Source organism: Xyrauchen texanus, chromosome 33 (genome assembly GCF_025860055.1).
Source record: "Xyrauchen texanus isolate HMW12.3.18 chromosome 33, RBS_HiC_50CHRs, whole genome shotgun sequence".
In the NCBI taxonomy this organism is placed as follows: Eukaryota; Metazoa; Chordata; class Actinopteri; order Cypriniformes; family Catostomidae; genus Xyrauchen; species Xyrauchen texanus.
Window position 1 is genome coordinate 24,229,761 of NC_068308.1, and position 105,387 is coordinate 24,335,147.

At 38.8% G+C, this 105,387-nt stretch overlaps 6 protein-coding genes and 1 non-coding gene across 15 annotated transcripts; 5 read left to right on the forward strand and 2 right to left on the reverse strand.

The window, feature by feature from the left end:
• Window positions 1-1,586: 1,586 nt before the first annotated feature.
• On the forward strand, window positions 1,587-21,281 carry itgb3b (integrin beta 3b). Its single transcript, XM_052103102.1, has 15 exons — window positions 1,587-1,777; window positions 2,366-2,451; window positions 4,179-4,383; window positions 4,865-5,117; window positions 6,212-6,374; window positions 6,526-6,687; window positions 6,813-6,908; window positions 7,055-7,144; window positions 7,796-7,930; window positions 9,600-10,026; window positions 15,051-15,273; window positions 16,246-16,346; window positions 16,470-16,589; window positions 17,448-17,614; window positions 18,145-21,281. The coding sequence occupies exons 1-15, from the start codon at window positions 1,699-1,701 to the stop codon at window positions 18,211-18,213; spliced, it is 2,376 nt and encodes a 791-aa protein (XP_051959062.1). The 5' UTR covers window positions 1,587-1,698; the 3' UTR covers window positions 18,214-21,281.
• Window positions 21,282-23,124: 1,843 nt separating this feature from the next.
• On the reverse strand, window positions 23,125-24,567 carry LOC127626457 (uncharacterized). The gene is made up of 3 exons (XM_052102238.1): window positions 24,137-24,567; window positions 23,828-24,017; window positions 23,125-23,660 (listed from the first exon to the last, which is right to left on the reverse strand). Exons 1-3 carry the CDS (start codon window positions 24,338-24,340, stop codon window positions 23,326-23,328), a joined length of 729 nt encoding a protein of 242 aa, XP_051958198.1. The 5' UTR covers window positions 24,341-24,567; the 3' UTR covers window positions 23,125-23,325.
• Window positions 24,568-25,692: 1,125 nt separating this feature from the next.
• Window positions 25,693-45,389, forward strand: ndel1a (nudE neurodevelopment protein 1-like 1a). 8 transcript variants are annotated; one of them, XM_052102750.1, is made up of 11 exons: window positions 25,719-25,795; window positions 27,532-27,594; window positions 28,098-28,192; window positions 35,251-35,404; window positions 36,265-36,413; window positions 36,933-37,069; window positions 37,352-37,525; window positions 37,615-37,706; window positions 38,856-39,004; window positions 39,398-39,432; window positions 42,270-45,389. In XM_052102750.1, the coding sequence occupies exons 3-11, from the start codon at window positions 28,107-28,109 to the stop codon at window positions 42,332-42,334; spliced, it is 1,041 nt and encodes a 346-aa protein (XP_051958710.1). In that variant the 5' UTR covers window positions 25,719-25,795; window positions 27,532-27,594; window positions 28,098-28,106; the 3' UTR covers window positions 42,335-45,389. The 8 variants fall into 8 exon arrangements, with proteins under 8 accessions (XP_051958709.1, XP_051958710.1, XP_051958706.1 ...); XM_052102751.1 differs by lacking the exon at window positions 25,719-25,795 and adding an exon at window positions 25,825-25,887; XM_052102749.1 differs by lacking the exon at window positions 27,532-27,594 and having other exon boundaries at window positions 25,693-25,795.
• Window positions 45,390-45,751: 362 nt separating this feature from the next.
• Window positions 45,752-45,824, forward strand: trnak-cuu (transfer RNA lysine (anticodon CUU)). Its single transcript has one exon. It is a non-coding gene; the product is annotated as a tRNA-Lys (tRNA).
• Window positions 45,825-47,439: 1,615 nt separating this feature from the next.
• Window positions 47,440-52,160, forward strand: armc7 (armadillo repeat containing 7). Of its 2 annotated transcripts, XM_052102756.1 has the most exons (4): window positions 47,440-47,632; window positions 48,968-49,094; window positions 49,244-49,387; window positions 50,001-52,160. In XM_052102756.1, exons 1-4 carry the CDS (start codon window positions 47,630-47,632, stop codon window positions 50,345-50,347), a joined length of 621 nt encoding a protein of 206 aa, XP_051958716.1. In that variant the 5' UTR covers window positions 47,440-47,629; the 3' UTR covers window positions 50,348-52,160. The 2 variants fall into 2 exon arrangements, with proteins under 2 accessions (XP_051958716.1, XP_051958715.1); XM_052102755.1 differs by lacking the exon at window positions 47,440-47,632 and having other exon boundaries at window positions 47,681-49,094.
• A 135-nt stretch (window positions 52,161-52,295) lies between these two features.
• LOC127626743 (medium-chain acyl-CoA ligase ACSF2, mitochondrial-like) lies at window positions 52,296-94,048 on the reverse strand. Its single transcript, XM_052102743.1, has 16 exons — window positions 93,686-94,048; window positions 87,096-87,291; window positions 84,515-84,643; window positions 84,364-84,417; window positions 84,027-84,145; window positions 83,741-83,903; window positions 80,289-80,384; window positions 78,834-78,985; window positions 78,500-78,591; window positions 78,007-78,083; window positions 57,309-57,416; window positions 57,053-57,204; window positions 56,797-56,938; window positions 54,967-55,077; window positions 54,809-54,877; window positions 52,296-54,320 (listed from the first exon to the last, which is right to left on the reverse strand). The coding sequence occupies exons 1-16, from the start codon at window positions 93,790-93,792 to the stop codon at window positions 54,270-54,272; spliced, it is 1,818 nt and encodes a 605-aa protein (XP_051958703.1). The 5' UTR covers window positions 93,793-94,048; the 3' UTR covers window positions 52,296-54,269.
• chad (chondroadherin) lies at window positions 62,935-77,248 on the forward strand. The gene is made up of 4 exons (XM_052102745.1): window positions 62,935-63,825; window positions 65,707-65,870; window positions 65,973-66,112; window positions 75,943-77,248. The coding sequence occupies exons 1-3, from the start codon at window positions 63,034-63,036 to the stop codon at window positions 66,106-66,108; spliced, it is 1,092 nt and encodes a 363-aa protein (XP_051958705.1). The 5' UTR covers window positions 62,935-63,033; the 3' UTR covers window positions 66,109-66,112; window positions 75,943-77,248.
• Window positions 94,049-105,387: the final 11,339 nt, after the last annotated feature.

The following is a 105,387-nucleotide window of genomic DNA, read 5'->3' on the forward strand; positions in this document are numbered from 1 at the left end:
TGAGGAGGCGTATCAGTTCCCCTTCGACTCCGGCGCGGGTCCTGCTGGATTCCTGGGCCGATGAGGAGGCTTGTGACCACTCCTCGCTGTCCGAAGCCATGATGGAACAGCAGCCCTTGTCCTCCGCCTCGCTCTCTGAGGTGGCAGCAGTGCGGCCGCTCGGCAGCAACTGCGCGTCTCGAGGGCGGGGAGGGTGAACGCGATGCTTCGAGGAGAGGCTCCGGCGAGACAGTCAGCTTCTAAACCCGGTTCCGGCAGCCTTTGGGAGCGGCGCTTCTTCGGCGCTGGCGAAACAGAAGAGCGCTGGCGGCTCGGTCCTGAGCGCTCGAGTCGAGCCTGCAGGGTCGACATCGAAGCTCCTCGCAGAGGTCGCATCCGCCGTCAGCGGCGAGCTCTGCATGCCCCAGTCCCAGGCAGAGAGCGCAGATGATGTGGCGGTCTCCGGCGCTGAGAGGAGTGCGGCATGAACCGCAGGTCGCGAGGCATCTTTAAAAAGACGCTCGTGCTCTTTTGTGAAGTTCACTGAGGAACTAGTTTGCTTTAAAAAGGATACGTCGCTGGATGGTGTAGCTCGCAGGATGGCTGAAGGTGGCGGTGGCGGCTTCTTCGGCGCTGTCCAAGCTTGCTTGATGCCCCTCGAACGGCAGCGGCTTCTTGCAGTTTCAGAGATGCGAAGAGCTTCGCTGAAGAGATGAAAATCAAGGTTCCAGCCTACGAACTGCGCTTATATGCACCCTAGCCACGCCCATTCTGGCGGGCTTTGGGACAGTGAGCGCGCGGGCGCCTCTCATTGGGCGCGAGTTCACGCAAGTTCGTCTATAGGCTGCAGCAGTTGCCGCAGAGCAACCAATGAGCTCGCTAGCTAGCCCGCTCAAGGTCTGCAGTTGCTGCACTGCGTTGACAAATGATACAAAATTAAGGATAATTTTTTGGCTTCAATATCTCAGAAAAGATGAATCTTTCCATAGCGTAAGCTAGCTTACGCAATACGAGAGAACCTCTCGTAAGAGAACAACCGCCACTAGAGGGAGCATAACGGCATCTGATGAGTGATACTGGAGCTTGTTCTCGGTGGATGGGCGGATGATAGCATTAGGAGCCCCTGTATGCATGCATGTTACATGTAAATTAAACAGAACTGTAGATCTGATGAGAAAAAAAATAATTTTGCAGTAGACTGTGATGATATTTATGATGTCCTGAATTATCCATAACTTGACTGGCAGATCAAATGGATCCATATTCTATGTAACATTTCATAGGAAATTTGTCTGAAAAACTGAACACATTTTATTTGTCTGATTTGTTAGTTTTAAAGTCCGTGGTGCCATGCGGATAGTAGTATAGAATAGTAGTCAGTAGATAGGTAGAGGGCTAATCTACGTCGTAACTTTGTGGATTTAATTTTCCGATTAGATCGAAATAAGGATGATTTATACGCTGTGAGTTTTTTTTTAAGTAACCGTAAGAGAGCATGTTCGTGAAGTCAGCCACTCCTCTACTCTCTCTCTCTCTCTCTCTCTCTCTCTCTCTCTCTCTCTCTCTCTCTCGGAAACAAACCCACTTTTGCCACAATTTACTCTATATTTGGTGGTGCTCCGATGTCCATGCTAGAGAAGGGAGGAGAGGGCATACCGGTAGAGAATACTAGTACAGTTAGCAAAGTGCGTTCAACGCCTATATGAGCTGTTTTCAGAAATGGAAAAGACTTTACTCAGACTCGACTTCATTTTATGGATGACCTGTCTAATTCTATCCCTAACAGATGTAGGACTAGGTATGTGGCCTATTTTTATTTTATTTTTCGTTTTATTGGACATACCTGAACTTTTATATTGTTGTGTCTGTTCGAAATGTTCTGATTTTCCTGATATATCGGAATAATGCTATTTATTATGTTTGATGTGATGCTGTGGTTTAAGACAGAGAGGAAGAATAGTGTACACTTCTTTGACCTTTGACTTTAAAATAAAGCATTTTGATTGTCTCATTCATTTCATAACACACTTTACTTTTGAATTGTTTAGTTTAAGTTGAGTCTTTCTTTCAATCTGTCTGCCTGTCTATCTAACTGTCTATCTCTCTCTATGTCCGTCCGTCTGTCTGTCTGTTTATCTTTCTTTCTTCTGTCTGTCTGTCTATCTATCCTTTTTTTTCTTGCTTGTTTTCTTGAAACTGTTACACCCACATTTGTTCCTTCTATATGAAATACTTTGACTGGTGTCTTTCATAGGGAACACCATCCTGTTCATGTTGATCCCAACTGATCCTTTTATTCCCCTATTAACAGAGACATAACATTTTGTAATTACATTACCAATTAAATTGGAGATCAAATATTTTCACTTACCTCTTTGTCTATCAGGCTCCAACATATGTACTTCTCGAGGGGCCAGTACATGCCGGCAGTGCCTGGCAGTGCATCCTTCTTGTGCCTGGTGCTTTCAAGAGGTATGGTGCTCTACAATGATTAATGACTTGGCTTCAACATCTTTACTAAAGATTTTATTTCTAAAATTCCTGAATGGAGTGGAGAGTAAGATTGATAGTAAAATCAAGATTTCAATCTCAGGGGTAAAAGTATTGTATGTCTCAAAAATGTATTAGTAGAATTCATTGACTTTTTTATACATCAATGGTATATTTATATGCCAATCAGATCAGATCTTGACATGAAGATTAAAAAGGCTGCATTTGATCAGATTGAAATTCCAGACTGACTAACCTCAAGATCAAGGACTCTGGAACTGTTTTGTCTAGTTTCATGTCAGGCATTATTTTGCAACTTGTTTACAATATGAATGAGTCTTCCCTTGAGAGCTACATACTTGTTTTTCTATGAGTTTGGTCTTTGGTAAAGACTATGGTTTAACCTACCATTACCATCCTCCATGTGGTTTCCAGAAAAGACATTGACATTTTAAGTGGCTGTCTTTTGTAAACAGACAAAATGTTTTTAATGTGAGCAAGCTCTGTGCAATTGTCCAGATCAGTGATTTTATCCTTCTCAAAAGAAAAGAGGAAAAGGTCGCAAATATGACTTTGTGTAACCTGGACACACACACACAAGATGAGACAGTCACAATGTAAGTCAAAAACTGCTTTTATTGTTAACAATAAAAGCAGGCAAAAGTACAAATGGGCAAATCCAGTGAAGAGTTGTCGAGGGAAGCGTAGGGTCAAAAGCCGGGGAATCAAAGAGAGTAAAGGGGGCAAATCCGGGAGAGTAGTAGAGGGGAGCGAGGGTCAAAGCCGGGATAAACAGGATCGAGAGGCGGGTAAACTAACAAAGGGAGTAGACAGGGGTACTAGGGGAACGAGGAGCTGGCAAGCTAAGGGGGTAATCAAGAGGAGGGCAAAACTAGACGAGACTAGCAGGGGGCAAAGATGCGGGAAACTAAACACAATAACCAACACCCGTGAAACGGATGTGCTGTGGTATTTATAGGGGAAGGTGCAGGTGTAAACAATGAAAGGTGATGAGACGAGTGCAGGTGAAACGAATAATGGGGTGATTGAGACGAGTGCAGGTGGTCATAATGTTTTGGCCATAGGAGCGTGCATGTGAGCCCGAGGAGAGAGACCTGCTAACGAGCAGGAGATCTCGACGGAGCAAAACGAGCATGAGAGCTCGAGGGAGCAAAACGAGCGTGAGCTCGAGGGGGGCGGAACGAGCATGCGAGCTCGAGGGGGCGGAACGAGCGTGCGAGCTTGAGGAGTGAGTGTGTGTGCGACGAAGCGGGGATGGGGCAGAGGAGCGGGGTTCGTGACACTTTGGCTTCCATTGTTTGTTGTTATTTCAAATACTACAAGTGTGAATCATATGTTAGGGTTTTTACAGTAGATGTTCAGGAAGTAAAATCTGTTTCCTTAGTTGTGCCATTGAAGTAAAACCAGCCCTTTAAAATGTGAAGTGGGTAATTTCCACACTACTAGTGGCACCAAACAGAATTGGGATCTATTTGTTGAGCGTTCTGACATACCAGCATTGGCTTAATCGATGGCGTGAGTGTGGGGCAGGACTACCTTTTGTATTGAGCAATGGCAGACGGGGGGAGTGATAAAAAATTGTTTGGTGTTGCCAGTGGCACAGACGTTACTTCACTTTTACTGTACAAATACAGCCTGATGCCCTGTACCAGTATTGGAAACTGTATCTTTTGGCGATTGCTTTTCAGGATTTTGGACAAGATGTACCCGGCTCCTCACGATGTGACCTAAAGAAGAATCTGATAGAGGCAGGATGCAGGAGAGGAGCTTTGGAGCATCCCATCAGCAAAATGTCTGTAATAGAAGACAAACCTCTTAGTGACAAGGCCTCGGGATCCACCACCGATGTCACCCAGATCCAACCTCAGATGTTGCACATCTCTTTGAGACCTGGTGAGGTCATACACGCTAAAGATAGAAGATAACTGATTGCAGAAGTAGTGGCCAAAATCTAAAGTTTTGTTTTGTGGCTTTCAGTTCATGTCAAGCCATCCATTTCTTGGTGTTCTCCTAAAAGTTGACAGAAAACCTTTAGCACATGCCATATATACACATTTAAAATTTACATTTTTCTCTTCCGGGTCAATGGACCAAAAATATTGATGACTCATCTTGCACTACACATATTTTTGTCCAATTAAATGCCTCCAGAATGAGAATGTAATTTCGTCTACTACCACTTGAAACCAACGAGGAAATTGCAAATCATGTTCATATCTGTGACCTAACTAAAGCTTATTGGCTATTTACAAAAAAAGTGACAAGCCTTTTGATATGTCCCACTCAAATTTCCTGTTTCAGTAAGGAAATATGTCAATACAGGGTCTTTAAATGGGGTCTCATTGGACTGTATTGTTATTTTGGCCTCCAACAGATGATTCCCAGGTCTTTACACTGAAAGTACGGCAAGTGGAGGACTACCCTGTGGACTTGTATTATCTGATGGACCTGTCCTTCTCCATGAATGATGACTTATCTCAATTAAGAAGACTGGGGCGTGGCCTGGCTGAAGAAATGAGCAAAACCACCAGTAATCTACGCATGGGCTTTGGGGCTTTCGTGGATAAACCAGTGTCCCCATACATGTTCATCTCCCCTCCAGAGGCTGTGTTAAATCCTTGCTACTCGTGAGTGATGACAAAGACATATATTTACACACTGAACATGAACAATAAAGATGATGTGTGTTAATTACAATGTCTTGAGTGGGTGTTGTGTATGTTGGCTGACAGAATATGATATTACATATTTAGACACCCTGCTATTATGGTTAAAGTGTCTTCATTTGCCATCTTTTATGCTGAGTTATGTCCAAAATATCAGTTACATTGTAAGCTGTTTTCTACAGCTCATCACTGAATGTCGTGACTCATTTACCCCAGCAAAGCTTTAGTGAATGACAAACACTCACCTCCAGCTTTGGCATTATTTCATGGTTACACATTAAGCAGTAATAGTAGCAACCTGTTTCTTTTGCTTTATTCGCTTTTCCACACAGGATAAAATCATATTTATAACTTTGCTTTGTTTTCCAGTTAAAATATCTAAACATCCTTAAAACAAGATACTTTTACCTAATAAGAAAAAATGTGTTAGATATAAAAGTGATAGTTCGCCCCAAAAATTCTATCATCATTTACTCTCAGAATGTTAGCCTCAGTGACCAATCACTTTCATTGCAACAGTTTTTTCATACAATGAAAGTTTATGGTGACTGAAAGAAAGTCTGCGTCAATGATTTACAGAATGATTAAAAGATGATGAAAGACTAAAATGTTTTTTGTTTTAGGGGAACTATCCATTTAAGATGTGTATTCATAGAATGTATCTTGAATATACGGTATGTGTATTTGGTGTAGCAGATATGTTCACTTGCATTTCACTTTATGCAACAACAAAAAAAGAAAAGAAAAAGTGTAAAAATCTGCTAGTGTCACAGAACAAAATACTCTTATTGAAGATACATAGCCTACTCAAAAATTAAGCTTTAATATGTAACTTAGCATTGGCTACTGGCAAATATATCTTGTTTTTTACTGTTAAAAATGTGCACTGTCATTTTTTTATTTATGTAGTCTTGGACGTACACTGATACCTATGGGCAAAAATGTAGCATAGTTCAAATGCAATAGTTCCAAAAAGCAACTATCGGTAAAACCGATATATCGGTCTAACTCTACATTCTATATGTAAACAATTCTTCTATTCTCTCATGTGATAGAATCCCGTACAAATGCCAGCCTCAGTTTGGCTACAGACACGTTCTGTCTCTAACAGAGGAGGTAAACCGCTTTACAGAGGAGGTGAAGAAACAAAAGGTGTCTCGGAACAGGGATGCCCCAGAGGGAGGCTTTGACGCCATCATACAGGCAGCCGTGTGCAAGGTTGGAGGTTCTAAACAAGCTAAATGGAAAGACAGATGGCTCATACTTTACTGAATACAAATACTTCTGAAGGAGTGATAGAGGCTATTTTTGACCTACTGTTACTTTGACCTCTCATATTTTACCATTTTCCACCATGACATTCTCCTAGGATAAAATTGGTTGGAGGCCAGGTGCATCTCACTTGCTAGTTTTTACCACTGATGCCAAGACACATGTGGCACTTGATGGGCGCCTGGCGGGCATTGTGCGACCCAATGATGGCCAGTGCTATTTGGGCACAGAAAACATCTACAACATGTCTACAACTTTGGTAGTGATATCATATTTTTTTTTTACTTTAGACACGCTGTAAGTCTATAGTATCTAAAACATATTAAATTGAATCTATATTGCTTTCATACTGAAGGAAACACTTTTTCTTTTGTAATTCACCAGGACTACCCATCCTTGGCATTAATCACAGAGAAAATGTCAGAGAACAATATAAATCTGATCTTTGCTGTGACCAGCCATGTGGAATCACTCTATAAGGTAAAAATTATATTCAGTGTTACTATCAATTTGGTATATGTTTGATATAACATTGAAGGACACTTTTAAAGATTTGATCTCCCCTCTTATTTTCTGATCTCTCTTGCTCTCTCTTTCCTTTCTCCCCCTCTCTTTATCTGTTGTAGAACTACAGTGAGCTGATCCCTGGTACTGCAGTGGGCATTCTATCTGAGGACTCGCATAATGTGATTCAGTTGATCCAGGATGCATATGCTGTAATGTTACATTTACTTAAAGATTGTTACAAGTTCAGTACAACTCAACAAAAAAGAATAAACATGAAAATAAACACTGTTTTGAATTTAGACTTAAACATTATACATGTTACCTGAGACAAGTGTTAGAAAATCATTTACTGAAATTGTTTGTGCTAAGTAACAATAACTAATATTTCAGCTCTTGTCATGTCCATGTAAAGACAGTAAACAATGTAACTTTTGCATACGTATAAGAACAGGACAAACAAAGGACTTACTTTTGTAATAAATAATTAGAAGTTAATCCACCTTGGACAGTATTCCCACCGCTACAATGATGATTTAGACCACTTTATAACTCAAATAATGCAGATTTTTAAAGAAAGAATTAATATAAGTGCTTTTACAAAAATACAACCTTCATATTTCTGCTTTTAAACCCTTGAAGTGCAGTTCTAGTTATTTAAAAAAAAATAACTGAGTGAGTGAGAATTTAAGATTTTCTGTGGGATTCAAAACGATCCCATATATTGTGTTAATAGAGCTTAATTTATTGAACACTGGAACATTTCTTTAAAAAGCTTCTCTCCATTTCTTTTGTACTCAAAAGAACCTGTATATGGTTATTGATCTGTTGTTTGTCATTCTGTTTGTGTGTTTGTCTAACAGAAACTGCGATCTAAGGTTGAGCTGGAGCTCTTGAATGTCCCAGAAGAGCTCAGTCTCACCTTTAATGCCACATGTCTCAATGAAGAGGTCATACCTGGACTAAGATCCTGCTCTGGACTCAAAAGAGGAGATACAGTCAGTATAACCTTATTTCTCTCTATTTCTCTCCAACTGCCCTATTCAATCATACTTTTTATCATAAGTTGTATCATAAGTGATAAGTGAGCTCCTTATGATACATTCTTGGTATTGCATGAATGTATTGCATCAATGTGTTTATTCCAAAACAGTTCTGTCACTTTGTTCAATTCTCACTCCCATTCTGATGCTTTGACAGATTCCACAAAAGGAGGAGGACAGATTAACAGGAAAAACCCTCCAATAATAGATGAGTTGCATAAAGTTTTGTGGTTTCACTCCCTTTCTACTAAATGGTTAACTATAAACACTTGCACACATCAGAACAAGTGAGAGTAACTGTGCCATTACTCATTTTGCTGAGTGTGTCTTGGCATCAGACTTGCCTATTTCCTGATCTCTGCTGTAGTGGTCTGACTCACTCTACCCAGCCGTCTATCAATCCAACCCAGTCACATATTATGTTATGCTATGCTACACACTCTCTATCAGCAATGGAATGATAAGACTCACAAATGTAATGATGGCCACTAATAAATATGGGCTGGGTAGCTCAGCGAGTATTGATGCTGACTACCACCACTGGAGTCTCGAGTTTGAATCCAGTGTGTGCAGAGTGACTCCAGTCAGGTCTCCTAAGCAACCAATTTGGCCTGGTTGATAGGGAGGGTAGAGTCACATTGGGTAAACTCATCATGGACACTATAATGTGCGTCTCGCTCTCGGTTGTACATGGATGCCGCGGAGAATAGAGTGAAGCCCCCAAACGTGTTACGTCTCCACAGTAACACGCCACGTGATAAAATGCTTGGATTGACGTCTCAGACACTGAAGTAACTGAGATTCGTCCTCTGCCACTACGCCACCATGAGGACTTAGAGCGCATAGGGAATTGGGCATACCACATTGGGGTGAAAAAGGGGAGAAAATTAAAAAAACAAAAAAAGGAAAAATCTGGGTTACATTGAGGCACATTCAATGGAAGTGAACGGGGCCAGTCCGTAAATGATAAAATACTTGCTGTTCCAAATGTATAGCCACAAGATGTGAACAATATGCATATGAATATAATTTTATTGTGATAAAATCGCTTACTCGCCTTTTGTGTGTAAAGTTAAATCCAATTTTGCAACTTCCTTGCCATGGCGACAAAGCATAAACTCTAAAATCCTAAAATGACTGTGTAAGGGGTTAAAGGAAAAGGACGAGGCGAGAACCGGCTTAACAATATAAATAGTATTTAATTAAATAAAAAGAAACACACAAACAGGGAAGCTGCCTGTAATTCTCTCTCTCTCTCGAACTGTCGTCACCAGCTGCCTTTATTCCTCGCGCGCACCATCAGGCTTATTGGGGACCGGGCGTGTATCGTTCCAGCCCTCCTCTACAAACTGTAAAAAAAAAAATATTTAAACAACATTAGAGTTTAGAAAATTGCCAAAAATATCGAACTACTGTCCAATTAAATCAGTACATTTATTTTTGATACTCAAAATGTGTTAAAAAATAAGTGATTGGTGTTGTTTGTTTTTTGTACTTGTACTGAACTACAAATATGCAAATTTGAGCATAATGTACCAACTCAGGTTGGAACTTTTAATGTGTCATAGTAATAAAAAAATCTGTGAACAACTGCTCTATAACAGGTGCTTGAATATCTTTCTAGGTGTCATTCAGTGTAGAGGCTCGTGCCAGGGGCTGCCCCAAGGAGAAACGCAAGACATTTACCATCAAACCGGTGGGCTTCAAGGACACCCTGCAGATCAGAGTCAACTTCGAGTGTGAGTGTAAATGCCAAGCCAAGGCCGAGACCGACAGTCCCTTTTGTCACCACGGCAATGGCACCTACGAGTGTGGAATCTGCCTGTGCAACCCAGGGCGACTGGGCCCCAGATGTGAGTGTGAAGAGGGTGACTACAGCCCCACCGAGCAGGATGCCTGCACAGGGCCAGAAAAAGTGATATGTAGCGGCCGGGGAGATTGCGTGTGCGGGCAGTGTGTGTGCCACAGTAACGATTTTGGCAAGGTGTGGGGAAAGAGGTGTGAGTGTGATGATTTCAGCTGCCTGCGCTACAAAGGAGAGCTTTGCTCAGGTAAGACAGGATTTCGTTTTTAAATACATGTACTCTGTTTAGTTGTTTTGTTTTTTGCTGACCCAGGATGAAACAGATCTTGGGTTGTGACTCACCAGTTAAGAACTACTGTATTAGACTATAGAATGTGTCATATATCATGCGTTATTCACAACTAATTATTTTGTAGATATGTGAGATATCCTGTTCGAAAGCCTTTCTTTACAACTTAGATTTCCTGTACTCTGCTCATTTCACCTCAAAGGAATTACCTAATAACATTAAAATGTCTTTTGGTTCAGCCGAAGAACAAGCTCCTCTATAAATAAACATGCTGTGGGGACTTGGCAGGTTAAGCCATGTGTTGCCATTTTGAGACCTGCATATTTGTTCTTTAGACGAGGTGCTGATGTTCCACTGGGCACGTTTAGGTTGAAATGGGTGCATAGTTTATGTAAAATTACAAAATGCTGTAGTGCACCTCTTGAAGTTATGTACCTCCTAAAAGCTCCTGGGGTTGGTTTCTTGTATAAGCAAAAGCAGATCTCTGTATTCTGCAAGATTTCATAATGCACCTTTAAAGTTTGTTATGTTGGATTGACAACATACTGTTATTCTACAGACCTTATTTTTCCAAAATCCCTAAAAAAGACCAAAATGATCAATTGTAACTACCCATATAGGCCTTTCTCACACTTTCACGTTTGCACAGTGGAAGCTTCGCTTTGTTGTGTAAAACAACTTCCTATGCAGTCTCAGTGGCAGTGCCCATATCACAGAATTATTATAGTCTATTTTATTTACAATTAATTCCAAATACTTCATCCTAACAGGCCTACATCACCTTCCAATAATTACTCATGGATAATTAAACAAAGAAAAACAGTTTCATGTTATTATGTATTTTATGATTTTAAAGGTGAATGTATGAGTAAGCAGCACTTCACAGAGGATAACATAATATAGTACAAACAAGAGTACATATACACAATAAATGAGCATTAGAACAAGACAAGGGTATACAGTATGCAGTATTGGGTGCAATCCAAATACAAAGTAATTAGTTACTGTTATCAAATTAGATTTTAAATTCTTGTAATCAGATTATAGTTTCTGACTTTCAATTAATTTGATTATTTTAAGTATATTATAGGGATATACTTATTTCTTATATATTATTTATGTAGAAAACATTAATTATGGCCCAGAACGAGTCATTTCAAAGGAGAAATGTGAGGTGCTAAGTGTATTTTTGAGATCAGTATCAGTATGTTAGTGACAATGTACAAGGAAGAAATGTAGACATTATTTTTGAATTTGTTGAGCAGAAAATTGTTTTAGAAAGTAACGTAATTAGTAATGTGATTACTTTTTGAATGAAGGAATTAGTAAAATAATCTGATTACAATTGTAGAGAAATAATTCGTAATTTGTAGTGGATTACTATTTTTAAGTAACTTACCCAACACTGACATTACGTCACAACAACAAAAAAATGTATATTCAGAGTAAAGATTCTACAGAGAATGAGCGATGATAATGATCACATTGCTTCATGTACTTAATTTTTAATATAATCTCCAGGTATGTTATAATATACATTTAAAAAATGTCCATCCCAGCATCCGATTACAGAAAATAACTGGTTTATTTGTTGTAAATGTGGAGTTATATCTATGCGGTTTGAGTGTGATGATTGGGGAAGCATTCGCTGGTGACCAATGCAATGTACCTTAAAAATTTGAGATGAAAGTGTCACAGTGTTTACAACTGTATTATATTTAAAATACAAACAGGAGATTAACATGCCGCAATAGTGAAAAAACAACATTAAAAAACTTAAACGTGGTATCTTCGGACTTGCGTTGAGCACATTAGTCCTCTGGGAGAAACCTGGACAGCGTGCAGCTTATAAACCGGGAATAATTTACCCTGATAATTAAGATTAAGATTAAGATTAAGATATACTTTATTGTCCCCGAAGGGAAATTTGTTTTGGACACTGTCCATTCCGTAGCTTTACAGAGACAACACAAAGACAGTTCACAACATTTACTCAACACATACTTCTCCTGAACGTTCTCTCATATACATTTAGTAGGTACGTATGTATAGTAGTAAACACATTAACCCTTCCATTGGCACAAGGCCCATAAAATGCGCAATTGGCATACTGCACACTCTATAGTCCCCATAAAATACACAACTGATATATTCCACATGGCCTATATGATACACAATTGTCATACTGCACACTATTAGCACCCCTAATATACACAACTTATGTGTTGCACACTCTATCTAGCCTACAAAATACACAATTTACATATTACTCACACTACATATTAGCGTTAATAAGCTTAATGGACAAAGGTACGAAATAAGTTTTATAACGGTTTAACCTACATTTAGGAACTCTAAATCTTCTGCCAGAGTGTAAAAGCTGAAATTCTAGATGGAGGATATGAGTCGAGTCAGAAACTATTTTTTGTGCCTGTCTGATAACCGACTGCTCATAGATTTTCTGGGGGGGCAGATAGTTTTTAACCCCCATAATCTTCATAGCTGTCTTTACTTGACGAGCGATCTGTGATTTTGATTGCACTGTCAGGTTACCATACCAGCTTATAATACCGTACTTTAAAATAGTCTCTAGTATTGCGTGATAGAATAACAACATACATTTTTGTTGTACTCCATACAATCTGAGTCTTCGTAAAAAATGCATCCTCTGCTGGAGTCTGGAGCAGACCGTATTTACATGGTCCTTCCAGGTCAGTGCATTATCAATATGTACACCCAGGTACTTATAAGAGCTAACCTGAGTAATGGGTACACTATTAATTACTACAGCCCTGGTGTCACCTATAGTTTTTGGGTCAAACACCATCTCCTCAGTCTTAGTTACGTTTAGCATAAGATAATTATCATCGCACCACAGAACAAATTCCTCAATTTCTGTACGATACGCAGCTGGACTTTTATCTTTATGCATGAGGCCAAGGATTGCTGTATCATCGGAAAATGTTATAATATAATTATCAATAAATAAAATTACCTCGCTCTGATACTATTATTCATTTAAGTGGAAGATGACACACATGGTTAAGTTTTGTGTTAAGCCAAAGAAACAATTTTAACTGTTGATGTTGACCACCATGTGAATCTAAGTTAATTTATTTATAAAAACTGCTGATCATCCATAGATGGAACTATGGGTGATCAGCATAGATTATGCTACTATTCTGAGCTGGATGTGACGACACACTGACTGTGATAATGGTCTGTACTCTTACATTGAATGAATGTTTAAATGGGTCAACGGAATGCTTGTTAATTCAAACTCCAACTTTCAAAAAATTTCAAATGTAAAACAGACACACACAAGGTCTGCCATATCATGTCTTTAGGTTACAATACAAAATCTGTCCATCTTTTTATCTTTCTGAAGGTTTTATCTGAAGGTCTACTTGACTATCTATTCATCTATCTTTTAAAAATTTTCAGAAAAAGGCTTTGTCACACCAACATCAAATTTTGATTTGTCTAACATTAACAATCTACAGGTGCATCTCAAAAAATTTGAATATCATGGAAAAGTAAAACATTTCTCGTAATTTATTTAAAAAAATTGCTATCTTTGATAGATTCTAGATTCATTACACAGAAAGTGAAATATTCTTTATTCTAATATTTTGAGATACTGGATTTTTGATTTTCGTGAGCTGTAACTTTACAAAAAAAAAGGCTTGAAACATTTCACTTTATGTGTAATGAATCTAGAATATATGAAAGTTCCACTTTTTAAATGAAATTACAGGGGAAAAAATTACCTTTTACAAGATATTCTAATTTTTTGAGATGCACCTGGTAGTTATTGCTTTGGTCTTTCAGATTTAACAAGCTTTAGTTTTCAGTACAAGATGTAACAACAAAAAACTTTTTTTTAGTTTTATAAGTGGTTCCTTAAGGCCTCAGTGGCATATTCTCAGAAGTCCAATATTATCCAGAAAATGCCTTTCTGCATTCTCACAGACGGATGATGTCACTGAACTAAGAATAGCCCAGTGAGGTCAGAAAGTTGTGTTTGGGCTGATGTGCAAGCTTTGCATTGTTTTTCTGTGGGAAGAGTAATTACATACAAAATGATGTTTTTTTTTCTATATTTGACTAATCATTGTCTTCAGAATTTCCATTTGGTTTTGGTTTTTATTTAGCAGACATTAGTGTTCTCTTTGTCAGCCAAAATTCCAGATCACTCATCATCACTGTTTTGTAAAGGAATAAGACATTATAATCTCCTACGCATTACACAAACATAGGCACTGTCACAGAGGTGTTTATACACATTATTATAACTACAAACAACACTTGTAATGGGGCTCAGCACTGTTCATTGTTGCAACTCAAGTGAAATATATAAGGCTTATCAAAGCTCTTAGCAAGTCCTGACATTCCACATCACCAGATGTCCATTTTTAGAAATCTGTGTGATTAAAAAAGGAGAGATTAAATCATTTTTGACAGCCGTTATGCTTGATTGCCAGCTGGAATTCTATTTGTGTAGTATGCAAAGCCTCAGCATAATATTTTTTCTATGCATGTAAGGAATGTACAACTCCTTACATGAGGCACTTTATGGGCTCGGGTTCAAACTAACCTTATCGAAAGTTAATTTCAGAGAACTTTATGGGATTAAACATTATTCATCCAAGGGACCTGGAAAGCTTTCTTTCAAGGTTCAAACAACCTTTCCCTAGCAACAAAAAGTCAGGATTAGTTTGGTTCAATTAAAAGTGCACTCAGTTTATGACCTATCAGTGAGGATGCAGCATCAGGCAAAACATGATGTTAAACCTATTTTTTAAGATTGCTATTCATTATCATGTCTAAAACTTTGTAAATGAGGGGAAATTACTTAGTGCATCTTCAGAAAACATCCATCACCTAAACTTTTTACAGTCATGTGTTTGTGAATTGTACTCTGGTCATCTGCTGGCTTGTTTCCATCTTCGTGATATTTTCCACCTCATGTTTTTTTCCAGGTCATGGCACATGTTCCTGTGGGTTTTGCCAGTGTGATCCAGACTGGAAGGGGGAGAACTGTAACTGTTCCACTCGTACAGACACATGTATGTCCAGCTTGGGACTGCTGTGCAGTGGCCGTGGCCAGTGTGTGTGTGGGAGCTGTGAGTGCACTCAGCCTGGGGCCTACGGCTCCACCTGCGACAAATGCCCCACCTGTCCCGATGCCTGCACAATAAAGAAGTGAGTGAATTACGTAATACTGCATAAACAAATTAATTTTATCGTACTACACATACTATTTCTGCTTTATGTATACTTTCCAAAATGTTCTGCATGAATGGAAACTGGAGCTTCAAAAAACATGCAAAAGCTATAGAAAGTATCCATATACAAAAGTGGTCCATACCACGTATGTGTTTTATTCAAAGCCATACCATAAATTTCTTTGAGGATCAGGCTGAAATTAATGTCTTGATTCACTGAAAATCCCCCCTAATTTTCCATGGCCCTCTCTATGAGAGAATTAGCAATACCCAACTCATGAATTAATTGTTCAGAGGAGTTTTATGAACTGGATGAAAAAATTTCACTCAAAATTAAATAGATGAATTAAAGGTGCACTCAGTAACTCTGCAAGTGTTTATGTCATTTTGGACGTACTCTGACATGTAGTGGCTTGGATGCATTTCTAAATCAATATGCCGTTTCACATGCCATTGTAGACTTTTAGTATTCACAGTCAGCCATTATTAATTTAATCCAAGAGTGAAAGTGTCTAATAACAGGACAGTTACCGAGATTAAGCGAGTCATTGGCTGGTCATGTGACCCTAACATGGCAGCCCCCATGAGGGGACACTGTCCATGTAGAACAAATCAGCTTTTATAAGGTTACTGATATGACCTGATGAGTGGTTATGATTGTAACATTTTTAATGAGGAAAAAATTACCAAGTGCATCTTTAAACATACAACATGAAGAGATCATGTGATTACAATTTAGCATACTAATTTTGAAACATTTACCACTGTATAAGGCATTCTGTTTCACATACTAAATTGTTGACAGTATGCAGTGTACTGCACTGTATTCGACGAACATAGCCAATGAGTTTATTGATAAGCTTGATAAGTCTTATCTGCATTTAAGTAAAAGAAGGGATTTTTTTTTATGTGTTTTATTTGTAATCTTTTTTTTTTTTTTTTGCTGTAGGGATTGTGTAGAGTGTAAACATTTTAAAAGAGGGAAACTCTTTGATGATGACACCTGCAGTCGAATCTGCAGAGATGAAATCAGACTGGTGGATGATCTGGGTACATTTATTAAATTCAATTTGTTATAGATAATAACAAAATACTGTAGTAATATAATGAAAAATAATAATATATTGCATATATTATATATTATTTCTTTTATACCTGTATTTTACCCACTAGTGTTCCATGTTAAGAATGCAGTGAATTGCACCTATAAGGATGAGGATGACTGTGTGCAGAGGTTTCAATACTATGAGGACAACAGTGGAAAATCCATCTTATCTGTGGTTAAGGAGCCAGGTAAACCCCTGTTAATGCTCTCACTACTGAAAAACACCAGCTTATGCTGTATTGCAGATCCACGGGTCCACAGCATTGATCAGTTAGACCACCACCAAGCAGCATTTTTTAGCATAAATTCATGGTCTAAGAGGGTCTTTTCAGCATGGATATCAAAAATGTTTCTTGTCAGTCAGGGTAGCGTAAACATGGACACTGCAGTGTGTGTGTCGGGGTGTGTGTATGTAAGGCTGTAAATTCAGTAGCCTGCAGTGAGAGTCTGCTTCTGTGCTTTAATGGACCCACATGTGGAACATGGGGTCTATTAGTTGCCTAAAAAGTGGGACACACATACCCAGAACCCAGGGAGCACCCAAGCTTGTAAAACAAACACAGCAATAAACAACATCCAAGCTACTGAGGAACTTGCTGACAGTGCAATTCCTCCTGGGACAGGAAGCAAAGAGAAGAGAGCCTAATAGATTCTAACAAATTGTGAAAAATAAAAACATAATACACTGAATGAAAAACAAGCATTAGATTATCAACTAGTCTCAGTCTGATGACACTTCCATCGCCTAAACACCTACAGTATGTTGAATCAACTATTTCAGATATACCTAAATTGCACATTAAGACAAAACACATTGTGGTTGGTCACTTTTTACATGTCAGTCAGACAGTCTTTTCCTGTCTATGTAGGCAGTTCTTGAACAAAATTAACTGCAATATGACCAGACCTTGTGCTATTTAGTTAAAGGTTTTTTCTAATTAAGACTAATTATCAACAAGAGAGGTTAAATATTTGCATGTATGTTTCCTATGATAAGTTATGCATTTGGATCTCTCACCCACACACCTCATTCCTGTGTGCTATAGACTGCCCTAAAGGCCCTGATATCTTGGTGGTGCTTCTGTCAGTAGCTGGTGCCATTTTATTCTTGGGTCTGGCCGCCCTGCTTATCTGGAAACTGCTTATCACCATCCATGATCGACGTGAATTTGCTAAGTTCGAGGAGGAGCGGGCACATGCCAAGTGGGAAACGGTTAGTGGCCAGCAAAAATAAACACAAGATCTACTGCCTGCACATATGCAGTGCATATAAAACATCAAAGACCTTGGGATACATACTGAATGTTCGTAACGCCAACACATCCACACCCATGCATACCTTTATACCAAATTGCTCACATTACTGTGTCTAAGTTGCTTGGTGAACTATAGATGTTGGCAGGATTATTTTATTGTTTCAGTGGCATGCTGTTTTTCTTTACAGAACAAAGGAAACGCCTCCGTACCCTTGGGGAACTTTTGCTTTAAATTAGGCAATGCTAATTAGGCTTTCCCGGTGAGGTCTTGAGACAGGGCTTCTCTAGCCACATGTGAACAGTCTGATCCCCAAATCTCAGTAACAAGTTCCCCACTAAACCTTTTATCTTTAAAATGTGTGTAATCTGACTCTTGCTTTAGGAAGTGTTGAGGCTAGAAAAGCATAAAGCAAACTGGTGGAAATGCACACAGAACGCTTTTTGCATAACATGGAATAATTCTGTTTTTTTTAATTCTCACATGTAGGGCCACAACCCCCTCTACAAAGGTGCTACATCAACATTTACCAACATCACATATCGAGGCAAGGACTGATCACAGCGAGCAGAGGAAGAACTTCATGGGTCCAACAGAGAATGTTAATATTTCCTTTCCAAAGTTCTGTTTAAAAGCATTATAGCTTTTAAAATACTCTCTAAACATTTCGTAATTGAGAAGCAATAAGAAAGGGTTGTACATTTTGTTGTTGTAAATATGTATAGTCAAAAATGACAAGTTTTTCTGACTTCTCTGTGAAAACCTTGCTGTTATGTGTCACTGGATGAATGATATTCTCCACATTTTCTTGTACCTAGACTATATTTGTCAGCACAGTGCCTTGAGGTATAATTGCTCACTGCTGCATTTCCTAATGCTTCCTGCTTTGCTACTATATCTGTGGAGTGTCAGATATAAATGATAAAAGCCTGAGTAATCTTTCCAAATACTGATGGCCTGTGGTAACACTGAATCCCTCATCACGACTATGCCATGTTCTTATTATAAGATGTTCTCTTATTATATTAATATTATGAAATTACAATATCCTAGAGGTAGCTTTATCACACTGGCTTTAAATGCAAAATTTAGTAGTGTATGTTATTGGTTCTGAAATCTAAGATTCAAGGCAGAATTCTTTCATACAAATGTTGAGAATATTGTCTGTTGTCAACATTTTCATATTTACAGCCGTGGCCAAAAATATTGGCAGTGACATACATTTTGTGTTTCGCAAAGTTTTCTGCTTCAGTTGATGTGGTGTTGAGGCACATTGTTTCTAGATTATTGTGCAGAGTGATCAGATATATTTTAAATAATTGCAAAAAGCTTCATTGGCCAAAAAATTTACTTTATCACAAAAACCCAAATTTCACTGTTTTTTGGCCCTGGCACAAAATGACCAGCTAACATCCTTTCACTAATCATATCAGCAGCACCTGGGAAAGTGTGAACGAGAACTAATCAGGTGAAATCACTCTATCATTCTGATTGGATTATAAGAGAAGACTGATTGCTATAAAAGGAGGGAAGAAGTGAACACAATCATTGTGTTCTAGTTAGCAATGGTTATCTCTAAAGAAAGACATGCAGCCATCATCGCGTTGCATCCAAATGGCCTCTCATGCAAGGAAATTGCTGCAAAGAATATTGCACCTGAAAGAACCATTTACCAGATCATCAAGAACTTCAAGAAGAGAGGTTCAACTGCAGTGAAGAAGGCTTCATGATGTCCCAGAGTGTCCAGCAAGCACCAGGACCGTCTCCTCCTGAGGAGTCAGCTGCGGAATCGTGTCACCACCAGTGCAGAGCTGGCTCAATATTGGCAGCAGGTTGGTGTGAGTGTATCTGCATGCACAGTGAGGCGAAGACTTTTGGACAATGGCCTGGTGTCAAGAAGGGCAGCAAAGAAGCCACTTCTCTCCAAGAAAAACATCAAGGACAGACTGAAATTCTGCAGGAAGTACAAGGATTGGACAGAAGAAGACTGGTGCAAAGTTATTTTCTCTGAAGTCCCCTTCTGACTGTTTGGGACATCTGGAAAATCGATAGTCCGGAGAAGAAAAGATAAACGCTACCATGAGTCCTGTCCTGAGACCATCCATGTGTGGGGTTGCTTTTCATCCAAGGAAGTGGGCACTCTCACAATTCTGCCCAAAAACACTGCCATGAATAAAGAATAGTATCAAAACTTACTGCAAAAGCATATTTTCCCAACAATCCAGGAGCAATTTGGTGATGATCTGTGCATTTTCCATTATGATGGAGCACCATGTTACAAGGCAAGAGTGATAATGAAGTGGCTCGGAGATCATTACATTGAAATTGTGAATCTGTGGCCAGACAACACCCCGGATCTTAATCCCATTGAGAACATGTGGTCAATCCTCAAAAGGCGAGAGGACAAGGAGTTGATCGCAATTTGTGGGCTTCTACGAGCACTAATAAGGCAAGAATGGATCGCCATCAGTCAGGATTTGGCCCAGAAGCTGATATCCAGCATGCCAGAGCGAATTGCAGAGGTTAAGAAGAACAAGGGTCAACACTGAAAATATTGACTCTTTGCATATATTGAATGTTTTTGCCAATAAAATCCTTAAAAACTCATGAAATGCTTATCATTGTTTTACAGTATACCATAGAAACATGTGAAAAAATAATCTACAAATACTGAAGCAGAAAACTTTGCAAAACACAATGTATTTCACTGCCAATACTTTTGGCCATGGCTGTAAATAAAAGAATGGCCTTATGACTTAGTACTACAGTACTGTGTAAATGTTTTAGGCAATTATAAGGAATGTGAGGATGTTTTCAAAAATAATCCCATGCAGTAAACATAAAGCAAAAAATATATATATCTGGTGTGACTAACCTATGCCTTTTAAACAGCACCAATTCTCCTAGATACAAGTGTATCATTTTTCAAGTGCACCATTTTTCAAGGTTGTTCCAAGCATCTTGGGGTACTTGCCACAGATCTATTTATTTAGGCTGTCTCAATTGCCTCTATTGCTTCATGTAATCCCAGACTCACTCCATTATATTGAGATCTGTGCCATACCATCTGTGGCAGGACGCCTTGTTCTACATCTAATATATTCTATTTGCAAAATGAATGTTTGGAAATCTAAAACACTAATGCAGAAGATAAAAAATGACCATCTTAAGACAAATGTTTGTTTTTTAAACATGTAATGTGCCTAAGAATTTTGAACAGTACTGCACAAGTTAACCAACAATTCATCTTAACTACACGAAAGTTGTACCCCTGTAAGAAACAGCGCCCCCTTTTGGGCTTTAAATGGATTTTATGGATTTTATCTTTTTGCACCGTCAGACATAGCACATGTTAATAACTATTAGTTTGACAGAAATTACAGAACACATGTTTGTCAAATGAATTCCTCAGAAAGAGATGTTTTTTTATAAAATTTGTTGTGATATACTTAAGTATAATAAAATTCTTTAACACAGGTCTATATATAACGAGGCCATATACAGCCTTAAACCCCTCAAACTCTGGTACATTCTTGCTGCAATTAGTACACACTTAAATGTAAAAACTCACTATTCACACATACTATGGACTAATTGCAAAATATTAGATTCATTTTTAAACAAAAATAAATAAATAAAAAAAATATTCTCCAATTATTCATAAATAATATTGTATGTGTTTATAATCATATGATAAAAAAAGTTTAATCATAAAAAAGTGTTGTCGTTGTCCTAAATTTGTAAGCATGTAATTCTAGTTCCGTTCAATCTATCGCACTGTGAAAAGCCTTATTTAATTCCACTAGATGGCAGCAAGCACTAGAAAATAGGCATAATTATAGTACTTTTACAATTATACATAAGGGTTTATAAAGGCCTATATTTTTTTTATTATTATTTAATTGAATTCCCTTTTGTTGAGGAACTGCCCGATTTAATTTTATCAAACTTAAAGGTGCTTTTAGTTACTTTTTTAAATGGAAAATAATGCATAAAATGTTCCTTTTCCCTGAAAGATATCACTGAAATAAAGAGATTAGTATCCTGAGATGGTCACATTCGAAGGCTGCATTCAAAGTGTCCTACTCGCTTTTCTGAAATTAGACAGTCTCGATGACTTAAGCGGCCGACAAATGCGACCTCCGGAGGACGCAGCCTTCCAAATGAGACACAGCCACTGTGTTTTTGTGTTTATTTAGTGCCCTACAGAAACCCTACACCTACCTACCACTAAATCTAACCCTAAACCTCACCTAACAGCACATTAGATTCTTGCTGCCAGGGGGTTTCCTTCTAGACACAGTAAGGGCCGGTTTCCACGGGGATTAAATTAAAATGCCTAGTCGTAGACTAAATGTCATTTTAAACCTGGATTTATTGAAGTAGCTTTCTCACACATGGATTACAATAGTCTCAGACTTGCACTAGTCTAGACTTAAACAATCGGATTTCTAGAAGTAGGATTAGACCTAATTCAGATCTAAATGAAGTCTTAAATTAAACCTGGTCAGAAGCAGGTTTAACCTCAGATTAAAAACTTCTTGCCTCAAGGCTCACGTTCACAGTAGCAGAAAATGGATTACCTCGACTATTTCAACGACAATCAGAGACCACCACCAAGACCAGAAAGAAGGTTGCTGAAAGGCAGGAGCAACCCACTAAATGATTTTGATGATTACATTTTCTTGACCGTTTCCGTATGTCAAAGGAAAATGCAACAGAAATAATTGGTTTGCTGCAGCCCAAGCTTTCAGGTGACTTAGTCAGGGGCACCCCTATTTCTCCTTCCTTACAAATATTAATTACCTTTAGGTTTTTGGCATGGAACCTTCCATCGTGAAACTGGGGATTTGTGTGGTGTAGGTGAATCAACAGTGTGCAAAATAGTACTACAAAGTCTGCAGTGCTATATGTGAACTGAAAAAGGATTTCATCAAATTCCCAAATGCTGCTGAACAGGCCACCTACCAGGTAAGATTTCTATGAATATGGGAACTTCCCTGGAGTCATTGGTTGTATCGATGGCTGCCACATTCCCATCAAGTGTCCCTCTACAGCAGATGCTGAGGAATTCAGAAATCGTAAAAACTGGTTTTCAATAAATGTACAAGGAGTGTGCACTCCCACTATGCAGTTCTCCAATATTGTTGCACGTTGGAAAGGTTCAACTCATGACTCAAGGATTTTCCACAACTCCTCTTTGTATGGTCAGTTTGAAACAAGACAACACTCTGGAATTGTACTTTGTGACAGTGGGTATGCACAGACAAACTTCTTGTTCACCCCTTATCTCCATCCAGTCAGACCAGAGCAACAGCGCTATAACCAAGCTCACATGCTCACCAGAGGGCTAATAGAGCGCATGTTTGGTGTATGGAAGAATCGTTTCCAGTGTCTCCGAAATACAACTGCGGTTTGAACCTAGAAGGTGCTGCATTGTTATTATTGCAACAGCAGTGCTTCATAATTTTCTTAAACAGTGTGGCTGCCCAGACCCTGATATTGAAGATGATGATGACCAACATGTCCCTATCGCTGAGCTAGCCAATGACAGAAATGGACTTGCTTACAGAGATGCTTTTGCTTTGCAGCACTTCTCATAAATGAGCCTTGAGTGATACATAAATGATTGGCATAGACAGGTAAAAAAAAATTCAGGAAATTATTTATTTAACTGAGATTTTGTTCCAAAGACAGTTGACACTGCTGCTGCTTCATGTCTCTCTCTTTCATAGACAAATCAAGATGAAGAATTTTCATTTTGACTTCATGTTCTTCTTTTAAATATTGTAATTTACGTTCATGGAACTCTATGGCAAGTTTCTCATGAATGGTCATCCTTTTCCCTCTTGACCTGCTGCCTGGATTAGAGACTGCTGGATGCTGACTAATGCTACTGCAGGAGACTGGATGCTGCTGCATGTTGGTGCTGGCTGCTGCTGGATTCATTTGAGCATCTTGACTGTTCCCTGTGCCCCTCAAGTCCTGTGTCAAGATCAGGTCATCTTTGTATGGAAAAAAAATGTAGCATTACATTTGACTTCAACAATAAAGGTCATTACCTAATTTTTGTTACAAGACATGACTTGCATTTAATTATGTTGGATGGGATAGCACATGTTACTGTAAATGAGACGTGTCCTATAAAATGAGTCTTTGAAAGATTCCTCACCTGAACTGTCCAAATGGTCATCATCTGGAATACCTTCCAGGGGTTGCTGACTTTCAGTAATCCCAGCCAACAAGTCCCCCAACTCCTCTGTGTCTGGTGGAACTGGGAGTCCCCCATCTGTCTTGAAACGCTCTTGACGCGTAGCAGCAGTTGTTTTTTTCAGGTTTATTTTTATGTTTTTCCACAGGACCTTTACAAGATAATATATACTCTGAAGTAGGAGTTCTATATTGTTTTCTTTTTACATTTCATTAATGAAAACATTTATAATTGACTGATTTGTAAGAATGGGGCAACAATAAATCTTACCTGAACTTGTTGGAGTGTCCGTTTGGTTACTTTTTCATTTGAGTTGAATTCATTCAATATGGAAATCCATGCCTTCTTCTTGTTTTCTGTACCTGAATCATGCTGTTTGTTTTCAATTACAGGATAGTTTGATGCAATTTGTTTAAAAAGGGTCTTCTCAAATTCACTGAAGTTTTTTGAGCGTTTTCTTCGGCCTTTATCCATTTTTTGGTTAAGTGTAGTGACTCCTGTTCCACACACTCCTTAAGACTAATGAATTAAAAGTATTCCATACCAGGTTTTTATAGCAACCTCTCCTTAGCCACATGTGCATGCCATTAATCTAATCGGGTTTTCAAAAGATGATCTCACTTGTCCTTGATTACCTTAATCTGAGACTCTGTAGTCTAGAACTAGTTAATCCAAACTTAAGCAACATCTCAGAAAGTCAGTTGTTTAGTGTGGATTAATTTAAGTAGAATTAGCCTAGTCCTGGTTTATTTTAAGCCCTTAACGGGAAACCGGCCCTAAGTGTCTATATTGGCTATGGTGTTTGAGCCCCACCTGTTTTGGCGCGAAACTGACCGCTATAAAAACAGGTGCACAGCGGTCATATCGTCTTGAAGTGCTCTACCCTTCGCCATCGATACACATGAGCCAGCGGACGGAATCTTGCTCTGTGTTGGCATGTGATTATTCCAGTGGAAAAGATCAATTGCATGATATGGACTAGGCAACAGCACCTTCTGCTGGGTGGACTTCACCGCTCGAAAGATGAATCCCACAAGACTCATTTGACCTGATTAGTGATTAACAGTGAGAACGTCCACAAAAAAAAAGGAAAAAATAAAATCAACGTTTCAGAATCAATAAATGATAGAACGATAAACGTTTTATTTATTGTACTGAATAAGAGACTAAAATGAAGAAAAGTGTAAGACAATATCCACAAACATCTATGCGGCCTTTTCCAGAAAATGTACTGCATTTTTCAGGTTAGAGGTCGTGTGTGTGAACACAACTTTTTGAAAATACTGGTAATTTTGCTCTGGCAATTTCCCTTAACGAGAAGTATCATACATTTCCATATTGATGGTATGTGTGTGAACAGCACATGTGGTACATTTGGAAGTAACAGCAACCCAACCAGTTTCCTGTAATTTACTGGTTGCATGTGTGAAAGGTGCTAATGTCAACATTAAATTAAGATAATATTCAAATTGTTTTTAAAATAAGATTACTGGTTAAAATAAGATAACACAAAATACAGACTAACCGTAATAAAAAAAATTCTCGCAGTTAAAAAAAAAAAGACATTGGCCTAAGCTATTTATTTATTTTAATATTAGACTATTTTTACAGTAATTGTGACAGCTTTTTTAAATGTGCTTTTATTATTTTTTTTTTACCGTATTTAATTCAGTGTTATTTTTAACATATTTTAAAAATTAACAAATAAATAAATTATATAAATTATTTGTCAGTTTGTTAGGTTATTATTATTGTTATATTTTTCCTCATGTCCTAAATAAGAGGCGTCGCCAGGATCATTTTGCACGACATACGCAAACGTAATAGAAGACAGCGCGAGAGGGCGGATGCTGAAACACTGACTGCGAGGTCTGTGCCAGTATCGCAGTCAGCTCTGCTATCTCCATTAAAGACACTGGAAATGTGCTGGTGAGTTCATGACATCACATCTCTATCTTTGAATATGATGAAGATCTTTAAACTGCAGTTCATCACAACAGTTACTGCTACAAATGCCAGAAGTAAGACAACACCGTGCGCGCATTATCATCATCATCATCATCATCACCACATATCACTAACGCAAACAGACGACAACGTCTCATATTTATTTAGTCACATATATGAGTTGAGACATAATTTTATTTGCAGTAGTATTATTATTTTATATTCAAAACGCTTCATTGTTGTTGTTAGCCGGCCGGCTAACATCAGCTAGCTCTTTGCTAGAAAATATACCGTATTGCGATTCTCAAAGAGTTATCACACTGTCAGTAGTATATTGACAGATATATGGCAGATTTTTGGTGTTTTTGGTCCTGGATACATGTGTTGGATGTAGATATGAAGAATTGGGAGATATATTTACCATGATTGTGTAAATGCGCCTGTCATACAGAGTTTATAATGGCTATTACGTTGCCTGATAAACAGTATAACATGTTTTATTGATCTAGGACTATATTTTTGGTGATGTATTGTTTGGCCATTTTGTTCTCTAAATAGCCTGCTGCATTTTATAATTGTTATATATTAAGCTGGTGTTTCTAATATAACGTGTTCGACTAATATAAGTGTCAGGGGTTTATTTTGGCAAGCGGTCCTCATCTACATCAAACATTTGTCTGTAATTTAGCCCATGTCTAGATCTATTTACGACTGAGAGCTCCATGGCAACAGTAGGTGTAATTCAGTGTTTAATTCTTTTGCTAATTGGGAATCTAAAAATATCCCTCCGCCTCACTCCAATCATTAATTTATTAATTCTTTATGTTTTATCCCCTGTAATTTCATACCCAAATGGCATGTCTATTTCGGGTGTTTTACACAATTATTTTTTTTTTTGAAAATATACTGCATGCATTTGTTTCACTAGTTAAGATTACTTTTTATTTTATTTAATGGCACACTTAAAAGGGATAGTTCACTAAATATTCTGACATATTTTAATCACCCTCTTTCTTTCTTTCATGGAACACAAAGGAGATGTTAGGCAAAATGTTTGTCTGAGTCAACATTCACTTTTATTGAATGGAAAAAAGATGCAAAAGTGAAAAACACCTTTGGAAAAACAGACTTATGTCTGGAACACAAGAGGATAATACATTTTATTGGGTGAACTATCCATTTAACAAATTTCCTTTGCTGATGTGCTGTTGGTTCAGTCAGGTATTTGTCACCATCAGGCACACAATAAGTAGCCCAACTCCTTTTTGTTTAGAAAAACTATATATTTTCTAGAACCATGTGTTGTGAAAGGGCATGAATATTGTAGGCAAGTAAAATTGATTACCACAGTTCCTGCGTTTTCTGTACGGAGACAAAAGCAAATTCAGTGGATTAGATGTTATTTTAATAATAAGCAATAATGAAACACAATGATGAGACTTGAAAAAGAATGAAACCAATAGAGTAAGGAAATTGAGAGCAAGAAAAATAGAAAAGTATAGGATTCTGGGTGTGCTGGGAAGGCACTTGTGGAAAATGGTATGTGATAGTTTGGTTTTAGTTGTCCTTGTGCTTTAAAAATTCTTTGTTAGAAAATAAACACGTCTCATGAAAGTAGAGCAGAAACTACACCTAATCTAAATGCATTGCACAGTGTATTGTTAGTCTTTAAAAGACTAATTAATTGACTATATTTCTGTTCTGTATCTGTTTTTTAGACAAATCCCTGGCTGTAACATCCACCATGACCTATTGCCAGAGGGCACAGTGATTGAGACCTGGTGTGTGTGAGCTGGGCACAGGCAGTTTAGTATGGGCTGGGTCTGCTTGTACACCATTTTATTGATTATTTTGGACTAAAAAGCAAAAGCCAGTTTAGAAGTCAGCTGAGGTACATGCTGCAATGGGCATAGAATAAATCTGTTTGCTTTCATACATTTAAAGGGATAGTTCGCCCAAAAATGAAAATTCAGTCATCAATTACTTGCTTTGAAGATTTATTTTCTTAGGTGGAACACAAAAGTAATGACAACCTTAGTCCCAATTCATTTTCATTGTTTGTAAAATTGAAAAAATTCATTTTTTTTTTTAATTATACTTTTCCTCTCAAGTTCCACAAGTCATATTATGGTCAAACAGGTTTGGAATAACACGAGTGGTTGTAAATGATGACAGAATTTTCATTTTTTGGTGAACAATGCCTTTAATTGACGTACAGTAGGCCTATCTCCCTACTTGTAGGACCTGTTAATGGGCCACTTAATTATATTGTATTATCTCACAGGTTTCTGTCATGGATGCAAATATGATTCCAAAATTTGTTTCCAAAGAAGAGGAAATTGATTTCTGGAAGGGTCTTTCATTCAAGTACAAGAAAAGGTGAGTCACGGTACATTAGGCAACACTAAGACTTACTCAGATGCAGCTCATGTCTGTTTTGTAGCCTGACACCTGAGAGGTTTCTTTCCTGTTGGCCTCAGCCTACACAATTCACATTCTCCTTTTGATAACATTTGCTTTCCCTGAGCAACACCAGTGAATGCTGGGAATAAATCAATCAATGAAACCTGTTCACTGACATTATGAGAATCACGTCAAGGTTCCTGAATGTTTTGACATTTTCATAATGTTCAAAGGCCTCCACACATATTAGCTTGTGTATCTTATGCAATCCACCACAGTGAGAATTTCCTTTAGTGGGTTTAGTCTTTGTGATAGGATACAGACCCCCGCTGCTCATTTTACATTGAAAAGCTCTCGACAACGTTGTAGTATAAAAAGATTACAGAACACTTAATAAGATTAAGTCTGAAAGTAGTGCTTGTTGCTTGCTAAATTGGATCCCAAAGCAGCATTTCTCAATTTCAGTGTGGCACGTCCAAGGCATGGCTTGTCCTCCCTTTGTGGCGCTCCGATCATTGGCAGGAAAAGAGGTAGCTGATAGCATCAAAGTGGAAATGTACATGTTCATGCACACCTAGCTTGGTTACATAAGAACTGATCATGGAGGGTGTGTAGCTCAAAGAAATCTGTAAGATTCAGCTTTGATTGTGCACCAGCTCCTGAGCTAATTCTAGCAGTGTGACATCTGCCTGTCAGACAAGTCAGTGATATGTGATAGAATAACTGATGTTGCAAAACCAAGTCAAACAGTCAATCCAAGTGTTGATATATCTCTATTAAAATAGGCCATACTTGAGGATTGGAGCAAACCCCTAACCCTGAAGTATTTAAGTTTGGCACGTAACTTGCCCCGCACTGTTTGTGCCACAGACATGAATAAGAAATCAATTGGTGTGGATTGAGGAGATATGAGCTCTTACTTTTCTAAGCAGTTGAAGGACAATGAAATGGGTAATAAATCCTCTACCACTAAATACATGTGCCAGTCCTCTACAGACACTTTGGAGAAACAGTCTAAAATAGTACGTTTTTGTTTATTCTTGCCAGACTTTTGACATGTTATGTAGGCATAAAGCAACTGAAAACTGAAAAAGATTTGATTTGCAAATAAATGCAACATTTGCTTAAAAGTTAATGTGCTAGGAGGAAGTGGATTTTTTAGAGTTTCCCATTAGTTAAAATTCGTGTTAAGGTGATGGAAACAGCTTATTCGCAAAGCGTTGATGTGTTTTGACCATTCCTGAACGTTACGAGGTAGCTTGATGTGACTGGCCCAATGAAAGGTCTGACCTTGGCATTCGGAAGTGTTCAACCCTCAGCTGGTCTTTTAAGTGGTCCTCACAATCCACCTGAACATTTTTGAGCATGGAAGCTCTCATGTATAGGGCTCCAGACTAACGTTTGAGAGCGGTGGCACTGGTGCCACCAAGTCCTACAGTTGTTGCTTAATTGAAAATGGCATCGAATAATGGAGAGAAAGAAAGAGGGAGAGCTGGCCAACACTGTAGTCTCACCAGTGCGACTTGTAGCAAAACTTAGTCGCACCGGTGGGGGAAATGGTCGCAAAATGCGACCATTTAGTTGCAGTCTGGAGCCCTGCATGTGTGCAGAGGCTGGCGGCATAAGGGCAGCGCATCCATTTCAGCCCACATTATGTCAGATATTACACTTATTCTGTGGCATTTTCTGGCAGCATTTATTAAAACAAGGTACAATTGCTCTAATTTTTTGAAATGCACTTAAAAAATGCTAAACATTTCTATGGAAACCCAGCTACTGATGTGTAACATCTGTATGTGTAACATCTGTAACGTCTGTCTCTTTAAGAATAGCGGCAGTTTGGGAAGTGTCTCTGCATTTGTGAGTTCACATTAACGAGTGGAGTTGCACGGTTTCATTGCCACATCCATGGAGTTTGTGATTTTGAATGTTTCTTTTTATTTTTTTGATTAACAACTGACTGTAAATAACAGAATGGGTATTAAAAGAGACCTTATCGAATGAAAATGGATGGCATGAATCTCATCTTTGAAAATGCATTGCACTATAAAAAGTGTCAAATCAAACTTTTCTCTCATACTGCGTATTTAAATCCAACAAATGCATTACAATTGTCTGTAGAGCCATATGCAGTACTGTGGCAGGGCGTAGGGTGGGCTGGGTCGTGATTCCACACACCTGGCCCCTAATCAGGCTAATCAAGCCTCTGAGAGGGATAAAGGCCAACTGGAGACTGCAGTGCAACAGAGAGAGAATTACGGGCAGCTGTCCGACACCTGTGTGTGTGTTTGTGTCTTTTGGTTCAGGTTTATATTAAACTATTATTTATATTGGCAAGCCGGTTTTCACCTCCTCCTTTCCCCTTTCACCCCTTTACACTGGTTCCGAAACCTTGGAGGAGGAGGGATGTGCTGTAGTAGAGTCCTCGCCACTACCATCCACCCCAACAGAGCAGCCATGGCCATTTCCCAGAGGACGTAGCAGCCCGGCTGCCTGGAAGCGGAGGAACGGCCGCCGACCGCTAGGGGAAGAGGGGCTCCCAACCAACCGCCTGGAGCGGTTACCGTCCACCAAAAACGTAGCGGGGCATTCCGTCCGCCAGGAGCTGGGGGACTGCCTCTGATCCGCCCGGGTGGAGGAGTGACCGAGCACCAAGCTACGGTGTATTATGGATAACCGGCAAATAAGTGTCCCCCCCCCCCTCTCTCTCTCCCACTGCCGCTCCATGTTGGCCTTTCCCTCTCTTTTTTAAACGTTTTATTAATTTGGCATGATCGCCGTTACGGCGTGTAGGTGCCCATTTTTTTTGTTTGTTTCCCTCCACTTGTCCCCTCCCTAATCCAGGTAGATGGGTATGACCTGCCAGCAGACAGGGCAGAAGGCATGCCCCTCCATAGGGGAAGGGGGGGGGGTGCATGTCATGCCGGGGGCTCTCTGGCCTGTTAGAACGAGGGAGGAATGTGGCAGGACTGAGGGTAGGCCGGGTCGTGGTTCAGCCCCTAATCAGGCTAATCAAGGGATAAAGGCTGACTGGAGACTGCAGTGCTTTCCGACACCTGTTTGTGTTTGTGTCTTTTGGTTCCGTTTTTTATTAAACTATTATTTATATTGGCAAGCCGGTTCTCGACACCTGCTTTCCCTTTAATCCCAAGTACAATGGAGAATGTTGTGAAAACAATCCATGGAAAATTTTTGCCAAAATCAGAGTTGACGATGTTAAATGCAATGTGATTTTAACAATGGCATATCTTGGCTCATCTATAGCAATTTGTTATCAAATCGACGACACTCTGGATCCACTGCAGCCAAAAAGGTACATTTCATTTAGAGTAAATGCTCATGTGACACCACATTCAGTGAATGGATCTTTGTGCTAACATTTTTTGCCATTACACAACTGAATCACTGGCAAGTGAAATCCAAAACCTTTACTTTCCAGTGGCTAATGACAGAGCGTTTTTAGTTAACTAGAGTAGTACAAAATTTGGTCGCAAGTGGTTTACTTGCATTTTAGAGGGCTGATGTGCTGTTATCGAGCTACAGTGGATTTTTACATAGTCGTCCTAGTCTTCCTCTGTCTGTCCAAGTATACATAATGCAATGCGTAATGAAATATATAAACAAAGTATATCAGCTGAGGAAGTATTAAATACATGTCACACATCACCACCATCTTTCTGAGCACGAGCACAACGCTGAGGCCAATTGTGGTCCGAATAACATTTACGTGTATACTTGCTGGACAAAGCCAAGCAACAATTGCATCATCTAGGTCTGTTTATCCAATTTAGCAGAAATCGGACTGGTACAATTTCAGTCTGACTAAGTGTTTACAGGACACTTTTATTGTTTTAGTCCGACTAAAATCACATTTTAAAGTGCATGTAAATGTACTGACTTAGGCTTTGGCTTTTTTGACGTAGGTCAGTAACTAATGTACAACCGATGTATCGCAGAGGCTGATAAATTGGCCGATATTCTGAATTAAATTATTCTGAATTATTTAATTATCGGCCTCAGCCGATACATTTTCCCATTTGGCCAATTTGATTCTTGAGAATCAGCTGCTTGCATGTGAAGCGACTGAGACATGTAAACGACCAGTCATGGTTCGTTTTGTTGTTATTTGCCATTGTGTTAAAACAATAATAGACCGGTGTGCAACACAGTCTAATTTAAATGGTCCACATATAAGAGCCACTGCAGACGTGTTTGAGCTCATAAATTTAAAGTGCTCGCCTGTTTCATTCTCCCTCTCTCTCCTCAACAGTTCCCTGTAATTTTTAACTGTCTTGTCTAATGATTAAAATGAAACTATCAATAAAACGAATATCATATACCATCTGCAAATATGCACATATTTCATTTAAACAGATAATATAGTAATAAACCAACCTCACACAACTTGAGCACATTCAGTGTCCTGTGGTTTACCTCTAAAACACATATTCTGTCAGCCTCTCCTCAGCAGTTCCCTGTCACTTTTAACTTTCTTTTCTAATGATTAAAGGCAAATATAAATGAAACTTCTATTATATACCATCTGCAAATATACAGATATTTATTTTAAAAAGATGTAATTCACAAACCTCATGAAAGTCCTGTGTGTTCTTCCCGTTGAGCTCTCATCTATTATCTTACTCTGAAGCGTATATTCTATCAGCCAGAATTAAAACTTCAGGATCAGGATCAAAAGTTCCTCTGATTCACAAATCATGATGGTCTCTCTGTGGCAATTCAAGCAGGCGATCCAGGCCATTTAAACTGTCAGGAGATTGCTGCTCATGCTGGATCCACATGAGTGTGTAAATGCAACTTTAAAGTCAACGTGCTTCACGTGCGCTATAATAAAATGACATTTTCACTCTGCACTCTATGGACAATTGAATTGATTTTGTATTTTTTGGGAAAATACGATTGTTAATGCTCACATGCCATCCATGGTTGCTGGACTACTGTATGTGCTTTTATTTCCTTCTTTACTAATATATTAACAATTCCTTCATGTGAAAATAAATGACTAAAATTTGAAGACTAAACAGAAATCAGAAGAAACTGCGATCTACCATTTAAATTACAATATTTCTTAAGATTATTTTTGACAGTTAAAGTTTTGTGTGAAATTTAGTAAAAATAGTGCAAAATTAGAGTTTATTATAATTGTTTTTGCAATTTTATGTTTGTTATTTACTATATTAAATTGTGTGATATATCGGCATTGTATTGGCCTATCGGCCACCCTGCGCTCTGGATATCAGTACTGGCCATTAAAAAATAATAAAAACTGAAAATGGGTCATTTGATTAACCGCCACTTCCTTTTGAGCTGTTTGGCAAAGGACATCCTGCCTGCAGTGTGGCACTTATGTTCATCATGATTTAAGACTTATTAGAAGCACAGTCTCCTCCTGGGCTCACTGGCATGTGATAACTGCATCTACCCCACTTCTGACCTGCTAGCAAAACACCCCAATCAGCAGTTTAGAGGCCAGAAAGGACACTGTGTGAAAATGAGTCACAGATGTTGTAATATGCTGATTCTGTCTAATGCATCCAGGCAAGTTGCACCTCAGACATGATGTACTTTCGGTATGGATATAGTGGTCTTCATTTCCCTGGATAAACAGGTTGTCCTGCCCTGTTCCTGGCTCACGTAGCAGTAGCATGACTGGGTATGGAAATATTGCTCCTTTTCCATTTTTAGATCCTTCCACAACCATAATGCTAGTGATTACATAAAGAGGCCCCTGGCTGTGGCCTCCCATGGTAATCGGTGCACTGTAAACAAAACTGGTTATTTTTGGAAAATCTGCCCCATGCAGCCTGACTGATTTACATTTTACTAGTAAAAACTTCAGGTCATATCAGATTCAGTTAAATATTGGTATAATCAATTAGTTATTTTGTGGCCTAAATAGCTAAAACCATGTATTCTTTAAATTATCTGTGCATGATTCCTTTACTACTATGCTATAGTGATGGCCATATCAGAAACAGCATTTTACTTTTTACATTCCCTGGACAGAACCAAGAAGGATTAGTCTTACATAATGCTCTGTTTCCTTTGTCTCTATGGGAAATGGCCATTGTGCACTGTACTTGATCTTATCAGTGTTGTAAGCAGTGTCTTCAGAATATCTTGTACAGATAGCATTCATTACATTAGACATCCTCTAATAATGGATCCCTTCATTGTTTATTTTTGTCTAGTTATTTTCAGTCTGAACTGTGGGGCAAGGAGAGTAATGTTCCTGTGGTGAGCACTTACTTACCCCTCACAGTCACGCATTGTTTCTTGGATATTATGAACATTTACAAAAGACCAATATTTTTTGTTAATCTGAGAAACATAAAAACTGTATGGGTTGACAGTAGGGCTGGGTGATATGCAAGAAATATGTTCACGTTATTACATGTTCCACAAGACACATTTCTAAACAAACGGTGCATCAGAGACACACATCAATTGCTTTTCTTTCATCTGTTATAAAAGTGTGTAAAAAATAAAGTGTGTTTCGTCAAGCATGTGTCTTTGTGTTTAACCGCATTTCTCGTCATGCAAGACATCTTACAGGTCGCTCACTACTGTTGCAGGCAGATGAGCAAACTTACCCGCTCATGAAATACCTGCATTTGGATGAGGAGCTTGCGAATAAGGAGCTGGATTCAGCCTTGTCGCGTTTGGTGGGTTTGTGCAAATTTCACACCCTGGATTACTGTTTAATATATCTGGCAACTTCCCAGATCCATGGTTTTGCCATTTACCAATATTGTCGATCATCGTCTGTTAATAAGTGTCGAAATCAACATCGGGAGGTTTGTGAGACATTGTCGATATCCGATTACATAGTCCTATCGCCCAGCCCCAGTTGATAGAGCATTTCTAATACAACCTACTTGTGTTTAGTATGCTACAATACAAGCTCTGATCAAGACAGGATATATTGTAGTAACATAATGATTTTATTTATTTTTTTGCATGTGTCATTAGCTCAGAGTCTTAAACTGTATTCTCATGTATGTGTGCGTTTTTAGTTATAACGAAGCACAGGAAGAGTTGCTGGAGTTCCAAGAGGGGAGCAGAGAGCTGGAGACAGAGCTGGAAACGCAGCTGGGTCAAGCGGAGCATCGAATCAGAGATCTGCAGGTGGACAATGAGAGACTGCACCACGAGCTTGACTCACTCAAGGTGAGGCTGTGAGATTAATACAGGCCGAGCTGGATAAGGTGCTTCAAACAATGATTAATGCATAATAATTGGCAGTTTTGGCTCACCTTTTTTTTTAAAGTAGTGACTATTTGTACTAGGTGTAAATTGCACCTGCCACACAGCTTGGCTATTTGTTCTCCAATAGTCTGGTGGAAACTGAGAAATTTAAGAAAAACTGCACCCCTATTGTCGCTGTAGTGGCGTGGGGTGTAACAACTGTGTTACTGTGTTTTTCGTGCGGATTACCTGGGATCGATTTGGCCTTTTGTCCCACTTTCCCTCATCCGGTTTCCTTTCTCCACTCTTTCTATTTTCCTTTAATACTACTTCTAATAATAAACAAATATAAAGGTTGATTTCGTCTCAGTGATTTAGTCACAGGAAGGTTGGGGAGTTTAGAGAAAGGTTATATCCAGGTAAAATTAACCTTAGAATTACTTCAGTATTATGGTGTTAAATAGTAACTATGATTAATTTTGTGGTTACTATGATTTTACTACAAAATGCCATAGTGTTTAGGGTGTCTGTGGGACTCTAAATAAACAAGAATCACACTGCAGTGATGCCCCATAATATATGTCAGTATTTAATTAGGGGTGCAAATAGTATCATCTGCCACTATTTGCGCCAGGGTGTAAACGGCATCTAACACTATTTGCACTTAGAGCAAAGAAGATTTTTTTTGTTGCTATTTACACTTAGTCTATCTAAGGCATCTATCGCTATGTGCAAATAGCCTCTCCCTTTTTTTTAAGTATTTGTGTGTCTAAAGAACATTAAAGTAAGTGCAGCACCTCTGAGCCTTTTTTTATACCTTATTTTGCTTTTTTGTCCTGTAGGATAAGTTGGAGCAGCAGTATTCTCAGAGCTATAAGCAGATCTCCATGCTGGAGGATGACCTCAGCCAGACTCGAGGCATCAAGGAGCAGCTGCATAAATATGTCAGAGAGCTAGAGCAGGCCAATGATGACCTGGAGAGAGCTAAGAGGTCAGAGGGCATCATCTTACCCTTCACCACACTTTTTTCACTTGTAACTCTCAACTTTAGCCTGCAAAGGTCATAATGATTTCTTAAAGACAACATGAAACCGTATTCACAACACATTTAACTTCTGTTATGTGAAAATATGGCCTATCCAAGTGAAAACTGAAAGTGACAATATTCTACAGGAAATAATATAGGGCAGGACTTTTATCCATCAGGATCTCTTTGGATGGTTTGCTCAGTTTAATTGATATTATTATTTAATTAAATTTTTTCCTGCCTGCACTGCAGTGGTAACATCACCAGAAAAGTACAATTGTTTTAGGGAAAGATAAACATTTTAAAATAACTGATGAATCATGTACAGCGTGAGCAGAGTCTTTTTATTAAGATGAAAATGAGGTCCTTTTCAATTTTATGTAGTCTAAAGAATTCAACCCTGCTGGGTTGTATGTTCTCACAAATGTTTCCACTACTACATTGAAATTTATAGTTTTGTTCTGTTATGGTCTGCTGCTGCAGAGCTACAATTACGTCTCTGGAGGACTTTGAACAGAGACTAAACCAGGCCATAGAGAGGAATGCCTTTCTGGAGAGTGAACTGGATGAGAAGGAGTCTCTCTTGGTGTCTGTGCAGAGACTAAAAGATGAGGCCAGAGGTATTTACTGACTCTCCTCTCTGAAGTCTGTCATGTAAAAATACAGAAGTTTCTTCATCATGCCTAAGGTGCTTGTTTGATGTTTGCGGATGTGTCTTTTCTTGGTTTTTAATCCTGTTCTTTCAGTAAAAAGCTTTTCCTTCCTGTTAAACTGATTGCTTGAAGAATGAGGTCATGTAAAGTACTTCATCGTTCAGCATTATTATCCACAAGTGAGGGGTTCAAGATTTATTGCACTGCATCTTAAAATGTTTGTGGATTTGTGTGTCTGTGCATGTGCAGACTTGCGGCAAGAGCTTGCAGTGCGAGAGAGGCAGCCAGATTTGATGAGAATGTCTGTGCCTAGCTCTCCTACTCCAGACAATGACAAAACAGACTCAGTTGTCCAGGCCTCACTGTCCCTACCTGCTACACCTCTCAGCAAGAACCTGGACAATGCTTTTACCAGCCAGACAGGTAGACAGCTAGATCTCTCTCTCTCTTTCCTTTCTGAATTTTGTACAATGCCAAGTTTGTACCACTAACATGGTGGTTCTTATTTGCAGTTCTGGCCAACAGTTGCACTAATGCAGCCCTCACTCCATCTGCTAGAATATCAGCCCTCAATATCGTAGGTGATTTACTGCGCAAAGTTGGGGTTAGTAGACACACTACTTTTTATTTATTTTTTGTCTCCTATTACTTGATTAGCCATTATCTAAATATCTAAGACTAAATACAGCTACAAACTTTGGGGGCATTTACACTGAAGCATTTTACTGATTGGTTAGCAATCTGATCATGAAAAGACAAAGTGTAAATGTCCTCCAACATGCATTCACGACGATCACCTGAACACTGTCAGGAGGTGGTTCGAAACACATATAAGACGTTTAAATGCATCTGGTTCTTCAGGCCATATTTTTTTACCCCTCCCAAATGCATGACTTGACAGTGTAAATAGGCCCTTCAATGTGAATGACATATTAGCCACTTTTCAAAAATCAGGCCAGTATGAGCCAGGGCTATCAACTGGTCAGCTGGTTCCTATAGCCTCAGACCTCGGGCCGCAAGACCAAAATCAATCTGCATTCCCACTATTGGGCCAATAGCCCCACAACATTGCCCTAAACTCCACCCTTAACACACCGCCCTAGTGCCAACGTCTCACACACCCCACCATTTCACAAGCAAGAGGTAAACTCAAGCTGAGGGATCATGCTCTGGAGACTAGCTAGCCCTCCAAATGACCACTGATTCCCAAATTACCCACAATTTCTTGTAAATTTTCCTGAACCTGGACCGTTGTGCACTGGATACACAACTTGGCGTGTTTGGTGACAATGTACTTAATCACATCTTCGTTCGGCAGACAGCATCAATCTGACGTTGCACATTTTCATTTGCCCAAATATTCAGAAAAGTCCTGATTTCATCTACTGACCAGTACTGATGATTCTCCATTCATCTGTTGAAGTAAGCTGGTAGCTAGATATGACAAATTGGGTAATTAGTATCTTGGTGCTGAAACGTCAGACCCGACTCGGCGAAACTTCATCTTTAAAATTGACTCCACTTCAACTCCGAATTGGAATTCCTGGCACACACTGGCATGCCCTCATTTGGCCTGATAGTGGAAACATGGCTACTGCTTGTCACTGGGACAGTATTCATATGTGACTGCTTGAAGAAATTTTAATTGGGTTATTTAGGTAATTATTCAAGGTTTTATTAGTGGAGTCACTGTTGCATAACATTTATTTAATTTAGCATCTAATCCAGTGATTTGTCTTGTTTTGTTTTGTAGGCTTTAGAGTCTAAACTTGCAGCCTGTAGAAATTTTGCCAGGGACCAGGCAGCCAGGAAGAACTATGTCACAAATGTCAACGGCAATCTGATTAATGGAGAGCTTACAAATTACTCTCACTCGCTTCACACGTCCTACTTCGACAAAGCGTGAGTCTACCATTTTGTTTTGCCATAGTTCAGAGAAATCAGTCAATAATCCATTAGAGTTACCTAATTTGACCTACACTTCCTCCAGTATACCCACAACTAAATTGATAATATTTGTCCTCTTGTGATCACACTTTTTATTGGAAGTACTTGAGCATTGTACTTCCTATTTCTACTGTATATTAATCCTCTGTTTGCTTTATAAATAAAGTTCAATCCATAAGAGAAATGCTTAGGTCTTTCGATACTCAACTGTTAATGTTCTTTGGTGGTTTTCATTTGAAAACTACTCTAGTCTATTTTAATACTTGAAGGATAGTGCGGTCCGAATAATGATACAGTAGATAACGTTCTATCAGAGCTCTCAGACCTTTGTGTTTCTCTCCTCAGCAGAAGAGAGAGGGTCATTTTCCCTGCGTTGCTCTTGGGTAAATTATCAATTTTGTCTGGGGGTCCATGCATGCTGGTTAACTACCCCTTGCGTATGACTTATAGAGTACTATAATCCACTAGGATAAAATCATATCATCTCCACTAACATCTTGTTGGCTCAAATCCTCTCAAAATGTGTACTCCATAGGTTTGTTCCAAAAGAGTTTTATCTTATGAATAACAGAAATGTAGATGACTCGGTCAATGTTTTGTGTCGGCAGCTTTAGATCAACTACTATGCACCAAACTGCAACATTGCTGCCTTTACTTGTGATGATCATAGCTGAAGATTCAAGCAGTCAAGGCCCTTTTAAAACAATTCCAAAAACGTATGGAGTTCACAACCTTAGATTCACTCCTCATCCGTCTGTCGGTATGAATAGATTTACCAGATTTGATTGTGCCCTAGTCATAAATTAGATAATTTATTTTCCTTTTTGACCATGTTCTTAGAGTAAGCAGCTCTGTCAGAGTAAGCAGAGAGCGAGAGAGAGAGAGATAGTCATTGCAAAAATATAATTTTTTCGATTTTGATCAGGCTTGAATCTTTAGATCCTCAAAAGGACAACAGAGTGTTTAGAACGTCTTCACATTGACTGAAGTGTTATGTAGTTCATTACTGCAGTGCTGAATCCATGTGTCTTGCAGTTTGAGTATCAATAAGGCATGGAGAGGACATGGAGGTGGTTTTTCTGCTGTGTAAGACTTAACAGTATAGCTATACTGTAGATGAGCTATCGACAGAGAGACTTAGATGCAAATACAGAGACACACCAGTAGAATGGGCTTTTTGAAGTTTCCCGGTACACTTTGTGATGCCGGAGTAATTTGATTTTGTAATAGTGCAGTTAGGGTCATCATGATACAAATATTTTGTTTGATTCTTGATGATTTTGATACCACAGCAAAAACAAATACGCTAATGAACACACTCTTTTATTCCTTTTATTTTAATTATCAATTGGAGCTGTCAGAATGAACGTGTTAACACATGCTATTAATTAAAAAAGTTTAACGTGTTAATTTTTCTTAATTGCTATTAACGCATTTACCGTTAATGCAGCATAAACACTGGCTGGTAGGGTGGAACCTTTGTAATGTGTCCGCTCTTGAGTCATTACACTGACGGACATTTCACTATACTCACACAACATTACCACAGAAGCACATCAAGTCTTAACTATTACCAAAATGCAGAATGAGACATGTTTGTCTCCAAGTGCTTTTCATGTGGAGTTCCAAGCAGCGCTTGACGCCCTGACACGAATCATGAATGCCGCTGTGGCGAGTAGGGCGGGGCCGAGCGGTGTCTGGGCAGAGCGAGGCCGGGAAGATAAGTGGTGAATGAGTCTTGCGTTCCAGTGAGAGACGGTGGGAGTATTTAGGGAGAGGAGACGGTGGCAGATGAGTGAGAGAGACGCACGTGGCCACTGTGTGGGTGTCTGTGTGTTTATGTTTAAGTTAATTTATGTCATTTAAAATTATGTTGACTCCTCTTTGCCTGTCCTGTGAACCCTGTTATACTGGTGTCGAAACCCAGAAGGGGGGAGTGCTGTTATAGAGTCCTCGCCACTGCCGTCTTCCAGGGGACCGAGGAGTGGATGTCGTCTGCAAGGTGGTGGAGGAGTGGCTGAGGACCAGTTGACAGGATGTCTGGGGCTGGCGAGCCCATCTCTCCCTCCTCTCTCTGCTTTCTTCTATCACTCTCTATCCCCCCTCCCTCCTCTCCCTTGTCCTGTTCCCACTCCCAGGCATGTACGGGTCAGACCTGGAGAACATCCTGACATGCCAACGCTACCTTCCTAGAAATGGTGGTATGTGGTGAGCAGGTCAGGTCTGAGCGGCGTGTGGGCAAAGAGAGGCCGGGAAGATAATTGGTGAATGAGTTCCACCTGTGTGCCACACCAGTCTCGCAATCCAGTGAGGGGCGGTGGGAGTATTTAGGGAGAGGAGACAGCAGCAGATGGAAGAGAGAGATGCACAAAGCTATGTGTGTTAAATGTTTGGCTGAAAAGCCTATTGTGTTTGAGTATATTTATGTAGATGCTGAAAAGCATAACATAGTGTGTGCAAATCAATGTGTCTGTTTTTCAAGCTGTTCCCAGCTTCCTCCTTTCCCAAATTGTTACAGCGACTTTACGATTGCTGTAGCAAGGTGGATAGCCACAGTCTACTGGTATATTTATATTGTGGAGGATGAGAGTTTAAGATTTAGTGATCATTGCAACAAATATGCAACCTATGTGGGGACTAGTTCTTTCAATTAGTAAAAACTTCCACTTAGACTTTGGGAAACTTTTAATGTCAGTTGAATTGGATAGTTGAATTTGTGCATTTCTATCTTTATAATGTGGAAGGCTTTGTTTGTAAAATAGTAATAAAGAATTATTGATACATATAATTTTCTAAGATGGAAATAAATGCACTTTTACAGGACAAGAATTATGTATTGTGTAAAATTTCAGCACTTTCAAAATCTGTGATTTAATCATATTTATATTAATTATATTAAGCTTATATTAATATAATTAACAAATTAGTTTAAATTAAAACGATTGCATGTAGCCATAAAGAATTTCTAAATTAACTGAAATGAAGAAACAATATGTTAATTAAGAGCAGTGTTTAATATTCTCTCTTTTTTTTTCTTGTCAATATTGTTGTTTGTTCCATATTAACGACATTCTAAACTTGCATTACATTAATACCTCACCTAGACACAGCTGCTTGTTGGTCAAAAGAGTTTTTAGTTTCGTTTTTTGTTTTATTTTATGCATATTATCATTATCAACTTTGTATACCCTATGTGTGTGCTGTATGCCTGTTATTCCAGGTGGCAACAAGAGAAGGCAAAGCAATGTGCTGCTTCTAGGAGTCATCAAATTACCTTTGTACTGATGGACAGGAGAGTGTTTGTTTCTGGTGTGTCTCTGGGGGCAGTATTGAGTGGTCTCTGAAACGGGCTCTTTTAGGCCTCTGCCTGAGAAAATATTAAGTTGCAGTGCAGTTTGTTTTGCAAGTTTATCTACACCATATCACTCTAACCTACTCAGGTGTGAGCTTTGCAACACGTTTTACTGTTGATTTGGTTTCAGGAAACCTTTGTAAATCTTTTCTATTTAAGAGCTCCTTTTTAGCCATTAATATGTAAATGCTGTCTGATTTATTTAGTCTGTGTGGACTGAAAAATATAAACTGGAGCGAATGCTAACAGTAGCATGACTGAAAATATTGAATGGCCTTTAGGGCCTGATAGTAGTACTGTTGAAATGGCTTGCATTGTAGTGCTAATGGCTCACATACCTTTTATTAAGCTTCTAACCAGAGCCTCATGTTTCTCTGAGCACAGCAGGACAGTGAATGGAATAAACTCTGGCATGATGGCGAACATCTCAGCTGCACAACTATCTAGCTCTCCGTCAGGCCTGGTGCTGAGCGTGTGATCACGGACCCTTCACACTTAAAGGAATAGTTCACATAAACAGGAAATTTGTCATAATTTACTCACCCCCATGACTTTCTTTCCTCCATGGAACACACAAATAGGTTTTAGTATAATGTTAGTGTAAGTCATCATTCACTTTCATTGTATAATTTTTCCTTAAAATGGAAGTGAATGGTGACTGAGGGCATTCTGTCTAATATCTCCTTTTATATTCCATAGAGAAAGTCATTGGGATTTGTAAAAACATGAGCTTAAGCAAATAAGGAATTTTCATTTTTTAGGTGAACTATCCCTTTAAAAATGCACTCAAACCCACACAAAGACCTCATTTTACATACACGTAGGTAACCACTATACAGCAATATAACAATTTCTTTTAAGACACTATTGAATCTGTCCTTCTGTTTGTTGCTCTGTTTTAAATTCTTACTGAAGTTCTTGTTAATAGTCCTGAAATATGTGTATATATCCATTAAATACATTTATGGTTAATGTTTATTTAGATGTGAGCTTATATGTACATATTAATTGAGTTCTCTCCAAAATTGTATTTATTGCTCTATTGTTTTGTGAAATATGATTAACAAAGGGAATTCACACTTATTATTTGTTTTGCAACACATAGTATGTGTTTGGTTATAAGGAAGACATGATATTTAAGGTGAAGATTTGACAATTACTATCTACAGTAGACTTATATGTGCACTTAAACAGTATGTCATTGAAACTGGTTTCAGTTTTATCAGTTGGATTGTTTATTATTTAATAAGTGCTAATGTGTATCTCACATGGGTGAAGGGTGTCCCCTAAACCATGTGGCCTAATATAAGTGTGAAAAGTCTTGAGATTCAGGTAGATTTGCATTTTGAACTTTGTCTTGGTGATGTTGACAATCGATTGATGTAGTAAAATGGTTGGTTTCCCAGCATTATAGTATTTGTTGAAATATCCACACCTACATTTTTCACCGATTTCTTGCCAATAACAAATGTCTTTCAGTTTGGTTTGAACAGTGCAATTTGTCACATAGGCACTTTTTGTTACTTTTTTGTGCTGGAATAAATGGTAGTTTTCTTATTGCAACAAAGATAGTAATGATAACCATAGACAGTAAAGGTGTTACCACTAAAAATTTTATGTTGTTGAAAGGCTTTAACGCCACTGTACAGTATAATACATTTGAATTTATCCAGACATTTGTGAACCTCCAAGAGGACCTAAACTTAACAGCTGGTAATTATTTTTATTAGGTCTGCTATTCTTCACCTCCCTTTTGATTGATTGATACTGACAATGATTGACGGATTAAACAACCTGTAGATTGTACTATAGAACATTTCAAGGAATCGTTCACTCCAAAAAATGTCATTCTCTCACCATTTACTCACCCTTGTGACATACCGGATGTGTATGACTTTCTTTCTTCTGCAGAACTTTCATGTTTCATGCAGAATATTTCAGCTCTTCAAGTTCATACAAAGCAAGTGAATGGTGATCAGACCTTTGTAGTGCCAAAAATCACATAGGTCAGCATAAAAGTAATCCATACAACTCCAGTGGCTAAATCTGTATCTTCAGAAGCGATTTGATAGTTGTGGGTGAGAAACAGATCTTAGTCAATTTTTACCATAAATTCTCCCTGCTCGGTCAATCTCTACTTTCACAATCTTCTTGTGTTTTTGGTGATTCATAATTTTCATGCATATGGCCACCTATTGGGCAGGGAGGAGAATTTCTAGCTAAATGGATTTAAACATTGATTTGTTTCTCACCCACACATATATCACTTCTGAAGATATTGATTTAACTACTGGAGTCTTAAGTATAACTTTTATGCTGTCTTTATATGCTTTTTGGATCATAACAATTTGGCACCCATTCAATTGCCTTGTTTGGACCTACAAACCTGAAATATTATTCTAAAAATCTTAATTCATGTTCTATGGAAGAAAGTCATACACATCTGGGATGATATGAGTAAATTATGAGAGAATATTTATTTTTGGGTGAACTACTCCTTTAAACTATACTTTGCAATACCTTGACAAATTGATGCAGGCACCATGTTGTCAGTGGCAGGAATGAGTAACAGCACTGTTTGGCCCCAAAAGTGCTTATTTTAACAATTTACATTTATGTGAAACATAATCCTCTTAAGGAGCAAATCAAACTTTTACAATTAATGATGATCTAAGTAACCTACATTTTACTCACTTTCTTTATCGCCTATAGACTTTCCATGCAACTTCTATTCCAATTTAGCAATAACAGAACAGTCACAGTTTTATAACACTCAAAAACTTGTTGGCAAAAAATGTCCCATGTTTGCTGCTTCAGCATTGGTTTGTTGCAGGTGTCCATTCAATCTCAGCTTCCCCCAGCACTTTTCTTCTCTGCAAGATCATCTATTTGTCTCTGCCTCCTCTCCAGCACCTCCATCCGTTTGGCCTCATTACGGATCCTCTCCTGATCCCTGAGATCTGACAGGTCGTCCATGAACAAATGCCTTCATGCAGAAGGAATCATCATAATTATCAGATACCACAGCAATGATCTTGCTATTAATGTACCACAAATTAACTATAGTGTTACTTAAAATTGTAGTAACCATGTGGGAGAATATTTATGAGGTTTTGTTTTTTTATCATAGTTTTGGTTTTCATAAATAATATGGTTTTAATATGGATATCATGGATAAAATATGGTTTCTGTAGTGAATCTATGGTAAATTTTCCTAAGGGATGGATACAGCTGTGGCAAGGTATCCCAAAATTATTGCGATTGAATACCAAATCATGCTAAGATAAAATGCGTTCTCTGTCCGCTAGTGGGAAGTACGTAGTACTGAATCCGGAAAAACTTCTTCATCTGCCCGGCTAGCTCAGTCGGTAGAGCATGAGACTCTTAATCTCAGGGTCGTGGGTTCGAGCCCCACGTTGGGCGATACTTTTATCTTGTTTGCTGCATATTAGTGATTAATACGTATTAAAAACCTATCTTGCCCACTTTCATTCGTTCTAAGATGCTTGATTTGTAAAAATGAAGGGGCAGTCCAGAACAAACTAGGTTTTGCGAGGCACAGCACAACCACTGGGACAAAGCACAGATCTCCTAAGACACGTTTTAAAACACGGCGAAGATAAAACAGTGAGATGCCTGGCACGTTTACACAAAAACACATGAAAAACAGTACGGACAGACACAAAAATGAGGTCGGTGTGAACGGCCCCCAAGAATAAAGCTCTATGACGTCACATCGGTTGTTGCCTCGTCTCTGTGGCGTAGCACGTTTGGCTGTTTACCAAAAAGGTTGGTGGTTCGAGCCAATCCATGGACGAAAGGTGCTTTTGTTTCATGAAAAAATATATATTGGGCATTGAGATGAATACCCCAAAATCTGAATCTCAGCTGGACGTTTGCCATCACAAAAAAATAACAAACAATCGTAGTTTTGCTTATGGCACTCCGGTCTCTGTGGCGCCAGAGAGAGGGGGATCACAACTGAAAAAATAGAAATAATAAAACAAAAAAGGTGAAGGATACAAAACGAAATTGCTATAAGAACCCTGAATCATAACGTTATTATTATCTTGATTGCATTTAAATGTTTATTAAGCATATTGATCTGTTCATCCGTTTTATACAATGCCACTAGATGGGTGTACAGACCAATTGTCACCCAAACACTACATTTATCGTAGATTTTCTTTTATTATTATTATTATTATTATTTCTTGCTGTATAACCAATAACAACATGACAGAAATAAAACATATTTACAGACAAAAACAGATAAATTAATTTACTGTATATTTTCACTTCAAGCATCTTAGAAAGGAATATAGAAAGTCTTATAAGTAATTTACGGTAAAACATGTATCGAGTTTATACACATCTAAATAACACGTTAAGAAGATCAAGATCAGGTCTTTTGGGATCTTTAAAATGGAAGGCATGTGTTAGAAAAGGGTTGGAACTAAACTTTGTATAAAAGAGCATTGATCATCCTAATTATAATGTGTGCATACTTTCCTTGTCTAGAATCATGTTAACACGTGCATTTTCTTCAAGATAGTGCGCATACAAGTGAACACGCGTGGACCATCTGTATCTTTTTGTAGTCCAAACAACATTTATATTAATATGTGCACAGTGTCAATGTCAAAGGGGGTGTGTTATCTCACCTATTAAAAAATGCTGCGGCCAAACCAACAAGCAGTGTCCCAAAAAGAAGCGGTTTCGTAAGACGCTTTCCAGTGGATAGTTTGGACTGTTTCATGCTGCTGGATTAAATATACAGCCCTCGTTTAAACAAACAAGACAGCAAAAGTCGCAGTCAAACAGTTTTTAGTCCTATCGCGGAATATAATCTACTGCGCAACTGTTACTTCCGGCTCCGTGCGTTATGAAATATATTACAAATATATTAATAATATATGTATTATAATTTTGTCTTTTAAAAAGTACAGGGAATTATTTGAACAAAATAATTATTATAAAGTTATGTCTTGATATTTTATTGATAAGTAAATCTTTTGAGGATGGAACTTTTTAAAAGGAATTAAAGAAGCGCAGTTAAGTTCGGGGAATTATTTACTGACGGACCTGTCACGTCACAACAAACCAAACAGCGGTAGATTTGGTCCAGCGATGGAACTTTATACGCTCTGTAATTAAATAGATTTACAGTCTTTAGGCAACCAGTTTCCGAGCACGTAGACCCAGTCACAGTTTGCAACAAAAGCTAAATGGTAAGTGAGTCCTGATTGTTCTTCATCTCTACCATTTCTCCTGTCTGATAGACCCTTCGCAACCATTATGACCGTTGCTTTCGCTGACAAGCTTTACAGAACTCCCCATATTAGGAATGAGTGGGAGATTTCCGTGAACGGCGCGTTTTTTGGCAAAATATTATCATAAACGTAAGTGATAATATTTTTACGTGGACCGGAATGAAGAGTGACATTTTAAAACATGTTTATCTGACGTTTTTTTGTAAAACGATGCTGTTAAATTATACAGTAATTTGATTGAAAACTGGAGACTAAATTAGAATCGAGGCATACGATTATCACAGTCACTTGAAAAGAGAAAATCGTCATTTAAAGGCAATTTAACACCTGATGACATTACATTAGTGTAAGTGAACAGAATGTCTAATAACACACACTATGATGCTGTAAACTCTTATTTGCTATCGCCTTTATTAAGCTGAATTATTTAACTTTTTCTGTGTTCAAATAATTTATCCTAAAACAGCAACAACTATTACTAAACCATCCGTAGGCTAATTTTCTCGAAAACTGTAAACACTGTGTTTCTGAGACGCTATCTAACTCTTCTGTTCGTTTTGAGTGACCCGCTTAGACCCGCCCCCAACAATGTTACTCAACCAATGGCGTGAGTTGGGGGCGGGAATATCCGTTTGTTTGACCAACGGCAGATGGGGACGTATTCAGATAGCTGTTTTGAAAACAGGGTTTACATTTGCAATTCCATTAGATGGCAGAAAGTACATATTTCAGCATTAAGACCTGATGTACATATATTAACATTAAGTTATTAGCTATTGGCTAAGTTATTTACTTTGGAAAATGTTGGTGTCCTTGCTGATGATTTACATGTTCACTTAGGAATGAAGGTCGAGATTTATTTAAAGATTAAAAGAAAAACACTAGGTGTATCCTGTTTAGGTCCCTCGTGTCACCATTATAAGTGACCCAGAAACAAAGATTAACATTTCTGGATCATTTCTTTAAAATTCCACTTAAAACTACTCAAAAATTTCTTCCATAGATACTCGTTGGAAAAAAAGAAAAGAAAACGCTTGTCAGACAAATGGCGGATGGCAGCAGTTGCTAAGAAAGGATTGCTTAGAAACGTTTTAAGGCGGGACTTTGCAAAGGGTCCAACAGGCTTTATTATGGAGTTCTAAAATATTGAGTATGGTTTGGCACAATATTTATTTCTCGGTCACATTAACACTTCCATTTAATATGACTTCCTTTACAGTACAATAGTCTTACAAGGTATAATATTCTTTAATGTTTAAGAATTTGTGGGCCTGTCTGTCCGAATGTCTGCAGGTGTCAAACCCACCAGTAGATGCCCATGATTTGTCAGTGATGGCTGGAAAGAATCGATTCTCTGTGTCTGACAGGTTTGAGTACCTGCAGGGACTGGTCACAGAGTTTCAGGATACTGACAGTGTGGGTATGTCAATGTATGCTTTTGTGTAAAGTTTCCACATTTCCTCACTTGACATGCTATAGTCAGTGCATGAAGTAATAAATCTTTATTTGGTAGAAAACATTTGCTTATTGGAAAACTGGCGCATCAGTTGTCTTTTCACACTTTGGCAGAGGCTAAAGAGCAAGTGCTGGCAAACTTGGCCAACTTTGCCTACGATCCATCCAACATGGAAGCCCTGCAAACGCTCCAGGTCACCGAGCTATTCCTGGACATGCTGACAGAAGAAAATGAGAACTTTGTGGAGTTTGGGATTGGTGGGTGTAATTGTAAATGTGCTGTGTCTAAGGAAGTAATAAGGTGCTTGAAATCCAACACAGTAGTAGTAGATAGTCAAGTCATTTTTATTTGTATAGCGCTTTTCAAAACACACATTCTTTCAAAGCAGCTTTTCAGAAAATGATGCTGTAATGCCTTAAAATAAATACTCATTGTGCAGTTTAAACAAATAACTTGATTGAAAATCATGCCTTAAATATAATTGTCTTTAGGCCCCCAGTGAGCAACCCAAAACTCCTTAAGATGTGAGTTAATGGAGAAAAATAACCTTGGGAGAAACCAGGCTCAGCTGGGGGAGCCAGATCCCCTCTGGCTAACACCATGAATATAATGTCAATGTTAGTTATCTATGTGTAATACAAGTCTTGTATTATGCGAGTAAACTGGGGAGGTGTTGGTGGGCAATGTTTAAAACTAAAGAATACCGATTGAACTGCAAGACCAATGATCCAGTGTCTTTAAAGATAGCTTTTTATGACTTGAAGTTATAATCATTCTACATGCAAATCTATCTTATGAAAATGAGTCTGAGCATTATCTAGTACATCACTCATGTTTACTTGAACTAATATAATATTTAAAATTCTACAGGTGGTCTATGTAATATGAGTATGGATCGGGAGTCCCGTGATCAGATCCTGCAAAGCGGTGGAGTCCCGTTAGTGATTGCTTGCTTATCAAGTAACAGAGATGAGACGGTTCTTTCTGCCATCACAACATTAATGAACCTCACCACGGCTTCCTCGCGTTCTGAGACCACAGACAGTGCAGTGGTGCAGTGTATGCTGCGTTTCTCTCTCACACAGAACCCACGCCTCAGGAACCTGACTTCTGTCTTCCTGCAGGATTACTGCACGCAGGAACAAGTGGACAAAGCTCGAGAGGCAATGCAGGGACAGAGCCAATCAGCTGTGGGCATTCCACTTCCAAAGGACTAAAGACTTTTTAAATCCAAATGTTCCTTGAATATATACATATTTAAATATATGTTGTTTGATGTTATTAGGTAAATGAGTTACTATGGAAAAATACTACATTCACAGAGGTATTTCTGTAGTATACAGTATTTTTAAGACTCCATAATTTCAAAAAGATTAAAAATGCTGCCTATGTGAGCTGGTTTAATCTTAACATTAAACTTTTTCTTAATAAGAATAGCTAAATAATCAACTGATGTTTGTGTTGCTATACTACTTAGGAACACACACTTAACATATGCAATTTATAGCTTCTTCTTAAAGGGATAGTTGTCTAAAAATGAACATTATCTAATCATTTACTCACCATGCCACCATGGGTATGTATGTTTTTATTCTGTAGAACACAAAGGTTTTTAGAAGAATATCTCAGGTCTGTAGGTCAATGCAAGTGAATGGTGGCCGGAAATGTTAATGTTCAAAAAGCATATAAAGGCTGCATTAAAGTAATCCATATGACTTCAGTGGCTAAATCCATATCTTCAGAAGCAGTATGATTTATGCGAGTGAGAAACAGATCAATATTTAAGTCCTTTATTACTATAAATTCTCCCTGCCCAGTAGGTGGTGATATGCAGAAATAATGTGAATCACCAAAAATAAAAGAAGAAATTGAAAGCCAAGATTTATATAAAAGAAATGACTTTAACATTGACTTTCTTCTCACTCCCAACTATCATATTGCTTCTGAAGACATGGATTACTTTTATGCTGCCTTTATATGCTTTTTGGACAATCAAAGTTCTGGCCACCATTCACTTGCATTGACCTACAGAGGTAAAATATAAAATAAAAAAAATTTGTTTGTGTTCAGGAGAAGAAAGAAAGTCATACACAGCTGGGATGGCTTGAGTGCAAGTAAATGATGAGAGCAATTTCATTTTTGGGTGAACGATCCTTTTAAGATTTCCACTCTTCACATGCCAAGAGTTCAGTTATTTAAAAGTTTTCAATTGCTATGAATTCCAAATTTGGTGACCAATTTACTGGAAGGACTGTTGTCATGAAACATTGCTCATTTTAAGAAGCATATTAGACAGGCAAGTGGCTCCATCCCATAATGACCCTTAGAAGCATGCAGTGAACGAAGGACGCCACCAATATTAGCTGCAAGAAAATTCAAAAAGAATTTCTGGGGCTGTGTCCAGCACTTTGCTTTTAAAACCTCACCCTAAAACTAGAAGTACAAAGTCGCTATTACTTTCCAGCCGACAAATTAAAATGCTGAGAGAGGACCTCTTTCCATTCGGTCTCAATCCCAGCATCTTTCTGTGAAAATGTTTTTCACATCACAAGCCAAGAAGCAAAGCACAGTCTTAAATGGACACCAACAGGGCACACCTGAGATCATAAGCAACAGCTGTGATGAGGGTAACTGTTATACTGCCAACAAAAAGATTGCATTTGTGCTTAAGTACCCCATTTTTGATATATTAAGAGGAATAAAAGATCCAGAACATATGTACTTTAGATTAAAGTTAGAGCAGATGTGTGATTAAAAATGTCTGCCACAGCTGTTATAGACTTCACAGACTCCAATTAACAGGATACTTTCCCTCTGTGATCAGCCAAAAAAGTAAAACCTGATTAATTTTATTTCTTGTTATTTTTTTGTGGTGTAGTGAATACATACAGTGCATTCAGAAAGTATTCAGACCCCTTAATGTTTTTCACATTTTGTTATGTTGCAGCCTACTGCTAAAATGCTTTAAATATATATATATATATATATATATATATATATATATATATATATATTCACATCAATCTACAATCCATACCCCATTATTACAAAGCAAATACCAGATTTTTGATAACTTTGCAAATTTATTTAAAAGAAAAAGCTGAAAAATCACACTGGCATAAGTATTCAGACCCTCTGATATGACACTTGAAATTTCACTCAGGTGCATCCCATTTTTCTGGATCATCTTTGAGATGTTTCTACACTTTGATTGGAGTACACCTGTGGCCAATTTAATTGATTGAACATTATTTGAAAAGGCACACACCTGTCTATATAAGGTCTCACAGCTGAAAATGCATATTAGATCTAAAACCAAGCCATGAGGTAAAAGGAAATGCCTATGGAGCACAGAGACAGGATTGTGTCGAGGCACAGATCTGGGGAAGGCTACAAAAAATCTTTGGCTGCATTTAAAGGTTCCCAAGAGCACAGTGGCCTCTATAATTGTTAAATGGAAGAAATACAGAACAACCAGGACTCTTCCTCTTCCCAACCAAACTGAGCAATTGGGGAGAAGTGCCTTTATAAGAGATGTGACCAATAACCAGATTGTCACTCTGGTTGAGCTCCAGAGATCATGTTGATGGGTGAAACTTACAGTAGGACATATTCCATAAATACAACACTCCACCGATCTGGGCTTTAGGGCAGCGTGGCCTGACTAAAGCCTCTCCTCAGTGCAAGAAATCAAAAAAGCACCTAAAGGACTCACAGACTGTGAGAAACAAGATTCTCTGCTCTGATGAAACGAAGATTGAACTGTTTGACCTCAGTTCCAAGCATCATGTCTGGATGAAACCAGGCACCGCTCATCACCTGTGCAATACCATCCTAACAGTTTAGCATGGTGGTGGTAGCATCATGCTGTGGGGATGTTTTTCAGCGGCAGGGACTGGTCAGGGTTGAAGGAAGGCTGAACGAAGCAAAATACAGAGATATCCTTAATGAAAACCTGATCCAGAGTGCTCAGGACCTCAGATTGGGCCGAATGTTCACATTTCAACAGGACAATGACCCTAAGCACACAGCCAAGACAACACAAGAGTGGCTTAGGGACAACTCCGTGAATCTCCTTGAGTAGCCCAGCTAGAGCCCGGACTTGAACCCAATCGAACATCTCTGGAAAGACCTGAAAATGGCTACCTACCGATGGGCCTCATCCAACCTGACAGAGTTTGAGAGGATCTGCAGAGAAGAATGGCAGAAAATTCCCAAATTCAGGTGTACAAAGCTTGTCACATCATACCCAAAAAGATTTGAGCCTGTAATCGCTGGCAAAGGTGATTCAACTAAGTACTGAGTTAAGGGTCTGAATAATTATGTCAATGTGATATTTCAGTATTTTATTTTATTTATTTTCTCCCCAACATGGAATGCCCAATTCTCAATGCGCTCTAAGTCCTCGTCGTGGCATAGTTACTAGCCTCAATCCGGATGGTGGAGGACGAATCCCAGTTGCCTCCGCTTCCGAGACCGTCAATTCATGCATATTACCGCGTGGCTTGTTGAGCGCGTTACCGCGGAGACATAGTGCCTGTGGAGGCTTCATGCTATTCTCTGCGGCATCCATGCACAACTCACCATGCGCCCCACCGAGAGTGAACCACATTATAGCGACCACGAGGAGGTTACCCCATGTTACTCTACCTTCCCTAGCAACCGGGCCTATTTGGATGCTTGGGAGACCTGGCTGGAGTCACTCAAAGTTATCAAAAATCGAGAGAAAAAAAAAGATACCATAGTAGATGGATCTAAAAGATGTCCTAGTTTAAAGGCATATTAATGACAGTCTAGCCATACACACTGAAATAGTGAATCCTGAATATTTTGGTTGCAAAATTACATTGGTTACTAAAAGAATATCTTTGTTCCCTCTAAAGGCATTAAGGATTATTTGGTATCATACACAATTCATTACAAAAATAAAGATGATTAAAAAGGTACATGAGTAAAATGCCACTGGTACATAACCGAATAGTATATTGCATGTATATAAGTAACATTATATTGTGTTTGTTATTTAAAAACAACACTTAAGAAACAATAAAAGTACAATACTTTCAGTAAATCAGTAAGTCCTTAGGTTAATATCTTGCTTATGGCCGGATTAAAAGTACTACAGTTGTGCTTTTGCATTCACAGTCCAAGCAGTTTTTCTGTCTGCTCCCGCAGTTCGTTCTTCTGGATCTGAGAAAGGTGAAGAAAATGTGAAAACATCTCAGTACGATTAAAGGGTTCAATCTGTCTACAGCAAACCACAAGCCTTTAAAAGCAGAGGTGTCATAGAAGCTTCTATAGCCCACTTTTAAATGCCTGAAACCACTTTAATAGGTTTCATGCAGATGGGGAAACTGCTTACATTCTTCTGTCTAGAGACTGAATCGGACCAAGAAAACACATTTTTACATTTTCTTCATATTTTACAAGAAGTACATAAAGACAGAAATAAGTTGTGACAAAGTAAATTCCTAGAGATTCATTTGTGAGAGAGCAGGTCTGTAAATACTCATTACTGAAATTATATTCTCTGGACCAGATCAATATACTGGCAAAAAAAATGCAAATAAATTATCAGTGCAACTCTCTTGCACAGATAACAGTGGTTTACACATTGTTAGGGCAAACAACAACTAATTTCCTTTTATATCGGTATTGCCTAAAAAATATACACTTACCTTTCCTGTGACCGTGAGAGGATATCCCTGAACAAAGGTCACATAACGTGGCACCTTGTAATGAGTGATCTGCAAAAACAACAATAATACTTGAATGGCAATCTTTGGCTTGCTGATGATACACTTCAGGGCATGAGAGTTCCTAATTTGGTTCTGACCTTTCCCCTGCAGAAGGCCCTGATCTCCTCTACAGTGCATTCCTGGTCAGCCTTCAGTTTAATACAAGCACAAACCTCCTCTCCCATTCGCTCATCCTTCACTCCAACCACCTGTTCAGGAAACAGAAATAACATGCTTTGCAGTTTAAATCAACTTGTTTTCTTAAAGGTGCAGTCAGTAATTCTTTTCCTCATTAAAAAAGTTAAACTCCTAAAGACATTAATTTAAATTTTGCAATATATGTAGGAAATTATGACCACTCACATTAAAAAGAAGACTCCAGTCATATCAGTAACCTCATAAAAGCGGTTTAAACCCTTATAAAAACATTGGGGGATGCCATTTTAGAATCACATGACCAGCTGAATACTACTCACTCCTTAATCTCAGTAACCATCTTGTTATTAAACACATACACTAATTGATTATAGTAATCATGGCTGACTGTGAATACATTTTTATAATGACATCTGAAACTTTTGATTTTAAATGATGCACCATTTAAGCCACTAGATGTAAGTCCAAGATGACACAGACAAACATTACTGAGTGCACCTTTAAAAGAATAGTTCACCCAAAAATGACAATTCTCTCATGAACTTGCATGACTTTCGTTCTTCAGCAGAACTGAATTCTGATTGAGACATGATATGAATATATCCATAAAATGCAAGTCAGTGGGGTCCAACACTTGCAAGCTCCAAAAAGGACATAAAGGCAGCATAAAGGTGATCCATACGACATTGCATCTCCATCAAATGATGCATCTTGCATCATTGACATCTCCTAGGGATGATCATGATTTGAATCTCAATAAAACTTTGTAGTATTTGAAGCATGAGCAGAGGGCAAGTACATTGTATTGCTTCAGAAGACATGGATTAATCCACATAGGCATATGGATTACCTTTATGCTTCCTTTATGTGCTTTTTGGAGCTTTAATGTTTGGAAGCCATTGACCTGCATTGTAGATATAAACACATCATGTCTTCGTTACATTTACGCATTTGGCAGATGTTTTTATCCAAAGCGATTTACAGTGCACTTATTACAGAGACAATTCCCCCGGAGCAACCTGGAGTTGGTGGTGGCTGTGGGGATCGAACCAGCGACCTTCTGATTAACAGTTATGTGCTTAAGCCCACTACGCCACCACCACTACATTAATATATCTTAATTTGTGTTTTGCAGAAGAAAGAAAGTCATACCAGTTTGAGATGACATAAGGGTGAGTAAATTATGAGATAATTATCATTTTTGGGTGTATTATTCATTTTAGAAGTCCAGCTGCCATTAAAGGTGCTGCAAGTGATTTTAGCATTCTGAAGCTTTCACATGACTGAGCAGTTGAATTAGCCACGCCCCCTCATTCCAAAACCCACCCTCCAAAGATAATATTAAGACCAAAAATTTGTCTCATTCTATTTATCTTAAATTGCACTAAAATTGAATGCGCCACAGGAGAGTAGCAGCATTGTTTTTGTCTGTGGCTGTCAAATTCAACAGTGGCACAATAGCACCCTCAACTGACAAACATTATTAATCATAGCCTCAGTGATCCGCATCAAATACAGCATTATTAGAATGAGCAAAATTATTGACAGGTGAAAAGCATCAATGTCCACGGTCCGTGGATACATTTTTTGTTTGCTGTTTACAAAGTCTACAGCTTTCACAGAGACCGGTGAGATATCTCAGGACACTTATTTCATTAATTTCTTTAAGGGAGTAGGAACTTTTTTCTACTTAATGTTCCATGGAAAAAAAATTGTTACAGTAACTTTAATGTGTCTACTAAAATAGATAAGCTTTTGTTATCATTGTTCACCTGTGCTTCCTGAACTTTAGGATGGGTGTGCAGGAACTGTTCGATTTCAGCAGGGTAGATGTTCTCTCCTCCTCTGATGATTAGGTCCTTGATACGTCCTTGTATTTTGCAGTATCCAAACTTATCCAAACTGGCAATGTCTCTGTATAAATCATACAAGAAAATAGCTGAGTAAATGAGGATAGCTCTTATTGCAACTGTTTGGCCAAATGAACAAGGTTCATTTAAAATAAGAGGGAATGTCATATCCACTTACCCAGTCTTGTACCAGCGATCTTGTGTGATGCACTCGCGGGTCTTTTCCTCATCTTGCCAGTATTTCATCATCACACAGTAGCCCCTAATCATCAGCTCCCCCTGAGTGCCGAGAGGCACAGTCAGCCCTGTTGTAGGGTCCACTACTTTGGCCTAATGCACACAGGAATGTGCCACATCCATTCAGAGTGTTGGGAAACTAATTGATATCAACATGTATGTATACCATCTTTATTTTAAAGTGAGTGTTAATTAACCTCAGTGTGGGGGGTTATACATCCAACAGTGTGTGTCTTCCGCTCAGTGCTATCAAATGGAAAGCCGCAGAATGACACAGGGCTGTTTTCGGTCGTCCCGTATACAATCTGTTCCAAAAGACAATTGTGACACAATAAAAGAGAAACTTTTCATCACATTAATTCTTTCTAGGTTCAAGTTAAGCTCTATCGATGGCATTTATGGCATATTGTTGAAAAGATTTCGACTTGTAAATTACAGTATAGTAATTTACAATAGGCTACAGTCAATGTTTCAAAATAGCCACAAGACCTTAACGATATGTGTGTTAACATGATTTTGTTGTGATACTATCACATACTAACCTTCTTCATATAAAGTTGTATCCAATTTTACAACTCTGTTAAATGACAACGTAACACTATAAACCCTGTAATCCAGCAAAAATAATTATTTAAACAACTTTACAGCTCTTGGCTCTATTTACTTCTATTGTAAGTGCCTCACTATAACCTCGATTTTTGCTTTTTTATTTAAAAGGAGGGACGAGTCTAAATAATTATCAGTGGTAATCAACAGTAAGCCACAAACGCTGTACATTGAGCTTAACTTGTAGTGAACCCAGAATATTTATTTTAATAGTGTCCAAATTCACCATTTTGAGCTCAACAAGTTGCAAAACCTGTTGATCGATGTTATCCCAGCATGATTTGAGAATGTTTCAAAGAGCATCTTGGGTGCTTCAATGGAAGCAAGGAAATCTGTCTGTTTGTACAAATGAGTTCTGTCTGTCAATTGGTCAATTGGTCAATGGTCAACATGGTCAATTCCAGGGCCGACCCGTGGCATAGATGACATAGGTGGTTGCCTAGGGTGCAAAATGACAGAGATGCACTGCAGGAGAGTATTTTTTATTTTTATTTTTCGGAAGTGTGCACTCTCGTTATGACTGTTTGCCCCTCTACCCATACATTGAGCACTAGAGTTACGTGATTATATTATAAACGGATCCATATCATATGTGGAAAAAATGAGTGAAAAATAACCAAATTATCAGGTGCACAAGGCAGGAAGTGGTGCAAAGAGGTACAGAAAGTGCAATATAAAGGTAAGAAGTTAATGACTGTTCTTGTCAGCCAACGATACTTTGAAATAGCTTATTTAGAAACTCTTAACTGGCACGGACACTGTGGGGCATTTTTTGCTTGTTTTATTTAAGTTTAGTGCAAGTTAAGTGCAGTGTATGGTCTTCAAAATAAACTTAAGCTTCTATAATGTTGTTTTAATTTTAGTTATATTATTGCTGGCTTTCACTTCACCAAAAAACTGTATTTTTTTATAAGAGACCATGATTAGGACTGTAGTCTTAAGCATTCATGCTAAGCACTCTCAAACGACCCATAGAGCACACTCAATCGCTGACCAGGGAAAACTACTGCCCGCAGGTCTATTTATCATGACGGTTTTTATTAGATCTTTAATTTATCTGGCTTTCGGACCTATTGTAAATCCACAAGCTTTGAATATGCTCAGGGTTGCTAGATAATAGATGCAACACCCCAATCAGAGATTTATAATTGTACAAATAGGAAATATTTCACCTTATGTCATACTTTATTTATGCAATCTGGCAACCATATATGCAAGTGCTCGCTGTCTCTTTCCTCTTAGAATTAGAATAAAATAAAAAACATACCACTCAATAGTGCAATATTCTTAATAAACGAAGGCCTTTTCATAGTATTTTCCACAAACTGGTCTAATGGCATTCAGATGACTGCATCAGCTGAATCAAGCCAGGCCTGGGAGACAAGTGAGGTATGTGGTGCACACATGAGAACTGGCACACCAGCTGTTGTTTTGAATCCCAGTCCTCCATAGACTTTCATCAGACTGTTTTACAGTACCACTTTGGGCTAAGGCGAACTATCCGATCCTTCTAGATAATCTGCACTGGATTGGTGTTTACCACACTAAATTACATGGTAAGGTGAACCTTGCCAGACACTTTTAGCTTGTTTGTACAGAACATTTTTTTGACACCAATTTGTGAGCCAGTAAATAATTAGCCACAATTTGCAGGTTTTTAACTCAAATATCAAATAAATTACAAAAGGATCTGGTATGATCTTCTGCACTGGCCATTTCCAATTTAGTTTTATTGGGATTTTGATACCAAACAATATGAATTAATTGATTTACATTAATTATGATGGGGTAAAAACAACCCAAAGCAAATGATTTTGTATCCATACATCGTTGGCTAGCCCATGGCAACTGGGTCTATTTGCACAGCAACAGGATGCTACGGATCAATCTCGAGTGAATGTGTACTTGAAAAAACCAGACTTCCCCAATAAAATGTTACATTTGTTAAGCAAACACTAGATTCATCCTAACCTGAGAGCAGCTGATGAGTTCGTAAACACACAGATCAGAGGCAAAAACCTCCCAGGTATTTGTGCCAAAAAGTACGAGCCAAAACTTCCTCTCCTGTTTGTTTTGAGGACTGCTTTAATAAATAATAGGTTAGTGTGTAATATTTAACACCTTTCAAAAATTCAAGGTTGCTTTAAAAAGAAAGAATAAACAGTACATCACAATTAAGAAAAGATAAAAGAAAAGAAAACTGTGGGACTCACAGTGCATTTAAGTTCTTTAGGTTTTTTCTCTCATTGAGTACTGTACATACTTAAAATGAAATGAGACATTTGGAATGTGATGAATGTGCCTCTCCAAATGAAATTCTACTCTGCTGACAAAAGAAAAGGCCTTTAAAATTTCCATTGATGTGATGTGATACCAGCCAAACATCTGACTGTAATTATATGTTCTAAAACAGGCAGCCACACTTTTTCTCCTTCTGCTGCCAAAAAAACCCAATGGAAATATCTGGCTCAACACACAGTCTCACCTTAACCTCACAAGATTTGGCTACACAAGTTCACTTGTCCATATGAAATGATGCACTAAGAAAAAAATACAATCACATTTCAGACCTCTGAATATGCACAAAGATCCTTTCATGTATTACCTTTGCCAAAAAAGAAAATACTTTTAGCCTTTAATTAAATTTAGACAAAAAAATATTTAGACATGTTTGACTAAACGATCTAATTGGAAAAGAAAGATGCAATTTTTTTGTCCATGCACAAAATAAAATTGAATTGGTGGCAGCCTTGAGTTTTAGAGAATAGAATATAATAGAACAGACCATGGTAGAAGAGTTTTGAGTAGAATCGAACGGAACAGACTAGGGTAGAACAGAATAGAATAAACCAGGATAGCACACCATAACAAGACCAGGATAGAATAGAATAGAACAGACAGGATAAAACAGAACATAGTGAAATAGAATAGATCAGAAATAGAATAGACTAGACCAGAATAGAACAGAAAATATCAGAACAAGAGAGAAAAGATAAGAAAAAAACTGAAAAGAAAAGAACAAAATAGAATAGATCAGGATAGATCCAGATAGAATAGAACAGAACAGACCATTGTAGAACAGAATAGAATCGACAGGAATGAACAGAACAAAATAGAATAGAATATAAAAGACCAGTATATAATATAATAGAATTGACAAGTATACAACAGAACATAATATAGTAGAATAGACCAGGCAAGGACAAAATAGAACAGATCAGGATAAAACAGAGTAGAATAGAACAGAATAAACCAGGATAGCACACAATAGACAGGACTAGAATAGAATAGAACAGAATAGAACAAAGGATAAAACATAAAATTGTAGAATACAATGGACCAGAACAGAACAGATAAAAATAGAATAGATCAGGATGGAATATGATAAAATATAATCAGATAAAATAGACCAGGATAGCACAGAATAGACCAGACCAGATCAGGATAGAACATAACAGACAGGATAGAATAGGTCAGAACAGAGTAGAATAGATTAGAACAGAAAAGAAAATAACAGAACAAAATAGAATAGATCAGGATAGAATAGAATAAACCAGGATAGCACAGAATAGACCAGACCAGTTTAGAATATAATAGAACAGACAGGACAGGACAGGACAGAACAGAACAGAACAGAGTAGAATAGAATAAAATAGAATAGATTAGAATAGACAGAATAGACCAGACAAGACCAGGATAGAATAGAACAGAATAGAATACAATAAGCCATGGTAGGACAGAATAGACCAGACCAGGATAGAACAGAACAGAATAGAATAGAATAGACCAGGCCAGAACACAACAGAATAGAATGGATCAGGAAATAATATTATAGAATATAATAGAGTATACCAGGTTATAACAAAACAAAGTACAGTATAAAAGAACAGACCAGGATAGATTTGAAAAGAGCAGGATAAAACAGAACATAATAGAATAGACCAGAACATACAAGAACAAACCCAGACCAGATCAGGATAGAACAGAACAGACAGGATAGAATAGGTCAGAACAGAGTAGAATAGATTAGAACAGAAAAGAAAAGAATAGAACAAAATAGAACAGATCAGGATAGCACAGAATAGACCCGACCAGTTTAGAATAGAATAGAACAGACAGGACAGGACAGAACAGAACAGAATAGAATAGAATAAAATAGAATAGATTAGAATAGAATAGACCAAACAAGACCAAGATAGAATAGAACAGAATAGAATGAAACAGAATAGAATAAGCCATGATAGCACAGAATAGACCAGACCAGGATAGAATAGAACAGAACATAACACAACAGAATAGAATGGATCACGAAATAATAGAATAGAATAGACCAGGTTATAACAAAACAAAGTACAGTATAAAAGAATAGACCAAGCCAGAACAGCACAGAACAGACCAGGATAGAACAGAACAGAATAGAATTTAACAGAAAAGACAGGATACAACAGAACATAATAGAATAGACCAGAACATAAAAAGAATAAACCCAGACCAGATCAAAGTAGAAAAGAACAGAACATAATAGAATTGAATCAAATAGACTAGAATAGAAAATAATTTAATAGACCAGAATAGCACAGAATAGACCGGACCAGGATAGAATAGAATAGAACAAAACAGATCAGAACAGAACAGACCAGGACAGAATATAATAGAATAAACCAAGCCAGAATAGACCAGAATAGAACAGAATAGACCAATATAGAACAGAACAGAACACAATAGGATAGAACATGCCAGGCCAGGACAGAACAGAACAGAATAGAATAGAATTGAACAGAACAGATAGGATAGAACAGAACAGACCAGAACAGAACAGAATAGACCAAAACAGACAAGAACAAACCCAGACCAGACAAAACTAGAATAGAACAGAATTTAATACAACAGAATAGAATATTGCCTCACAAATGGTGCAGAAGGAAATTGTGTCCACGTGTCCAATCATTTCACTGGTAGTGTACATCTGAAGAGTTAAATTCTCTGAAACTCCTCAGCTTCTGTTATTGGCATATTGCGGTTAATAACAAAGAAAAAACTGCTTTCTCACATTTGAAAATTTTATAAACATTACAACGTTTTCATTTCTTAAGTGAATAATTTTGTACTGCCCCCCTTTTCTCTGTCTCACACACCCTCTCTCTCTCTCAAGCTCACCTCTAGCCCCCTCACTCTGCAAACTATCACACACCCTCTCTTTACTCTGAGGTTGTGTGAACCACTTTTGCTGTCTGCAACAGGTTCCCAAAGGAAAGCAGAAAGAGAGCAAAACAGCCAGACAGCATAAAGCAGTGGACTGATTAAGACAGTGTTATCATGCAGAGATTCAGCATCTTCCTGGTGGTGGTGTGTCTACAAGTTTGGGTCCCCTTTGTGTTTTCTGCACCAACTCAGTGTCCAAGCCAATGCCATTGCCATTGCCATGGGGACCTGCAGCATGTTATCTGTGACAACATTGGTCTTAAGAAGATCCCTCACATATCTGAGGTCACTCGCCTTCTGAACCTCCAATGGAACAACCTGGGAAACCTCTCCACCGGGGGCTTCAGCGAGATGAAGGGGCTCATCTCTCTGCACCTGCAGCACTGTCAGATCCGAGAGATCTCCAGCCAGGCTTTTAAAGGGCTGAAGAAACTTATCTACCTCTATATGTCTAGCAACGAGATCAGCACTATCAAACCAGGTGCTTTTGAGGACCTAACCGAACTTACCTATCTCTACTTGGACGGCAACCACATCTCAAGCCTTCCGAAAGGCATCTTTTCTCCCATGATCAACCTGTTTACCTTGCAACTTGACAACAACAAGCTCAGTGATCTGCAACCAGGTACTTTCACAGGTGCAAAAGATCTCAGATGGCTTTATATGAGTGGCAATGAGTTGAGCTCCATGCAGCCAGGGTCTCTTGACGAAGTGGAGAACCTGGCCATTCTAACCCTGGACCGTAACAAGCTGTCCACCTACCCTCTACTGGCTATGGGCAAGCTGCGTGTTATAGAGGAACTCAACCTATCCAAGAACCCTCTCAGCTTCATCCCTGACCACGCATTCCAAAGTTTTGGCCGCTACATGGAGAAGCTCCATCTAAATGACATGGGCCTAGAGAAGGTAAGTCTCTCTATGATCATTTATTTTGTGGATGATCAAATTTAAGGAACTAAAATGTCAATTTGATGCTGGCCAAATAATTGCTTGTTTGTGTATGGGTTCTGGAAGCCAGGCATCTGCAAACAAACGTTTCATACCATTAGGGCTGACTATGCTAATCCCAATCTATATAAACCCTGTTGCCTGGAACACAGTAATTTATGGCTAAAAGTTAACGCTCAGAACTGTTCTGTTGAGGGAGTTTGACCCTGTTTTCTTGACAACTATAAATAAGATCCTCCTGATATTCCGTTCACTCTCTTCATAACTTCAGGCCTCGAATCAGGTCACATGTGCTTTATGTCAGGATGCACATGTGCTGACTCCAGCATGATATTTCCCTCTGGATCACTAAATGGCTAATTAGAGTGTTTAAGGGACGCATTTATCTTTGCCTTGGCTTTGACTTGGACTTTCATGCTTGATTCAGAAATAATCAAAATATGCACGATTAACCAAATGTAATGATGATTACAGTGTAATTACCATTGGTTGCATGCATTCTCATTGAACTTGAAAGTAAAGCTAGCAATTCATCAATTTAGTAAAAAGTCACTTAACCCTTTTCTATAGGTTTGTTGTGACCAAAGTGTGGCTATACATGCTCCACAGAACTAAAATCATGAACACACACAAGATATGGATCTGAGCTGTAGGCATGCAAAAGCACTATATCTCATGAAGGAACATCAACACTAAGCAGCATGTCAATGCTGCTTACATGGTAGCAAGTGGACAAATAACTACTCTTCCCTCAAATGTGGATATATTTAGGGACTATTTGCTTGCTGGCCTTCATCCAAATCTTTCTCTGTCTAATTATTGCACAAATGCTATTTTGAGGTGCATGTTGTTTCCTATCACGTGGGGCGCCCTGCAAACAGGTCAGCAAGAGTTAGCAGACAGGTAAATAGTGGCAGGGTGTTCCATGGCCCATGAAGAGAAGTATTTTTAGGCTCTTCGTTGCTTCAACTTGAATGGACAATTGGGCCCTTTGAAGGCATTTCTGGCAGAAGTGGACAGACAGAAAAACTGAAAACAAGCCTTCCATGCTGGAAGTCATCCATCCTCCATCGCCTCAAATTACTAAACACCTATCTTTCTTGCTTAGAGTGGAAATTTCCAAAACATCCCTTCAATAAGTGCATCTTTTTGCACTTATATAACACACCCACGCACCTACACACACTGTCTACACTATCCCAGCCCCTTGACAGTCTTCTTCCTAAAAAGCAGACAAACTTGACACCATGCAAGCTAGTTCATCTAACAACTTAGTGAAGTTTTTAGCAGTCTTGCATTCACTTATGAAGTTTGGTGTAGGGCTGGAAGGAGAGTGCAGACAAATTTACATAAGCCCTGACACAGAGAAGGGCATGAGAGAAGCCTTTCATGTGAGAAAAAGGTCTCAGTCCAGCATCCATGGTCTCCATAATATATTACAAGTGAGTTTGAATGCTAATTGTTAGAATATTCCACGTGTAGAGGCCATGCGCTTCTTTTTGTGTGAATAAAGCTGTGAGTTTTAACATCCTTCTGAAAGGACCAGCTTAGACCAGTATGCTTGTCCAAGCTGGTTTGGTGCTGGTCTAGCTGGTGGATGAGCATAGCCATGCTGTTCACTAGCAAAAAATAAATAAAAATAGCTGGTAAACCAGCATGGTCTTCTGATGAAGGTGGTTGACCAAGTAAGTCTTGCTGGTTAAGCTTGTTAAAAAGCCTGGTAAAGACACCAGCATATCAGCATCCAAAACAACTTATGCTATTCAATAGGGTTATCATAATGAAATACATTTCACTAAGGATAAACTGAATTCTCATCTCTCCTTTCCATCCATCAAGTTCTCCAGTGCTGCCTTAGAGGGAGTGACTGCTCTCAAATCTTTGCACCTTGAGAACAACAAGCTGAAGTCCCTCCCGAAAAGCCTTGAGTTCTCTACCCTCCAGAATATCACTCTGTTTAATAACCCATGGAGCTGCACCTGTCAGTTATTTAACCTCAGAAAGTAAGAAAATATCACTTGAAACTTGCCATTCTTATTTAATGGCATCATTTATTTGTTCTTAAGATTTGAGACTAGTATAAATGTTTTGATTTGCTTGTTTAGATGGATGGACACTAGCCGCCATCGTCCTGATGCAGTTTGTGCTTCCCCTGGTAGCCAGAAAGGAAAGCAAATAAGAGACAGCACAGCTTTCACCCGCTGCAAGACAAAGAGGGGAAAAAAGGGAGCACAGCTTTGAAATGGTGAGCAATCCTGTTAGCCCCATCCTCACAAATACAGGCAGCAGCATTTATGTGTTAAAGATACATGAAATGTGTATTGAGTAAGCCTAATCTACTCTAATGGAGATCAAATACGCTACCATTTCACTTAAGCTAATGCAACACTAGCAGACTCCAATCAACTCGATTTTGGCTAAGGGTGTCACACTGAGCTGAGATCTCGCTCTCTTCAGTTGGTGGTATGTCACTCTTCCCAATACAAAATTGGTTCAGGGTTGAAAGACATAACCACTCCCCCAGACTCTCTCTTTCTTGTTCTCCCGATCACATGGCGCTCACCGAAATAACAACAGGAGTACCGTGAACATTAACAATTGTAAAGTGATTTAGGGTGCGATTCATAGAGTAACTTACCTTGTGAATGTGTGTGATTGTGTATTTATCTCTACGAGTCTTGCCATAGAACAACGCATATGTCCATATAGAGCTTTTATGAATAAAGCAATTACTTTCCGTAAAAACAGATTGTAGTGCCTCCACTTACTTATTTCATTTGTCATTTTATTCTCAAAGAACCCTAGGAAATATGCTTGGTGATAGACTCCCTATGGAATACAATCTGCATTTTTGATGATATGCGGCTGAGCGGGATTAAAACTTTCGGATCAGCACGACGTCTTTATTTAATCCATTTTCTTTAGTTCTTCAGTTAAAGAAAACTCATTGTCAACTTGATGAGAACAAAAAAGCCCGACCCGCAATTTTTTTTCTTCTTCTAACTATGCCCTTTTCTAGGTGCTTAAACCATTACCTCAGCGGGCAGTACCGATGGTCAAGGAATTAAAGACCTCCCGCTGGCAGATGCTAAAGCCCAAAGTATACTTCGGTCAGACGTGAATGCTAAGTGTCTGTGTAGAGGATGAGTGATGCAATTTTCTTAATCAGCAGACTGCTTGAGCACTGAACATGCGCAGCCTGATTTTTCTAACTAATCATAATTTTTGAAAATGCAGGATGCACATGCACCTGTAAATATTTGCACTATTTAGCTGGTCCACAAGGTGGCAACACTCACATTTGAGCCATTGCGGTCACAAAGAAGCCCAAGAAGATGATGTAATCACCGGTAAACTACAGAAGATGACTTAAGCTGCATTCACACTGCCAGCTACTTTGTCGCTGCATGTTGCCAGTCACTGGCGGTTAGTTCGCTAGTGGTGTGTATGGAGAGTTTAAACAGCACCGTTTCTTTACAATTAATATTATTATTAAAATATTAGGTGAGCTCTACCATCTTCTCTTGTATTGGCTGTCACTCCTGAAAGTTGCTCTTCATTTGCATAAAGTAAAACATTTCTCAACTTTGTCGAGTCGCTGGACACACCCACATCCGGTCGCCAACTGTCGCCGTCGCTTGTGTTGCCGGAAGTCGCCCGCTCTTGTTGAAAATGAATGAGATGAGGTTGTTTTGTCAATGCGTGTCGCTGGCAGTGTGAACGCAACTTTACTTTGAAAGGTCTGGGCTTCATGCATACTCCGTATCTCACATACTGGCAGGCAATAATGTAAATTAAGCTTACACCTGAAAATCATAGGAAAAATCAGATAGTGTGACAAGTTTTAGTTTGATCATAATTACAGGAATCTAAGGGAAAATAATAATAATAATATTCATAATAATAATAACTGACTATGAATGTTATATTATTAAATGTCAAGTGCTGACACAAGTCAGTTTCTTGGGTTTAGTCTTTTGGTAAAACCAGACAAATGGAATAAACCATGGTAACAAACAAACATCTTAGAATAAAATGAATATACCCTGCAGACAGAGTCAGCTATCCATGGGAATATCCATGCTATTCATGATGCAGGTTGGTTTATTGTGGTTAGTGCTGGCTTGTTGCTACACTAGCTGGTGCAAGTAAGTATAGCTACAGGTCGGAGATGTCCAAATGTGGGTGGAATCTCCAAAAAAGTGTGGAGTTACTCTAGAAGGGGGCGGGGTTACTCCAAAAGGGGGTGTCACTTCCACTCACGGTTAAGTTTAGGGACAGGGTTAGGTTTGGGGCACCCTATATCTTTGATGCCAGTTTGGAGCTCCACCACGTTTTTTGGAGCTCTGCCTGCAGCTATAAACTTCTCAGCTGGTGGACCAGCCAGCCATTTACCAACAAAATATGCAAAAGCATGGCTTTTCTGGTAAAGATAATTGACTAAGAAAGTCTAGCTGATAAAGCTAGTTAAGCAGCTTGGTGGGGACACCAGCACACACCATCAGGCCAAGCAGTCACTGTTGCTGAACCATGCTGTTCTGTACCAATCCATATTCGTTGACACAGTTAAGGTTTCTTTTTCTATTGTGATGCTGCAAAATCAGGATTAGAATGGACTCACTGGGCAAGTGACAAATCAAGTGCCACCTTGTCAATACAGGCATTCCACCAACATGGTTCTTTGACCTGAGAACAGTTAGCTAACCGATCTGAGAAATCCGGCCTTGGAACATTTTGTAATCGTACCTTACTGAACCATGCTCAAGTGGAAATGCTTCTGGTACCATGCTCAAAAACACTCCCTATTTAAAGGCCAATTTAAAAATCTAAAGTTTTAAGCAATACTAAAGGCCTACACCATAATCCAGGCCAAAACCAAGGCTGCCAGATTGGAGACCCACACCTTCAAAATGAGGTCTAAAATCCATAACCATACCAGGTTTATGTGGACCACAGGGGTCTTGTAAACGAGACAACAAGATCAAGACTCCAGCTATGATCATAAAAATTAGACATTAATCAGAGACAGGCATGACAACTAGCCTCTTTCCACATGCTTTGTAAATGTAAACAAATTATGAAGAGGGAGAAAAAACTCAGTGGTAGGTAAATAAATGTTCCACTACGACTCAGTACACTTGACATTGCATTTGCTAACGCATACGGGGAGTGTCCTTCTACACAACATAGTTGAAACCTCTCTACAATAATGCCAATATTCTAATATTGGCTATGGTGTTTGAGCCCCACCCTTTAAGGCGCGAAGCGGTCCACTATAAAAGCAGATGCACAAACACCATTCCTCTGAATTCCCCCTTCAAAACAGCAATTCATCTCTCATCTAGAAGCCCTCTACTGCTTCGCTGTCGAATACATGAGTCAGCGGGCAGGATTTTAAAAGCAACAAGAAGACTCACTACTCACCAACAGTGCTCTGGCAAACATCATTCCACCTCTTGAGGCTTCGCTGGTGAACGGGCCGCTTTAGCATCCCGATTCCCTGCAGTGCTTAAGCAGGAGTCGTGTATCCTTATAATCATTGTTTATTGTTATATATATTGTGTTTGTGTGTGTGTGTATATACAGTGAGGAAAATAAGTATTTGAACACCCTGCTATTTTGCAAGTTCTCCCACTTAGAAATCATGGAGGGGTCTGAAATTGTCATCGTAGGTGCATGTCCACTGTGAGAGACATAATCTAAAAAAAAAATCCAGAAATCACAATGTATGATTTTTTAACTATTTATTTGTATGATACAGCTGCAAATAAGTATTTGAACACCTGAGAAAATCAATGTTAATATTTGGTACAGTAGCCTTTGTTTGCAATTACAGAGGTCAAACGTTTCCTGTAGTTTTTCACCAGGTTTGCACACACTGCAGGAGGGATTTTGGCCCACTCCTCCACACAGATCTTCTCTAGATCAGTCAGGTTTCTGGGCTGTCGCTGAGAAACACGGAGTTTGAGCTCCCTCCAAAGATTCTCTATTGGGTTTAGGTCTGGAGACTGGCTAGGCCACGCCAGAACCTTGATATGCTTCTTACAGAGCCACTCCTTGGTTATCCTGGCTGTGTGCTTCGGGTCATTGTCATGTTGGAAGACCCAGCCTCGACCCATCTTCAATGCTCTAACTGAGGGAAGGAGGTTGTTCCCCAAAATCTCGCAATACATGGCCCCGGTCATCCTCTTCTTAATACAGTGCAGTCAGCCCTGTCCCATGTGCAGAAAAACACCCCCAAAGCATGATGCTACCACCCCCATGCTTCACAGTAGGGATGGTGTTCTTGGGATGGTACTCATCATTCTTCTTCCTCCAAACACGGTTAGTGGAATTATGACCAAAAAGTTCTATTTTGGTCTCATCTGACCACATGACTTTCTCCCATGACTCCTCTGGATCATCCAAATGGTCATTGGCAAACTTAAGACGGGCCTTGACATGTGCTGGTTTAAGCAGGGGAACCTTCCGTGCCATGCATGATTTCAAACCATGACGTCTTAGTGTATTACCAACAGTAACCTTGGAAACGGTGGTCCCAGCTCTTTTCAGGTCATTGACCAGCTCCTCCCGTGTAGTTCTGGGCTGATTTCTCACCTTTCTTAGGATCATTGAGACCACACGAGGTGAGATCTTGCATGGAGCCCCAGTCCGAGGGAGATTGACAGTCATGTTTAGCTTCTTCCATTTTCTAATGATTGCTCCAACAGTGGACCTTTTTTCACCAAGCTGCTTGGCAATTTCTCCGTAGCCCTTTCCAGCGTTGTGGAGGTGTACAATTTTGTCTCTAGTGTCTTTGGACAGCTCTTTGGTCTTGGTCATGTTAGTAGTTGGATTCTTACTGATTGTATGGGGTGGACAGGTGTCTTTATGCACCTAATGACCTCAAATAGGTGCATCTAATTTAGGATAATAAATGGAGTGGAGGTGGACATTTTAAAGGCAGACTAACAGGTCTTTGAGGGTCAGAATTCTAGCTGATAGACAGGTGTTCAAATACTTATTTGCACCTGTATCATACAAATAAATAGTTAAAAAATCATACATTGTGATTTCTGGATTTTTTTTTTTAGATTATATCTCTCACAGTGGACATGCACCTACGATGACAATTTTAGACCCCTCCATGTTTTCTAAGTGGGAGAACTTGCAAAATAGCAGGGTGTTCAAATACTTATTTTCCTCACTGTATATATATATATATATATATATATACACTCACCTAAAGGATTATTAGGAACACCTGTTCAATTTCTCATTAATGCAATTATCTAATCAACCAATCACATGGCAGTTGCTTCAATGCATTTAGGGGTGTGGTCCTGGTCAAGACAATCTCCTGAACTTCAAACTGAATGTCAGAATGGGAAAGAAAGGTGATTTAACAATTTTGAGCGTGGCATGGTTGTTGGTGCCAGACGGGCCGGTCTGAGTATTTCACAATCTGCTCAGTTACTGGGATTTTCACGCACAACCATTTCTAGGGTTTACAAAGAATGGTGTGAAAAGGGAAAAACATCCAGTATGCGGCAGTCCTGTGGGCGAAAATGCCTTGTTGATGCGAGAGGTCAGAGGAGAATGGGCCGACTGATTCAAGCTGATAGTAGAGCAACTTTGCCTGAAATAACCACTCGTTACAACCGAGGTATGCAGCAAAGCATTTGTGAAGCCACAACACGCACAACCTTGAGGCGGATGGGCTACAACAGCAGAAGACCCCACCGGGTACCACTCATCTCCACTACAAATATGAAAAAGAGGCTACCATTTGCAAGAGCTCACCAAAATTGGACAGTTGAAGACTGGAAAAATGTTGCCTGGTCTGATGAGTCTCGATTTCTGTTGAGACATTCAGATGGTAGAGTCAGAATTTGGCGTAAACAGAATGAGAACATGGATCCATCATGACTTGTTACCACTGTGCAGGCTGGTGGTGTTGGTGTAATGGTGTGGGGGATGTTTTCTTGGCACACTTTAGGCCCCTTAGTGCCAATTGGGCATCGTTTAAATGCCACGGCCTTCCTGAGCATTGTTTCTGACCATGTCCATCCCTTTATGGCCACCACGTACCCATCCTCTGATGGCTACTTCCAGCAGGATAATGCACCATGTCACAAAGCTCGAATCATTTCAAATTGGTTTCTTGAACATGACAATGAGTTCACTGTACTAAAATGGCCCCCACAGTCACCAGATCTCAACCCAATAGAGCATCTTTGGGATGTGGTGGAACGGGAGCTTCGTGCCCTGGATGTGCATCCCACAAATCTCCATCAACTGCAAGATGCTATCCTATCAATATGGGCCAACATTTCTAAAGAATGCTTTCAGCACCTTGTTGAATCAATGCCACGTAGAATTAAGGCAGTTCTAAAGGCAAAAGGGGGTCAAACACAGTATTAGTATGGTGTTCCTAATAATCCTTTAGGTGAGTGTATATATATATATATATATATATATATTTATATGAGATGTTAACATGTTCACATCTTTTTAAAGATTCATTCTGAAGGACGATTCAGCCTCCTGCACCCTCCAACCCGCCTTTTCTGTGACACCTGAGGGAACACACGAGGAAGCACGGCAGAGATGCGAGGTTGAGCAGGATGAATTTGAGGTAGACCTTGTGCCGGCACACTCCATGCGAGCCCCTCAATCTCCATATTATGCATCTATGCCGATACATTATGTGCATGACGAGCTCTGGCACTACGCAGGAGCACATGGCTTTGTCTCGTTCATGGTTCTGACGCTGGGTACCACGAAAGTCACTGGACAGGCCATTGGCAAGTCAATGGGGAACCTGGTAGTTCTGGAACGTCACATCTGGCTGACCCTAACGGAAATGTGTGCCAAGGAAAAAGATGCTCTGTTGGATGCTCTAGTATCTCAAGCTGGCCTCTTTGGTGGCTCTATGGATAAGTTTGCTGAGTGTTACATCGTGACTCAGCAACACTCACAGGCTATGAGACACTTGATGCAGCCTGTTTGCTCCCACTCTGTTTCGAGTCAGCGTCTGGCCAAAATCCCCATTCCCGCTGCCTCAGCGCCATCACCAACTGCCACCTGTGAGGCAACGCCATGGCCCAAACAGAAGCAGCCGTATCATCGCAAGCCCCGCGCATGCAGAAAAAAAACCAGTGCAGCAAAAATGCTCCTGACAGGCACAGCCCTTTGAAGCAGAATGCAGAGATTACTGCTCCCTCCAAGTCTGCTCCGAAGAAGGCTCGATTGGAGACACACAACTCTGTTCCCCATCTCCCCATGCTTGTGTTTCGGGAAAGGAATATTGCTGTTCACAATATTGTTCAAAATGTGGTTTCGGTACCTAACATTCATATGAATATAATAAAAAATACAATAAATGCAAACAAGAATACAGCGCTCGTTGCACATGCACAAGCCTCTCACACACCCTCAATAAAGAGCTCTTTTCCTCTTCAAAGCCCACACATTGTGCACAACCATTTCCCACATTATATCATACAATGAAAAACCAAATTGCCCTCTGTCCCGTTATGCAGACGCATGGTTAGCCCTTAAGGGTTTTTCAGATTGGGTGCTAATAATGAGCGAACATGGGTATACTATCCAATTTGCACATCGGCCACCTACTTTCAAAGGAGTTCTGTCTTCCTTGGTTTCGGCCGAAGACGCACCAGTGTTACGAGCTGAAATACACAATCTCCTCATGAAAAGTGCGATAGAGGTTGTTCCAAATGGTCAAAACCAAAAAGGGTTTCACAGACGTGATTTTCTTGCCCCCAAAGAAAGACTGCGGACAAACTTCCCATTCAAAATGATTATTCAGAAACGGATCTTAACGCACGTCCGCCCACACGATTGGTTTGCATTGATAGATTTGAAAGATAAATACTTTCATGTCCAAATTGTACAACATCACAGGATGTTTTTGAGATTTGCATTCGAGGGAACAGCATATCAATTCAAAGTCCTGTCCTTTGGGCTGTCTATAGCTCCTTGCATGTTTACAAAGTGCATCGATGCAGTTCTCGCCCCTCTGAAACTGAGCGGTGTGCACATTTTGAACTACCTGAGTCATAAAGGAACATCTTGGTTAGGAACGTAACTTCGTTTCCCTGAGATGAAGGGAACCAGACATTGTGAACTCTGGCCACACTACAAGACTCGGAGTTCTTTTGAGGTACGAGCGATGCACTCCTTGTCCCTCAGTCAGAAATTTTGGAGGAATGGTGTTTGCGCACCTGCTTTTATAACGGACAGCTTTGTGCCTAAAAGGGCGGGACTCAAACACTTTAGCCAATATTAGAATATTGCCGTTATTGTAGAGAGGTTCCAACTAGGTTGTGTGGAAGGACACTCCCCATAAGCAAACGCAATGTCTCGTTCACTTCATCTCAGGGAACCGAGGTTACATACATAACTGAGACGGTCTCAAGGGTTCCCTGTGGTGCAGGGAGCAATGGTTTCCACCAAGACACCACTTCATTCTATTAAAATACTACAGAGTTTTTAGTTTTTTACCTTAAAGCGCTATGAAGTCAAACATCTCATACGACGATAGAGCCTGACACGAACACTGATGAGAAAAACAGCTAAAACAATGTGTCATGCGCCAACAATTATGTGTCATCTGTCATGAGGATTTTTTATACTATACATCACCCTTAATAAAATTCAGTTCGAAAGATGTTTTGATAATGTGACAAGGTTTGTTGTGTGACGGAAAAAAGAGGAAGAGGGAGCCGGTTTCCACAGTCCACGTTAGTCAGGGTTTATTATCCCAATAACAGAAATCACTTTTCAGCTCACACTCAAAACAAATGTTTCCTTTTCAGCATAAAAGGTAACACAGATCAGCTTTTCAGCACAACACCCTAAAACACAGAAATTAGTCTCTGGTGTGCAACTCTCTCTGCATACTGGGTCGCTTTTTATCTTCCCCGTCTCTTCTAATTGCAAACATAAAAATGGTAATTATTAGCAATTCATCTTTCTCTCCAGATGGGTGCTCGGCCATGCCCTCACCTCCACAGATATTAGAAAACAAACTGGCTTTGCTTTCAGATATTGTCAACAGAGATGACTTATACCATAAAGAGCCTAATGAAGTTTTTTGTATTAATAATGTCAACAACATCAGACTGAAATGTGAATTTTAGCATTGTGGTAAGCTTGATTACCACTTTTTGAATACCACCTATTTTTTTCTTCTAACTATATTTGTGAAGTTCCGAATAAAGAGAAATTATATACAAGGAAGTAGTTTTTATTTATAAAGTATTTAATTCAGTGATTGGATTTTTCTAAAATAGTCATTACAATATGGTTACATAATATATAAAAAATGTTATAAAATTTTTTTTTAGTTTGTTTGTTTTTTTACTATTATGTGATATATATCATTATAGTAATAGAAAATTAGTGATATCATGATATAAGATTTTGGTCCCATCACCCATCCCTACTCATGACATTCCCGGCTCAAGTGCTACCTGCAGTCCAGCAAAATTATCTCTGATATTTGAAGCCCAGATTAGAGATTTGGCTTTAGAAAAGCTTAGTCCGAGAAGTAGTAACAGCTCCTGATGGTGGTAACTCTAGTTCTGTAATAAATATTTTCTTATCAACAATAAGTATGAATCCCTTGCATCACATTCAGCATTACTGAATCCTTGACTATAATAGTTCCATCACTTGTAAATGAAAATATGATATTCTAGTCAATTCATCCTAAAACTGCTGTTCACTTCCAGTAACGTCTGCAAGAAATTAAAATTGCATATTTATACAGAGAATCAAGAGGCTCACCCCAATAATTATTTTCTCTTTCAACATAAAAAAGGGTGTAGATTAAATTATATTGAAACTATAATTGTGATTAAGATATAGGTTTGGGCAACTGCTTTGCAGTAAAATGCTGTCTGTTATGTTTTTTCCTCCTTCATATTCTTTGTGATCTCTTTGTCCTTTATGTTTGTTTGTGTTTTTACACTTTGGTACTATGTCCAGAACATAACCCAGTCACACAGATGTCCAAAACTAGTTTTGGCCAATTGATTTGGTAATTTCCTTTTTTTTGTGTTTTCACAGGAGGACAGATAGTAGCTTGTCCTGGCGATGGGAAATAATTTGCAGGAAGAGAAAGTAATGCAAACTGCTACATTGGAACTGTCCATTTCCTCTCTCACCCTGTTTTTGTGTGGCATATACATGCGCAGACTCATTTCACACAAAATAACATTAAAAGTGCTAATGTGCTTTTCACAGACACTGACACACATCCAGAAGCAGCAACTGTGTTCAAATGCAAAGTGACTCAAAGTCTGGAAATAATTGTCATTTTTTATATTAATTGAATATGTTATTGCTCTCTTAATCTTACACCAGTGTTATACTCTCAGTAATATCTCACACTCATGCCATCACAAATGAGTATGACTTTCTATATTTTGCTGAACAAAGAATATTTAGAAGAATATCTCAACTCTGTAGGTCCATACAATGGAAGTGAATGGTGACCAGAACTCAAAAAGCTCAAAAAAAGGAGATAAAGTCAGCATAAACATAATCCATCAGACTGTAGGTATTTAATGAATGTCTTCTGAAGTGATCTAGTTGGTTTTGGGTGAGAACAGACCAAGATTTACTCCTTTTTTTACTCCAGCAGTCTCCTTGGCAATGTGATTTCAATCGAGCTTGAAATCATGATTGTGCCTAAAGACTACAATTATATAATGTAAAGAGAAAAAGGAGTTACATTTTCATCTTTTCTAACCAAAAACTGATTGGATCACTTTAGACGACATTGATTTATAGTAAAAAAAAAAAAAATTAAATATTGACCCGTTTCTCACCCACACCTCTGAAGATATGGATTAACCAATGGAGTCTTATGGAGTTCTGCAGAATAAAGAAAGTCATACACATCTGAGATGGCATGAGGGTGAGTAAATGATGAGAGAATTACACATTTTTGGTGAACTATCTCTTTAAATGTTCATGTTTCAGAATTGTGGGTTCATTTTAGCTTTATAGGTTTTGAAACTCCCAACAAGGAATTTCTGAGTCTTTGCAAACATATCAAACCTAATTTGGCCTTTTTAACTGACACATATTCAAGATGTGATTTGAGCTGACCTCTCCTTTACATCTCTGACCATAGTCAAATGCAACAACATCCAAGAAGCCAAGGACTTCCTTTCTTGAAGCCATGAAAAAGTAAAAGGGAGAATGTAGACACTATGTGAAATTAACTGATGGTGGTGAAAGAAGATGTGGATTTAAGTTAAGTGGAAAAATTAGAAGGGAATAAAACATTTTTGACAAACGGTGGTTCTCCAGCCTAACTTGATCAATTTGTTGTACTCATGATGTACTCATGCTCAATAAAAGACAAATAAAGCACCACTATAGTAATGCTTTATTCAGATTTATGCTAATAAACATCCTGAATGGAAATTAAGCAATAGGAATAAGCGTGGAAGCACAACATATATGTTCTTTAAAAAGACTGGTATAAACAGATTTGTAAAAAATGTTAAATTAATTTGTCTCTTTTTCTGATCCTGCCTCCTCTATATCATGTTCTACAAATTGAGAGAGAAAAGATAAAGGAGTAGCCTATATATTTTATACAAATATATACAAAATATATTGGAAAAATGTAATGTGGGTGTAGATTATCAGTTGTATGGGGAATTATTTTCTTAGATTGAAACTTTAATACCTCAATACCTGAGTGGAGGGAAAAATGATTTTGTGTGATTGTGTGTGTAATAATTCATTTCCTGGTTATCACACATTTTTCAAAGAGGCTAAAGAGAATTTACTGACAATGAAAAGTTTCAACTAAACAACAAACATACCCTCTAGTGTCATCACTGACAGCATACACAAAATAATAATAATAATAATAATAATTAGCTTGTTTTATAACATCTGTGCATTATGTATAAACAACTGTGGCAGGGCGGCGGGCGGGGCGGGTTCGTGATCCTACACACCCGGTCCCATATTAGGCTAATCAAGCCTTCGAGAGGGATAAAGGTCGACTGCAGAGGATCACGACCCGGTCCCGCCCTCCGCCCTGCCACAACAACAATCAATCTTTATAACAAAGGAGTGTTGATCTTTTATATCTGTGTCACTACTTACCGACAATTCCTTAATACCCATGATATTGATGGCATTCTGGATAACCTCAGGAGGACAAGGAGAGCCAGCCACAATACCTGACATACACAAAACAGAGTTCTGATAAAATTACAGGATGTATTCCTTTATTATTAATGTAATCTATAACAAATTCAAATTAATTGTCTGTCATTCTGCTGAAAAGGCAAGGTTAGACTAGCATGCATTTCCATGCTGGACTAGTTTAGCAACAGTTAATGCAGGTTAAGTGTTGGTTTGGTGCTGGTCTAGCTGCTGGACCAACATCACCTAGGCTGGTGAAGCTGGTCAACCAGCATGGTCTTTTTCATGAAGCGAGTCTTGTTATTTATGCTAGTGAAGAGGCCTGATGAGGACACACACCATCATCCCATGCAGGGGATCAGCAATCAAAACACAACATATGCTGGTCTTTTCAGCATGGCATTTAGATTTTGACTTAGTTAGAGATTTTATACAAATTTGAATGACTCACCACCCACGACTGATGACAAATCAAACTGTGCCAGGTCACGCTGACCAAGCATGTCTATAAACATAGTAGGAGTGCCGTAGACAAACGTACACCTAAAGGAACAGTTCAAATAACAAATCAGTGAATTAAACCCTGTGCAAATGGTAGATGCAACAAATTCCATTTAAAAAATATAACATAACTTGACTATATTCATGCAACAGACATTGGGAAAGAATAGCAAATGACAGAAAAGCAATTAGACTCTAATCTGAAAATTACATATGAGATCTACACATAAAAAACATGATTTTTCAGTCAGGTTCAATAAAGATTAAAATATGTGACAGCATACTTCTCTTTCTGCATAGCCACCAGGTTGGCATGTACATCATAAGCAGTAGATGGGTAAACCAATGTGACACCATGCAAGGCCATGACCATACCACCACCCACAGAGCCAAAACAGTGGTACATCGGCACTGGCAAGCACAATCGCACATTTTTCTGTAAAAAGAAAAGGATACAATATCAGGGTTCCCACACTTTTCAAGGCACAATTTTAAATTTTCAAAGCAAAAACACATTTTTGTTGTGGTTATTGAATGGGTATTTTTTCTAAATTCATTACACACATAATTTTAAAGCATGCAGATTATTAATTACTTTAATAAAATTGCAGCCTTCTGCAGTTTAATAATCATACTAAGACATATTGCAATTTAAATTTGATTATTTATGCTTTCAAATATTTCATCCCAAAAATTTCAAATGAGACATTCCACATTTTATAGCTAATGTCATTTTTATGAATGATTCATTGATTCGTCCCTGTTTTTTCAAATTGCAGAAACCACAGTGGTAGCCATGTTATAAGTGCACTCAGATAGTTAATTTATTATTGAAAATTAATTCACATCCCGAGGTGTAAAGGAAGCTACCACCTCAGGATGTGAACACATTTTCAAAAAATATCAGTCTGACCATCGACTGTTGTCTAAGGTTTACAAATCAATGTTTTTGTATTTAAAAGCAATTTTTGAACGAACAAATAATATTTTTCACTGTATCAATACTTAAACTATTTAGCTGCAGCAAAGCAGAGATGACTGTACTTAACAGGGCTTAGTTCATGACAGTCAAACGTTGTTTCACAAGGTGCAGCCACCAATGCAAATATTTATCGACCAATTATTTACCAAATTAAACCATCGGCATATCAGTTATAAGCATGAAAATGCAGATATGAAAGAAAAAATGGTTGATTTAAATAATTAGTAACTCACTTTTTAAAAACTGAATTTAAATGCGTCTTTTGTTTTTGGTGTATATCATGTATATCACCACCTACTGGGCAGGAAGGATAATTTATAGTCAAAATAAATTGACAAATATTGATCTGTTTCTCACCCACACCTCTCGTATCACTTCTGAAGACACTGGAGTTATATAAACTATTTCTAAACTGCATTTATGTGCATTTTGGAGCTTAACAATTTTGATTGACTTGAATTGTATGGACATACAGAGCTGAGATATTCTTCTAAAAATCTTAGTTTGTGTTCAGCAGAAAATCTGAGATGGCATGAGTGTGAGTAAATGATGAGAAAATGTTCATTTCTGGGTGAATTATCCCTTTAAAGGAAATTCATGAAGATTTCATTAAAACACAGGATTCTTTTAACGGGATGAATAAAAGTCTAAAGACCAGTTTTCCCAGACACAAATTACTTGGTCCAACATTTCTAAAACACACACTACTTGTACTGTATTGACATTTTTGTCCCTTTGATTAGTTCCAAGTACCTACCCTCCAGCCATAGCCAAGGCGCATGCCAACGAAGTAAGCATTGTTGACAATGTTGTGGTGGGTCAGTGTGACTCCTTTGGGACTTCCTGTGGTTCCCTAAGGACATAAAAAACATGATGACGACAAAACTCAAATTAATATATATATATATATATATATATATATATATATATATATATACATACATACATACATACATACACACACACACACACACACACACACAGTATGTCAGTTGCATTTAGATAAATTTCACTCGAAGTTCATTCTATTCTGCATACTATTCAATCCACAGTACCAGGAGCTAATCAATAACATCAATGTGAATCAGAACTTAGAGGACTTTTTATTTAATCAACCTGCTGAAAATGCCAGCTTAGCATGTTTTTAGTTCACCAGTAAGAAAATGCTGGTCAACTATGGCATCTTTTTTTATATCACCAGAACCCGACTTTGAAAAAGCCTCAGAATTCATCATCTTGAAAAGAGTGTACTTTGATGTTATCGAAAATTTTTGCAATTAATTTAAAATATTTGAAAATATTTTGTGTGAATCCACCTAAAAACAAATTCAGGTTGTGAAATTCGAATTTGTATTATTCAAGTGGTGGATTTCAGGTCATAATATTCAGGTTGTTGAATACGGGTTGAGAAAGTCAGGTGGCAAATTTCGAGGATGACATTCAGTAATGTAAGGAAGAGCAAACAAGCATCGATGTAATCCATCTCTCTTGGACAATCACATAGGGATGAAAACAGCTCAAAAGTCATTTTAAATGTATATACTGTCACTGTCTGATGAAAAACACGTTTCTCCTATCTTACAAGATACTGTTAAACAGACAGCCTGATTAAACATCTTTTCAATGGTCATTTTGATGCACAATTCAAACAGTAGGAAGAGGTAATTCGGTGCATTCCGTCTATGGTTAAAAAGTCAGTGTAACAGGGTTCACAAGATGGGCAAGGAGGCGGCGGGAACCAGCAGAACAATCAACATAACTTTAATGACATAAATTAACTTAAACAAACAAACACACAGACACACACAGTGGCAGTGTGTGGGTCTCTCTCTCTCTCTCTCTCTCTCTCTCTCTCTCTCTCCCTTCCTGGAGGAGAGGTATTGCCCTTCCAGCCGTCCTTCTGCCGGCAGGTCTTCCCCGCCTCTCTGGAGCCCTGTGAGAGATGAGGGATAGCGAGGGGGCGAGAGGAGAGAAAAACCTTGCTCGCCGATCCCCGGACCCGTCGTCGCCTGGTCATCATCCTCTCTTCTGTCACCTGATGGACGACAGCCACTCCTCCCCTGGTGGACGCCTGCAGCGAGAACTCCATGACAGCACATCCCTACTCCTTCGCGGGTTTCAGTGTACCAGGGTTCACAAGATGGGCAAGGAGGAAGCAGGAACCAGCAAAACAGTCAACATAACTTTAATGACATAAATCAACTTAAACATAATCAGAATGAGCTTTATTGCAAAGTGTTCTTATGTACACAATGAATTTTGTTTTTGGTGATAGGAGAAACAAGTGCACACAGAACATTACAGTGAGACAGAATATAAAACAAGGTTGGAGTATAAATAGACATTCAAATAATAGGACATATAACAGAATAGCATATGTACAGTTGAAGTAAGAAGTTTACATACACATTTAAACTCAGTTTTTCACAATTCTTGACATTTAATCGTAGAAAACATTCCCTGCCTTAGGTCAGTTAGGATCTCTACTTTATTTTAGTAGTACTAATGATAGTAAAGAATGATTTATTTCAGCTTTTATATCTTTCATTACATTCCCAGTGGGTCAGAAGTTTACATACTGTACACTTTGTTAGTATTTGGTAGCATTGCCTTTAAATTGTTTAATTTGGGTCAAAAGTTTTGGGTAGCCTTCCACAAGCTTCTCGCAATAAGTTGCTGGAATTTTGGCCCTTTCCTACAGACAGAACTGGTGTAACTGAGTCAGGTTTGTAGGCATCCTTGCACCCACATACTTTTTCAGTTCTGCCCACAAATTTTGTATTGAGGTCAGGGCTATGCGATAACAACTCCAATACCTTGACTTTGTTGTCCTTAAGCCATTTTCCCACAGATTAGGAGGTATGTTTGGGGTCATTGACTATTTGGAAGACCCATTTGCAACAGAGCTATAAGTTCCTGGCTGACGTCTTGAGATGTTGCGTCAATATATCCACATAGTTTTCCTTCCCCATGATGCCATCTATTTTGTGAAGTCCCTCCTGCAGCAAAGCACCGTCACAACATGATGCTGCCACTTCAATGCTTCATGGTTGAGATAGTGTTCTTCAGCTTCTTCAGGTCATTATGGCCAAACAGTTACATTTTTGTTTAATCAGACCAGATGAAAATTCTCCAAAAAGTTGGAGTTGTCCCCATGCGCACTTGCAAACTGTAGACTGGCTTTTTATGGCAGTTTTGGATCAGTTACTTCTTCCTTGCCAAGCAGCCTTTCAGGTTATGTTGATATAGGACTTGTTTTACTGTGGATATAGATACTTGTCTACCTGTTTCCTCTAGCATCTTCACAAGGTCCTTTGCTGTTGTTCTGTGATTGATTTGCACTTTTCGCAACAATCTACATTCAATCTCTAAGAGACAGAATGTGTATCCTTCCTGAGTAGTATGATGGCTGTGTGGTCCCATGGTGTTTATACTTGCATACTATTGTTTGTACAGATGAATGTGGTACCTTCAGACGTTTGGAAATTGCTCCCAAGGATGAACCAGACTGAGGTCTTGGTTAATTTATTTTGATTTTCCCATGATGTCAAGCAACGAGGCACTGAGTTTGAAGGTAGGCCTTAAAATACATTCACAGGTACACCTCCAATTCAGTACACCTCCTATCAAAAGTGAATTGTCTAAAGGCTTGACATCATTTTCTGGAATTTTCCAAGCTGCTTAAAGGCACAGCTAACTCAGTTTATGTAAATTTCTGACCCACTGGAATTGTGATATTGTCAATTAAAAGTGAAACAATCCGTCTTTAAACAATTGTTGGCCCGAGCCCCCCCAGAACCGCCACTGATCCTGAGATATTCCACTGACTCTTCGGTCTCTGTAACATCTCTAGACTATATAAACAGCAAACAAAAATGTGTCCACGGATAATAATTTTGCAAGTTTTCATAGTATTGCAGTTGCAGCGAATTATTGAGGCAAAATACAATTTTATGCAATGTTGCAAATCACATTTGTCAGTTGAGGGTGCTATTTTGCAGCTGTTGTTTTTAACAACAGTTCTGTGTTTTGGAAAGAGGGGGCGTGGCTAATACAACAGCTCAGTCTCGTGGAAGTAAAACGACGGAACCATTATTTTGTATTGAATCGCAGGACTATTCCTTTAAGCCTGGAGGGACACCATGCTGGTCTTTTCAACAGGTTAATGCTGTTAAAATTAAGAGGTACGAGTTAAAAATAGAACAGTACCGAGGTAAACTGAATGTTAATGGGATCATCACACATGACTTTTTTCTGCAGGTCTTGTAGTTGCTGATGGTGTTGGTTAGTCCCAGCCTGCATCACATCATTCAGGTGGAAAGTCCCTGGCTGGTGACTGTCTGTCAGGATCACAGTGTGAAGATCTGGTAGTCTAGAATAGAGCAGTAGTTCAATCCATGTGTGTCAAAAACTACAAAATACAACTTTGTTAGTCCTTAGACCATCAATATTAATTGTGTAGATCTCCAAGAGATTTAACTAATGTTATACATACTTTAAACTATTGATTCTGCCAGGAGAAGTGCGGTTCATCTCTGGGAAAATCTGCCTTACCATTTCACAATACTTTTGGGTCTTGAATTGAGTCGGACATACAATTGCATTGCACTGCACCTAAAATACACCAAATAGTCATGTGTAGTATTATTGTTAGATGTATAGTAGTGCAGACCAGGGTGGGAATTATGGGGTGAAGGGTCTTAAAATTTCCTTTTTAAAAAGTCATTATATAATCCGCAAACTGGTGCAGATTAAATCAGAGCCAGAATCAGAAATCAGTTTTAGTGAAAATAAAAAAATAAATAAAAACAGGTCTGTTTTTATTGTCTTACCATTCTGAGTGCAAATTCTACCTCCTGCAACTGATAAGCAGGGTTCACTGACACCTGTAAAACAACATCAACAATCTTGAGCAGGTTAGTTACAAGAATAGCTGTGGACAAGTACTCAGAAATCTATTTAGGGATAGTCAAAAACACTCACCAAAATGATCCCTGCTTTGGCTGTGGCAAACTGCATCAGCACCCACTCATAGATGTTTGGTCCCCACATCCCCAAGCGATCCCCCTTCTTCAACCCAACAGCCAACAGACCTGCTGCTAACAGTTCCACCTGAAATCAAAATAATATTACATGTTTACACTTGTTGATTGTCTATCAATCCTGATGGCATTTGGAAATCATTAACTGAGGTGTCATTCAATGTTTCATTACATAACACAACATAAAAGAGAGGCAGAAAACGTTTTTATTTAATCTAAGGAACAGGGCGAGTTAAACTTTAGATGACAGGGTGTCTTTTTCTCTCCAGGATGGAACATCTTGTGAGAATGTAATACTTTCTTGGATATGTTCCAACCACTGAAATATACTATATATACACATATATATATATATATATATATATATATATATATATATATATATATATATATATATATATATATATATAAAACTGGATTGCTCATGACGTCATATCAGTGAAGCCACTGTGCCGCCATATTGCAATGCCCAAACATTCAAGTGCCCCTATTGACTTTATAAGAAATCATCTAATTTCAGCGAGTAAACATTAGTCAATCACAGATTTTATTTCTGAAATCTGCATCTACTGTACATCCCTACAACGCAAACTTCCTACACATGTAATTATTTATTTATTTATTAAAAGTCTGGAATTTTTCCTGTTTCTTGAAAGCCTGAGCGAGTTATGTGCATCTATCTCAAACAGAATCCACCACTAACAAACTTCATCAGCGAACAGATCAGCTGAATGCAGGGGCGGGCTGGCCATAGGGAGAACCGGGACTTTTCCCTGCCACGAAACAGGGCCGAATAGTGCTGAAAAGGGTGGCAATAAGCTGAAATGGACTGGTGCATTATGCCAAAGAGGCCGAGACTGGCTGAAGAGGGCCGCGATTTGCAGAAAATGACAGCGACAATTTCTCTTCCCAGTCCGCCTATGACTGAATGCAAAGAAGTTCACTGAAACTGAGATAAAATACAAACAGACATTTTCAGACTTCACACACAGCACCTGAGGGACACATGCAAAGTTGGTTCAAATTAAACTGATACGCTAGATTTAAAAGGAAAACGAACACGTATTTATAACATGTATCTATGTATGACTACAAAGAGCACATCACTGTGAAAACAAGCAAATCCCGCACATTTAAGGTGAATTAGAAATCCTGGTTTGACTTTTTTTAAATCCCATTCGGGGGTAAGGACATGTTGTCACTCTAAGCAAGCAGATATTACATCTTTTCCTACTTATATTACAACTTGTGGAGGAGTTTTCCCTCTCCCATTGGTTATCGTTGTGCTGCACTGATAAGCTGGGCAGGTGAATACTTTGACATTGCAATCGGCATATATCTTCTCCCTTGTAACTAATATTATCCATAACAAGCAAATTAAACATCAAACATGATTGTCACTAGAGGGCGAAATGTAACTGTCGTATCCGCAAGTAGGAGACGGTGAAACGGGGGTGCTTTAACCAGTCAGTCATTGACGCTCTAAGAGAGTTTGGGCACTATAAGATGGCTGCTCAAACACTTCCGGTGGCTTCACCTCCTGCAGGCAGTTTAATGTTGCATTAGCGATCCAGTTCTATTTATATATCAGTGGTTTACATTCAGTATTTCTTTGATTATTGCTACATGTCAACATGGCAATGACTGATTAATACAAAGAAACAATACACTCATCAATAAAAATAGAGTAAAATGAGCATATTTTATATTTAAAAAAAATGGAAAGAGTGTATATTAACTCCACTTCAGTACAAAATTTCTCATTAAAACTGTGGTAAAAGTGTATAAATAAAGTGTATAAGTTGCTGTCTTTTAACAACCCAAGGTCTGATTAATAGAGCTGTTCAGCCATGACGTCAATTTGTAGGCAAACCCAGAAGTCTGATTCGCCATGGGTTCCCTCAGGCTTTTCCTATTGGTTTTTATAATGGGTTTTTGAACTTGTGTGTAAAATATGGTCTGTGGTAAACTTGACTATAAGTGGATGTTTTGTTCTACAATATAAATGACAGATACCTCAAACATTAATTTTGAAGCCGCCAAGTTTGAAAAATATTTTTTTAATTAAATATACGAAAAATTCACATTTGAGGTATGACAGTGTCTAATTTATGTTGTACAAAAACAGTCCACACATCATCAAGTATAGTTTACCACAGACCTTATTTTTTTTCTTATAAGTTCAAGAACCCCATAGGAAAATCCAGAGGGAACACATGGCGAAGTCTCTTCCGGGTTTTTGGACTACAAGCTGAAAATCTCTATAGGAGCCTGTTCAGGAATGTGCTTGTGTGTGTTTATATTTTTTTTTACTATTATTATTTTAGGATTTGGCCAAGATCCTTCTTTCCACTAACACTTTTGAAATTGGGGAATTGTGGTTTTCCTCTCTCCCTATATCTCTCCCTCACATGGCTGATGTGAATAAAATGGGAAGCAAAGTGGTTAGGAAGTTTTAACAGTTACAGTCTCGCTACTCTAACTGAACTACTGAGGAGAAAGCAGAAAAGCTGGCCACTTACTTCTTGGTGAAACTGAGCAAATGTCTTGCGAATTCCATCCTGCAAAAAAACCAAAGCTTCACGGTCAGGGTAGCGCTCCACTGAGGCTTGAAGGCACTGGTCCACAGTCTTAGAAAGCAGTGGATGAGAGGAGATGCCATGGGCATAGCTGGTAGTCAGGGATGGGACACTGGGTGGGTTATCCACATGAATGGCACTGGTTATTAAGAGAAGCAAGGTGGAGAGTGTGTGTAAAGAGAGATAGGTATATGGGTGATTCTTCAAATAAAAAACTACCACAGTATTTTTCTTAACACCTGTTTGTCACTATAAATGGCAAAATATTCCTTATCCATGGCATCTTTGTGTTCAGTCTCTAAAGTCTGATTTTGAGATAATTTTATCTAATTTATTATCATTTTTTAAATATTGCAAATTTATGGAACGAATGAGAAATTATCCCTGAAATTATTACATTTATTTTGAGACAAACTACTTATAATTTTCAGTTTTGTTCAAGGTGATCAAATCAAATATATTTTTTAATAACTGTCCAATAAGTGAAAGGATATTATATGGTGTAAAAATTGTTTTTCTAAAGTGTGGCAAATAGATTTGTTATAAAACATGTTCAAAGTGGACCTACATTGACTGACCCAATTACAACAGAGATGTTATGAAATGTCAAATGTGATTAAAATGAACATGAAATGGTTAACTCTTTTCTAAAGTGGTTATTTTATTTAGCATCATCTTAGTTTGTTCCTCAAAAAGATCTTTCCATCTCAAAAATATTTGCCTATGTTGACAAATTTTGCCCAATAACTATTGTCCCTATATTTACCACTATATTGTCCCTATATTTACCACTATAACCCCCCTGTGGTCTCAACCTTTAACCCAAGTGTTGGGTAAAAGGCTCCCTCACCACCTTTTTAATAAATAATTTTGAATCAAACAACCATCCGTAATTATTTATTTTCACAGCTTTCATAACTTTCACAGCAACTATGTTGCTCTATCAATATTCAATAAAATAAATCTTAATAAATAAATTAATACACTTTGTGACCAGAAAAAAAAGCACATTTTCCTTAGGTGTGCCTTTAGTGACATTGTAGGCCTACCATATTTTTCAAAATCTCACTAATTTAATTTGTCTACTACAATGTAGGCTAATTATTCATTTGAATAATTTTCATAAATCAACATTGAGAGTTTGGATCTTGGAAAAAGGTAGCCAAAAACAATTAAATCAATACATAAAGGCTTTAGAAAAGTAGCAAAATATAAAACAATGATATTCTTTTTGCCTTAACAAAAAAAGACAGTTTTAATGTGGCTTTCATAGTATATATAGCACAGAGAGAGAGAGAGAGAGAGAGAGAGAGAGAGAGAGAGAGAGAGAGAGAGAGAGAAACAATACAGAAACAATACAGACAGCGAGACTGCCACAAACACACAGACACCTGCAGAAACACAACCCCCCTGCCCACCCTCCAGAACCTGATCCAGATGTTCTCCTCCTCATGGACTCTAATGGAAAGTTCTTGGACCCACAGAAACTCTTCCCACATCAGAAAGTCTCTGCAAAACGATGCAGCACAACTGGCCACGCCCACCAGATAATCAGAGACTTCCCAGGACACCCCTCATGTGTCATAATCCACACTGGGACCAATGACCTTCACTCGCTGCGCAACAACACTGCTGATGCTGTCAGAAAAGTGGCAGAAATCACCAACAAAAAGTTCCCAGAATCCTGGATTGTTATCTCCACACTTCTCCCACGACATGACACACCACCACACATCATCCACAACATTAACACTGAAATTTCCCGCAGATGTTCTACACTTCCAAACGTGCACCTGGTCCACCACCACCACATCGGCCCCCAACACCTGTACGATGGGCTCCACCTGCACAGAGATGCAGTGCGCATTTTTGCAAGGGCCCTTAAAGACGCAGCGCTGGGCGCACCCGTCGTCACCGAGACATCTGCTACCGACTCCAGAACACTACCGGCCCATCCACCCCTACATGCCCAGACACACCCCCCCGACCCCGATGACGAATCACCCCTACATGCACAGACACACCCCCCCGACTCCGGCGAGGAGAGACGTCGGCTGGACAAGCATCCCACATCATCCACACCCACCTATGGCTCACTATACACCTGTAAACCTGCAGTCACCAACTCCACGTCCACCTGCTGGCCATCAAGCCCCCATTAGCAAGAAGAAACCAAAAAAACCCCACACCCAGATAAATCCCTCCACCCGAGAGCACCGAGCTACGCTGAAGCTTTAGCCCGGCCTCCTGCTCCACCCACCAGCTCCAGCTCCACCTCTGCCAGCGAACTGAGCCAGATCAGAGAGATGCTACACACACTGTGCAACCAGCTCCTGAACAGATAAGAACACACACACAGTGCTCTACTGACAAAAAAAAAAGAAAAAAAAAAAGAAGTGCACTATTGTAAATTGTTTGCCATGTATGTTTTCACATGTACACTAGCTTCACGTTACTTTCTCTCTGTCTCAACGAATGCATTCATTTCAAATAAGTTGCTGGAATATTCAGGGTCTTAATTCTTCAACATTTGGTTCTAAAAGCACAGACCCAGAATTTCTAAAACATATCGAAGATGTTGATATAATAATCCTCACTGAAACCTGGTGTCGAAATGATGCGCTTACCTACTGTCCCTCAGGCTATTATGAAGTAATTGTACCCTCAGTTAAAATAAGTACAGTTCATCGTGGACGAGACTCGGGAGGAATTCTGGTGTGGTACAGGGAGGATCTGGCCAAACACATTTCTACTATTTCAGTTGGAAAATTTCATTGCTGGTTAAAACTAAACCAAATTGGCATTTCTGCTACAGACACATATCTCTGTGCCATCTACATTCCCCCAGCGGATTCCCCTTACCATGACGAGGAATATCTCAACAACATCCACACAGAAATCAGCCGTTTCCAGGCCCAGGGAAACGTGCTGCTGTGTGGAGACTTTAATGCAAGAACTGGATTTGAACCTGATGATGTAGATCCAAAGGGCAATGAATATGTCTTTGGCCAGAACCCCCCGAGTCTCACAAGAAAACTTCCACCGAGAAACAACCTTGACCAGACAGTAAATAAAACCGATAGAGAGTTTGGTGCAGCTCTGCCGAGCCTCAGGCCTGTACATACTGAACGGCAGGATCAGAGGGGACTCTTTAGGGAGGTTCACGTGTTGTTCAGGTCTTGGAGCTAGTGTAGTTGACTATGCCATCACTGACATGGACCCATCCTCCTTCAATGCATTCACTGTCAAACAGCAAACTCCGCTTTCTGACCATAAACAAACTAACATCTATATCAAAACACACGACACACCAGAACAAAACAGACTGGAAACCTGCCAAATGTATCAGGTCCAGCAGAGATATAGATGGGCTCCGGACAGCGCAGATAAATTTGTCCAAGCCCTCAGTTCTGAAGAACTAAAAAATCTAATAAATACATTTATTAATAAAAAATTTGAAACAACTAAAGATGGTGTTAATTCGGCCACAAATGAAATCAATTACATATTTAAAAAAGCAGCACATAGAAGTGAATTGAAAAAGAAAGGCAAAAAATACACTAAAAATACTCCAAAAGATGAAAAATGGTTTGACTCAGACTGCAAAACATTAAGAAAACAACTTAGAAAATTATCAAATCTGAAACATAAAGAACCAAACAACACTGACTTAAGAACTGAATACTTTTCAAAACTAAAAATATATAAAGACACGATTAGAGTGAAGAAGCAACACCATCTGACCAAAAGTATACAAGAATTAGAACATTCAATAAATCAAAATCAGTTCTGGGATATGTGGAATAATATGAGCACAGCAAAACCACAAGACCTACCAATACAAGATGGAGAAATCTGGACAAATCATTTTGAAAACTTATATAAAGAAATCCCATCAAAACAACTCAATGACAATTATAATCTGATCCAACAAAATCTACAAACTTATGAAGAGACAATTAAAAATAATAAAAATCCACTTGACTTCCAAATCACACATGAAGAATTGACAAACAAACTCAAAAACCAAAAAGGTAATAAATCTTGTGGTCCTGACAGCATTCTGAGTGAGATGCTGAAACACAGCACACCGGAGCTGCAGGCGACCGTGCTCAAACTGTTCAACATTGTCCTTCGTTCAGGCTGTTTTCCTGACATCTGGAGCCAAGGACTTATTACCCCAATTCATAAGAGTGGAAATAAATTAGACCCTAATAATTTCAGAGGCATTTGTGTGAGCAGTAATCTGGGGAAGTTATTTAGCAGTATTTTAAACAACAGAATTGTAAACGTCCTTAACGAACACAATGTCCTGAGCAAGAGTCAGATTGGCTTCGTTCCAAATCACAGAACTACTGACCACATTTACACCCTACACACCCTAATCAATAAACACGTAAAACAGACCAAAAACGGAAAAATATTTGCATGCTTTGTCGATTTCAAAAAAGCATTTGATTCTATTTGGCACAACGGATTATATTACAAACTTTTACAAAGTGGTGTAGGGGGTAAAGTCTATGACATTATAAAATCAATATATTCGAACAACAAATGTGCAATACTGAATTGGCAACAAACATACAGAATTCTTCACCCAGAAGAGAGGAGTGCGGCAGGGCTGTAGCCTGAGTCCAACGCTGTTCAACATCTACATTAATGAACTAGCGGTGCAGTTGGAGCAGTCTACAGCCCCTGGACTCACTCTACAGGACAGGAGCATCAAGCTCCTGCTGTACGCAGACGACCTGGTGCTGCTGTCACCCACTGCACAGGGACTACAGCAGCACCTGGACCTGCTGCAGAACTACTGCCAGAACTGGGCCCTGGCAGTCAACCTCACAAAGACCAACATTATGGTCTTTCAGAAAAAGCCCAGATGTTAGGAACACAGATACCAGTTCTCTCTAGGCAGCACCGGCCTAGAGCACACGATGCAGTACACTTACCTCGGCCTGGTCATCACTGCATCGGGGAGTTTCAGTGTGGCAGTGAATGCTCTAAGAGATAAAGCTCTATATGCAATTAAGAAGAAATTCCAAAACACTGAATACCGATTCCAATCTGGTGTAAAATCTTTGATAGTGTAATTCAGCCCATAGCGCTGTATGGAAGTGAGGTTTGGGGTCCACTCAGTGATCAGAGCTACATTAGATGGGACAGACATCCAACAGAAGCCCTACACACAGAGTTCTGCAAAATGATTCTAAAACTACAACGGAAGACACCCAATAATGCATGCAGGGCAGAATTAGGCCGATTCCCATTGATTGTTAATATGCAAAAAAGATCCCTCAAATTCTGGATGCATCTAAAATCAAGTCCCACAGAAACGCTACATTTTAAAGCACTACAAACCCAAGAACTGAACCCCGAAAAGAGTCTCCTCAGTCAGCTGGTCCTGAGACTCACTAACCCGACTAACTCTAACCAGTCTCAGACCAGCACTGCTTCTCACACACACATCAGAATAAACCAAATTATCAAACAGTCTAAAAATACATATCTGGAACATTGGGATCAGGAAACTAAAACACAAAGTAAATTACAATTCTATCGAACTTTGAAATCAAATTATGAATTGGCAGAATATCTCCAGAGTGTGAGAGACACAAAGCAGAGACAGATCCTGAGCAAGTACAGGCTGAGTGAACACAGCCTAGCCATCGAGACCGGCAGACACAGAAAGAGCTGGTTACCCCGAGAGCAAAGGGTGTGTGTTCAGTGTAGGACAGGAGAGATCGAGACAGAGACACACTTCCTCCTTCACTGTCACAAATACAGCTCAGTCAGAGAACTCTACTTCAACAAACTCACTGACTTAATACAGGACTTTACAGCCATGACTGAATTAGATCAGATAAAGACCTTACTAGGAGAGGGACAGACAGCAGCACTGGCTGCCAGATACGTGTGTGTGTGCCACAGCCTGAGAGACAGCAGGTGAATGTATGTGTGTGTGTGTGTGTGTGTGTGTGTGTGTGTGTCTGACCTCAGTGTGTTTCCCTACTGTCCACCACAGTGACCCTCCGTAATGTATGTGTGTGTATGTATGTATATATGTGTTAAAACACTGTGGTATCGAATGTTCACAGATATTGTAATCTGTTACTCTGTTAATTTGTACAATGAATTTAAGTTATATACTTTATTATTTTGATGTCTTTATAATTATTCTCTATGTATAATCTATGTGTTCCAAGCTTTGGCAATATTGTATTATGTACAGTCATGCCAATAAAGCATTTTGAATTTGAATTTGAGAGAGAGAGAGAGAGAGAGAAGTTTATATCTGATAGGCCTAGCTCAAGATAAAAATAAAAATGACCTTAAATCAGCTCATGGGATACAAAAGTGTCTTAGCGTCTATTTTCTGTTAAATCATAACATACGAAAGCAACTGACATAATCTAACGGAAGTCTACCTTTACAGTTTTAGGTGTTTGAACAATAAAACTTTGATTACTTTTACCAAATTAATCACAAAAGATATAAACATATGTGCAGAATGGTTTTAGACTACGAGTTCTTACCAACTCTGTTGAGCAGATATACCAGGTGCCCAAGATCTCTGCAGACACTTCACTCTTTTGCACAATTGCGCGGTCGCACGTAGATTGGCAAGAATTTGCGAAGACATTTCTCTCTTTCGCCTACTTTTATGTTATAGGCTACAACAACTCTGAAGAATCTCAGTTCGGATTTCGGAATATGTTCAGAAACTCTGTGCAACTACGGTGTCTACATGCGCATTAAATTAAAATAAACAACCACGAGTTAATGGCATTGTTTATTCATGCACGCTGGATTTCTACACAACGCCAAAATCGTGCTACCGCGACCCCAAAGTTGTAAAGGTAATCCTTGAACCACACAAAGACGACAGCCTAAGTAGCTCTATGGTATTTGAACAGTAGCTGACACAAAAAACAAGTCCTTATCACCTCAGTGAAACTTGCAGAGTTGCTTTCTTTATCTCATAACTTATCAAACTCACAGGATTATCAAGATGGTGTGTGGGTTGAAATGAGAAGGAATGTCTGAGAAATGTCAGAAGGGGTCAACGCGGTTACACACCAGCAGGCATTGCAATCAGCTTATGTGATACATGAAAACACTCCACAATTTTACTATGAACCTCTACTGACCATAGAGGTGTTTATTTTGTCATTTTCTAATTTACCTCTTTGTAAATATTAGAGTAAGAGTCATGATGCAGCCTCAACTTTCTGTTCTTGGCTGACAATTAGAACCTGACGTGGTCTTCTGCTGTTGTAGCCCATCCGCCTCAAGGTTTGACATGTTGTGCATGCTATTCTGCTCACTACAGTGGAACAGAGTGGTTATCGATTATCGGTGTTACCGTAGCCTTTCTCTCAGCTCCAAACAGTCTGGTTATTCTCCATTGACCTCTCTTACGGGATGTTTTCTGTTTTGGCCAATCGGAGTAAACTCTAGAAACTGTTGTGTGTGAAAATTCCAGGAGATCAGCAGTTATAGAAATACACTAAAGAGCCAAGCATTATGGCCACTCACAGATGACGCAAATAACATTGATCATCTCCTAACAAGGCCCCATGTCAAGTTTTGGGTAGATTAGATGGTAAGCGAACAATCAGTTCTTGTAGTCAACTTGTTGAATGCAGGAGAAATGGGCAGGAGTAAAGTCACAGAAATGTTTTATTATATTTAGGGGAGGAATGCATCACAACACACAGTGCATCGCAGTGCGTGCATTACAGACTAGTTATGATGTCCATGATCACCCCTGTCCACCACCGAAACCACCTACAATGTGCACGTGAGCATCAGAACGGTAACTTGGAGCAATGGAAGAAGGTCGCCTGGTCCGATGAGTCACATTTTCTTTCACATCACATGCTACCTACCTAAACATTGTTGCAGACCAGGTACACCCCTTCATGTCAATGGTATTCCCTGATGGCAGTGGCCTCTTTCAGGAAGATAATCACCCTGCCACACTGCACAAATTGTTCGGAAATGGTTTGAGGAACATGATGAGGAGTTCAAAATGTTGCCCTGGCCTCCAAATTCCCCAGCTCTCAATCCGATTGAGTAGCTGTGGGATGTTCTGGACAAACAAGTCAGATCCAGGATGGCACCACCTTGCAACTTACTGGACTTGAAGGAGCTGCTGCTAATGTCTTGGTGCCAGATACCAAAGGACACCTTCAGGGGTTTTGTAAAGTCTTTGTAAATGTTTTGTAAATGCCTTGGCAGGTCGGCACAGTTTTGTTTGCACACAGAAGACCAACATCATATTAGGCAAGCGGTCATCATTTTGGAACATGTGCTAATTATATGTAAAAAAAAAAAAAAAAAAACAATTATGTACAAGGAATTAAACTAAAATAATTTATATCTAAAAATGTAATTTTATCGATTTTTTTGTTTGTTTGTTTTTTGTTTTTTTTGCGTGAGCTGAACTAAAGAAGCACAATTTATGAAATCAGTGTTGTCAGATCTTACTACTGATTTTAAATATCTTCTTTGATTGTAATCTTGACCAACTGATTTGGACATTACGGTCTGTCCTCATTTAAGTAGATAAGAGATGCCGATTGTTTACTTAGAAAATAGCTTTCCAACCTGCCCAGGTGCGTTCTCCAAACTAGTTCCAAAAAAGGATGCCGAATGGACTGACTTGCTTTGATAGATACTTTGATGCTACACACTCCAAAATAGTAGGTGGCGGAATGCACTTTTTACGATGGTCTGTAACCCTCCAGAAAACAAGTAGAAGATGGACCTCCTTCATTGGTCAGGTAGAGGCGCTTACATAAAAATAAGTTAGAGAAAGTGACATTACTGACATGTTTTACTGTCCTCACCTAAAACACATTTCAGGTCTTGCTGTTGGATTAACCTCTGAAGGGGAGAATGTAAACTAAAGCCTGAGTGGACTCTAATGATGGAGGCGATGCAGTAAAGTGTGGAGTATTTGTCTGCCTCCAGTGACTGTCAATCACACTCAGTGGGCATCATTCAGGACGACACAAACCCTCCCTTGACCTTGGAGACAGCGATGTTCTTACATTTGATGTTCAGGAGAGGAAAGCCAAGGCAAAGTGCATGTCTTAAACTAATTTTGTGTTGTAATTTCCCTGTTTGCTTTTCAAAAAGCTCACATTACAAGAATAGTTAGCCAAAAGGTCATCATTTTCTCACCCTCGTGTCATTCCAAAGCAACATTCTTAAGGCCTGGTATCATTTACCTTTGCATGGCGAAATTCCGCGGCCGAAGAAGGTGAGGGCGAACCTTCAGCCATAGTGAAACCAGAAAAAAATCAAATACTGTTTTTAGTGTTACACATTATACTCTGTGAAACTTAAGTTAAATGAAACTTGCCACTAAAATAATATCCTTGCCCATTGTGAATTAGGGCTGAAAGGATTAGTCGACGTTATCGACAATGTGGACAACGTTTGCTGTTATCTAATAGTCGTTTAATCTCATTTAACGTAGCATAAGTTCACATTAAACTCTAATAATGGCACGCGAGAGCAGTAGCATACTGCAGTTCTGACTAAGGAGAGGAAGAATTGCACATCTCGCAGTCCAGATGCACTCTCTGAACTTTCACAGTTTCAGGTGATGTAGATCGCAAAGTAGGAGGTAATTATACAAAAATACCAAATAAGTAAATACAGAAGCTCTCTCGTTGTGGAAAAAGTGGAGCTGGAGTTCTTTAAAGGAAACACCCCGGCATTGTATCTGAAATGCATTTATATTTAATCCATTATAGCTTTATTAAAATTCAAATAATAAGGAAGCAGGTTATGTAAATAACTACAAACTCTGAAGCTGGCATTTCTCTGCTCAGTCAGTGCCTCTTCTATGATTGCGTGAATGTTCCGATCAAAGGGGGAGCGATTGAATCTGCATCCGGCTGATGCACACTCTGTCGCAGCGACACTCATCCCTCGAGTCGCACTTAATGTAGCTAGATTATAACGTGATGTCTTGTGACTGATTGAATAATAATATACTGTATGTGTCACTGTGCATTTCTTATCGTGAAGAAAATTGGCAATAAGCAGCTTTATTAAAAGAGAGAGTTTTTTGTTTTTGTAAGTTAAAAATTGATCAAAAACAAGTGAACAAAAGGTAGTCTTCAACCCATTAAACACTGCAACAAAGTCTGTTTTTTATTTGTTTTGTTTTGGCTTGTTTTCCTATTTAAATATCTAAAACTCCTTTAAAACAATGTACATTTCCTTCAGCAGCTATACTGCAGAAGCAAAACATTTTATCTGAGAATGTTGAATATACAAATATCTAAAAAGCCTTTGAAAACAGATGCATTCACCTGAGAAGCAGCATATAAGATATTTAGACTTGCTTTTAAAGAATAGATCTTGAATATAAGTATATTTTGTCTTTTCTGCACTCACAGAAGTATAACCAAGTAAAAAATAGACTTACTGTATATTTAAGATACATTCTCTTAAAAGCAAGTCTAAATATCGTATAGGTTGCTTCTCAAGTAAATGTATCTTTTAAGGATTTTTAGACTTTGATTAATCAATAGAATATAACTGGTTGGATTAAACCATGTTGCTACCAGAGGTTATTTAACAGAGAAATGGGAATGCCCAGCAGCCAAAGGATGTTGAAAAGGAAGTCCCGCATTACAGATAAAAGAGCCAATCACCTTTTAGATACAGACATTGCCATCTGAATTAGTCTGAAAAAAAAAAAATATATATATATATATATATATATATATATATATATATATATATATATATATATATTTATATTTTTATTTTTATTTATTTATTTTTTTTTTGCATGAGCTGAACTAAAGAAGCACAATTTATGAAATCAGTGTTGTCAGATCTTACTACTGATTTTAAATATCTTCTTTGATTGTAATCTTGACCAACTGATTTGGACATTACGGTCTGTCCTCATTTAAGTAGATAAGAGATGCCGATTGTTTACTTAGAAAATAGCTTCCCAACCTGCCCAGGTGCGTTCTCCAAACTAGTTCCAAAAAGGATGCCGAATGGACTGACTTGCTTTGATAGATACTTTGATGCTACACACTCCAAAATAGTAGGTGGCGGAATGCACTTTTTACGATGGTCTGTAACCCTCCAGAAAACAAGTAGAAGATGGACCTCCTTCATTGGTCAGGTAGAGGCTTACATAAAAATAAGTTAGAGAAAGTGACATTACTGACATGTTTTACTGTCCTCACCTAAAACACATTTCAGGTCTTGCTGTTGGATTAACCTCTGAAGGGGAGAATGTAAACTAAAGCCTGAGTGGACTCTAATGATGGAGGCGATGCAGTAAAGTGTGGAGTATTTGTCTGCCTCCAGTGACTGTCAATCACACTCAGTGGGCATCATTCAGGACGACACAAACCCTCCCTTGACCTTGGAGACAGCGATGTTCTTACATTTGATGTTCAGGAGAGGAAAGCCAAGGCAAAGTGCATGTCTTAAACTAATTTTGTGTTGTAATTTCCCTGTTTGCTTTTCAAAAAGCTCACATTACAAGAATAGTTAGCCAAAAGGTCATCATTTTCTCACCCTCGTGTCATTCCAAAGCAACATTCTTAAGGCCTGGTATCATTTACCTTTGCATGGCTGAAATTCCGCGGCCGAAGAAGGTGAGGGCGAACCTTCAGCCATAGTGAAACCAGAAAAAATCAAATACTGTTTTTAGTGTTACACTTTATACTCTGTGAAACTTAAGTTAAATGAAACTTGCCACTAAAATAATATCCTTGCCCATTGTGAATTAGGGCTGAATCGATTAGTCGACGTTATCGACAATGTGGACAACGTTTGCTGTTGTCTAATAGTCGTTTAATCTCATTTAACGTAGCATAAGTTCACATTAAACTCTAATAATGGCACGCGAGAGCAGTAGCATACTGCAGTTCTGACTAAGGAGAGGAAGAATTGCACATCTCGCAGTCCAGATGCACTCTCTGAACTTTCACAGTTTCAGGTGATGTAGATCGCAAAGTAGGAGGTAATTATACAAAAATACCAAATAAGTAAATACAGAAGCTCTCTCGTTGTGGAAAAAGTGGAGCTGGAGTTCTTTAAAGGAAACACCCGGCATTGTATCTGAAATGCATTTATATTTAATCCATTATAGCTTTATTAAAATTCAAATAATAAGGAAGCAGGTTATGTAAATAACTACAAACTCTGAAGCTGGCATTTCTCTGCTCAGTCAGTGCCTCTTCTATGATTAGCGTGAATGTTCCGATCAAAGGGGAGCGATTGAATCTGCAACCGGCTGATGCACACTCTGTCGCAGCGACACTCATCCCTCGAGTCGCACTTAATGTAGCTAGATTATAACGTGATGTCTTGTGACTGATTGAATAATAATATACTGTATGTGTCACTGTGCATTTCTTATCGTGAAGAAAATTGGCAATAAGCAGCTTTATTAAAAAGAGAGAGTTTTTTTGTTTTTGTAAGTTAAAAATTGATCAAAAACAAGTGAACAAAAAGGTAGTCTTCAACCCATTAAACACTGCAACAAAGTCTGTTTTTTATTTGTTTTGTTTTGGCTTGTTTTCCTATTTAAATATCTAAAACTCCTTTAAAACAATGTACATTTCCTTCAGCAGCTATACTGCAGAAGCAAAACATTTTATCTGAGAATGTTGAATATACAAATATCTAAAAAGCCTTTGAAAACAGATGCATTCACCTGAGAAGCAGCATATAAGATATTTAGACTTGCTTTTAAAGAATAGATCTTGAATATAAGTATATTTTGTCTTTTCTGCACTCACAGAAGTATAACCAAGTAAAAAATAGACTTACTGTATATTTAAGATACATTCTCTTAAAGCAAGTCTAAATATCGTATAGGTTGCTTCTCAAGTAAATGTATCTTTTAAGGATTTTTAGACTTTGATTAATCAATAGAATATAACTGGTTGGATTAAACCATGTTGCTACCAGAGGTTATTTAACAGAGAAATGGGAATGCCCAGCAGCCAAAGGATGTTGAAAAGGAAGTCCGCATTACAGATAAAAGAGCCAATCACCTTTTAGATACAGACATTGCCATCTGAATTAGTCTGAAAAAAAAAAAAATATATATATATATATATATATATATATATATATATATATATATATATATATATATATAATTTTTATTTTTTATTTTTATTTATTTTTTTTTTGCATGAGCTGAACTAAAGAAGCACAATTTATGAAATCAGTGTTGTCAGATCTTACTACTGATTTTAAATATCTTCTTTGATTGTAATCTTGACCAACTGATTTGGACATTACGGTCTGTCCTCATTTAAGTAGATAAGAGATGCCGATTGTTTACTTAGAAAATAGCTTCCCAACCTGCCCAGGTGCGTTCTCCAAACTAGTTCCAAAAAAGGATGCCGAATGGACTGACTTGCTTTGATAGATACTTTGATGCTACACACTCCAAAATAGTAGGTGGCGGAATGCACTTTTTTACGATGGTCTGTAACCCTCCAGAAAACAAGTAGAAGATGGACCTCCTTCATTGGTCAGGTAGAGGCGCTTACATAAAAATAAGTTAGAGAAAGTGACATTACTGACATGTTTTACTGTCCTCACCTAAAACACATTTCAGGTCTTGCTGTTGGATTAACCTCTGAAGGGGAGAATGTAAACTAAAGCCTGAGTGGACTCTAATGATGGAGGCGATGCAGTAAAGTGTGGAGTATTTGTCTGCCTCCAGTGACTGTCAATCACACTCAGTGGGCATCATTCAGGACGACACAAACCCTCCCTTGACCTTGGAGACAGCGATGTTCTTACATTTGATGTTCAGGAGAGGAAAGCCAAGGCAAAGTGCATGTCTTAAACTAATTTTGTGTTGTAATTTCCCTGTTTGCTTTTCAAAAAGCTCACATTACAAGAATAGTTAGCCAAAAGGTCATCATTTTCTCACCCTCGTGTCATTCCAAAGCAACATTCTTAAGGCCTGGTATCATTTACCTTTGCATGGCGAAATTCCGCGGCCGAAGAAGGTGAGGGCGAACCTTCAGCCATAGTGAAACCAGAAAAAAATCAAATACTGTTTTTAGTGTTACACATTATACTCTGTGAAACTTAAGTTAAATGAAACTTGCCACTAAAATAATATCCTTGCCCATTGTGAATTAGGGCTGAATCGATTAGTCGACGTTATCGACAATGTGGACAACGTTTGCTGTTATCTAATAGTCGTTTAATCTCATTTAACGTAGCATAAGTTCACATTAAACTCTAATAATGGCACGCGAGAGCAGTAGCATACTGCAGTTCGCACCTGACTAAGGAGAGGAAGAATTGCACATCTCGCAGTCCAGATGCACTCTCTGAACTTTCACAGTTTCAGGTGATGTAGATCGCAAAGTAGGAGGTAATTATACAAAAATACCAAATAAGTAAATACAGAAGCTCTCTCGTTGTGGAAAAAGTGGAGCTGGAGTTCTTTAAAGGAAACACCCCGGCATTGTATCTGAAATGCATTTATATTTAATCCATTATAGCTTTATTAAAATTCAAATAATAAGGAAGCAGGTTATGTAAATAACTACAAACTCTGAAGCTGGCATTTCTCTGCTCAGTCAGTGCCTCTTCTATGATTGCGTGAATGTTCCGATCAAAGGGGGAGCGATTGAAACTGCATCCGGCTGATGCACACTCTGTCGCAGCGACACTCATCCCTCGAGTGCGCACTTAATGTAGCTAGATTATAACGTGATGTCTTGTGACTGATTGAATAATAATATACTGTATGTGTCACTGTGCATTTCTTATCGTGAAGAAAATTGGCAATAAGCAGCTTTATTAAAAAGAGAGAGTTTTTTTGTTTTTGTAAGTTAAAAATTGATCAAAAACAAGTGAACAAAAAGGTAGTCTTCAACCCATTAAACACTGCAACAAAGTCTGTTTTTTATTTGTTTTGTTTTGGCTTGTTTTCCTATTTAAATATCTAAAACTCCTTTAAAACAATGTACATTTCCTTCAGCAGCTATACTGCAGAAGCAAAACATTTTATCTGAGAATGTTGAATATACAAATATCTAAAAAGCCTTTGAAAACAGATGCATTCACCTGAGAAGCAGCATATAAGATATTTAGACTTGCTTTTAAAGAATAGATCTTGAATATAAGTGTATTTTGTCTTTTCTGCACTCACAGAAGTATAACCAAGTAAAAAATAGACTTACTGTATATTTAAGATACATTCTCTTAAAGCAAGTCTAAATATCGTATAGGTTGCTTCTCAAGTAAATGTATCTTTTAAGGATTTTTAGACAATTTTTTTTGGAAAACAAGACAAAACACTTGATGACAATAGGATTTTTTTTACTGAATTAAATTTAATAAAAGTTTTTTCCCTTGAATTCAGTGAATGTCATTGTGGCAGGGCGGAGGGCAGGGCCGGGTCGTGATCCACACACATGACGGGTCGTGATCCACACACATGACGGGTCATGCGGGAGAGAGAGATCGTTATCTTTATCCATTGATACTTTACACTGGTGCCGAAAACCTGGGAAGGAGTAGGGATACACCGTAGTAGAGTTCTCGCCACTACCGTCCACCCCAACGGAGCAGCCGCAGCCATCTGCCGGGGGACGAGGAGCCCAGCCGCCTGAAACAGGACGATGGCCGCGGACCGCGAGGGGAGAAGGGGCTCCTAACCGACCGCCTGGAGCAGTCAGGGCAGCTGCCGTGGGAGCAGGAGTCGCCTACCGGCCGCTGAAACGAGCGGGGGAGGGGCTCACTGGCGACCGCCTGGAGCGGGAGAACTGCTGCCAGGGGCGAGGGAGACCCCTTCTGTTCCCCGAGAATGCGGCGGGGCGTTCCGACCGCCAGGGGCTGGAGGACTGCCTCTGATCCGCCCGGAGAGGCGCGGCTGTCGTCCGATAGAGGGTAGAGGAGTGGCCGAGGAACAAGCTGCGGCGTATCGTAGAACTGGCAAGGTTTTTTTTCCATCTCTCTCTCCTCTCTCTCTCACTGTCGCTCTGTGTTGGCCTTTTCCCTCTTTTAAATTTTACAGTTCTTTGGGGGATACTACACTGTTACAGGAAGTACCCCCCATTTTAATTATTTCTGTTTACCTCCCCTTGTCCCCTCCCTCATCCAGGTAGATGGGGATGACCTGCCGGCAGACAGCGCAGAAGGCGCGCCCTCCCCCAGGGAAAGGGGTGGGGGGTGTACGTCAGGCCGAGGGCTCCCCAGCCTGAGAGAACGAGGGAGGAATGTGGCAGGGCGGAGGGCGGGGCCGGGTCGTGATCCTACACACCCGGTCCTGTATTAGGCTAATCATGCCTCTGAGGTATAAAGGTCGACTGCAGAGGGTCGTGTGGGAGAGAGAGATCGTTAACGGACATGTCCGTCGTGTGTGTTTGTGTCTTCTTTTAAGTTTATCATTAAACCATTATTTATATTGAAAAGCCGGTCCTCCTTTCCATTGATCCCTTTATAGTCATTTAAAGGTATTTTTTAAAGATGATTTTGTCCTCTTTATTGTTTGTAAGCACATTTAATACAACCTTTTTAAGTCAGCTGAATAATCGGTTAAGAGCTCATGATTAATCTTTGCAATAATCACCAAATAATCATTCTAATAAACATTAGATTACCCGATTATCAAAATAATAATTAGTTGTAGCCCTATTGTGAATATTCAGGGTGGCAGAGTATGAAGCACCACCCACACATAGGTCACTGCCAAACCAAGCAACTTCTTATTGGTCAACACAGCAAACTCGCCTGTCAAAGTTCACCAAATTTGAACTCCACATGAAACCCGCAAGGGGAACTTTTTTCGCCACTGGAAGTCCATTGCCTGAAATTCACAATTGCACGGATTCCCATTGAAATGACTGCATTTCGCCAATGGAGTTTTGCCATACAAAGACAATGCTGCCTTCACATGCTATCGGAATTTAATGGAAATACGAGTTTCTTACTCACAGAACGACCCTCATGTTGTAATTACGACTGGGAAATTCAAAGACAATTTTGATACTGGAGATTCCAATTTGGAAGTATAGTAGACATGGTGGAGAAGAGGATGGTTTCTGTAGTGAATGATATCTAAATACAACTAATTGTTAGCTCTTGCTATTCGGTTATTCATTTATGTATATCGACAACCGTTTGATGCATATTGTACAGGTGAAACTCGAAAAATTAGAACATCGTGCAAAAGTTCATTAATTTCAGTAATTCAACTTAAAAGGTGAAACTAATATATTATATAAACTCTTTACAATCAAAGTAAGATATTTCAAGCCTTTATTTGATATAATTTTGATGATTATGGCTTACAGCTTATGAAAACCCCAAATTCAGAATCTCAGAAAATTAGAATATTACATGAAATCAATAAAAAAAAAAGGATTTTAAATACAGAAATGTCGGCCCTCTGAAAAGTATAATCATGCATATGTACTCAGTACTTGGTTTGGGCCCCTTTTGCATTAATTACTGCCTCAATGCGGTGTGGCATGGATGCTATCAGCCTGTGGCACTGCTGAGGTGTTATGGAAGACCAAGATGCTTCAATAGCGGCCTTCAGCTCTTCTGCATTGTTTGGTCTCATGTCTCTCATCTTTCTCTTGGCAATGCCCCATAGATTCTCTATGGGGTTCAGGTCAGGCGAGTTTGCTGGCCAATCAAGCACAGTAATACCATGGTCATTGAACCAGGTTTTGGTACTTTTGGCAGTGTGGGCAGGTGCCAAGTCCTGCTGGAAAATGAAGTCAGCATCTCCATAAAGCTTGTCTGCTGAAGGAAGCATGAAGTGCTCTAAAATGTCCTGGTAGACGGCTGCGTTGACTCTGGACTTAATAAAGCACAGTGGACCAACACCAGCCGATGACATGGCTCCCCAAACCAACACAGACTGTGGAAACTTCACACTGGACTTCAAGCATCTTGGACTGTGTGCCTCTCCATTCTTCCTCCAGACTCTGGGACCTTGGTTTCCAAATGAGATGCAAAAATTGCTCTCATCAGAAAAGAGGACTTTGGACCACTGAGCAACAGACCAGTTCTTTTTTTCTTTAGCCCAGGTAAGACGTTTGACATTTGAAGCCCATGTCCAGGACCCGTCTGTGTGTGGTGGCTCTTGATGCAGTAACTCCAGCCTCAGTCCACTCCTTGTGAAGCTCCCCCACACATTTGAATGGCCTTTTCCTGACAATCCTCTCCAGCTACGGTCATCCCTGCTGCT

What these genes read in the sequence shown, in the direction of transcription:
- itgb3b (XM_052103102.1), top strand. Translation starts at nt 1,699, where the DNA reads ATGGAAAAGACTTTACTCAGACTCGACTTCATTTTATGGATGACCTGT. An exon ending in TACAGGCAGCCGTGTGCAAG is followed by an intron (nt 6,375 to 6,525) that starts GTTGGAGGTTCT and finishes ACATTCTCCTAG; the next exon opens with GATAAAATTGGTTGGAGGCC. An exon ending in CACATGCCAAGTGGGAAACG is followed by an intron (nt 17,615 to 18,144) that starts GTTAGTGGCCAG and finishes TCTCACATGTAG; the next exon opens with GGCCACAACCCCCTCTACAA.
- LOC127626457 (XM_052102238.1), bottom strand. Translation starts at nt 24,340, where the DNA reads ATGGATAAAGGCCGAAGAAAACGCTCAAAAAACTTCAGTGAATTTGAG. An exon ending in GGACACTCCAACAAGTTCAG is followed by an intron (nt 24,018 to 24,136) that starts GTAAGATTTATT and finishes TATCTTGTAAAG; the next exon opens with GTCCTGTGGAAAAACATAAA. An exon ending in TGACCATTTGGACAGTTCAG is followed by an intron (nt 23,661 to 23,827) that starts GTGAGGAATCTT and finishes TTCCATACAAAG; the next exon opens with ATGACCTGATCTTGACACAG.
- ndel1a (XM_052102746.1), top strand. An exon ending in GACCTGGAGAGAGCTAAGAG is followed by an intron (nt 36,414 to 36,932) that starts GTCAGAGGGCAT and finishes CTGCTGCTGCAG; the next exon opens with AGCTACAATTACGTCTCTGG. An exon ending in TTTCCCTGCGTTGCTCTTGG is followed by an intron (nt 39,433 to 42,269) that starts GTAAATTATCAA and finishes CTGTTATTCCAG; the next exon opens with GTGGCAACAAGAGAAGGCAA.
- armc7 (XM_052102755.1), top strand. Translation starts at nt 48,926, where the DNA reads ATGTTTAAGAATTTGTGGGCCTGTCTGTCCGAATGTCTGCAGGTGTCA. An exon ending in TCAGGATACTGACAGTGTGG is followed by an intron (nt 49,095 to 49,243) that starts GTATGTCAATGT and finishes ACACTTTGGCAG; the next exon opens with AGGCTAAAGAGCAAGTGCTG. An exon ending in CTTTGTGGAGTTTGGGATTG is followed by an intron (nt 49,388 to 50,000) that starts GTGGGTGTAATT and finishes AAAATTCTACAG; the next exon opens with GTGGTCTATGTAATATGAGT.
- chad (XM_052102745.1), top strand. Translation starts at nt 63,034, where the DNA reads ATGCAGAGATTCAGCATCTTCCTGGTGGTGGTGTGTCTACAAGTTTGG. An exon ending in ATGACATGGGCCTAGAGAAG is followed by an intron (nt 63,826 to 65,706) that starts GTAAGTCTCTCT and finishes CCATCCATCAAG; the next exon opens with TTCTCCAGTGCTGCCTTAGA. An exon ending in CAGTTATTTAACCTCAGAAA is followed by an intron (nt 65,871 to 65,972) that starts GTAAGAAAATAT and finishes TTGCTTGTTTAG; the next exon opens with ATGGATGGACACTAGCCGCC.
- LOC127626743 (XM_052102743.1), bottom strand. Translation starts at nt 93,792, where the DNA reads ATGTCTTCGCAAATTCTTGCCAATCTACGTGCGACCGCGCAATTGTGC. An exon ending in TTTGTCATCAGTCGTGGGTG is followed by an intron (nt 78,084 to 78,499) that starts GTGAGTCATTCA and finishes TGTGTATGTCAG; the next exon opens with GTATTGTGGCTGGCTCTCCT. An exon ending in CTAAAGTTCAGGAAGCACAG is followed by an intron (nt 55,078 to 56,796) that starts GTGAACAATGAT and finishes TTTCCTGAACAG; the next exon opens with GTGGTTGGAGTGAAGGATGA.